The sequence below is a fragment of the Rattus rattus genome, chromosome 18 (assembly GCF_011064425.1).
Source record: "Rattus rattus isolate New Zealand chromosome 18, Rrattus_CSIRO_v1, whole genome shotgun sequence".
Lineage (NCBI taxonomy): Eukaryota > Metazoa > Chordata > Mammalia > Rodentia > Muridae > Rattus > Rattus rattus.
In genome coordinates, this window is record NC_046171.1 from 2,384,318 (window position 1) to 2,528,107 (window position 143,790).

A 143,790-nucleotide genomic window follows, 5' to 3' on the forward strand; every position below is an offset into this window, starting at 1 on the left:
CACCACAATTAAAACATTTGTAATCTTGGGTCGTCTCTAGCTGTCCAGTGGCAGCTTCTCCTATCACAGTAGTATCAGGAGAACAAGATCCAACATCAGCTGTATATCTAATCCACTCATCTATTGGTGCGGACCTCGCCTTTAGTGGTCTAATTACTTCCCTGCATTTGGTATTTGCATTTTCAAAGGCTAAAGACTCAATTATCGCCTTTCTTGCCGCTGAATCTGATACACTCCTTTCCACAGCTGAGGTAAGCCTTTGTAAAAAGTCAGGGAAGGTTTCTTTAGGACCTTGTATGACTTGAATGAATGTTTCAAGTCTTTTCCCTGATTCTGCGACTTTGTCCCAGGCCTTTAAGGCTGACAATCGACACCATGACAGAGTTTCTTCGTCATATATAGCCTGCACCTCTACTTCAGCAAAGCGGCCTTCACCAAGCAGTTGATCTGTGGAAATCTCTCTGCCCCTAGCTCTATTTTGTCTTGCTATCTCCCTCACTTCTTCTCTCCACCATGAAATCCATTGCAAATTTTCAGCAGGCTCTAGAATTGCTCTTACCATATCTTTCCAGTCTTGGGGATTACTCTTTTTTAATAGCCCAAGAAATTAAGATTTGTTTTACAAATGGCCGAATGCATTCCAAAATTAGTTACACTTTCCTTAAATTTCCTTAATTCTAATACATCCATGGGTTGCCATTCAAATTCTTCATAACCCTGTGGATGATCATCGTTTGGAGGCCTTTTGTTGCACACTAACTGGATAGACTAAAGTTTGTTTCCTAAAAACCTTAGGTTTTCTTTCCTTAATTTTATGTTGTGTCTCTACCTGATGTTTTTCTTTAGTTGTAATTTTAAATTCCTCTCTTAAAGTCTGTATCCGTGCTTCATATTTCTCTTTCTGTCTTTCCCCCTGTTCTTTGAGTTCCTGAATTCTCTGTTCAAGGTTTTGCTTCCACACTTTGAATTTTTTTTTATATTGTACTTCTAATAATTTGTTATCCATTATCTTTTGATTGATTAATTTTAAAAAGTTATTCTCTAAGTCTTGCTTCCAAACCTCATTACTTTCTCTCTGCTGTTCAGTATGATCTGTGAGCTGTTGTATGTTCTGTTCTAACATCCTTTCTAGTTCCTGTCTATCACTTTCATTTTCATCTTTCTGTCTCTTATTCTGATCTATAATTTTCTGTGTCTTCAATTCTAGTGTTCCTTCTAGGCTACATTGCCAAGATTTAATTTTCTCTTTCTGTTGTTCATGTTGTTCCATAATTACCTGTATCTTCTGTTCTAAGGCTAGAAATTTGCTATTTAGGGCTGTGTGCTGTTGTATGTTCTGTTCTAACATCCTTTCTAGTTCCTGTCTATCACTTTCTTTTTCATCTTTCTGTCTCTTATTCTGATCTATAATTTTCTGTGTCTTCAATTCTAGTGTTCCTTCTAGGCTATATTGCCAAGATTTAATTTTCTCTTTCTGTTGTTCATGTTGTTCCATAATTACCTGTATCTTCTGTTCTAAAGCTAGAAATTTGTTATTTAGGGCCCTGTCTTTTGAGAAGATATAGTAAATCAGAAGAATGAATATTGCAATACTGGTAAATGATAAAGTGTCTTTTTCCTCAAAATTCTCAACTGTCAGACCATTCAAAATATCATTCCATAAGGCCCAAAAGATATTCATTATGTTTCTCATCTTTAAGTATCATAAAGTTATATATCTCTCTTACATCAAAGTAGTATCTGATCTGAAGCCCCTTGTACCTTTTTCTCCCTCTGCTTTAGAATACGTGCAGTCCTCTCGATTCTTCGCTTAGACCCTCCAGACCCAGTCAATTCCCCAATCCACTAGTACTCCTGCCTATTCTGGGGTTGAGAGGAAGTAAACTTTTATCTCAGGTTAGTTGAGTTCTAACGGATTAGTTGGGCGCCATATGTTGTTGTAAATAAATAAAAAAAGTAAAAGTAAAAATGTATAAACGAAAACCGGGGGTGGAATGTTTTCCCTCAGGGTGTTTTTCCCTGCTAGGGTTCCACACCTCAGTGCCCCAGATATCTGCTGGATATCTTGGCATAAACTCCCCAGCTCCGAAAAAAAGAAAAAAGAAAAAAAAAATGCAGGAAGTCGGTGGAACGGAGCTACCTGTTTGAAAGGATCAATACGGGTCTTGCAGGGCTGAAAAGGAGAGGACCAAATGCTGACAATAGGAATGGAAGTGACTCTGTGGCAGCAAGGGTGTGACCAAGGGACCCGGCAACGCACCCATACCTGTAACACTGACAGCTTATGTGAGAGGGACCGACTGTTAGAACTGCTCACATTAGCAAATACATCTACCACAAGGTACTGATTTTATCAACTCCTTACACTGAAATGGAATCAGTGATGAAAAGGTATCATCACCGCTGCCTGGCTGTGGCATAAGCCTTTAATCCCAGCACTCAGGAGGCAGAGGCAGGCGGATCTCTGAGTTCAAGGCCACCCTAGTCCACATAGTGAATTCCAGGACAGTCAGACTGTGTAAGAGATGACTGTGTTTCAAAATAAATAAGTAAGTAAATACGCAATCTACTTCTTGGGGCTGGAGGCATGGCTCAGAGGTTAAGAGCACTGTCTGGTCTTCCAAAGAACTCAGGTTCAATTCCCGGGCACCCACACGGCAGCTCGCAACTGTCTGTAACTCCAGTTTCAGGGGACCTGACACCCTCACAGCAATGCACATAAAATAAAATGAAATAAATCATTAAAAGATCCCATCAACAGAAACACAGCTCCTACCTCAAGGGGAAGAGGAGACCGTTTATTCTGGAGTTAAACGTAAGTGGCCAAGACACAGGGACACAGACTAAGATTATTTACCCTGGACACTATATGTTCCAGTGTTGAGTCAGTTCCGTGACGTTTTTATAGCAACGGAACAGAGCAAAGCATAAATCAAGGCTCTTTAGAACACATTTGTGGGAATGTAAGGTGGGCAGGGGGTTCAGCAAAGCAGGGAACCCCTTCCATAGCCTCGGCACCATTTGAGGGCACTTTTAGCCTACAGGTGGGTAGAAGGCAGGGGTCTGTTTGCCCAGAAAGATTTACCTAATAGTCACCGGCTGTTATATCACACACAGAGGTGGCCAATACATGGCTCTGAGGAGGCTAAGATACCCTAGGATAATTTGGCTCTGCATCTGCAACATTCCAACTCCCTCAAATCAGAGGTGGCAATAACTGAATCAACTTTATAGAATCTTTATGTGGATGTGGCTTTTTTGGGGACCCTTAGTTCACAGTCCTCCTCTATCCTCCCCCACCACACCACTACCAAATGCCAATTCTTCAGTGGTTCCATTGGAAAAAAATTGTTTTTAAAGATTTATTTATTATGTGCAGTGTTCTGCCTGCATATATGTCTGTATGCCAGAAGAGGGCGCCAAGATCCCACTACAGATGGTTGTGAGCCGCTGTGTGGTTGCTGGGAATTGAACTCAGGACCTCTGGAAGAGCAGTCAGTGCTCTTAGCCACTGAGTCGTCTCTCCAGCCCAGTTCTATTAAAATTATTCCAGGCATTTGAAGAGAAACTGGCACCAATCTTTATCCCCTATTGCAAAACAAACAAACAAAATCAGAGGAGACAGAAGCCCTTCTTAATTACTATATGAAATGCTATTACTTCTAGATCAAATCAGAGAGACAAGAAATGTCCATGTAGGGGTTGGGGATTTAGCTCAGTGGTAGAGCACTTGCCTAGCAAGTGCAAGGCCCTGGGTTCGGTCCTCAGCTCCGGGGGAAAAAAAAAAAAAGTCCATGTAGAAATTCTTAAAGTACTGGCAAGTTGAGTTCAGTACATATATCACAAGGATGGACAATTATGACCAGCTGGAGTCTATTCTGGGCTGCAAGACATAGTTCAGTATTCAAAAGCTGACAAGGTAATCCATCACTCTGAACTCAGGAACACCGTTAGCAAATTTCCCAGGCAAAGTTTCTATTTTATGTGTGCGTATGTGTGTGTACTGGCTAGTTTGTGTGTCAACTTGACACAAGCTGGAGTTATCACAAAGAAAGGAGGCTCCCTTGAGGAAATGCCTCTGTGAGACCCAGCTGTAAGGCATTTTCTCAATTAGTGATCAAGGGGGAAGGACCCAGCCCATTGTGGGTGGTGCCATCCCTGGGCTGGTGGTCCTGGGTTCTATAAGAAAGCTAAGCAAGCCAGTAAGCAGCACCCCTCCATGGCCTCTGCATCAGCTCCTGCCTCCTGCCCTGTGTGAGTTCCAGTCCTGACTTCCTTTGGTGATGAACAGCCATGTGGAAGTGTGAGCTGAATAAACCCTTTCCTCCCCAACTTGCTTCTTGCTCATAATGTTTTGTGCAGGAATAAACCCTAAGTCAGTGTGTATGTACACATGTGTGTGTAGGCACAGGTAGAGGTCCAAGGTCAACTTTGGGTATTATTTTTCAGGCTTCTCTACCTTGCTTTTTGAGACAGGCTAATTTTTTCCGGAGGGGGGGGGACTTTTGTTTGTTTGTTTGTTTGTTTTATCAAGTTGGCCACACTACCTGGCCAGTGAGCTCCAGGGGTCATGCCTGTCTCTGTCTCCACACCACTGGAATTACAAACGTGTGACACCAAGCCTCCTTTTTATGTAGGTTCTGGGACTTGAACTCTGATCCCCGTGCTTGCTGGGTTAAAGAGGGAAAAACCATATGGTCATAGCAAGCAACACAGTAAAAGTGTTATAGACAAAATCAACCCAGGTCATGATCCAGATGCCCTGAAAAGTAGCGAGAGAAGGGAACATCCTTTTTTTTTTTTTTTTTTTTTTTTTTTTTTTTTTTTTTTGTTTTTTCTTTTTTTTTTCTTTATTTTTTTTGGATTGTTCTAGTAACCCTAATTTGCTTTCAATTTCTGTTGAATAGCCCATCTCTTTCGCTAAATCCCCAACCCCGAATAAATCTTTTTTTTTTTTTTTTTTTTCAGGGCTGGGACCGAACCCAGGGCCTTGCGCTTCCTAGGCAAGCGCTGTACCACTGAGCTAAATCCCCAACCCCGAATAAATCTTTAAATTAAAAAAAAAAAGAGTTCTCTTAGGTGGCTTCCTGTCTAAGCTGTTACTTTTTGAGGGAGTGGGGGAAGGATTGGGGGAGGGGGAGGGAGAACCCTTCCTTAAGTTGCTTTGCCATGGATTTTGTCAAGGCAGTGAGCTAGATAACCAGTACAATCACCCCCACTGGAAGTCCCAAAGACTCTACAAACCCTATGAAACAAGACAACATAACAAAAAAACAGAACGCCATCCCTTCCCCAAATGTGTCTGCTTAGTAAAGTCACAGGACACTGGAGAAACTGCACCAGTCAGTTATGTTTCTAGCAATGTGGACAACTGCCTTTATTAAGGCCTGGGTAAGTGTTACCTGTCTGGCCTGCCATTTGGTGCTCTTACTAATGGCATAAGGAAACGTTCTCAGAAAGCCGTTCCTAGAATGTTCTGGGCTTTATGCTTTGTTCTGTGATTGGTTCTTGGAAACCAATCACAACTGAAGTCAGTTAGGACTGCTTTGTTAGCCACAAGAAGCTTGGACCCGACCCAACCACTGGGCAGCACTTCCTGCACCCGATATGAACTTCATAGTATGAACTACCTCTGGGATGGATCCCAACATAAGAGAGACATATGCGCCAATACAAGAAACTAATTGGAATAAGGCTTCCAGTTTGAGCAGGGTCACGGAAAGTTTAAGATCCCAAGACCTCCCTGGAAGCGGAGGTCCACTTGGCAGAAAGAGACATGTAGGTGGGTAATTGACCGTTGGCAAGTAAAGACATGAGTGCTGTTAGACAAGGCAAGTCCCCTGCTTCATTTTGAATGTCCCAGTCAATGGGAGCGGGATAATGTGCTTAAGTAAACCTTCTGTTCCTAAATTCTGATGGGCGGGAATAACTTGGCACAGATTATTTGTGGGTTTCCGGCTTAAAAGCCCTGTAAGATCTTAACTCAACATTGCAGTCAGCTCCAGTTTCTGACCTACGGCCCCGATCCATCAGTCCTGGTTATGCTCAATAAAACTATCTCTGTCTGATCAGTTTTTGTGTGGTTTGGGAGACAACTCCTGCACTCCAACAGCCTTAAAGTTATATTAGCTTATTTAATAACTCGGGAAAAATAAATATTTAAGTATACACCAACAGAGCATGTCTGGATCAGAGGTTTCAAAGTTAGAAATAATAACGAAGACAAGAAACATTTAGACAAGGGTTGGGGATTTAGCTCAGTGGTAGAGCACTTGCCTAGCCCTGGGTTCGATCCTCAGCTTTGGGGGGGAGGGGATGACGACATATGAATTTAGATAAAGGCAGGGACATGCCTTGTTCCTGGGTTGGAAGATCCAGTATTGCAAAGATGTCGATTCACTCAAAATTGGAAATATACATTTAATTCAACGTCAACAAAATTTCATAAACACAGGAAAATAATTCTGAAATACAGGAAGACCACAATGGTCAATACTGATTATTCACTTGATATAGGGTCTAGAATCACCCGTGAGACAAGTCTCCCGGCTTGCCTGTGCTGGATTATATTATGTTCGTTGAGGTGGGAAGTAGGTGGCTCTGCTCCCTGAGCTGGGGCCTGGACCCATCAAAATGGAGAAAGTGAACTGAACAGTAGCAGCTGTCACTCTCTGCTCTCTGACTGCTTCTGCAGTTGTGACCAGCTGCCGCATGTTTTCCTTGTCTGGGACTCCTTACCGGACCAGTATAAAACTCCCCTTGTAGTGGGTATAAAACCTGAAGTTGCTCACCACTGCCCTCCCATGCGAGGGGTCTAGCGCCCTCTCCTGGCCTTCTTAGGCACTGCACTTATGTGGTGTGCAGACATCCATGCAGGCAAAACACCCTTCCTCAGTAAGGGTTTCTATGGCTACAATGAAACACCATGACCGAAAGCGACTTGGGGGAGGAAAGGGTTTGTTTGGCTTACACTTCCATCTCACTGTTTATCATAGAAGGAAGTCAGGACAGGAACTCAAACAGAGCAGGAACCTGGAGGCGGGAGCTGATGCAGAGGCCGTAGAGGGTGCTGCTCATTGACTTTTTCTACATGTCTTGCTCAGCTTGCTTCCTTATAGAGCCCAGGACCACCAACCTAGGCACCACCTACAATGCGCCCCCACTCATCAATCACTAATTAAGAAAATGCTCAGCTGGAGAGATGTTAAAAGCACTGACTGCTCTTCCAGAGGTCCTGAGTTCAATTCTCGGCGACCACATGGTGGCTCACAGCCATCTGTAATGGCAGCCAATGCCCTCTTCTGGTGCGTCTGAGGACAGCGACAGTGTACTCACATGCATAAAGAAAATGCCCTACAGGCCTGACTACAGTCCAATCTTTTTTTTTTTTTTTTTTTTTTTTTTTTTTTTTTTTTTTCGGAGCTGGGAACTGAACTCAGAACCTTTAAGCGCTTGCTAGGCAAGCGCTCTACCACTGATCTAAATCCCAACCCCAACTACAGTCCAATCTTATTGGGGGCATTATCTCAAGTGAAGCTCTCTTCTCTCTGAGGACCCTAACTCGGGTCAAATTGACATAAAACTAACCAGAACACACCCATACATGTAAAATATTTTAAAAAAAAGAGTCTTTTTAAAAAGAGCATAACAACTAAAAGCTTTTCAGAAAAAGAAAGTAACTGGGCTACCTAATTTAAAGAAAATTGTATTGCTACAAAAATTAAAGCTGTGTGATACTGATAATGGGGTAGGTAGAAGTCAATGGAAAAGAGAAAAATCCAGATACAGACGACCACAGGAATGCTCCATTGGCCTCTGAGAAAACAGGACTGGTCATTCCAGGAGGAAAAAGAAATTTTCTTTTCGACAGGGCTGCTTGGGGTAGCCCTTGCAGTCCTGGAAATCACTATCTGTAGACCAGACTGGTCTTGATTTTCGAGACCCGCCTGCCTCTGCCTCCTGAGTACTGGGTTTAAAGGCGTGCACCACCCCAGCCTGCTGAAAGACAGCTTTTAGAAGAAAGGTGCCAGAGCCACTAGATATCTTCAGGCACAAGCTGGACCTCAGCCTCTATGCGCAGGCTGACTCTGAAGGCAGCAGGGATTAAAACCTAAAACTATGAAACTTGAGGGGAAAAAAAGACATAGAAGAAATTCTCAGCATACAGGGGTTGGGAGATCATGCTTAGATTTGACAACAAGCTAGATGAAAGGCCTGCCCAAATTGTATGTCGGCAGAAATGCAAATATTTGCTACTTGGGAAAAAAAAAAAAAAAAAGATACTGCTTTAGCAGAGGTTCTCAACCTGTGGGTCATGGACCCTTTGAGGGTCAGGTAATCCTCTAACAGGCCTCACCTGAGAAATCAGAAAACGAAAACTTACATTACCATTCCTACCAGTAGCAAAATCATAGTTACAAAGTAGCAATGAAAATAATATTATGGTGGGGGGGGTCACCACAGTGTGAGGAACTGTATTAAAGGGTCATAGCATTAGGAAGGTTGAGAACAAGGTTTACAAGAGCAGAAGAAGTCTGGGAGCTGGGCACCTTTAAGTGCCCAGCATTTGGGAGGCAGAGGCAGGAGGATCCCTCTGAGTTCAAGGCTGGCCTGGTCTACAGAAGGATCCCTCTGAATTCAAAGCTGGTCTGGTCTACAGAGTAAATTCTGGGACAGTCAAAGAGAAACCATGCCTCAAAAAAACCTTTTGAGGAGAGAAAGAGAGAGAGAAAGAGAGAGAGAGAGAGAGGAGAGAGAGAAAGAGAGAGAGAGAGAGAGACAGAGAGAGAGACAGAGAGAGAGAGAAGAGAGAGAGAAAGAGAGAGAAAGAGAGAGAGAGAGAGAGAGAGAGAGAAGAGAGAGAGAAAGAGAGAGAGAAAGAGAGAGAGAAAGAGAGAGAGAGAGAAAGAGAGAGAGAGAGGAAGACAGAGAGAAAAGAGAAAAAAGGGAGAGAGGAGGGAAGAGGGAGGAGGGGAGAGGGAGGAGGGGTAGACTGGGGTAAGTACACGTGGAAATTGTGTCTTGTCCAGCAGCAAATGTGAGGCCCTGGGTTTGATCCTTGTCCTAGCTATGACCACACTGACCAGAAGCAGGAAGGGAAGGGATTATTTGACTTACACTTCCAGGTAACTCTCCGTCACTGAGGGAAGTCGGGGCCAGAACTCCAGGCAGGAGGTGAAGGAGAGACAGGCCATGGAGGAGTGCTCTCACTGACTTGTTCCTGATGGCTTCCTAAGCCTGGCCCACTGGCCCAGGTGTGGCAAAACCCACCGTGAGCCCAGCCCTCCCCCATCAGTCCTCAATCAAGAAAATGCCCACAGCTTCGCCCTCAGGCCACGCTAATAGAGGCAAGGTTGTTTTTTCCCAATCAAGAGTTCTTCCCAAATGATCCTAGTTTGTGTCAAATGGACAAAAAACCAACCAAACAAACCCCTCCAAACCAAAAAACCACAAAAACACAACTAGCCAGTGTCATCCACAGTGTCACACACCAATCACCCACTCGTTTATTTAACTAAAGGTTGGAAGGCGGCTTCACCTAGCTGAGGATTAGCCTTACTAAAACCTAACAAAGAAAGGCGAGAGGGTTCCTGCCGGCAGGTGTTTAAGTGCTTGCTATCTAAGCCCTAAGCCTGAAGGTCTGAGTTCAATCCCCAGAACACAGAGAGAAGCTGCTCCTGTTCATAATCCTGACGCTGAGGAGGCCTGAGACAGGCAGAGCCCTGGGGCTCTCCCTCTAACCTGCTGGCTAGCCAACTCGGAAAGTTCCAGGCCAAAGAAAGATTCTGTGTCAAAAAAATATCAAAGTGGGCAAGCTCCAGAGAAATGCCTGCGGAGATCTGTGTATGTGTTGGCTACATTTCTAGTTACATTTTTATCGCTCTGCTAAGACGCCCTGAACACCGCAACTTAGAAAAGAAAGCATTTAATCCTGCTAGTGGTCCAGAGAATTAGAGTCTGTGACAGGCAGGCAGGCAGGCAGGCAGGCAGGCAGGCAGGCAGGCAGGCAGGCAGGCATGGCACTGGAGTACATCTTGATCAACAACAAGGCAGAGGGAGCTAACTGGGAGTGGGTAGGGTTTTGTTTGTTTTTAAACCTCAAAGCTCACCCACAGGGCTATACCTTCTCTAACAAGGTCACTCCTAATTATTCAAAAACTGCTTCACCAACTGGGAACCAAATATTCAAATAGAGGAACCTGTGGGGGACATTCTCATTCAAACTATTGACATGCACATGTACATGGGGATATATAAACCCTGTCCCTGCTCATGGGGGGAGCAGGAGGAGGAAGAGGAGGGGAGGAGGAGGAGGAGGAGGAGGAGGAGGAGGAGGAGGAGGAGGCGGAGGAGGAGGTCAACTTAACAGAAAGTTCCCGCTTTCCTGGCGTCCCTTCCAGAGACATTGATCCACGAGTCACACAAAACACCTGCTGATTAATCACACAATTATCCCAGACAGCACAGGAAGGAGAGAGCAGACAGAGCGTCATTATGTCTTTCTGTTCTTGACTGTGGGGGTTCCTGCCCCCATGCCTTAGCTGTCATCCTGGGCTGTACCCTCAAACCGAGAACCAAAACATAACCCTTCCTTCCGTAAGTGGTTTTTGTCAAGCACTTTGTCCCAGCAATAAGAAAGGTGACAACCACAGATCTGATATCCTCTGCCAACCCCCAGGGATAGCCTGGGAATGATGCTGGGTACAAAAGCTAGCCCAAATATTCCTTATGGTTCTGAGGTACGGTCCATCATTATCATGACCGGAAGCATGGCAGCATGCAGGTAGGCATGGTGCTGGAGAGGAGGCTGAAGAGTTCTACATCAGGATCCTCAGGCAGCAGGAAGTGTGAGCTGCTGGGTCCAGCTTGAGCTTCTGAAACCTTAAGACCCACCCCCGCCAGTGACACACTTCCTTCAACAAGGCCACACCCACTCCAACAAAGCCATGCCTCCTGACAGTGCCACTCTCTATGAGCCTAGGGGGATTCTCATTCAGACCCCCACAAGCCCTTATTCCTCTGCAGGAGAGGCTGGCCTAGAGCTCTTGTGGCCAGTGCAGGTAGGAGTGGGTGGGAGGGGTCAGGTGCCTGGAAAATCAGCGTGAGATAATCCCTCTGGGTTTTTTTTTTTTTTTCCTTTTTCTTTTTTTGTTTTTCTTTTGAGCATGTTTGGTAAAGTAGGCAACATACCACTTGTCTTAGTTAGGGTTTTACTGCTGTGAACAGACACCATGACCAAGGCAACTCCCATAAAGGACATTTAATTGGGGCTGGCTTACAGGTTGAGAGGTTCAGTCCATTATCATCAAGGTGGGAGCATGGCAGTGTCTAGGCAGACGTTGGGCTGGAGGAGCTGAGAGTTCTACATCCTCATCTGAAGGAAGCTAGGAGAAGACTGGCTCTGGGAAGCTGGGATGAGGGTCTTATAGCCCACACCACAGTGACATACTTCCTCTAACAAGGCCACACCTATTCCGAAAAGGTCACAATCCCTAACAGTGTCGCTCCCTGGGCCAAGCATATACAAACTGTCACACCACTTTTAAAAATGATATTAAAACTTTATTATGTCATTTCCTCCTCCCTCTTACCCTTCCTATGTCTATCTGCCACCCCCTAGAAATATATGGTATTCTCTTCTTTAATCATATATATTACACATATACATCATATATATTATACACATACACATACAATACACAAACACACATATATCGTATACATACACACATATGTCACACACATACACATCATGTATATACACATACACATATATATCATACACATACACATATACATATATATCATATTCATACATATACATATATACATCATATAAATATACAGACACATACACATATGCATCATACACATTCATCATATACATATACACACATACATCATGTACATACACATATATCATATACATATACATACACATACACATAACATACATCATACAACACACACATATCATATATACATACACACATATATATCATATACATACACATATACATCATGTATATACACATATATATACATATATACCATATACATACACACATATACATCATATACATATAGACACATACACATATACATCATATACATACATGCATCATATACATATACACACATACATCATGTACATACAATATATCATATACATACACATACACACATATATATCATATACATACACATATACATCATATACACATATATATACATATATACCATATACATACACACATATACATCATATACATATAGACACATACACATATACATCATATACATACATATACACATATGCATCATATACATATACACACATACATCATGTACATACAATATATCATATACATACACATATATATCATATACATACACATAAACATAGACATCATACACATACGGATATATCATATACATAAACACATACATATATATTTACATGTACACACACATATACAGGAATAAACATGTAAGCACAAACTGCTGAGTATTGCCTGCATTCTGTTTCTTTTTTTTTTTTTTAAGATTTATTTTATTTATTATATATAAGTACACTGTAGCTGTCTTCAGATACACCAGAAGAGGGCATCGGATCTCTTTACAGATGGTTGTGAGCCACCATGTGGTTGCTGGGAATTGAACTCATGACCTCTGGAAGAACAGTCGGGTGTTCTTAACCACTGAGCCATCTCTCCAGCCCCTGCATTCTGTTTCTTAGTATTGACTAAAAACCAGCTGGGACTCATCCCTGAGGAAGATGAGTTTTTCCTGTCTCACCAGCTGCTAACTGCTTTGTGGCTCTTCCCTTAGGGCTGGGCCTGTGAGCCCCCTCCCCTACCCGAGGGCGATGTCAGATGTCAAGAGTTGTTCAGGTCCCGTTTAAGCAGCCATCTCCTGGGTGCTGTTTGTCTGTCCTCTTCAACAGCCCTTCTGGAACTTTCCAGAGTTCCTGGCTGACTCTGAGATGTGGGGTAGGTCACAGGGCAGCTCCAAAGACAGAGGCGGGAAGGAGCCCAGGTAGGACCCTTGCCCAGTAGCTTGGCCATTCCACATATCCTAGGCATGGCAGTGAGACCAAGAGGTCCTAGGATGCAGCTCAAACATCCCCCACAGTGCTCATGGGTGGATCTGGTACTAGGGGAAGCAGCACAGACAGGGAGTAGATCCATCAGTGACGTTGGTAGTGTGAAGTCTTCAGAATGGCCAGGACTTACAGCTTGGGGAGTAAAAATCCAGGATCTCAGCCCTGGGACAAGGTCGAGTCACCTTAGAGTACACTGAAGGACAATAAAACCAGGAACGGGAGAGGGGCCCGTGAGATGGGATGAAGCTGGGTCAAAGTTTCCAGCAGAGTGATCAGGAAAAGCCTGACATCAGATATTGATGGAGAGAGTGCAGACAGAACACCCATCCCTTGGTGGTGATGACCACATCCTGTCCCCACCTAGGACGAGCTCCTTTATCCAGCCAAGAAGAGGATGTGAGGAGATCCAGGCTTGGTTCTGATGATGGGGTGTCCTGGGTTAACTGTGTAGCATTGAGTTCCAGTTCCTATTTAAAGCAGGGAATGAGGCCCGGGAGAGGGACAGAGAGATGAGGAAGAGAGAGAGGGAGGAAAGGGGAGACGGAGGCAGAAGCAGCCCAGGGGAGCAGTCGCTTGGAGTTGCCCAGAAACATTTTTTAAATCTGGAGCCTCACGTATGAAATTGACCTTTGACCCTGAATCTGGAACTCTGGGAGTGAACTTTCTGGGGGAGAGGAGCCTGAAGCTGCATAGAGGGAGACCAACAGAGGTGGAAAGGTGAAAACAACGTTGTCACCCTTGGCTGGGTGCTCACTGCCCCTATACAACATGTGGGGATAGCGCACAGCAGACAGGCTTCCTCCCAGGTCCCAGGCCGGGAGTCAGATGTCTGGGTGGTCTGGTGCAGCAGGCTCTTTAGGGGCAGGACTGGCTCTGTCTTCCCCCAGGGTGAAGAACACGTAGGACTCTGGTCTCTTTTGCCAAGGTGCTAAACTCAATCATTGGGCTCCATACCCATGACCTCTTAGGACCACGTTCAGGGCACCATAGCATCCCAGACCGTCGGTTATGAAAATATATTAATAACCACAGGGTTCAGAAAATAAAGAGCCCCTACGATCGATAAAGGTGGTCCCAAGAGGAAAATGAGCAGAGGTTTGGTTTCACAGAAGAGAAGCTATATGGCCAGTGAGCAAACAAAAAGCTTCCAGTTTAAAAAACAAAATAGAAAAGGCTCTGACCTCATGGGCCTTGAGATATGCAAATTAAGGGGGTGGGGCATCCTCCTTCATAAGGCATGCTGGGAAGCCAAAGCATATGACTGAAGACTATGGGGAAGGGTGGCTCACTGGCCATTAGCAATATGCAAATTAAGGGGGTGGGGCATTCTCCATAAGGCATGATGGGAAGCCAAAACATATGACTGAAGACTATGGTGAAGGGTGGCCAGAGTCCTGCACCCAAGAAGCCGGAGACTAATTTATCTGAGAAGTAAGCAGGGGCGGCTCAAAAAGAGCTCTGTTGTGACATAATTAGAGTCTGGTGATGCTGGAGAATAGTTAGCACCGTAAGTTTGTTAGTTGGGTGGTTTAGGAGTTGCTTGTGCCGAGAGGTTAGGTTGCTAAAGCAACATGGGCAAGTTGTAAGTCATTTGAAGGCCTCTTGAGTGACCTCCCATTAAGTCTCCAGTCTTTGCCCGTCTTGGTGTGGATGGGGATTCATGTTCACAGCTCATGCGGCTCTGGGATCTTGCGAGACTCCTAAGTAGTAAAGTCTAAGAACAGAAGCCAGGTGGTCCTGTCCCCAGGCTGATGCCCAGGTCCACTAGTCTTCTGCATTCTCCCTATCAGATCAGAGACAGTGACTTTCCCAGGGGCCACTCACTCCAGACATGGCCCCTCCCCCTACTCCATTCATTTCCAGCTGTGGACACTAGGTGTCTCCCAGGACTACCAGAAACCAGGGCTCAGGAGTCTCCTAGGGTGGTCAATGCAAGACTCAGAACTCAGGATCCCAGGTCCGGGAGTCAGGGGTCGGGGGTGGGGGGGGGGGGTCAGGGGGTGGGGGGTCGGGGGGGGGGTGGGGGGCGGTGGGGGGAGGCCTTGATGGTAAGGTGTGAAAGACAGATGGAACTGAGAGTCTTTTTCCAGTCAGCATAGCAGGTGACTGTCCTGTCCTGTAGGATGACAGGGGGCCTCTGAAGTTCCTCTGGATTAAGGTGACAAAAGCAAAACCAAAAAGAGGTGATGGGGGGGCTGAACTGAGTGGGTCAAAGGAGAGGAGAGCAGCTGCTGTGGTAGGAGGCTGAGGGGCTGAGGTGGAGGGCTTGAAATTCAAAGGCCAGCCTGGGCTATGTGGAAAGTTTGAGGTTGGCCTTGGCAACATGGTGAAGAAAAACACACACACACACACACACACACACACACACACACACACACACACACACACGGCATGTGTGTGCATACCCTACAGAGAGAGGACAGAGAGAGAGAAAGACAAAGAGACAGAGACAGACAGAGGCAGAAGGACAGAGAGACAGAGACAGATAGAGAGACAGAGGCAGAGAGACAGATAGAATCACTATACCCCCCAATGAATTATTCAAAGACGAGAAGTAACATTCTAGAACTCACCCAGAGGGATAGGTGCTTCAAGAGAAGCCAATCCAGGATGTAAGGGTCCCAACAGTAGACCAACTCCTCGTGAGGTGACCTCTCCGGTGGTCCTCTGGCTCCCCCAGGGGAGTAGCACTGGCCCCGTATCCCCATTAGATGGCCAGCAGCTTCTTCATACTCCTTGTAAATTGAGAATTCAGAGTCCAGGTGCATGAGAGAACAAGGGGACCACATAAGCAGGGTGTGTGTGACCGCTTCTTTGTGACCTGTAGGAGCTGGGTTCCCTGAACAGTCACCATGGGACTTGGAGTGTCTCCACTGTCTGCCTTCCAAAAATGAAAGACAGGGCATCTCTTCTTTTAGGACAGAGTCCTGCTGAGAATTTGAGGGGTGAATTTCAATTCCCTGTGGGCATTCAGCAGCTGTCACTGTCTATGGGGTCGGGGGGGATCTGTCTCCCACATTACCACTCTGGTACATAGTGCCTGCCTCACTCTGTGACTTCTGTACACATCACTGACACCTTCCTTCTGTCCATAAACACAGGACACGCGCACATCCTGAGTGTCCCCCTCTGTTCATAAACACAGGACACACGCACGCCTCTGTACTTGGGCACCGTTCTGACATTTAATGTGGAATTTACATGGACCCTCATATCACATCCCACGGTTCAACCGCACGAAGATACGTCCAAGAGAAAACCAGAGTCCTTGGAAGCCCGAGTCTAAAACCCAAAGGGAAAAAAAAATACAGACCCATTTCTGTATAAGAATATATTATTTAAAAGACAGTTTAAAAATAAAAATTCTGTACAGCGTCATGAATTCCTGTTTTTATATCAGTGAACAAAATGGTTCTTAGAAAACATGGTCTGTGGCAGGTCATCTGGGGGTCGTCTGGGCGCGACCGTCCTTGTGTGGAAGATCCTGGGAAGCCCCTCTTGGCTCTGTCCACTCAGAGGCTGCAGTTCATCGGCTCTAACTGGTACAGTCTGCTGGAAAAAGGAGGAAGATGGCATGTTTTTCTCTGTGGGGCCTGGAGATGGCACAGCCACAGGACCAAGTGGGGATTTGAGATGGTGATAGAATACATTCGATAAGAAAGCAGTAAGACCTGGGCCAGGAGTGCTAGGAGCCAGCACAGCTCTTGCAGAGGACGCAAGTTCAAGTCCCAGCAGGTACAACTACCTGTAACTTCAGACCCAGGGTATACAATGCCCTCTTGTGTTCTGTATGGACACCTGCACTCATGTGCTCGCACACACACACACACACACACACACACACACACACACACACACACACAAAACACAGATGTGTGTGTAATTAAAAATAAAATAAAATCTTTGCAACCCCATAAGAACAACAACAATATCAACCAACCAGACTCCCCCAGAGCTTCCAGAGACTAAACCATCATCCCAAGAGAGCACAGGGATGGACCTATGGCTCCATCTGCATATGTAACAGAGGATGGGCCTTGTTAGGCATCAATGGGAGGAGAGGCCCTTGGTCCTATGAAGGCTTGATGCCCCAGTGTAGGGGAATACCAGGGCGGGGACGTGGGAGGGAGTGGGTGGATGGGTCGGGGAGCACCCTCGTAGAAGCAGGTGGAGATAGCAGGTTTCTGGAGGGGAAACTGGGAAAGGAGATAACAGTAGAAATGTAAATAAAGGGGTTGGGGATTTAGCTTAGTGGTAGAGCGCTTGCCTAGCAAGCACAAGGCCCTGGGTTCAGTCCCCAGCTCTGAAAAAAAGAAAAGAAAAAAAAAATGCAAATTTAAAAAAATCCAATAAAAATTTTAAAAAATGAAATAAAATCAGTCTTTCTTTCTCTCTCTCTCTCTCTCTCTCTCTCTCTCTCTCTCTCTCTCTCTCTCTCTCTTTCTTCCTTCCTTCCTTCCTTCCTTCCTTTCAACAGAAGTAAGGCTGGAGAGGTATTCAGTAGTTAAGAGCACTGCTAGTCTTCCAGAGGACTTTGGTTTAATTCCCAGCATCCACATGGTGGTTCACAACTGTAACTTTGGTTCCAAGTGATCCAGTACACTCCTCTGGCCTCCATAGGCACCAGACATACCAGTAGTACACAGACACACAAGCAGACAAATACACACACACCAGAGAGAGAGAGAGAGAGAGAGAGAGAGAGAGAGAGAGAGAGAGAGAGAGAGAGAGAGAAAGGCACAGGGGGCTACTAACTGAAGAATGAAAGGGAACCATCTAGACAGGAGAAGTGGAGGGGCAGGGGCAGGTACAGACGGACGAGGGATCGAAGGGGCGAGAAGGGAGAACAGATTCCATCCGTTGCTGTAAAATTATAAAAAATAAAATGCTGTCTTTTACCCAGCACTAGATCCAGCACCGTAGTACCCCAGTCAGCAAAGCGTCTCACCCACTCTGCTCCATCCCATATCACACTGTGGATGCTTCTCTCTGCGCCTGGCAGCAATCTCTCTACCCATCTAGTTCCCAAGGCAGGTTGCCACCATGCCAGACATACACATCCCAATTCCATGGTGGTCTAGGGTCCCCAGCCACCGCATACTCTCTTAAAGTTAAATCACCACATGAAAGAACACACAACACAATAACCTCTGATCCAACTGATAAGATATAATTGCCCACCTAAACACATGTTTGAAGACATCAGGGTGAAAACCATGACTTTGTATATGACGTAAAAGAATGAGGTAGGGGCTGGGAGATGGCGTAACAGTTAAGAACAGGGGCTGGAGAGATGGCTCAGCGGTTAAGAGCACCGACTGCTCTTCCAGAGGTCCTGAGTTCAATTCCCAGCAACCACATGGTGGCTCACAACCATCTGTAATGGGATCTGATGCCTCTTCTGGTGTGTCTGAAGACAGAGACAGTGTACTTATATACATAAAATAAAATCTTTTAAAAAAAATAAAAAAACAGTTAAGAACAGTGGCTGCTTTTGGGTTCAGTTCCCAGTACCCACGTGACAGTCCACCGTCACCTGTAACTCCATTTCCAGGGGATCTGAGGCCCTCTTTTGGCCTCTATGGACTCTTGAACATACATGATGCCCAACCTCAGAGAGGCAAACACATGTACACACAAATAAAATAAATTGAAAAAAAACCCCCCAAAAACGAGGTTGTCAGCCATACAACATATGTGGGTAAAATTAAACAACAGCAGTGCCATCATTTTTTTTTCAAGAATGTGACCTGTCTTCAAGGTTCACTGGAGGGATGATGCCTCAGTATGGAACAGCAGTTCACAGCAACGGCTCAAGTCCCAGCAATGGCATAGTGACCTCAGGCTTAAAGTCGACAGCTCTGGGGTTCACACATGGCTGCCGCTTGAAAGGTTTTACCAAAAGCATGTCTGAGGCTGACGTCTTTGCCGTTTCCCCCTCACACCCAGCTCCTCCAGCTCCGTGCATAAACCTGAAGCTTATCTGGTTCATGTGCTTAGTGAGAGGTTAGGAAGCACCATAGCGTGCGCTGGACGTGAGCTAGAACATTCTCTGGGGCAAGCGCTGGCTGATGGTGGTTTGGAGTGAGGCTCTGTGTCGGCGGCTGTCGGGGGACATGCTTGTGGTGACGAGGGCCAATGCTTTTTTAAGAGCTTTTAATACTCCAGATGCACTTCACAGACTATTTCATCGTAAGAGCGGCACGCATCCTGATAATTAATCTTTTCTCTATCCAAAGTGTGAACTTTTCCAAATCAGAGCCCAGACTCTAATGGGGACGCGCAGGGTTAATTAAAGCTTCACTTATGGGAAAGCCCGCAGCATGCTGGGGCTTGACTCCACTCTTAGCCTGTAAGTGTAGCAGGCAATTGATACTTTGTATGTGTCCCTGGAGTATTCTGGTGCTGCTCAGTCCCCACTGTGAGGTTAAAGGTGAAAACACTTGACTGTAGTGTTTGGAAGGAGGCCGTGGGAGGCGGGTAGCATAGACAGAGGCATCAGGGTGCACATCTCATGACTGAGTTTACGGTGCTTTATAAGAAGAGGGTGGGGCACCACACACACACACACACACACACACACACACACGAACATGCACACACACATGCATACACAAACACAATGCACTCTCGAGCATGCACACATACACTCGAGCATACACACACTCACGCATGCACACGCACGCATGCACACATGCATAAACGTGCTCACATGCACCCTTTGCCCCTACACATAGAACTCCAGTGTCCTCTTCCCACTTACTGCATACACTGGGACATCAGTTTGGAGGCGAACGGTCTTCATTGTCTTTCGCATCTCTGGTCTTCTCTGGGGCGTTTTCCGTGGCCCCAGATGTTAAGTTCTCCGTCTTCTTCTGCAGCTAAGAGAACAGAGGTCAAAGTTAGTCCTTGGAGGCAGTGGGCCAGTTCAAGCAGCCTCTTGTCTCGGGAAGCGCCTGTTGTCTGAAGTTGCTCAGATGTGAAAGACGGCTGCCCCCACACACACATGTGTATAATCCTGGGGAGCAATGTCTGGATCCTGCCAGCCCACAGCCCACAGCCCACAGCCCCAGGCCTGGGAGCTGAGTTCCTGTGTCAGGCTTAGTTCACCCCTTGTTTTTCGTGCTTCGATCTCTAGGGCCCGGATGACAGGCTGGAGAGGCCTAGCATCCATTCCCACTGGGCAAGCGGGATGTAGGACTGCAGACTCAGGTCCTCCAAAGCAATGGCTGATGGGATGACCATGAGAGCAATCCCCCTGCAGCTTTCCTGTGAGAGTCTAGACTAGGAATGCCCTCTTGCTTTTAACCCTTTAGATTTTCAGAGCCGTCTTGTGTCTGTGGAAGGAGACGCCAACCAGGGAGATGGGGATTGCTGGTCTGAACTTTCAGTCAACCTGGACGCGGATTCACCCTACGTCTCTGAGACACGCCTGGCCTTGCACACTGGGGATGTGCGTGGCAGATGTGGCTGAGGGGGCTGTGACCAATACCAGGTCACATCTGGGAAAGAAGGCAGAAAAGATGGATATAGAACCATCCATTACTAGGGAGCTTGGGTGGATGGGTACAGAAGAGGAAATGAGAAGCTGAGGGGCATCCCAGGTTGGGAGGTGGGGTCATGGTGGCCAAGGAGAGGTCTGGAGTATATAAGAAGTGGGGAAGGTTTTCTGGGTCATGGTTGTCCTGGTAGGAGCAGGGGGTCAAGTGGATAGAGAAAGACTATACCCGGCCGCCATATCAGGCAGGAGGTGTGGATGGAGTCCTTAGTGCCAGAGTCTTGGGAAGAAGAGATCCTCACAGATGAGGAATCTGTTAAGACTGTAGTGGTTCCTACCCTCTCCTGAGATCCAGCATCCGCAGTGCCCTAAAACCTCTCCATCTCCCAGACCGCAAGGGTAGCTGAGCCCTGTGTGCACTGTTTCTGAAAGCCGGGACTTTGGGCGCTTGCATTGTTCCTTTTCAATGCAGCCCTCACTGAAGAGGCGTCCTGGCCAGGAGGAGGCCAGGGAGGTGCTAAGAGACAGCACAGAGGCAGTTCTGTGTGACACCAGGGTCGCACAGTTGTGTGCTGGCTCTCATTGGCCAGCAGGCTCTGAGGAACACACTGTCTGACGCGGTCCCTGGGGAAGAAACTCTGCTTTGAGATAGCATAGCGTCTAAGCTTCTTCCCCCCCCCCCCATCTTTATTAACTTGGCTATTTCTTATTTACATTTCAAATGTTATTCCCTTTCCTGGATTCCAGGCCAATATCCCCCTAACCTCTCCCCCTCCCCTTCTATATGGGTGTTCCCCTCCCCATCCTCCCCCCATTACTGCCCGTCCCCAAGAATCTTGTTTACTGGGGGTTCAGTCTTAGCAGGACCAAGGGCTTCCCCTTCCACTGGTGCTCTTACTAGACTATTCATTGCTACCTATGAGGTTGGAGCCCAGGGTCAGTCCATGTATAGTCTTTGGGTAGTGACTTAGTCCCTGGAAGCTCTGGTTGCTTGGCATTGTTGTTCATAAGGGGTCTCCAGCCCCTACAAGCTCTTCCAGTTCTTTCTCTGATTCCTTCAACAGGGGTCCTATTCTCAGTTCAGTGGTTTGCTGCTGGCATTCGCCTCTGTATTTACTGTATTCTGGCTTTGTCTCTCAGGAGAGATCTACATCCGGCTCCTGTCAGCCTGCACTTCTTTGCTTCATCCATCTTTTCTAGTTTGGTGGCTGTATATGTATGGGCCACATGTGGGGCAGGCTCTGAATGGGTGTTCCTTCTGCCTCTGTTCTACACTTTGCCTCCCTATTCCCTCCCAAGGGTATTCTTGTTCCCCTTTTAAAGAAGGAGTGAAGCATTTGCATTTTGGTCATCCTTCTTGAGTTTCATGTGTTCTGTGCATCTAGGGTAATTCGAGCATTTGGGCTAATATCCACTTGTCAATGAGTGCGTACCATGTGTGTTTTTCTGTGATTGGGTTAGCTCGCTCAGGATGATATTTTCCAGTTCCATCCATTTGTCTATGAATTTCGTAAATTCATTGTTTTTGAGCGTCTAAGCTTCTTGTATCAAGGTTTGGCTCCTGTGCTTACCCTGTGTACTGCCTGCCTGCCTGCCTGCCTGCCTTTACCTCCTTCATGGCGTCGTCCAGCTGCTTCAGCTCCTCGTAGTGTTCTCGGGACTCCCAGAGTGGCCGCAGCATGGTCTCCTCGACAATGGGGAAGAGCTGGGGAGAAGGGGGTCCAAAGTCAGCCCCCATATTCACGTTAAGCTGTAGAGAACACTGGAGGAGGGCTGGAAGTGGTGGCCTTGGACAGACACATAGGCAGTTTGGGACCTGGAAGGTGGAGGCTACAGGGGCTGGGTGGTAGAAGGCTAGGATCTGGTTGTGGGCACCAATTCCAGTTGCTTTGTTAAGACGAGGTCTGGGAGGACAGGAGAACTAACAGCTGGCACAACTGGCTGGGTCTTAAAGCTGGCAGAGATGGGCAGTGGGAAAGTGGGCACCGAGGGAGGGTCCGACACGCATACATGTAGCTCTTTGAAGAGCATGGGGGAAGAGGGGACAGATCACTGGACACAGCAGAAAAGAATGGATGCCAGGCAACCATCACCATGACAGCAGATGATGAAGCTGTAGAGGGTTCATGCATGTGCAGATGCATATCCCTGAAGTGTGCATGCATGCCTGTGTGCACATGTGTGTTTACTGTTCCTGTACCAGCAGCACGATCCCTCACCATGCATATCCCTAAATATTTACATGCGTGCATGTGCAAGTGTGTTTACTGTTGTACTGACAGCATGCACTCACCATGCATATCCCTGACGTGTGCATGCATGTGCACATGCGTGTGTATAGCTGCTGTACCATCAGCATGTACTCACCTTGGTCACTGTTTCAAACATTGGGATCAGGACAAACTTGATGAACCCAATTTGGGCTGTCGCTTTGGTCACTTTGTCTCGGTCCATGAATGGGGCCACAGGAAGGCCTTCGGACTTCTCGCGGTCACTCTGCAGGGAACACAGTGACGGTGACATTAAAGGCACAAAGGCCCGTGGGGGAACAGGACATGCTGCCTAGCTGTGATCCTCCTGGTCACACAGAGGCAGGACAGCAGTGAGGACACAGAGCCTGCCACGCAAAGGCTACTTAGGAGCCAAGGTGAGGTGAGCAGGTTGGAGCCGTAGGGACCAAGTCTAAACACAGTCTGAGGGCAGCTTACAAGGCTGAGCTTGACAGCTCCTTGTCTGCATCGCCCATCCCATCCCCACCACTACCCTAGTTCAAAACTACCATATGAGCAATCTTGTTTGAACTCACCCTTCCATGGTGGCTGCCCCTTCCCCTTGGGTCTTACTGCTCGACCCAAAGCCACTTTCCCTGACTCTGCTTCTAAAAGTGTCTCTATGAGTGGCCGTGGGTGGCAATTCCATCACACTGGTTTTTCTGGTGGCTACAGTCTCACCCCTACAAAACACCCTGATCAGGGCTGGCCTCGAACCCCTGATCTTCCTGCCTCCCAGCTGCTCGGATTACAGGTGTGTCACCATGCCTGGTTCTCAAGACATTGTCAAAAGCAGAATGTCATTTCTGCCAGATGTCTACACAGACAGTGTTGTGGAGGCTGCCGGGGTGTGGGCTGGATATACCCGTCACCCTGGTCTGCTCTTTCCCACACAGTGCTGTCCGTCCACAGAGTTGGAAGGAGTTGCCCGTAATCTGATGACTCTGTGTTTCTTACCTGCATAAAATATTCTTCCAGTAAACAGTCCACCCACGGTTCTGCCACCTCCATGGGACGGACCTCGTTGGAGATGTCACAGCATTTTATGAGGATCATCTTCAGCTGAAAGGAGATGCGGCGTTTAGGGGTTTGGTTGGTAGATATAGTACAACCACTGTTACTGTGTGGGTTGACTGGGTCCGCCATCATAGGTGGGAGAAAGGACAGGATGGGTGGGCGAGGGGTGGAGGTTGGGGGGCAGTACTGGTCAGTAAGATAAGAGGTGTTCTACTTTGAAGGTCACTCCTCCTTCTTTGTGTTCTCTCTCTCTCTCTCTCTCTCTCTCTCTCTCTCTCTCACACACACACACACACACACACAAACACACACACACACAGTGTTGCTGTGCTTTGCGCTGCAATCCTTGCAATCTGGATTTCCCAGCTTCCCCAGGGAAGGATGGGGACCCAGCAGATACACAAGCTTTTAGAATTCCAACTGTGGGCTGGAGAGATGGCTCAGTGGTTAAGAGCACTGACTGCTCTTCCAGAGGTCCTGAGTTCAATTCCCAGCAACCACATGGTGGCTCACAACCATCTGTAATGGAGATCCGATGCCCTCTTCTGGTGTGTCTGTAGACAGCTACAATGTACTCACATGCATAAAAATAAATAAATCTTAAAAAAAAAATATATCAACTGTAAACCATCACGTTAAAAAGCGAGGGAGGACCTGTGCTCTCTCATGTGTGAAATGGTCTCACTCTGCAGCTTAGGCTGGCCTTGAACTCCTTATTTTCCTGCCTCCCAGCTTCTAGGATTACAAGTTATGTGTCCCTAGGTCTGGTTGTCAAAATAATAACCTAGCAAGAGCAAAAGCAAGAAGATGCAAATTCAAGGTCCGCCTGCCCGGTCTGCCTGGACAACTTAATGAGACTCCTGTCTCAGAGTGCTGAGTAAAAACAGGGCGGGGGACATAGTTGAGTGGCGCAGGGTTTGCCTATCACACAGGAGGTTTAGCACCTTAACAAGTTAAGTAATTTCATGACTGTGGAAAACAGACGAAAAACATATGGAGGGGCCATTGTTACGAAGTCGTGGTTTAAACAGGGTGTTTGTTGAAAAGAGCCCAGAGTGGGGACACCCAAGTGGCGGTAAAATGATGTCAAAGAGTATGATGGCAAAGGCCTCGCCATCCCACGTTTGAGGACCGTGGGGGTGGGAGTGGTCAGCCCTACATTGGAAAATTGTACAAAGTTGTGTAGAAACGGCCTCAGTTCTGCTCTGGTTCCAAACACAGAGCTTTCATAATCAGCCTGTCTCTATGTCTGGGGCTACACACCCTGTAGACACATCTCCCATTATGGCGCCACGTGTGTGACTGGAAGTGCCTGTGTAGGTCAACTCCTGCCAGCCTTCAAGCCACCCCAGAGCACATGTCCCTTGTAGTATTGTCTCGGGCCCACAGCAACCTCTTGGGTGTGGTCTCCCAGGGGAGAGGCACCTCCTCCCAGGCAGGAGGCTGGCCACTCGCTGGAGTGTGGGTCACGCCAGTCAAAGGATTCTGCACAAGTCTTTCTCCTGAGTAAGCTAGAGGATTAACTTTGCCTGGCTGTGGGGGCTGATATCCTGGTGCTCTGGCCTTGTGGCACAAACATCACGAGGTCCTATGACTATTCCGCATGAAAATGAGGGGAAGGGGATTATTGTCCAGGGTCTGAGGGGGAACGGGGAGGATCGCCTAGCTGAGGCGCACAATTTTAGGCCACCAATCCAGAACTACTTGCTTTGTTGACTTTTCCATGTAGGAGAGGGGACATAGCCTGACTAAGCCTTGTGCCAGCATAGCAGGCTGGATCAATGCGTCCACTTTGGCTGGGCCTTGACGGACTTATGGAGATTTGCCATGCAGCCCCTTCCTATACATCAATCCTTCTTTGATATTCTGTATCGGAACTGGCTTCAACCCAGAGGCAGTAGCAACGAGTTTGCTCTGGTTGGCCTCATGGGGGAACTGTCCCAGACTAGACACCGTGGCCTCTGTAGTGGCTGGGTCAGGCACGTTGCGGGCTGTGTTCTGGACACTTCTACTTCCTTGCTTCAGGAGTCTCCGGCAGAGGCTTAGACTTTGAACTCCCAGACCTTTCTCAGTCCCTCCCCCAGCCTCTGGGGGCCCTGTAGTAACGCAAGTCCAGCCAGCCTGATCCTGTCCCAGGGGAAAAGTGGAGCTCTAGGGGGGTTATTCCTCCTGCACCTCCTCATCTTGTGGGTGGGTGGGTGGGCAGAGCCTGAGGTAGGTGGGTGCTTTGGTCTGGGTTATCCTATCTGGCCGTCTGCATGCAGGGTAGAGTCCTTGGCCTTTTGCTTGTCACGCAGTCGAGAAGCTGACTTCCTTCATTTCACAGACAGAAGTATGCAGGGTGTAGCCACCTTGCTTCCACTCACTCCTTCCCATCATCCTTGGCTTCATTCAAGACCTTAGCAGATCTTGCCACAGATCCAATATGGCTGCCCAACAGCCGCCCCCCCCCCATTTTGTCTCTGCTTTTGCCTTCTATGCTTTTAGTTACCCCAAAATATTAAACAGAAAGTTCTAGAAAGAAAGAGCCCATCCGTTTTAACCTCCATGCTGTTCTGAGCAACACAGAAAGATCTCATACCCTCTTCACCGAACCCAGGGTGGAGGTCTTCCCTCTGCCCTTGGTCCATTTTGACGTCGCCTGCCCATTATTTACTGTGTGGTCCTTTTGTTACCCTGCCTTATTTTGGCTTCAGGCTCTTCTGCACCTGATTTGTAAATTAAACTTTAGCGTGGAGATGTGTGAATAGGAAAAAGCACGCTGTACCCTGGGTTTGGCTTCCCCGTGGCTTCAGGTACTCACTGGGATCTTTGCGAGGTGTCCTCTATGGACAAGAAGACAACCGTGCCTCTCTTTTTTCTTTAGAAAGGGGGTGCTCTTGGAGGCCCCAACTTGGGGAAGACACATCCTCCCCCTATACAAGTGTTAGCTAAGAGGGCCCTTGCTTCTCTGAACCCCTGTCTGTTTACTGGGATTCAGCTTTTCTGGAGTAATGGCCTCACAAAGGCTCAGCGTCATGGGATGGAAGCCACAAATTCAGCCTGACCTAAGAAAGGGATCCTCACCTACTGTCAGTCACTTTGCCTCAGGAGGGACAAAATTGTGGTATTGGTTTTTTTTTTTTTTTTTTTTTGTTTTTGTTTTTGTTTTTTTTTTTTGGAGCTGGGGACCGAACCCAGGGCCTTGCGCTTCCTAGGCAAGCGCCTACCGCTGAGCTAAATCCCCAACCGGTGGTATTGGTTTTAAAGACATTTATTTTTATGTGCATGTCTGTTCTGCCTGCATGGGTGTACATGTGCAATGCCTGAAGGGGCCAGAAGAGGGCACCAGATCCCCTGGATCTGGAATTACACATGGTGGTGAGCTGCTGTGTGAGGGCTGGGAACTGAGCCCAGGCTTAAAAGAGACTAAGATCCAGGTCTCCAAAGTAAGGCATAAAACAATGAACTTAATCTCTGAATGATGGGATATTAGTTGTTATTTATTTTGTTAGTGAGTTTTTGGCTCACTTTGAAATTAATTAATTTTCGACCCAGGGTCTTACGCTATCATCCAAGCTGGGTAGGAGCTCATTGTCGGTAGCCCAGGTGGGTCTACAGTTGCTGCAATCCTCCTGCCTCAGGCTTTCCAGCGCTGTGGATTACAGGGATGAACCAGCATGCTGGGTTTGCATTTTGCTTTCTCGAAAGGGACAGCCATTGGACACACTCAGGCCATCTCCTTAAGGGAGGAGGTGGTACTTGAGCCACGGAATGCTCTCCAGAAGATAGCCTTGTCTACTGCTGGCCTGGGAAGGGTTATGATACTGAAATCCAGTTACTCCAGCACTCCATGGCCAGGTAACATACTCAGGCTCTTTGGGTTTCCTACCTTTAGCTTTCCAAAGACGCAACCTACCAGGGTCAGATGCTCTTCATTGCTGTAGTCAAAATTCTCCATTTTTTCTTTGAAAGAATCCATAATTTCAGCGTGCCTTGCCATGTCGGTGGCCAAGATCAACGTGATCATCCCCTGAAGGGTAAGAGGACACGGTGTCAGCACATACCAGAACCCGTCACACTGTGCTCTGAGCTCCTGTGTGACCACTGCCCCCACGTGTGTTCTCCCTGTCCCTGGGCCGTGTCCACAGGCTGGCAGATGGGTGGGTCGTCGATGCTCACTTGTGAAACCAAACAGATTTTAGCCAAGGCTGCGAGTCTCCTGGGTTTAGTCACCAAGTCTGCAATGGGTCCTGCTCAGAGATTGCCATTACTTTCCCATTTGCCTCATTTATATGGGACTACGTATGGATTTTCTAAGTCACGACATCCTTGATAACGTTCCCGCTCTGAAGTTTGTAAATGAGGATTCAGGGGGCTTGAAGCTAGAGCTGTGCTGTGGTTTGAGCATGGATGGTGCCCTCCTAAACTCGGGTTGAAATCTGTTCCCTGCAGTGACTATAGTGAGAGGTGAGATCCTTAGGGAGTGAGTGTATGGGTTCCGCCCTCATGAAGCAATTCATAGTCTCCCCCCGACCCACCCAGCGCTGGGTTAAATCCACAGAGAGTGAATTCACAAGCTTGTCTTGGCCTTCTGTCTGTTCACACTCCCTCGCCAGAAACAAAGCAGATGTGGATGCCACGCTCCTAGAACTCGAGAACCGTGGGTGAACGTAAACCTCTTCTCTTATTATATTTCCCAGTCTGTGGGATTTTATTATAGCAGCTTAAACTAGACTAAGGAAGTTTACTGGAGACTGGGGTTAGCATAATTTGAAACTAGAACTTTCATTTCTCCTGCCTGCCTAGCTTTGCGTGCATCTACCATCTACGGTTTTCTGCTTGTCTATATGTCCACCCATCCTTCCTTCCATCCATCATCCATGCGCTGTCTACCCATCTGCCAACCACCCGCCCACCCACCCATCCATCAGCCAACCATCTGCCACCCCGTCATCCACGCATCCTTCCTTCCATCATCCAAGCATCTGCTACTCGTTCCTCCACTCATCCATCTGCGTTCAACTCCTCTATCCATCTGTTCATCCACCCACCCTTCTACCATCAACCCAGTCATCCACTCATTTATCATCCATTTCCACCATCCATCCATCATCTGTCTGTAGATCCATTCTCCATCTATCTATCCATCATTCATCCATCCTTTATCCCTTCATCCAGCATCCATCTATTCATCTGTCCGTCCATCCATCATCCATCCATCTATCCATCCATCCATCACATCTATCCATCCAGCATCCATATATCCATCTGTTATCCATCCAACCTCTAACCATCCATCTATCCTCCATTGGTCCATCCCTCATCCATCATCCATCCATCCATCCACCTATCTATCGATCCACCCATCCATCCACCCATCCATCCATCCACCCATCCATCCATCCACCCATCCATCCATCCATCCATCTCTCCATCCATTCATCCATCCATCCATCCATCCATCCATCCATCCATCCATCCATCCATCCATCCATCCATCCATCCATTCATCTGTCCATCCATCCACCTATCCATCCATCCATCCACCAATCCATCCATCCACCTATCCATCCATTTTCCATTCATCCATCCATCCACACATCCAACTTCTATCCATACACCTATCCATTCATCCACACATCCACCCATCTTCCATCCATCCATCCATCCATTTATCATCCATCCACCCATCCATCCATCCATCCATTCACCCATCCATCCATCCACCCATCCATCCATCCACCCATCCATCCACCCACCCACTCATCCATCCATCCATCCATCCATCCATCCATCCATTCACCATCCATCCATTGATCCATCCCTCATCCATCATCCACCCACCCATTCATCCATCCATCATCTATCCATCATCCATCCAACTATCATCTATCCATCATCCACCCATCCATCCCTCATCCATCCATCCATCCACCCATCCATCCATTCATTCATCCATCCATCCATCCATCCATCCATTCACCCATCCATCCACCCACCCACTCATCCATCCATCCACCTATCCATCCATTTTCCATTTATCCATCCATCCATCCATCCACACATCCACCCATCTTCCGTCCATCCATCCATCCATCCACCCATCCATCCATCTTCCATCCATCCTCTATCTATCCATCACCCATCGATCCACCCATCCATCCATCACACAAACATCATAGCATCTCCATGCCAGGTGCAGAGCTTCAGTCTTCCAAGAAAATAAAGCCACCAGCCTCAAATGCTAATGCCGGACAGCCACTATGAAGAATCTCAAAGGTATATTCCTTGTGTGTGACATCACTTTGCACTTTGGTTCTTTTTTTTTTTTTTTTTTTTTTTCGGAGCTGGGACCGAACCCAGGGCCTTTTGCGCTTCCCTAGGCAAGCGCTCTAACCACTGAGCTAAATCCCCAACCCCTTGCACTTTGAATTACGAACTTTTATTTCTCTGTAAAGCTTAGTCGAATGTTAATAGAGCATTCGGTTGCCCCTCAAGCTCTTCAATGACAAAAGTATTTTGTATGTGCGAGTGTGGGGGCACACGTGTCATAATTAGTACCTGTGGAGGTCAGGGGACAACGGTGGCTGCTGGCTCTTGCCTACCATGTACATCAGACTAGCTGGTCTGTGGGCATCAGGTGATTCTCCTGTCTCCACCTCTCATCTCCCTGTAGCTGTACATTTAAAGATGCTGATACTCCGTGTAGCTGTGTGATTGTAGCTGCTAACATCACTGTATCTAGCTTTGATGTGAATTCTAGGGGTCCGGATGTGTGACAAGTGCTTTACCTATTGAACCATCTCCCTTTTCTGTAACGAAATATTTTTTTTTTTTGGGTTCTTTTTTTTCGGAGCTGGGGATCGAACCCAGGGCCTTGCGCTTCCTAGGCAAGTGCTCTACCACTGAGCTAAATCCCCAACCCTGAAATATTTTTTAAAATGTGGATAAATGATTTTTTTTTTTAGAAAAAAGTCTTATTTTAAAACTTATGAACTTCTGGAGTAGGCCAAGCCTTGCTATCCCCATGGTGGCCAGTACAAAGAAGACCCTGTTGATAGGAATGTATTGTCTCCTCAGCCAATCAGATGACTCTCTTTCTCTTCTGGAAGGCTGCTGTCTGACGAACCCTGCTGAGGAAAGCTCCATACTAAAGAATGACCCCATCAAGCCCTCTGGGCAGTCACTGGGTGGCCTTGGTCCGTGTCTCCCTTCCTAGCATTGTCCTTTAGTCACTTCAGAGAAGGCTAGCTATAGTCGTCATAAAAACTTATGGCACACTCCGAAAAGGGTGGGGCCACAGACATGAAAGGGAGGGCAGAAGCCTACAGAGAGGGGCTGTACTGGGAATCCGTTGTTCAATATTGACCTCCCTAAGCGAGACGGTTGGTTTTGAACCTCTCGGGAACGTAACGGTTTACGAGGCAGCTGCTCTTTGACAGAGCCAAGCACGTAGGTTCCGCAGGAGGCAGATAAACCTTTCCCCCTGCATCAGTTCAGCTGTGTGGGGGAGGAAGTCAGCCAGCCGAGACTCAGGGATGGCAACAGATGAGTCTCTGAGGGCCTGGAGATGTTCCTTAGGGGCACAGCATGGTGGCCTTGCTGAGTGCTGCCAGGTAGGGGATATAGTCCCTTATAGTTCTGGGGTCTGGAAGGCCAAGACGAAGGTGCCAATATGTTCGCATTCCTCCCAGGGTTGGAGAGAAGGCTCCTTCCTGCCCATTATAACTTCTGGCAACCCGTGACCCGGCTTTGTCTGGCTTTGCCTATATCAGTATCTGCCTCTATTGTCCCCTGGCCTTTTTACCATATCCATGTCTCTTTCTACTCTGTCCTTTATAAGGACACTTGTCATAGGTTTAGAGCTCAATCCACAGTGGCACCAGGAGATCCCACTTAAGTAGGTATGTGTGATGGTTTGCATATGCTTAGCCCAGGGAGTGGCACTATTAGGAGGCGTGGCCTTGTTGGGGTGGGCATGGCCTTATTGGGGTGGGCGTGGTCTTGTTGGAGTGGGCGTGGCCTTGTGGGAGTAGATGTGTCACTGTGGGTGTGAGCTTTAAGAACCTCATCCTAGCTGCCTGGAAGCCAGTCTTTCCCTAGCAGCCTTCAGATGAAGATGTAGAACTCTCAGCTCCCCCTGCACCGTGCCTGCCTGGATGCTGCCATGCTCCCACCTTGATGATGATGGACTGAACCTCTGAACCTGTAGGGCAGCCCCAATTAAATGCTGCTCTTATAAGAGTTGCATTGGCCACGGTGTCTGTTCACAGCAGTAAAACCCTAATTAAGACAGTATGCCAAGACCTCCCCCTTCTCCCAGATAAAGACTCATTCATAGATTCTGAGGGTCCGCTACCTCTAAGCTGCTTCCTTTTGGACAGTAATCACTCTGGGCCCCTATAAATAGCACTAGTTATGATTTCGATGGGACTTTTGCATGGGGAGGGCGATGTTTTAAGTGATTAGAAGTGTTTGTCTCAGGGCAGGGGTGACTAGGCAGCGTAATTTGCTAGTAAAGGTCGTGGGGCAGATGAATGACCAGGTCTAGGGGTAACAGTAGTGGAAACTACCTGACAGATACCAGCTCTCCCAGGCTGCACGTAACATAGGTGCCCATCCAGAGCACATACTGCAGCCTTGGGTCAGGTATTTCTCTCTCTCTCCTCAGCTTCTTCCCTGACTGCAGGGACCTAGGAGTCACCTTAAAGGGAGCTCATTAGTGTTGTATTAATGGCTGTGGCATGCAAGTGACATCAGGAGTATACAGCAAAGGCACACTTTCTCGGGGACCACTCTGGGCCCTGGGGAAGAGGGGATGGAGGGCTGGTTTCAGCATCCCTAATGGGCACCGTAGAGCCTCTGTAGAGTGGAGCTCTCACTGATGACCCCACCAACCTCTGGCCCCACATACCTGCCTGATCTGCCTGAAGCCCTCAGGTGGCACGCTGGCGAAGATGTTGCACTCGGGTCTCGCCAGGATCTGGAAGGCGATGGCGCAGTGGTGGTTCTCCAGCGGCGAGATGTCGTTGTAGCGCACCGCCAGTTCTGTGCGGGCGTTGATCTGGTATCTAGGGTATGTGGAGAGAGCAGGAGGCTCAGGCACCCCGCCACTGGCCTTTGTACGCCATGGTGTGCGTGGTGGTGCCCGCAGAGGCTGGAGGGAAATGCTCAAGGGCCAGGTACCATCCGAGGACACCAGAAACCTGCTTCAGCCGAACCTCTGACTCTCATGCTTCTGTAACTGGATATCCTGTGCCTTTAGGTCTAACCTGTGGCCTTAGCGCTCTCCCTGGGTGATGCTCTGAAGGGATCAGGGTTCTAAAAACTGCCAGGTTTTCAGTGTAAGCAAAGACAGGATTTTGGAAAGAGGAAATGGGTTTATCCTCTCATTCTGTCTGTCTGTCTGTCTGTCTAAATATACATCTAAAACAGGATCTCGTTCTGTAGTTCGGGCTGGCCTAGCATCTTCCCGCCTCTCTCCAAGAGCTGAGGTTGCAAGAGAGCACCACTGTGCCATTCAAAGGGCTGGGTTTTGTAGGGGTTACTGCTAAAATGAAGAACTCTTTGCCAGCTTCTTGTCTGCAGCTGTGCTGACCACTAAATAAGCAGAATGGTAATAGCAGATACATCCTTGGGACAGCTCCCACAAGTGGCCACAAGTGGCATCTATTCTGTCCCGACTAGCCTCTGAGGAACATACATGTCTAGACCTGGGACCAACACTGTCCTGCCAAACAGTGGCCGTAGCCCCAGGTGCATCTGATGTTGATGCACAACCACACAGGTGCATTAGGAAAAAACCCAGGTGTCACTGAACACAAGCCCATACCATGAGAGTAGCCTGTTGGTCTCATAGTGTAGCATTCTACCCAATGCAGACAGGAAGGGCTTAGTGTCCCAGATCTGGGCCCATTCTCTTGGCCCCATCACATACATTCCTTCTGCCCTGCCCTCACTCACCCTCCCCCACCCCTACCCTCCTCTGCCCATGCCTTTGGAAGCAGCCTGAGAAAGAGGCTTCCTGGCAAAAAATAGTGTGAGGACCTGAGTCTCTACCTTGGGGAGGGGACAGGCTGCTGCTGCCCTGCACCTCCCAAGCCTGGGCTGACACAGAGAGACTACGGCTGCCCTTAGTGCCTTTGGTGGTTTTGGAGGTTCTATCCCGGCAGGGGAGGCCTAGGGCCCTGGAGAAAGCCCAAAAGTTGGGAACTGCATCCAGCAGGGCTAGGGGGGTGGGGCTGGGTTGCAGCTCCTTCTGAGAGTTGCTGAAGGGTGAGCTGAGTTTCCCCTGAGGGAAGGGACACTTCACAAAGGAGAACGGAGAAAGAAATCCCAAACGTACGTGTTGTTGTACCCTGGGTGGTCCAGGTCATGGCAGATGGCTGCGGTCATCAGGACCAAGATGTCCATCTGGGAAAACTTCTCCTGGATCAGGTGAGAATCAGGCGGTCTGTCCTCCTCATGGGAGGGCAGGAGGGGTAGGGACAGACCAGGCTGCAGTGACAGGGGAGGACACAGTGCCCCTGGGCTGGGGGGAAGAGGAGGGTCCGGCCACTCAGCAGGGTTAGGGGCAGAGGGCAGGGGCTGTCAGGACCCACCTGGAGGCCACAGAGCCAGACCATGCTGTACATCATCTGTGTCACACAGAAGCAGTGCCGGAAGTTGTGGAAGGGGTTGTTCCTGTAGTTGTCATGCACACAGAGCTGTGGGGGAAGGAAAGGGTGAACTCCCTGAGCTCAGTGCTCCTGCTCCTAGAAGGCTCCCAGGGTTTTGCACGCTCAAGCCCAAGGCCTTAGGAGCTCCCAAGTTCACCAACACTGGACAACGTGGCCCAGGAGCCCTGCGATGGACTCTACCATCTGGGGCAGGGACTAAGGTATCCCCCAGGTGTCTGCTGAGCCACACTGGGATAGGACATTGGGAGTGGGCCAGGGAGCATTTCATCAGGAGCTCTAGGTTTCCAAGCCTATTAATTAATTAAGACAATTAACAGGACTTCAGATCTTGGTTAGCAGTAACATTCTACCCCTTAGAGAAAGACCTGCTACTAAGTCCTCCATACACCTATCTATGTATAGCCACCCGCACTATGCACAACCCCAGACAGATACACTCTCGCAGACTCCCAGAGACACACTCTCTCATACCCACACCGCCACAGAGACATACACCCTCACAGTCACACACATCCATGTACACCCCCAGACACACATGTACACGCAAACATTTACATACCTACACACTCATGTAATCTCATCATCTGCACACACCCAGAGACACATGACACCCCCAACTCTGCACACCCCTGTTTTCGTGTGCTACCTCGTGGGTCTCTCCCTGATAGTTGTACTATTTCCTCGGGCCTCTGAGGGGCATGGGAGGACAAACGACCTCCATAGGACTTCCTTGATTCCAACACCCACGCTACAGAAGCCCACTGCCACCAGGGTGCACAAGGCAGTCCACTTGAGGGTGATAGGGAGGAGGTGACAGGTCCGAGTGTGAGCTCCCTACTTACCAGCCACCTGCGGAGTGTGATTGGGTTGATGCTGAAGTCCCTGACCAGACCAAGGTCATGGTACATATGCTCTAAACAGCTCAGCATCTGTGGGAACAGAGCCAGGGGTCAGGGGTCAGGGGTCAGAGGGAGCAGGTCTACCAGCTGCCCCTCCTTCCCATATACTGTCCTGGACAGTGCCACTAGGGTGACCTGGGGAGGTGAGTTTCACTTGTGGGTGGGAGAGGCCAATTGTAGGATCACTCAGATGGGCTGTGGGTCTGTGACAGCCTATAGGTCTCCTGGGAGTGAAGTGACCAGTTCAGAAGCCCATGAGTATTCCAGGTGAGATAGCAACTCTGTGCATGGTGACACAACTTCAGAGGATGATACCAAGATAACCATAATCTAAGCAGAGAGTTAAGGGTTGGGAGGAGGTCATCCACCATCCACCATCCGCCATCCACCATCCATCTTGCTTGCCCAAGGCTAAAGATGGGAAGGACTTTGACGAGCTGAAGTTCACTCCTCTTACTGGGACTTGAGATGCTTTTTGATGTCTTAATCTCAATCTGGAGGGCGAACCTCTTGTCTGAGCTAATCTTATTTCCAGGAATTCTGTCATCTATGGACACTTGGTCGGGGGTGAAACAGACATGGTATTTAATCCACTGTCATTTTCCGGGTCTTTGCAGGCATCTCCCAGAGTTTTGACATTAATTAAGCCAGCAAGGGATTTGTGACTGAGCCTGGCTAGAGCCGCTTTGCTTCTGGGAGAAGAAAGGTCTCAGGGATTCAGATCTACAATGCAGAGCTGAGTGAGCCAGCCCTGTGGGCACATGGCATGACCCCAGGAGACCATTTCCCTAGAGGTCACATATCAGTGCCTGCATGGTCCTGGGCATCAGTGTCCCAATACTTGCATAGGGCAGCCGTTGTCAGTGTTCTAGTCTGGCCTATTTCCCCTGAATCTGGGCACTGAATTGTGTCCTGTGGACATAGTATATTGAGACCCCACTGTGACCCTCCGGTGAGACCGTATTAGGCATGGGTTTTTACAGAGGCAGCTAAGATAAATGTGGCCATCAGGAGGGGCCCAATGTGATCTGACTCTGACTCTGTAGGGACAGATCAGAATACAGACACATGGAGGTGACTTAGAGATGCTAAGGGGAGAGAGAATTCAGGAAGGACCAGCCCAAGACACCTTGACCTTGGACTTCCGGCTCCAGGGCAGTGAGACAATTACACACTGGTGTTGTTGAAGCCGCCCAGTCTCTGGTGGTTTGATGTGGCTGAAGCCAAAGGGAGTGCCACTGAGCGAGGGCTATCCTTTTTTTTGGTTACATAATATGTATGGGCTGGGGAATGCAGTAGTTAAGGCGAAACTTTGTGACTACAATGTTTCAATTCTGTCCGGAGCGGAGAATCCCCTACAGTGTATCCTGGAGCGGAGAATCCGCTACAGTGTATCTCAAAGAGTTCATTTGGAAAACAAAGAACAACCTCTTATTTCTACCCTGTGCGGCGAGCAGGGAGACTAAGCAGGGAGAATTCAGACTGCCGCAGAGCATCCCGGGAGCATGCTGGCTCCGGCATTCATCTTCCTTGAGGAGCCAATGATTTCGAAGCTGAAGGTCCCAGAAGGGGTCCCTTGCAGAGTGACAGATGTTCTGATCGTGACTTGAGAATGGCTGGCTTCCAGGCTTCAGGCGGCTGCTGTCCAGAACTTGCAGCCACTACACCATCCTGGATGCCAACCGTCAGGACTCTTGGGCTACAGCCCCAAACCATTGTTTTTTTTCTCCTCAGAGGCCCAGACAGTGTTCTGAGCCACCCTGGAGAGATGAAATATCTGCTGTGAAATCAGAGTTGAGAGATGTAGAGAGTTGCCAGACTAAACCATCTGCTGCCCCTTCTGTGACGGACGTGGTGGCTTCGGAGCAGTAGTGACGGTCTGTTTCCCTGACAGTCCTCAACCCCAGCTGAGTGAGTGAGCCAGGTGGCTCCCGGATGTGATGAGTGCTGAGTAAGATGGGGAGGACTTGTGAGATGGCAGTGGGTGGCCCTTCAGTGTGACAGAGCAGCCGTCTTACTATGGGCAGCCTTGGGATGGAGCCAATGGATCAGACACATCAGAATAACACGAGATCATCGGGGTTGAGAAGGGCTGGACACTGGGTAGAGATGCGGATGGATGTGGCATGACCCACTGGGAAAGAGAGGTGAGCTCCAACAGGGCCCTGATGCTCCTTGACATCTCAGAGTTGGGTGGCTGCCTAGGTCCTCAGCGAATCTTCAGATATACATCATGGCAGCCCACACTTGGCTCTGCCAGAGTCATTTCTGGCTTGCCACCTGATGGTAGTGAGAAACCTCCAGAAGCTAGCCTCCCTGGCCAAAGCTATGGCTTGTGGAAGATATCACATGGTTGGGTCAAGCTGTGAGAGCCACTCACCATGCCCACTTGCCAGCCAGAGAGTGGCTATGAGTACGGTCTCCAGAGTGAGGGCAGGGGTTACGCTTCTGTTATCGACAGATGAGTTCTCTGGACTTGGGGACGACATTCACCTCCCACCTCAGGTGGCACAGTTCTTGGAGATCCCACAGAGCGTGGTGGTGGCAGAAGAAAGCCCAAGTATTGATGTCTATGCAGTCATTCTCATGGGTGACATTGGTTGGTTCAAGTCAATGACGGGTATTGGGAATCTTTCTCGAGGATGCACCTGCTGCTGGGAGGAGCCACTTGTCCTCTTGCTGTACCTTTATCTGTCATGGTCTTGCTCTCTTCAGGTCCAGGAGCAATGACGCTGACGTGTTTCCTCTAAGCTCTATCTTTGTTTCTGGTGTCTGTGCACAGGGGCATGTGACCCCCACACTGACCTAGGAGGGCTGCATATCTAAGATGCTGCCGGAACTATTTTTAAAAAGATTTATTTATTTATTTATTTATTTATTATACGTAAGTACACTGTCGCTGTCTTCAGACACACCAGAAGAGGGCATCAGATCCCATTACAGATGGTTGTGAGCCCCCATGTGGTGGCTGGGATTTGAACTCAGGACCTCTGGAAGAGCAGTCAGTGCTCTTCACCGCTGAGCCATCTCTCCAGCCCTCTATGTGAATTTTCCATTTCTGCATTCCGGCCCCACACCTCAGAGCTGGAGTGCAGAAAGAACCCTTGGCAGCTGCACCTCTGGTGGCTTGCTGATGGCTGTGCTTCCAAGAGAGCTGGGCTGGGTTCTGCTTTTCTGTCTTGTTGTTGAGTGTGTACTTGTAGGGAGTTCGTGTGTGTGTGTGTGTGTGTGTGTGTGTGTGCGCGCATGCGTGTGTGCACTTGTGTGCTCTAGTATGAGAGGTTGATATAGTATCTTCCTTTATTGCTCTCTATCTCACACACTTAGGCAGGATGTAACACTTGAAACCAGAGCTCATTGACCTAACCAGCTAACCAGCCTGCTCGGCCCATCTCAGCCTCCCTTGTACTGAGGTTACCGGCCATTCCCACCTGATATTTACATGGGAGCAGCAGATTCAAACCCCGGTCCTCACCATGCACAGTAAGTTCTTTTAGCCATGGAGCATCTCCCCAGCCTGTTCTCTGCTTTTCTGGCCACCATTCCCCAGCCAAAGGCTTTCTTACACTGGGCAAGCACAGGCTGGAAGAAGTTTATTTAGGAAACTTGGGGATCCTCTTGTCTAGAGGCATCAAATCCCATCTGCTGTGACTGATCTTGTCAAAGGCAGCAGGGGACATGTTTTGCCTACTTCTATAGAAAAGCTGGGAAGAGTCCTTAGCTTTCGGTGAGCTGTCCATGAAGAACGACTTGCTCGTCCAGTGTCCATATTGGTATTTCTTAGTGAATGAGAAACGCTGAAGGAACATTTTCCTGTCGGAAGTCACTCCTTTCTCCGAAAACCTCATCTATCCACTTTCTCGTTGTCTAGTTTCCCAGGGGCCTTGGCTGGCGACTCTTCCCACGTCTCCTTGGGAGGCCCCTTTCTACAGGAAATAGCTGTTCTAAGCAGCTGCTTTGCCTCTGCCTGGCTTCATCTTCCCACGACACCTACAGATGTGGGTGTACCCAGCCTGTGGCCTGGGGTCAGCTGGGCATTCTTCATCAGCAGCCCAGGAGATGATGCTTGTTTTCCTGTATCCCCCTGAGCCCATCAGATGTCTATTAATTCTATAGATTTTAATTCGGGCAGTTTTAACTTAAAAAACAAAACAAAATAAGGAAAACCAGGAGGAATACACAGGAGGGATAGCCTGGGCTCAGCCCTCATTCGTGATTGACAATCCTGAGCACAGGAGGAATAGCCTGGGCTCAGCCCCCATTCATGATTGGCAATCCTGAGCACAGGAGGAATAGCCTGGGCTCAGCCCCCATTCATGATTTGCAATCCTGAGCACAGGAGGGATAGCCTGGGCTCAGCCCCCATTCATGATTGGCAATCCTGAGCAGCTATCCCCAGTGACCGGGGAACTTGGAACATCCCTCACCTACCTCATTGGGTTCCCAAAGCCAGACATCAAAGGTGGGCTTCCGTAGGGCTTCAATGGTTTCTGGGGAGAGCAGGTACTAGGAAGGATGGGAGTGGTATGTTAGTCAGACAGCGGGGGTCTGGGGGTGGGGGATGGGGTGGGGGGTGGGGCTTCTGTGAGTGACAAAGGCCGTGGCCTCAGAGGTCCGGGTGAGCATTTCCTAGCACCCCTCATAGACACTGTGTACAGACTCAAGCCTGCTTTTCTCTGGAAACTGTCAATGGACTCCCATCTGTAGTGGCCTAGGTCCCACAAGGCTTCTTAGGGATGTTTGAGTGATAGAAATATTCTCTCGAAACCCCTCCGGAAGATCAACGGAGTTAATTAACCTGGACCCCTGGGAGCTCTCAGAGACTGAGCCATCAACCAAAGAGCATACATGGATTGGAACAAGGCCCCCGGCACATATGCAACCAACGTGCAGCTTAATCTCCATGTGGGTCACCCAACAATTGGGTGGGGTGCGCTGTCATTAAAACTGTAGCCTGACTGTGGTACCCACTCCCCAGTAGGGCTGCTTTGTCTGGTCTCAGTGGGATGGGAGGTAGCTAATCTGGCAGACACCTGATGTGCCAGTGTTGCGGGGAGGGGGGGGTATTGGGGGGAGGGGGAGGTACCCTCTCTGAGGAGAAGGGAGGGGAGGATGGGGGGAGGTCGGGAGGAGGAGCAATGTTTCAGATGTAAATAAATAAATGAAATATTTCCTATACAGGGTAGTAATTTCATGACCACATTAATCAAAATTCAGATTCCAAGATGAGCTCTGCAGATGTCAAACGTTACATCACGCGAAGGGAAGAGACAATAAGCCACTGGGTGTTCAAATCCCTACTGAGAAGCTCTGCTAAGTCTGTCTTGCCCGGAACCACCCCCAGAATCAGCCATGATGTAAGTCACACACTGGCTGATGAAGGCCTTGGCCCGAGGTTGTCTACACTGGGCACTATGGTTTTGGGTGAACTGTCCGAACCAAGGTTGATATTCTAGACATGAGGCAGCGGCAGGAAGCCATTCGGGTTAGCCTTCTCTGTTTTCTTAAGAGGGGACTGGTGTGGAGACCAGCTTGAGCTGTGTAATTTCCGGGAAGATGGGGGCCACATTTTCCCTTGTGGGAAGGTATTGATCTCCGGGATGAAAGCTCAGGGTATGGCTCGGACCCATGTGGAGCGAATCACTGACCTATGGGGGCTTCCAGGAGGACCTGTGGGTGGCCATTCTAACCACAGAGTGAACCACTGTGAGTCAGGGTTTAAGCTAAAACAACTTAACTCAAGGTCGCAGCTACTTGGCTAAAGGTTCAGCTTCTTTCAAAACGCACAAAAGCTTTTGTGCGAAGCTTTTCATAAAACCTCTGTTGGGGACAGGGGGCCAGCGATGCAGATTTTTAAGAACCTTGTTAAAGTTCCTCGGTGGGATGTTTATATGCAGATGTCTTTTACTGTCAGTGGCAGGGTCGAGGAGGGAGCCTGAAGAGCCATTACCTCCCCGCTCTGGAATCACTTCTCTAAACAAATGTCCAAGAGAAAAATATCCTGCCTGAGAACCTCCCATTCTTCCTCAGCCAGAGACAGGGATAGAGCATGGGGGTGGGGGATGCTATCCCTGTGCAGGGTGAGGGGCCAGACCTGGGTTCCCGTGCCCTGATGCTGGGGGTGGGGGTGACACAGAACTAGATTTGTCCCTGGGCCAGAAATCTCACCTTGGGGTAAGTGGGGACATCACGTCGAGGTGTCAACTTCTTGTTATCCAAAAAACTGTATTTACAGGGACAGTTGGTCCTGGAGGGCAGAGGGAGGATTGAGTTACAGCCGTGTGCTCTGACTCAAAAGCACCGTGTGTGCTGCTCAGAACTTCAGAGCAAATGAAGCACCCGGCCATCAGCCCCAGGACCCATAGCCCCAGCCTCCGGCCTGTAGCCCCAGCCCTGGAACCCACAGACCCTCCCCACTGGACTTGTCCTGAGAGTATCAACCACGGAAGCTGTGAGATGTTTGTCTCCCACCTGTAAATAGGAGACACCCACAAAGCCAGAGGCTAATGTAGCCAGAGTTCACGGTTAGTTTAGTTTCTACAAAATCTCTTTAAATGTCACAAATGAAAAAAGAAATTCTCTTTTCCCTTTTCCTTTACTTCTGAGATGGGATCTCATGTAACCCAGGCTGGCCTCAGACTTGCTATGTAACCAAGGATGACCTTGAACTTATGATCCTCCTGCACGGTAGGATTATAGAGGTGCCTTACCACCCCTAGTTTAGGTGGTACTGGAGACGGAAGCCAGGGCTTCATGCATAGCAGGCAAGCACTCTAACCACTGAACCACATCCTCCCCCTTTTTTTTGGACACAGGGTTTCTTTGTACTCAGAGTGGGTAGCCTTGGCTGTCCTAGAACTCACACTATAGACCAAGCTGGCCTCGAACTCTCAGAGATCTGCTTGCCTCTGCCTCCTGAGTGCTGGGTCTAAATGTATGTGTCACAGCTATCTCGCACGCAGTCAAACGGTTTGATTCTCAAAGATTCGGCTGGATGTGACGGCACACACGTGTGATGTCAGCACTCAGCCCATGAGGCTGAAGAATCAAGAGTCCGCAGCCAGCCGGGGATCTAGTTGGAGATCCTGACTCAAAAAAAAACAACAAGCGCGGGCTGGAGAGATGGCTCAGCGGTTAAGAGCACTGACTGCTCTTCCAGAGGTCCTGAGTTCAATTCCCAGCAACCACACGGTGGCTCACAACCATCTGTAATGGGATCTGGTGCCCTCTTCTGGTGTGTCTGAAGATAATGACAATGTACTTATATAGAACGAATAAGTCTTTAAAAACAAACAAACAAACAAACAAACAAAAAAACAGAAACGCAAGAGAAACCCTGAAGTCCTCAGTCATCCATTGTCTTTCTAAGCCCCACATCCTGCAGGTCACTCTGAGAACGGCTTGGAGCGTCCTTTCAGAAGGTTCTGAGGCATGGGTGACACACTGGGTGACACCCGTGGCTGGACAGCTGAATCCCCCAACTACACTTGGTGTTGGGTTAAGAAAAAAGAGAAAAATCTATGACCTGGAGGATTAACATTGAATCTACCTATTTTTCACAATGTTACAAGTGGAAAAAGATCACAAAGCAGTATATTTAAGGTTTCTTTTTCCCCTCTCAAAACTAGATGAACATACCTGGGGCGGGGGTGGGGGGTGGGGTAGGTGGAGGTGGGGGGACAAACCCAAAAGTGGGGTTTTGCAATAGATTTCAACTGAACCAGTGACCCCCACCCCGCCCCCAGCCTCCAGCTAGGTTGTCTGAAGTCTCCCTTGAGCCTGTGGTATTTCCTAGCCTGAAGTCATAAATCCTTTTGAAATACAGCCTTCGGTTGCCTCTCTCCCAACTAACGGTACCAGTTAAGCTTGCAAAAACTACCAGGTTGTTGTGACAGTCCCTGTCCCAAGGGGATTCTAACAGATTTAGCAAATTTATAGGATTTGCTATAGAAACCAGCAGAAGGAGCCAATCGAATGTCCCAGTGAAGCCATTTCCACCTTCACCCTGACCATAAGACCCTCCCCTTTGAGGTCGGCTATGCTTTTGGCTATGTAGGGTACCACGGTTTCTCCTTCAGCCTCGCTTAGACCCACATCCGCACCCGGGTTCTGTTCCACATTCTGTCTTCTGCATTCCCTGGGAGCATATGGAAGCCCTCCCCAGGCACACTGCTGACTGCTGGAATCCAGCTCCTTCCTAGCAGAGACCTGGGGCCAAATTGGGCTGCTGGGTGCCTGCTGACCCTGCCTTGGCCAGCCACTTCCCACTCTGAGCCCCCGTTGCCACAGGAACCAGCATCCTCCAGCGGGCAGAGCGGCTGGCACAGTGCCTCTTCCTTTTGTTCTGTCTGCAGCTCATTTTGCCTCATTTCCTGGGCTTCCCGTTCTCCCGTCCCCTGGGGATCCAGTTCCTGGCCAAGGCCATTTGTCTGAGACAAAAGCAGAGATCGCAGACCTCAGGCCTCAGTCAACCCTCTGTTTCTGCATTATCCTACTCTGGTCTTGCGGGATGCTTGTTCCCCCCTTGCCTGGTGCTGGGAACCACAGCGGCCATAGTCCCCTGGAGGATGAGCTTCTGCCCTGAACGTGAGTTGGCCATTGGAATTTGTTCCTCTCAGGGAAACAGAGGAACCTCAGTGAGTCTAAGGAGAGTACAGTCTGCCCAAGGCTCTGGCAGGTTGTGCATGGCCCCTCTCTTGTCTCCAGTTGGGTTCTGGTGGATCCAGCCCCCTGTCAGGGTGTGTTCAAATGTCAGTCTGTCCTCCAGGGTAACTGTGAGTGTAGAGCTAGGCTCCGCCTCACCTGGTCTCCTGTCCCTTCGGCTCCTCGAGGAAGGTAAGAACGTCGTACCTGCACCCTTCAAGGGTATAACCTTTCTCCACAGTCTAGTGAGTCTACACAGCCTCATCCTGGGTGGGAGGCTCGATTGCTGAGTGTGCTTCTGTACTTAAAATGGACTCCTTCCATTAAAGCACTGGGTCGGATAGAAAAGTAGCTATGGACTAGGCACGGACTAGAATACAGGTCGGAGCTTCACACATGTTTGTTCATTTGGAGGCGAAGCCTGAGTATCTCACCCTCTTGTGGAGATGATTGACATCCCACTGGCCTGTCTCTTCCTTACAAGGGACGCCTCCAGTGCTGTCTGCAGAGAATGCTGTCTCTGTGAGCCTGCCCAGGCACTAGAGGGCTCTGCTTTATGTCTCTGTGAGCTCTAAACTGTACTTGTGGGCTACAGAGGCACGCTCGTCACTAAGACAAGCCAAAGCCCCACTACAGGCAGTCTGCCAGCGCTGCTGATGGGAGGAGCTGGCCCAGAGGACACTTGTCCCTACCTGGTCCTGGGAACCAGGCCTCCTGGGGTGATGACAGGCTGAGTGAGGTCTTGGGTCAGAGGCTGTTGTGCAGGTTCCCAGCCTCAGCTGAGTGTCTGCCCCCTACATGACTCTGGTTCTTCTTGGAGGTCACACAGAAGGGACTCTCCTGGCCCCTGAAGAGCCGACTTCACAGGGACAGTGGAAGTGAGCTGATCACTCAGTGTCCTACGGTTGTAAGATTCTTGCCCTGCCTTCACACAAATCTAATGGAACAAGAGCTCCTTAACTCCACACCAGCTAGCCACTCCACATGATCTTGAATGGGACACAGTCCCCGTAGGACTCCATGATTCACCTCTCTTCCCTATACTGTGCCCTCTCTGCGACAACCAGGCTGGCCATCATGGTGGGACTCCATGGGGACCACAAGATTTCCCACTACTCCCTACCTGCAGGCCAGGGGCAAGCCCTACCTTCAGCGGGCAGCCTGACTTTGGTGTACTCGGGGTGTCGTCTCCGGAATGCTTGAGGTTGGGGTCCTAAGACAGCTGAGGTCATTTGTTCAGGTCATTTGGTCCTTACTCAGGATGCAGCCCTATAGCTGTGGACCCTGGCTAATTCCCACCGACAAGACATGCAGGAGGCTTGTTTCCCTTGGATTATTGGTCACGGGTTTCTGAGGACATCATCACCCTTAAAGGGCCATGTGATCCAGTCCATAGAAACAGGAGCACCCACTGTGCTCTTCTGACAGAGGGGGCTATCCTTGGGAACTAGGAGACCTGGGGATAAAAACTGGGCGCTTGTTCACTATAAACCAAACACCTTTGTCTTTTTACTGTTATCTTTAAAAAACAAGTATCAGTTGGGTGTGGTGGCATAAGCCCTTAAGCCCTGACAGAGGCAGGTGGATCTCTGTTAGTTTGAGGCCAGCTTGGTCTATGTACATGGTAGGCTCCAGGATAGCCAGAACTAATCAAACAAACAAACAAACAAAAACAAACAACCCCCATCCAATCCAAATAACAAAAAAAAAATGGACGTAAAATTCTTTCAAGTGTGGAATTTACTGTTACACGGGCTCTGGAGAAGTTATTTACCTTGTATGTATGGACATTTTCCTCCAGCTACCAAAACCCTTTATAAGAAAATGTAGGGGGTTGGGGATTTAGCTCAGTGGTAGAGTGCTTGCCTAGCAAGCGCAAGGCCCTGGGTTCGGTCCCCAGCTCCAAAAAAAAAAAAAAAGAACAACAACAACAAAAAAAAAAAAAAAAAAAAAAAAAAAAAAAAAAAAAAAAAGAAAAAAAAAAGAAAAAAAAAAAAGAAAATGTAGGGGTCTGGAAAGACGGCTCAGCAGTTATGAGCACTTAACTGTTCTTGCAAAGGAAACTGCAGTTCTATTCCCAGCACCCACATGGCGGCTCCCAACTGCCTGAAACTCTAGATCCAGAAGATCTGATGCCCTTCTTTTGGCCACCACGGGCACTAGACATGTAAGCAGGACGCAGACATGCTACAGGCAAACACTCAGAGGCATAGAAATAAAAATATCTTTAAGAAAATGGGATCGCGGGAGGGGCGGAGGGCTGGAGAGATGGCTCAGTGGTTAGAGCACCGACTGCTCTTCCAGAGGTCCTGAGTTCAAATCCCAGCAACCACATGGTGGCTCACAACCATCTGTAATGGGGTTTGATGCCCTCTTCCGGTGTGTCTGAGGACAGAGCACTTAGACATATTAAATAAATAAATCTTAAAAAGAAAAGGAAAAATAATCGTATAGAGTAATTGATCTCTGACACAACAGGCTTGTGTCATCCATGTTGGAGCCAAATCAAGGCACATTAGCCATAGCCCGTCCCACGGTCTCCAGGGCCCTCTCTAGGGCCAGCTGCCGCAGGCCTGGACACAGACTTACCTGTTGTTTCTAGCTGCCAGCTCCTCCCGCATCTTCTTAATATCACTCTTGCATTTTTCGATCTCCACCACTTTGAGTCCTTCCACTGGCGACCAAGAGACACAGAGATGGAGGGTCACCGGAAGTAATCCCAGGGCTCTAGCCAGACTGGTAGCTGAGGGTCTCAGAAGGAGGCTGGCTTATGGCAAAGGCTTCTCTATCTTCCCACGCTGATATCTGGGGATCCCCCACTTCCCCGCCAGCCAAGAAATAAACAGGCAGAGTCAAGGAGGAACAGGGCTGGACTCAGTCATATCCCTGGGGTCCCAGCTAACTGATGAGTGTGGCTGCCAACAAGCCAGCAGCCAGTGTGCTCCCTCAGAAATGCTGGGAGTGACTGGAAATGCTACCGGAAGCTGGGTTCTTTTTTTTTTTCCAGAGCTGGGGACCAAACCCAGGGCCTTGCGCTTCCTAGGCAAGCGCTCTACCACTGAGCCAAATCCCCAACCCAGAAGCTGGGTTCTTGAGGAAGAAAAAAAATTATATATAAAATATATTATATATATTTATGACTGCACCTCAGTTCCCTGCCAAAGGACACTACCCCAGGCACGAGCTATTCCCTTTCTCGCTGAGCTGGGCTCCAAATAATTGCTAAAAACACAGCATGGCCCTTTCTAGAGGAAATCAGCCACCCGGGGACCTGCTGGGTTCCTGACAATGCTTCCAACCCAAGAAACAGAGCCATAGTTTGGGTGCACATGCAAAGATGACCTGGCGGGGCTCAGCCTCCTTCTGGGCTTTCCAGAAATTTCCAAGGTAGAGGCCAGGTGGATAGGGTTTTGTAGGGACACTGCCTCTTCTGCACAATGGGACGTGGTCAGCTCTGGTCTGGCTGACTTGATTCTGGGCCAGAGAAACCTCTATCCCTCCCACACAAGGCTGTTATGTGCAGACCAAAATGAAGGTCTTAGGCATCAGTGTCTGGGGACAGGGTGGTGGCAGCCTGGGGACAAATCTAGGTAGCAGCTGTGGGGAACACAGAGGCTAGACATGTTTGGTCACCCACTCGGTCACCCTTCCTTTAGAGTGAGGTTCTTCATGCCTTCTTGTATCACTGACACTTAAAGAAGTTGTCGAAGGCCAGTGGACGTTCTTCTGAGGACATCACTTGGGCACCCTTGGGGGTTCCCTAGCCATGAGTTTAATATGGCCGCCGCAGTCTTGTTTAAACCTGGTTGCGTTTTGCAACCAGGGGAAGGAACACACAGCAGATGAGCAAGCCGAGGAAGCTGCGGCTCAATCAATGGGTGAGTCAAAGGCAGAACATGGAGGAAAGCCAGCAGATCCAAGGAGAGTGTGGCAGATCCCACTTGCTACGTGTGTGAGAGACAAAGCTGTCCTGTGTGGCACCGCCTGGCTCTAACGCACGGTCTTCCTGTCTTGGTTTGTAAGTGGCTGGGGGTTTTAGGCGTGACCTATGACTACACCGGGTGTTCAGTGGTTCATTGCAGGGCCCCTTCAGTCTTCCTACCCTCAGATCCCAGGGGTGGGTGCTCCATTCTGTGAGGCCTTCACAGACAATGGTGGAAGGCCAGTGGACTCATGGCCTGATCCAAGTTTTATCCATAAGGGTCCCGTGGTAGTTTGAATATTCTTTTTTTTTTTTTTTGTAATAAGCAAAGGCGAGGTTTATTACGGAGATCTATTACGGGGATCTCTGGGCCAACACGTATCCCGCGCAGGAGACAGAGGTGTCGACCTAGTTTGAATATTCTTAACCCAGGGAATGGCACGATTTGGAGGTACAGCCTTGTTGGAGGAAGGATGTCATTATGGGCTTTAAAACCCTCCTCCTAACCATAGGGGTGGGGTGGGGTGGGGTGGGGGGTGGGGTGGGGTGGGGGAGCCAGTCTTCTAGCAGCCTTCAGATGAAGATGTAGAATCCTCAGCTCCCCCTGCACCCTGCCTGCCTGGATGCTGCCATGTTCCTGCCTTGATGATAATGGACTGAATCTCTGAACCTGTAAGCCAGTCCCAACTAAATGTTGTCCTTTATAAGAGTTGTCTTGGTCATGGTGTCTGTTCCTTAGGAGTAAAACCCTAACTAAGACAGGTCCCCTTATTCCTCTCAAGTCTGACCTATGGGTAGGCACAGATACTCTAAGCTAAAGAAGAGGTTGCCCTGAACCATTTACCATTGCCAGCGCCCCAGTGACACGGCCAACATAGGCCATCTGACATGCTGGCCTGCTTGGGAACCCGGGAAGTGCATGTGGACTTCAGAAGGGTTGAAGTGCCCGCAGAGGACAGAGAGGGTGATGGACACACACACACACACACACACACACACACACACACACGCGCGCGCGCAGGAACTGGTTACAGATAGTTGTGAGCTGCCACGTGGATGGGTGGCCGGAAATCAAACCCAGGTCCTCTGGGACTGCAGCCAGTATTCTTAGTCTCTGAGCCACCTCTCCAGCTCCAACTTCAGAAGGGGTTCCTGTGGGCTTCTCTGCCTTGTCACCTCCCGATAAAAGAGATTTAGGAGTGAATTCCTAAGGGAGATGCTGGCTCTGTGGAAAATGGCCTTAGCAGTAGCTAAAGGCAATTTTACCTTCCTCCACTCTAAGAACTCACAGGAACCGTGGGCGCGCTCTCTCTCCTATCTGCAAAGCTAAGAGGCACCACTTTAAGAGGGAACAGAGAGCTGCTTTACAATGCTTTCTCCTGGGACTGCTCTGACAGTCTGCCTTAGGCACACTTCCTGAACGACATCGAAAGACTGGTACGGTTCAGTTCAGTATGGAAATTCAGGATTGTTTGCATACCCCGAGTCTACCTCTGTCTTCAGGTGTCAACTCTGGCTGTGGCCCACACTGGTGTTCAGGTCTTGGTTTAGGTCCAGGGCACGGGTACAAAGAGTAGATGGGGCAGGGATGCCCTGTGTCCCCACCACAACACACCAGGAAGGAAGTGAACAGCTCCCGGCAGGACAGGAGCCAAGGGCCAGGCTGTTCCACGGTTATGAAATCACCTTTGACTCTCCAGTAATCCCAGACTCCTTAAAAGCTAAACATTTACACAGAAAGGGGGAAAAGCGCTGACAGTCACAGAGGAGAAACTCGTATTTGGTTTAAAGGTCAAAGAGCAAGAAGGAAATTCCGTTCGCTACGAGGTCAGCAAAGTGTGGGGGTTTACAGCTGTATGTCCCTTCCCCTGAGACGCAGGGTACAGTTAACGACACCCAGATGGACACATGCCTTCCGGTGTGTCAGTCCACGTCTTCGTGTACATGTTTGTGCATGGTTGTGTGTCTGCATGGAGAAGCGGCTCAAGTTGTCTTCCTGGCAGCCTGCCCAGCCATGCGGGGCTAGGATCCTGTGAATAGCACTTTTGATTTCAGCAAAAGATCCTTGGCAGATATTAGGTAGAGGACTTGAAATGGGAGCGCCCTTGACTCAAACGGCAGCGTCTTTACAAGAAACAGACAGGGCGTATTGAGAAAATGGCAGTCGTAAGGAGGGAACTACAGGAAGACAGGGGCAAGCTGTAGTCGTGGAGCGATCCCAGCCAGGAGGAGAGGGAAGGACGACCGAGAAGCACCAATGATCAGAGTTAGGCAAGAGCTCACTCTCCCTCCGATCCCAGAGGAGACAGCCACACTGACACTTCCCAAGCCAGACCCTCCAGTTTCTGGCACCTGGGAGTGGGCACTGCTGTGATTTACAGAGGCCTCTTGGGTGCTGCCCTTGGCTGGAGTGGTCACTAACTTTTCTGTGGCTCCTCACCATCTCCAGTTAAAACAAGATAGCCTCGAGGACGCAAAGACCACCTGACTCGGGGAAAGCCAACACACTCTGAGAGGTATCCACAGGACTATGGGGAACATGGGTGAGCCAAGTCTTGCATGATAAAAATTTTTTTTCTTGAGGAGAGAGAGAGAGAGAGAGAGAGAGAGAGAGAGAGAAAAGAGAGAAAAAAAGCAAAATAAGGGGTTGGGGATTTGGCTCAGTGGTGGGCGCTTGCTAGGGAAGCGCAAGGCCCCGGTTAGGTCCCCAGCTCCGGAAAAAAAAAAAAAAAAAAATAAAAAGGCATCCATTTTGTCTTAGGAAGAGAGTCAGTCACGGTGCTTGTTTCCTAGTGGCTCCCTGTTTGAATTTTGTTTACTCGGCCCAAGTTAATAAATTAGGTGCCTGGGTATCTCCAGGCTGAGCCTGACAGTGACAGAGTGCCTAGTGGTGGAGCAGAGGGTGAAACGCAGGCTCCTTGGACCTGTGGAGCGGAAGCATCAATCCTTCATTGATCCTGTCACTACGGGTGAGGTGACTTGGCTATTTCCCTCCCGAATCTGGCTCTTTGGAAGCGGAATGGAACCTGGACTTGACTCCTCTCTCTCTCTCTCTCTCTCTCTCTCTCTCTCTCTCTCTCTCTCTCTCTCTCTCTCCTTGCCGTGGCCAGAGACTGAGACCAAAACGTCACATCTTCCAAACTCTGCAGAAGCAATGTGAAGAGAAGACCTCCCGCCCCACCCCATCCCTGGTACAAGCAGTACAGCCCCTGGCAGAGATTCTGCTGGGCCAGACATAGGCCATTTTGGTTTACGGTTTGTGTTCTGTGCACAGGTAAAAGCATCACGCAAACTGCGCTGTTGCAGAAAGGCGTGCTTAGATCTGTCCGTGTCCAACCTCCGTCGAAATCAAAGCGGCACGGAGAAAGGATGCATTTGCCTTCAAGCGCCCACCCGCTCACTGCTCTAAGTGGCTAATTCCGACAGAGGTTTAAAAAAAAAAAAAAGCAGAAAGGGAAGGAAGAAAAACAAAAAAACTCCACTCACATTCCACCCGTTTCTCCAGCATGGCCAGGTGATTCGCAACTTCAGCTTTCAGCTCGTTGATCTTAAACGCTCTGGGGGGCAAAATCGGGAAGAAAAGATAAAAACTGAGACCCAGACCAGCAAACATGTATAGGTCCCTGCCTGGGGTGAGGGCTCCAGGGAGGCTGGGGAGGGGACCGAGACAGCAGGAGGAGCTTTTTAAAGAGTGCATCGTGTCTCTGAGTCTGTCCTGGGCTCTCTGAGTAGACTTAAGCTGGGTTGACCCATGCCTTCACCCCGCCCTGCCCAGTATGGACAGCGGTGGGGTACCGCCATGTTCCATGGCGGTTCGGTCATTTGGTTCAAAGTGACAATAACATACCATACAGAATCCCACTTTGGGGAGCTCACAACAGAATTATAGGGTGTTGGCACACTAAAGGGAAGCCATCCACCCGCACGGTAACAGCATCTCAGTGGGAAACACTCATTCGTAGAAGGATGTTTGGTAGATGGCTTCGAGCCTTAGAAGAACAGTGGGGGACGGATTCGCTACTTCCAAAACTCATAGTTTAGAAGCAGCCACTAGACATGGTTTTGGGGATATGGTGAAGGTTTGCTAAGATATGCCGGGCTAGGCTCGCTATAGAAGCTATAGATGGCTGACTCAGCCATCCCCCATAAGTACAGAGAACATACCGTACCTGGAGAATTGTTCCGCCACTTGGGCCAGCACACCCTGGACGAGTTCTTCACTTTCTACAAACCAAAGAAGAGAAACCGATGGAGTGCAGGCTGGGAGGAAGGACGCGGAGACAGGCAGGCAGCTAAGGTTGCTATCCCTGTGTGAGCTACAGGTGCCTCTGTAGAAGGATGTTCGGCCTGCCGATCACGGGTAGCAGGGCCTCCCTGGGCACAGGTTTCTCCCCTACTCTGCGGCCTGCTCGTCCTGGTCTGTTGCCAGTGGCCCTGAGGCTGATATTCTCCAGGCACTGCCACACCTAGATGAGGCAGGCAGGCCTTGGGGGTTCTAAATATAGGCAACCTTCTCTGGGTTGCTCATTTTATGGGGACAATTACCATGGCAGAGTGGGGTCAGTGAACCTCCGAGTGAAAACATGGTGTTCTCAGGATGGGTCTGCAGAGAGGAAGCAGGCTGGGAGGAGCGGGCCGGGCCTCTTTGGGCCTGCCCTGTAAAACTGGGCTGGGTGGTTGGTTTTTACAAGGTTCAGGTCCCAGGCTGATCATAACCCGTCTCTTTCCTATTTCCTGACCAGCCCGGTTCTGTGACTTGCCGATGGTCGTGACATCACCCTTTGAAGTGATTCTATCTGTCCTCCGGAAAAGAGAGACCTTTGGGTCCCAGAGAGCCATTCATTCAGGGCCCCAAACTCAGAGACTCTATAAAGGGATCCATAGATTCTTCTTCGTTGGCCTGACGCTTAACTCTCGCCAGCAACCGAAACATAGCAAACCGGATACTTCAATAATTCAGTCCAGCCATGGAACTCAGAAGCTAAGGAATGTCCCCGTGTTTCCACCCAATGCTTGCCTCCCAGCAAACGGTCACAAACACACAGAGAAGATAATACAGCCCAGCATCATTTAACGAAGTCAGCACAGCTTGTCTATGTGTGGTGCTGGTGGCGGCCGCAGCGGCGATGGCACATACATGTTATAGATTTTTGGGGACCAAACTCAGGTCAGCACAAGAGCCTGTCTAAAATGGAAAGACGAGGGAAAACCAAATAATCATTTCATGCTCATGTCTGGGAGGGGGAGGCAGGAGGACTGGTAAATTTCACCACAAGCCAGCCAGGGTTACCCAGCAAGACCCTGACTCTACAAAACAAAACAAAACAAAAACCAACGGGAAAAGTTAACGTCTGTTATTAGACTTCAAAGGCGGTTTTTAGGGGCTAAAGAAATCTTTCAGAGACCAGGGTTTGATTCTTAGCACCCTCGTGGAGGCTCACAGCCAACCATCGTCTACATGAATCTCCAGTCCCAGGGGATCGAATGCCCCTTCTGACGTCCGTGGGTGAGGCAGACACGCAGTACGTACACATGTGTTCAAGCCAAACACTCCACACTAAACAGAATCTCAAAAACTTCATTCGAATGATGGCTGTTATTGAAAAGTGACACGGAATGCCCCCATTTTTCCAGCGCGTTGGGAGGGAACCTTCCAGAACACCAACAGTAGTTATCTTTTGTTTATGAGATCCCACTTTCCTATTTTTGATGCTTCGGAGAACCTTTATTTTCCACCATGAACATACATATTAATTTTATAATGAGAAAGAAGTGTTTCCTCCCCCTCACATCCTGGACACCTTCAGTCTAAGCAACAGGACATTGCTGGCACCAGAAGTCTCCTTGGCCTCCTCCCCTCCACAAGCCACCTCTGTCCTGATCTAAGCAGATGCTGGCTCACGGGTTTCACAGGCATGCGGGTGTGCCGAGTGTGTCCTCCCGTGTCTAACTGCTGTCTTGGTCTACTGAGGAGACTGGGTTGCCTCGGTGCCCTGTAGCACGGACCTGCCACGTCAACACATCGATTGTCACCAGGCTAAGACCCCTGGAAACTCCAAAATTCAGGTCATCGGCCGTGAGAATATCATTTCAAGCAGCACGCGGCTAGGGGACACTGTGCTGGTGCAGTGACGACTTGGGGTCACTTAAGGAAGTTCTGCGGTTGGTACCGGATGGTGTAGCCCGCTATGTGAGCCCTGGAAGATGTTTCCAAGTGTGGACGCCACAGCTCCATCTCCGTGTGTCTTCAACAACAGGCTGTTGTAACACTCGCTCCTATGGACATTCAACATGACAGGAGCAGTAGCCTGGTCTGCTCTACTTCTGGGCGTTTTCTGCTCCCTTCCTCCCTTGCTTTTGGCAGGATTTGCTACGTAGTCCAGGCTGGCCTCTGACTTGGGCTATCTTTACACTGCAGCCTCCCATATGCTGGGAGCACCAGTTCCAGCCGTCATCCCTAGTCCCTTCCATCTGCTCTTTTCTCCCCTCTCCCCTCCCCTCCTCTCCTCTCCTATACCCTCCCCTCTTCTCCTCTCCCCTCCCCTCTCTCCCCTTCCTCTCCTCCCCCCTTTTTCTCCCTCCTCCCCTCCCTTTCCCCCCTCTTTCTCTCCCTCCTCCTTCCTCCTCTTCTCCCCTCTCTTCTCCTCCCCTCCCCTTCCTCCTCTTCTCCTCTCCTGTCCTCCCTTCTCCCCTCCCCTCTTCCTCTCCCCTCCCCTCTCATCTTCCCTCCCTCCTTCTCTCCCTCTTCCCCTCTCCTCTCCCTCTCTTTCTTCCCTTCTTCCTAAAATATATTTGCTAGTGTTTATTCTCTGTATACAATAAAAAGAAAACAAACAAAACCAACAAAAAAAAATGAACCAATTGCTATCTATCGGTGGTTCTCAACCTGTGGGTCACAACCCTTCCATAGGGGTCGCCTAAGATCATTGGAAATAACCAGATGTTTACATTATGATTCACAACGGTAGTGAAATCCCAGCTGGGAAGTAGCAAGGTGGTAATTCTATGGTTGGGGGTCACCACGACATGAGGAATTGTATTGTAGGGTCACAGCATTAGGAAGGTCGAACCACTGGCCTAGACCAACCTGGTAAGCCTTCTCTGCTTTACTGCCTATAGGTGTCACGTAACCTTACACTCCCTGTGGGTTCACTCTGAGTGCAGGTTCAGAGCAGGTTCAGTCACCCCAATCTGCTTCCGGTTGTCTGCCTCCCTCCCATCTACCCAGGTGTCAACCCAGATGTCTGCCTTAAACCACTTCCTCCCGGTGACCACCTCCCTGTGGGCAGCTGACTCACCTGCTGTCCCCACACCTGGTACACACTGTGCAGCCCTATGCCACAGTAACCATTCCACCAACACCAAGCATTTCAGAACACATGTCTGCTTGCTTTAAATCACCAATCAAAACTCCCCATGAGGAACCCCGTGGGGTAATTCTCAGGACACAATAAAGGCATAACCTACGGGTCACAGTAAAGGCATTAACCTACAGGTCATCTTCTGTCTTTGCTCTTGTGCTGCTGGCCTCTCCGTGTGGCACACCGGCACCTGTCTATCCTAAATAATGTCATCTTTCCTTCAAGCTTGTGTCATTCAAAGGGTTCTCCCTACGTAAGACTCAGAACGCTTTTTAAGCGAGTGGGTGTGGATAACCCATGGCTGCCGGCTTCATATCCTGTAAGAATAAAAGTCGCTTTTTATAGTGTCTCTTAGAAGCTCAACTCAGAGTGTCAGTCACAGAGATACAGTTGAGCAGCTCCTGAGTGCAATGGCTGGCCTTCTGAGAGGCCTGCATCTACCACGGAGGAGAAGTGGCTTCTCTGAGCCTATGGCAGGGCCTCGGTGAGTTTTCATAGCCTACTTGGTGCAGTGCGGTCTTAGATTACTTACCAAGAAATCTTTAGAATCTTTAGGGGCAGCTGGGATTTACATGAGCTGCTGATCTCTGAGTAATCGTATAAATTCAGAAGTCATCACACAATCAGTATTGTGTGTGTGTGTGTGTATGAGTGTGTGAGAGAATATGTGTGAGTGTCTGAGAGAGTGTTTGTGTATGTGAGTGTCTGAGTGTTTGTGTATGTGAAAGTGTGTGTGTATGTGTGTGTGAGTGTGTGATGTGAGTGTGTATGTGTGTGCATATGAGTGTGTGTATGTGAGCAAGTGTGAGAGTGTATATGTGACTGTGTGTGTATATGTGAGTGTATATGCGTGTGTACATGTGAAAGTGTGTGTATGTGTATGTGAGCATGTGAAAGTGTGTACACGAGCATCTATATGTGACCATGTGTGTGAGCACGTGTATGTGGCTGTGTGTGAGAGTGTGTGTATGTGTGTGAGTGTATATATGAGTGTGAGTGTGTGTGTATACAAGTATGTGAGAGTATGTATGTGACTATGTATGAGTATGTGTGTGTGTGTGTGTGTGTGTGTGAGTGTGTGTCTGTGAGGATGCGTATGTGAGCGTGTGTGTATACGTGAGTATGTGTGTGTACACATGGATGCCACATTACACCTGTGTAGATTCGAGGATGCCTTGCAGGAGTTGCTTCTAGCCTTCTACTGTGTGGGTCCTGGGATTCAAACTCAGGTGGTCAGGCTTGGCAGCAAGTCTCTGACCCACTGTTCACATTTCTAAACGATCCGTAGGTAAAAGAGGAAGTTTTGAGAAAAAAATGTAAAGATATTGAATTTCATGAAAAGGAACACACACACATCCATCAAAGCACTGCTGTGGCTAAAGTATGGCTGAGAAGGGAATGGAGCCCTGTACACTGAAAGAGTAAAAACCTGAACACAGTAACCCTGGGTCTCACTGTAAGAACTCACAGACAGAGCACAACACAGCAGAGGGAGGGAGAGACAGGAAAGAGCAGGACACAAAGACAAAGGAAGAGAAAGCAGTGGAAGAGAAATCAAACCACACAGAAAAATTAATAACCCATCCGGCTCTGTAAGAAGGCCAACAAACCAACAGACTTCCAGGAAGAATGGCAGAGATAAAGACAGAGGCTACCGAGATCAGGGACAAGAAAGGAGCTATTACTACAGCCCCTATAGACAGGGCTCCGGGAGGGGCCTGCAAATGCCTCACACATACAGACTTGACAACCTTGAAAAGCAAACCAATTCCTGCAGAAACAAAACCACAACGCATCCAGGATGAAGGAATTTGAGCAGCTTGCCACTATAAAGGAGAGTGGATTTAAAATGTAAAAGTCCACTCCTCGCCACCACCAAAGAACTCTCCAGTCCCTTTGGTGTCCCTGAGGAATTCAATCAAGTAGTTACAGATTTCATACAATTTTAAATATCTCTTCCCCAAAAAAGAAGAGGAAAGAACACCCTCCCCCCTTTCTTTCGGTTGTCTCTATGTAGCTCTGGCTGTCCTGGAACTCACTCTATAGCCCAGGCTGGCCTCAAACTCATGATCTTCCTGCCTCTGCTTCCTTCAGCAAATCCTACCGGCTTGCATCACCACAACCAGCCATCAGGGTCTGATACCAAATCCACAAAGACAACAGCAACAGATAGAGAGCCATGACCAACACCCCCCATGAACACAGACAAAAACTCAGTAAGAAAAAAAAACACATTTAGCAATATAGAAAAAGGAAAACCATATGTGAAGGCCAAATGTAATTTGTGCCAGGGATGCAAGTTTGGTCCAGTGTTTTAAAAAAAACAAAACCAATCAACGTAATCCACACTGGTAGCAGAGAAAAGGAAAACCTTATTATCCTGTTAATTAAGGCATAGAAAGGCATCTGGCAAAATCAACAGACACTCAAGATGAAGTTCTCAGAGAGGCAGAAATAGGGAGGAACCTCATTAAGTTGATTTTACAAAAGCATTAAGAGGGGCTGGAGGGATGGCTCATCAGTTAAGAGCACACTGGCTGCTTTCCCAGAGGACATGGGTTCGATTCCCAGCACCCACATGGTGGCCCACAACCATCTGTAACTTTAGTTCCAAGAGATGGGATGCCTTCTTCTGGCCTTGGTGGGCACTGCATACACACGGTGCATATACGGGCACACAGCTACAGCACCCATATACACAACATTAAGTTATAAAAGCACGGACACAACGCTTCAGCTACAGGCGTGACAAGGCGGGAGGGGCTTCTCGTCATAACTATTTGACCCATTGCTGAACGTTCAAGCTGGCACAGTAAGGTAAGAATAAGAAATAAAAACCCCGGGGTGGGGGATTTAGCTCAGGGGTAGGGCGCTTGCCTAGCAAGCGCAAGGCCCTGGGTTCGGTCCCCAGCTCCGGAAAAAAAAAAAAAAGAAAAAAAAAAAAAAAGAAATAAAAACCACACGGGTCAGAAAGGAAGAAATAAATCAGCAACCCTTGCCTGCTGATGGCAAAACTGTCTACACAGAGCGATCCAAGGATTCTACAAAATGCAACAAACTCGCCTCTTGGCGCCAACAAGTGAATTAAACAAGGTTGTAAGGCACACATGCAATATTAATAATATGTAGTGATCATATTAAAAACTCAATTCCACTGCTAGTCACTCAGAAAAGCATCACTTCTCAGGAATAAACACAACAAAACACGCAGAATTTATGCGCTCGGAATTCCAAGGGATAAAGACGTGTAACTAAATAATACTCGTGTTAATGACTTAGTAAATTTGACACAGCAAGGATGTCCATCCTCCCTAACCTGGTTTCGCAGGCTTAAGTTTCTTTCTGTCAAAAAGCAAACTGCAAGCTCGTTTGTGGAAGTGGATTATTCCACAGGCGAAAAACTAATGCAAAATGAATTGCCCATGGCCGTGAACCATAACACACGGGGACACAGCCTGCAGAGTGCGGGGGAAGTCAGGGACTTCCTAGACGTGACACCCAAATACACAGGGGGAAATCACTAAGCCACTTCATCAGAATTAATTGTTGCTCTAGAAAGAAACGTGTTAGGCAGACGTGCTCAGGAGTAGTTAGCCGACACAGAACAGATTCCGTGTTTTGGGGTGTGTGTGTGTGTGTGTGTGTGTGTGTGTGTGTGTGTGTGTATGTGTGTGTGTGTGTTTTAAGACAGAGAAAGAATATGAAGTTGGGTGGGTGGCTGAGGACATGGAAGGAAGTAGTGAAGGGGTAAATATAAGACTGAGATATATGGGGGCTGGAGAGATGGCTCAGTGGTTAAGAGCACCGACTGCTCTTCCAGAGGTCCTGAGTTCAAATCCCAGCAACCACATGGTGGCTCACAACCATCTGTAGTGGGATCTGATGCCCTCTTCTGGTGTGTCAGAAGACAGCTACAGTGTACTCATATACAAAATAAATCTTTACAAGAATGTCTTTCCTTTAAAAAAAAAAAAAGACTGAGATATATTAAAAAATAAATAAATAAAAATTAGCCGGGGTGGTGGTGATACACACCTTAATCCCAGCACTCGGGAGGCAGAGGCAGACGGATCTCTCTGAGTTCAAGGCCGGCCTGGTTTACAGAGCAAGTTCCAGGACAGCCAGGGCTATGCACGGAGAAACCCTGCCTTGAAAGGCCAAAATAAGTGAAGAAATAAATAAATTAAATAAAAACCCGATTGAAGTAAGTAAAAAATAAATCACGCCACCCACCCACGCATCCACAGTCGCTAGGAAAGGCAAAACAGAATGCTTATCCTAAGATCAAAAAGACTGACCACACCCAGGGCTCAGGAGGACTAACCCTGGGTCACTCATACCCTGCTGGTGGTGCAGGGCAATTCTGTGGAGAAGTTCGACAGTAGCTGACCTTCCGGGTAGAGGAAAGGAAATCTATGTTCCCATCATCACCTGTGAGCTAGCAACCTGGCTGGAAATGGTCCCAACAATGGAAGCAAGCCAGACACCCTCCAGCCATAAAAAGAACCTACTTCTAGAGGAACAACGAGGACGGACAGATCAGCCTGCTGGTTCTGAGTGAAGCAACTAATCTCCCAAATTGCAGGTCTGACTGTATTTATCCAATGTTCTAAGTGACAAAATTAGAAATCTGGTGATCTCGGGTCAGTGACCGGCAGGGAAGGGGTCAGGGAGGAGTGAGTTCAGAAAGGAAATGATTACCAAAGGGCAGCCGGAGGGAGGGATGGGGTGGGGGAGGGGAGCTGCACCCAGGAGCGTGGTGAGCCTAGCTAGCTGGGCCACTGTGCAAGGTGGGCTGGGAAGGGTCCTCACGAGGATCTGAACTGGAACTCTGGGCCACCTCAGAGTGGAATAACAAAATAAGGAAGCCAGGAGGGGGGGTTGGGGATTTAGCTCAGTGGTAGAGCGCTTGCCTAGCAAGCGCAAGGTCCTGGGTTCGGTCCCCAGCTCCAAAAAAAAGGAAGCCAGGAGGGAGAGATGGCTCAGTGGTAAGGGACAGCAGATGCTGAGTAGTCTAGGACTTGGTTCCCAGCATCCACTTGGCAGCTCACAACTACAGTAGCTCCAGTTCCAGGGGAATCTGACGACCTCTTCTGGCCTCCTTGGGTATAAAGCTACACAGGTGGCCCCCTCAGGCATCTAGGCAGGCAATAGTCATACACATAAAACAGAAATAAATTACATTTTTAAAAGGGAGTTAATGGGGTTGGAGAGATGGCTCAGCGGTTAAGAGCACTGACTGCTCTTCCAGAGGTCCTGAGTTCAATTCCCAGCAACCACATGGTGGCTCACAACCATCTGTAATGGGATCCGATGCCCTCTTCTGGTGTGCATGAAGGCAGTGTATTCCCATACATAAAAAAAATAAAAATCTTAAAAAGGGAGCTAATGGAGAGCTGTCGTTTGGATTGGGGGATGTGATCCCTTGGGTGTCACAGTAGCATCTTTATACTTGTATTCAGGTCTCAGGGGAAGCAGGAATCGGCTTGGGCAGACACTGGTATCCCTGTCTACGTTAAGGCTAATCCTTAGCCTGAGCCCATGGTTCTCTTTTGTTCAGAGTCAGAGTGAGTGGTTCACCCGCTGGGGCCACAGTCAGGCTGTGACTTATGGACAACTCAGCACAAAGAGCTCACCAGGGCGTTTACACGGAGTGCAAAGAATGAATTCCTTTCCAAGGGAAAAGAGGGGGAAAAATTCCCATGTAGCACAGCCAGTCACCTACCCACGTGTCCGTAAACACAGCCCTGATCGGGGAGTGTTGTCCGCCATCGCAGGGGTTCCTGTACTGCCGTTGTTTCCTCCCACTGGACTGCAAGCAAGGAACCTGTGCAGAATCCTCAGGGCAGCGTGCGGCCTGTGGCAAATGCCACTGCCTTTGTTCCGGTCACTAAGGCTGGCTGACAGACAAGATGTGCACCCAAATGGGGTTGGGGATTTAGCTCAGTGGTAGAGCGCTTGCCTGGCAAGCTCAAGGCCCTGGGTTCGGTCCCCAGCTCCGAAAAAAAAAAAAGATGTGCACCCAAACATCTCCTGTGGCCTGCCCTTCCCTGGTGTGTCCCAGTCTTTGGGACAACGGGATGCTCAGGACATCCATCAGCCTGGGCATCCAGGATCTGTCTGCCGTGTCTTTCCCATGCTTTTTTTTTTTTTCCAGTCATAATTATAGACGGAGCTCACTTGCACGGACTAAGGGCGGTCACTGTGACATTTCTGCACACATTCATGCTTCTTGTCCTCTCCTTCTGCTTTCCTAATAATTCTTTTACCTCCCCGTTATCTTTTGAAAAGGTTTCCACATGAGGAAAAAAAAAACAACAAACCAGGAATTGTCTGTCTTCGTCCCATCAGGTAGCCTAAAACCCCTGGATTGGGTGTAGGGTGGGGCGGGGGGGGCAACAGTTTTCAATTGCCAAGCGTCCATCCTTCCCAACCTGATGGCAAAGCCATATCCTGTCGGCGAAATTCACCACAACAAATGATGCTTCTCATTGCTTCCCTGGTTTCACGGCACATCCTGACTTGAAGGAGTTTAAGCACGTGCAGACATTCTGTTTGTAGGCCGTCTAAGTAGCCCTGAGAGAAGTCAGCAGTAGCCAAGAATGCTCATAAATCATGGCTGTAGGCAAGTGTCATTTCTTTGGGCTCCCTCCGGATCCCAAGGCTTTTAACAAAGGCGAGAGAGTCTGAGGGGAGGAGCTGGGTTTAACTGATGCTGAGGCCCCGAGGACCAAGCATTCACGGGCAATTTGTTTTCTAGGGAAACTCCAGGAGCTGAGCAGCAGGCTATGAGGAATAGCCCAGGCTCCTGTGAGGGTAGGGAGAGCTGACAGGAACACACTGGGGAGGACTCCCAGGTACTGAGTGCAGCCAAGGAAGACAAGCGCCCTGTATATCCCAAAGAGCAGCTAGCTCCCTTCAGGCTGAAGAGGCTTGTTGGCAGCCTTGGCAGGCCAAACAGTTTCTTGCTTGTCTTTGCCTTAGCTCCTGCTGGCTGCTGTAGGCAAGCATCCACAATAAACGTTGCTGCTGGGAGCTGGGGAATCTCCCGTATTAGCTTCATTTTAGGACAGTCTTAGGAGAATCTAAGAAGGCCAGCGGGGGTCCCACAAGGATGTTTGGACAGCACAGCAGGGGAACAGAGGAACCCCAGCTCTTGTGTCCTCTGAATAGGGGTCCGGAATAGACCAAACCTCCGTCATTTGGTGGGGGGAGCTACTCAGGTGTCAGGTTCAAGGTTCCTGGACAGAATCCAGCTGGCAGGCACATAGGTGCAAATGAGATAGGTGCCCTGCCCCACGGGGGGGGGGTTCCCCATGCAGCAGACCACAGCTGCCGAGTCTTAAGTCCACTCCAACTCGGGTTATAGGGGACATTCAAGGAACCTGTCCCCGCCTCGCCCACTTCCAGGAACTGTTTTGTTTCAGACAATTCCTGACCCTGCCCAGGGGTCCTGTCACTCAGAGGCAGAGGGACAAGGATTTGGTTAAAGGGACAGCCAGGAAAGCCCGTCATTCTGTTGTAAGGAGCAGTTGTATACCGAGTGCCATCTTGAAGTTCTTATCGTACGTACTGAGCTGTACAGGACAACTCTTGCACAGGACAACAACTCTGCCAGTTTTCCACACCCTAAGCCCCTCGAGCCACTTTGTACTTCTCCCCTCTCCCCGGTTCCAGTCTCCTGCATGGAGTTGCCTGGGAACCTGCATGGACACCTACATCTTAGCTCCCTGACCCTGTAGAAACCGCTTTAAGAGCTGCAGGGGCAGTAAACGTACTTGGCCTACACCTGTAACCCCGCCAGCGGGGGAGGCTGAGGCAGGAGAACGGCAGACCAGCCTGGGTTACACAGTGAGATCCTCCCCCAAAACTGAAATATAGGGACACGCTGCCAAGCCTCGGCCGACAGGGATGGCTCACGACTGTCTCCACGGGGCTTGCTACTTCTCTGTTCAGACGGCGCAGGGAGCCTCCTCCCGCTCAACTGCAGGCAGCGGGTAGGGTTCTGAGTATTCTCCCCGCTGCACGCGCTCAACAGAAACTTTCTAAAGCTCCGAAAAACTGAAACCAAAACCGTGCAAGACCCAAACAACAACAATGATCTCATTTCTACCTTTTTTTTTTTTTTTTTTGTGGTGTGTCATCATGGTCATCATCATCACCACCACCATCATCATCACCATCATCACCACCACTACACCACCACACTAGGGGAAGTAGGCCCCATTCCTTAGACTCAGACAACCCTCCCAGGGGCCCTGAAGTCAATGGAAGGCGAGTAGATATTTTCCCCTCTCAGCGCCAGCCTCCCTCTCCCCACACAGAGAGTGCAGGAGCTCGGACTGACTCTCCACCCTTACCCTGGGAACCAAGAGGGGCCAGACTCACCTCCTGCCCCACTTCTGGTCTCTCCCAAGCCCTGCAGCTGCCCTCCAACCAGTCTACCTTCAAAACAGCCGGTGGGGATGTTCTAAGGCCGGCTGCTCATTGTTTATGGGCGCCATAAAACTGACATTCAGAAAGGGGGGGGAGGGGGACACACTTCCTTTATGACCCAGGAGGACAATAAAGTTATATGATTAACAGTGACTTTGCCTGGCCTTCTTAAAGTCACAGGCCCTCAGGGTTCGCCCTGCTGGGAAATCACACCGTCTCTCAGCAGCCAAAGGACGGGCAGAGGGCATTTCAGTCATCAGCCAGCCAAGGTGCCAAGGACTCCGATGTGCTGGAGCCAATGTCTGGCAACTGCCTTGGTTCGGGAGCCACCAGGCATGAGGGAGAGGGATGTGTGTACAGCATTGTTCTTGGGGGGGATGGGGGTCTGTCCTGGTCTGTGTGGTTGTGATTTCAGGGTGCACAGTACTCTTTCTTTTCCCCCAGCCCCCCACCTTCTTAAGAAGCTGAGCAGAGGGGTACAGAGTGGCGGTCAGTGTTCCTGACTGCCGATGAGGAAAGCCACAAGCTGCCTGCAGCAGGTACGGGAGGAACGGACATTGCTACATATGGACAGGAGATGTGAGAGGCTGCAGGGGAGCCAGGGAGAGGCGGAGGAAGGGCCCCACTGCACAGGAGCAAATGAAGGAAGCTGGTCGGAAAGGTTCCAGCCACAGGACACTCTGGGAAAGGAAAAACCATGGAGACAGGGAAAATGGGTGGTGGGAGGCAGCAGGAGCAGTGGACACACACACACACACACACACACACACACCACACACACACACACACACACACACACACATATACACACCACACACACCACACATACACACACACCACACACACACACACACAATCACACCATACACACATCACACACACATCACACACACACACATACACCACACATTACATATACACCACACACACCACACCACACTCAGCACACACACACCATATATACCACATATACACCACACATACCAAACACACACCACAGACACACACACCACACACACACCACATACCCACCACACACACACCACACACAACACACACACCACACACACCACCACACACCACACACACACCATACACACTACATACACACCACACGTACCACACCACATGTACCACACACACACACCACATACACTATACTACACACACACCACACATACACACCACACACACACACACCACACACACACACACACCACATACAATATACACACACCACACGCGCACACACACACACACACACACACACACACACACACACCACACTGCAGACCACAATGGTTTTGAATCTCAGATGCTAGTCTCAGTGACCCCCCATCCTCGGCTTCCTGAGGAGGCGGGGCTGACTACAGGTGCCATCAGACTTCTGGAAGCCTGGAAGGTTAAAGGTATCCATTATGAGGCCTCACTGGGGGACCTCGCATGGCTGTGTATTTACAAGAACTGGAGAGTGTGTAAAGCCAAGAGTGGCTGCAGTGAACTGTGGACTTCAGAGAGTATGAGGGATCTGTCACTGAGGGTGAAGGGGGGGCGTGGATAGGAACTTCACTTTCCATTCAACTTGGCTGTAATTTAAAACTCTCAAGGCTATTCACTGGAGATCAGTGGGAGGTGGAGGGAGACCACACTGCTTACAGAAGCAGCTACAAGGGATGCTGAAGGGTGTCTGGGGAGCAGGGAGCAGGAGTGAGACAGAATGTGGACATCTGTCCAGCCAGCATGAGCGGCAACAGAAAAGGAAAAACAACAAAACCTGAGATCAGCAAAACAACAACAATAACAACAACAAAACAACCAACCAAACAAACAAAAAACCCAAGCGCCCTCAAGGCCAAGCCTTGATGGTATGACCGCTCCATGCTATGGGGAAGGGTTTTGTTGTAGATGTTCTGCTGAACGTGGCCAGCAGAAGGTGTGTGTATGTGCACATGTGTATGTGTGCGTGTGTGCATGCACCAGTGTATGTGTGTGTACACAAGTGAGAGAGTGTGTGCACATGTGTGCATGTACGTGTGCATGTATCTGTGTGTGCACCCACATGTGAGTGTGCATGTGCACGTGCCTACCAGTGTGTGTGAGTGCGCATGTGCAAGTGCATGTGCAAGTGCATATACGTGCACCCACATGGGAGTGTGCATGTGCACGTGCCTACCAGTGTGTGTGAGTGTGCATGTGCAAGTGCACGTACGTGCACCCACATGGGAGTGTGTGCATGTGTGCACGTGCCTGCACGCTTGTGTATGTGTATGTGCATGAGTGTGTGTGTGTGTGTGTGTGTGTGTGTGTGTGTGTGTGTGCAGGGTGGTGGTGGTGAGAAATGAAGACGAAGAGAGTAGGGGCAAGAGATGTCTAAGAGTGAGCCCGGCTGACATAACGGGGCTATAAGGAGAACTGAAAAGCTGGGGGAGGGAAGACCATGAACTGGACAAGTTTGGGGTAGGAGGCAGGGTTTGAGGACCTGAGAAGAACCAAGATGCTGGTGTGGACTCTGAAATGTGCTTGTGATACTGAGGGAGCCTGGAGCCAGCGTGTGCTCTGATATCTAATGGGCACCCCAGGTGGCCACTTGTCCCCTCTGCCAGTGATAAGAGAAATGGTTCCTCTGGCAGAGGGGAACTGGCTTTACGAGTTCCTGAGGTATGCTGGCTTTTGTCTGACAGGATGTGGGGAATGGAGTTTCCTTTGGACTGACAAGGTCCACCCTAGCCTCGTCCGCAGATGTGTAACATGTGTGTTCAAGGTCTACAAAGCAAATTCAAGGCAAAGAAGGGCTACACAGTGAGATCCTCAGACAGACAGACAGACACCAGCCTGCCAGTCAGCAAAGTAATCTGCCTAGGGGGAAAATATTTGTATTTGTGCACCCAGTGCATGTAGTACCTCTGGAGGCCACAAGAGGGAGCAAAATCTCCTGGCATTGCAGTTATAGGCAGTTACGCGCTACCACGGGTGCCGGGACTTGTACCCAGGTCTGGAAGAGCAGCCAGTGCTCTCAACCACTGAGCCGTCCCTCCAGCCCCAACAAGACGGACTTTAAGGAGTCAAAACGATTATAATACAGGCACTAAAATCGGACCTTCCAACACATGATTGTCTGTGCGTCCGATTCTAGACTCTTATTAGAAAATGCCTGTCTTGAACCATTGGCTGAGCTGATCGGTGAGACTTGGGTGGGAAGTCTCAATCTAGTAGAGATGTGGATGTACTCCAAACCCACTGATACACTGAAAGCACTCGCAATCAATGTTGCAGATACTTTCTTACTTTTCTTTTGAAATTGACCGGAGAAAACAATCCGGTTACTTAAAATCAACCCCAAAGGAAGATAAAGGTATGGGGTTCTCTCCGCCCATATGGTATAGTTTGTTTAATCCTGATGTCAATGCCAGGAACCAGGGTGGCAGAAGGGAAAGGAGCTTCCTAAGGGGTTGGCCTAATGCTGTTTGTACCCTAATGCTGATTTGGGGCCCCAAGACAGGTGCCCCAGAGATGAGATGTTGATATTGGGTGACCCTGTCCCCAGTAAACTGTGATTGGTGAATAAAGATGCCAATAGCCAATAGCTGGGCAGAAGAGAAACTGGGTAGGGCTAAGGTTTGGTGGGTTTGGGAGAAGCAGAGAGAAGCTGCTGTGGAACAGAAGAATGTGCAGGAGAGGAGAAAGGAGAAGCTGACGCCATGGGTTAGCTGAGACACACACACACACACACACACACACACACACACACACACACACACACACACACACACACACACACACACACACACACACAAAAGGCCATGAAGGCTGGCCAATTGGAGCCAAAAGCAGCCCAGATGGAACATAGAAATTAGTAACATAGTAACTCTGAGTTTTCATAGGAAAGTGGAGGGTTGAGTGTCATGGGGAGAGCAGCAGGGTGGGGCTTTGAGGGGAAGAGAGAGACTTCCTTCCAAAACCGAGAGGACAGACAGCTGTCAATTCTAGCACCATGAAGAGCCTGAACTATCCAGTTCCTCAGAGGCAGGTTTTCAGGCAGTAGCAGGAAGTCCCCACCTTATGATTTAGCCTGGCCTAGTCATCATACCAAGGGGCAAGGTGGCATGCACCGGGCAGGACTGTAAATTACCTTATAGTTACAAGGGGAAAGGGGCTTGGCTGGTTTCTCCACTAATATCCGAGTGGTGTAACCATTCCCAGCAGGGTACTGCCAGTTCCCTCCACAAGGGGGCGTGGGAGGGAGTTTGTTTTTTTTTTTTTTCCCCTCCAGACTACCGCACCTGCGTCTTAAAGCAACAGCTTCCAGACCTAACTCACAATCAGAGCAGACAGAAGCACAGACAGAGCAGTTACTGGGAGTCTAGAAAGAGCTGTGTTGAGTGGCAGTCTGTTTCCTCGAAGGTGCCATTGTGTCCTGAGCAAGTGTGCACTCAGCAAGTCTGGCTGTCACAGTGGGGCAGGCGTATTTAGAGAGAAGGCTGGATGGTGACTGTTAGCATTCTGTCTAAGCTCTGCCCCACAGTTACCCGGCAACAGCCAGGTATGCCTGACACTATGAAAGGAGCTGTTAGCCCCCTCCTCTCTCTCTTACTCTCTTGCTCTTGCCTTCCTGCCCCCATTCTCTCCCCATTACCTTCCCCCATCTCTCTCCCCGTGCTAACGCCGGCCTCACCTCCTCCTCCTCCTCCTCCTCTTCCTCCTCCTCCTCCTCCTCCTCCTCCTTCCCATCCTTTCCTCCCTCCCTCCTCCCCTCCCCTTCCTCCTCCTCCTTCTCTTCCCCTCTCCTTCTCCTCCTCCCCTCCCCCTCCTCTTCCTCCTCTCCTTCCTCCTCCTTCTCTTCCCTCCTCCCCTCTTCCTCCTCTTTCTCCTCCTCTGCCTCCTTCTCTCTCTCTCTCTCTCTCTCTCTCTCTCTCTCTCTCTCCCCCCCCTTTCTCTGCCCCTACTACCCTCTTAACTCCCTTCCCCATGCCCTGAATAAACCCTATTCTATACTGTACAGGTCATGTGGCTGGTCCCTCGGGGGGAAGGGATCCTTCAACATGAACCTGCTGAGGCAGCCCCTCCCCCATACCTCCATAGAACATATCTCCCTTCTCTTTATCTTTTTATAAACATATCAGTGACCCCCTATGTAAATTGATCTGAGATGGATCACGGCTTTAAGACAAAAGTCGAGGGACTGGAGAGATGGCTCAGCGGTTAAGAGCACTGACTGCTCTTCCAGAGGACCTGAGTTCAAATCCTAGCAACCACATGGTGGCTCATAACCATCTGTCATGGGATCCGATGCCCTTTTCTGGTGTGACTGAAGACAGTGACAGTGTATTCATATACATAAAATAAATCTTTAAACAGAAGCCAAATCTTGAGAGTCGATGAAGTGCTAAAGGTTAAAGAAAACATGTTGCTTCCCATGTGATCAAATTCACTCTCTCCTCTGATGACCTCATTCAGAGCACAGAAAAGGCACCCTGTGGAACTGCGTGTTCATTCAGGTTGTATCTGGCTGAACGCTATGTTCTGTTGGACCTCAGGGATGTCTCAGTACAGAGGGTTGTTGGGCCATGCATGGACCTTGAAGCACTAGGAATATCTGTTCTTATCCAAAAGGAACCCTGTCGTCAGGACGGCCCCTGCTTGCCACCCATTTCTCTGGCAGTGGCCTGCTGCTGGCTGCCCTGGCTGGCTAGACCACCCTGGAGGAGAAGCGTGAGCTCGCAATTTCGGGAACAGTTATATTTTGCATTTTATACGCTGCACCCAATCTGTTATTTAAAAAAAAAAATAGTGCAGGCAAGGGTGATTAAGGGCATGTTTCTGAAACCTAAGGGCCTTAATGCTTTGGGCTGAAACTGCACTAAATATAGAAAATATTATTAAGAAACATTATTATCGCGCACGAGCAACACATCTGCCTTCAAATTCAGAGCAGTAACTTGGCTTCCGAGCAAAATCAGAGCTCACACTCCATGTGTCGCTTTGGCCCTGAGGGAGCGTCCCTGCCCCACTGAAATCCCACAGTTTTGTTGAGACAAGATTTTGCCCATCGGTTTGCCCGGGAGGTTACTTTAAATGATAGCTAGGATTTATTGAGCGTCTCTAAGTGGCCAGCGCTCAATAGGCATTTTGCATAAATTACATCATTTACCCTCTGAAGAACCCTGCGGGGGTGTCTATTTTAATTTCTATTCTGCACAGGAAATGGAACCTCATGGGGCGAGATAGTTTTCCTAAGGCCACTTCATGCAGCTGGCGGATGAATGCAGCTTCAGATGGGCCCTTTATTCTTGGATTCCCTATTTTCGGGTTCAAAGCTCTAAATCTGGCCTCCACGAAAGGGATCCATCCGCAGATCACTCAGGGAGGTTATCCAGAAAGTTTTCCAAAGGAGGGGAAACTGAGGCACGTTTGTGAGGAAGGGACCACTGTGGAAATAGGAAGATTAGTACTCTGGGGTCCCTTTGGGCTCCTGCATTAGCGATAGCAGAAGATTGTCCTCTGGGAAAAGATGTCTAGAGGGCTGGCTATCCAGTACTCCTGGTCTTCCCTGATCAGAGGAAGTCCTCAGGCAGGGGGGGACACAGGGATGGAGAAGGATGTGGCTGGTGGGTTTCAGAACTGCCTACTGAGTTATGGGGACTTTAAGGATAGGCGGGGCTGGAACTCCCATGCCTTGCAGGGAACCTTCAGGCCCTTCCCCTCATGGCTATTAGACTTCTAAAAGGAATGATGGGCTTATTCAACTCCGTGGGATATCTTGAAACAGTTCAATGCAACATCCACCCCAAAACATGCATGAAAATTCAGAGCAGTATTTCAAGCAACAGTTGCAACCCTCAGGTGTGTCCCCTGAAGAAGGGAGGGGTCAAAATGTGGCCCACCCTCGAGGCAGCGTCAGTCACCCCCAGATTGAATGGTAGAGCAGCTTCGTGATACACAGAACGTGTGGGCCCCAAGATGCCACAATGTATCTGAAACAAGGGGACTAGACAGATCTTCAGACAATGCAGGCTCCAGCCAGGGAGGGGAGGGGTTACAGAAACGGGGACTCGGGGGCCCGCAGGTGCGGGCTTCTATCTGGTAATGGAAACATTTGGGGATAAACAGTGACGATAGATACACAATGAAACACATGCAGACAGCTGGCTCCACCGCACGTTGAACCAACCACGGGTGTAGCAGCATGCAAATTATGTCTGAGCAAACAAGGAAGCCAAATGCAAATTCCCAAGGGATGGACCTCAGCCTCAGTCTTCTAAGATAAGTGCGCACGCCAAGCTGACAGGGCGGCTGTCTCTGGTCCATGTGGACCTGGGAGAATGCTCTGCGTGGCAGTGCCTGGAGGTTCCGTGGACGTGCTATAGACATCCCTGAAGCTTACTCAGGGGCACCTTCTGGGGCTGGGAGGCCTCTGTTGTAGTCACTGAGACACTGTGCACACAGTGCGTGGGAGCATGCGCAGGTCGAAGTTTCACCTTCACGGACACATGGTTCCTTTGACCTGGTCTTCCTAGATCTCCAGCGAAGGCTGCCACTATCTCGACAAGGAACAGGGAGGGTGTGTGCCTGTCCCCAGCAGGAATTCTGAGCACTATCTACCACTGGCCACCTGCCACCTGTACCCTGCCCTCTGTCCTTTGGAAACAGTGGTGGTGGCAAGGCAGATGCTGTAAACAAGGGCTCCGGACCTCCCCTGCACTCTACCCTACAGGGAGAGCATCCTAGCCCCACGCCCAGTGGAGCTGATAGCATATGCGGATGGGACTGCATAGGACCTGCCTCAAACCAGCTGGATACCACCAGGCTGACAGAGTGTGGCTGCACAGGCCGGACCTGGACTCTAGAGGAAGGCTGGGGGAATGGAGTGTATACGGACAGAACCCACAAGCTCTCTGCCGGGTTTAGAAATTGAAGATGCCCAGGTTGAACGTCCCCAGGTTGAGCGTGACTCAGTGGTCAACAGCTGCTGTGTCTTGAGAAAACCATGGGCACAGAGCTCTTCCGGGGATCCCAGGGGGCACTACAGGTCCCATCTGCTCGAGAAAGTCTGACACACGTTGCTTTGCACCTTGCTTTAGGCAAGAAGTGAAACAAGTTTGCTTCCCTGTGGCCGCTGTGCGGGGGTGGCAGCCTCTGCTTTGGCCTCTGTCAGAGGGCGGCTCAGATGGAGTAAGTTTGTTTCTTTCATAGGACCACACTATGGTCCTAGATGGGTCTGAGGGCTCGGGTTGACATGTGGCTAGTCCTGTGACATCCTTGTCTCTCTCAGGCAGGTACGCTGCAATGGGCTGTCAACCACAATGGTATAAATTGCCATTGAGAAACCTCAGTTTGAGCTGCTTAAAATAAAAATGGCGGACCACGGACACCATTGACACATAAAGGCCTGTCCGATGGCTTCTGTCGCAGCTAGTGACTTTATTTCCCTCATAAAAGGAGAAGCGAACTAGAAGCAAGACTGCCTCCCAGTGCTAGGTAAAAGGACCCCTCCCCCTAACCCCCCTTTTGCTGCCTTCCTTTCTCCGTTTTTTGGAAGATCTGTGTAACCCAGCCTCAGCTTGAAATCTCAGACTCAGGCTGTCTCCCTTCCAGCCTCCTAAGCAGCAAGGTAAACACAGACTTCCATACTCACAGAGGTTGCCGCATCTGCGGAGAGAAGTCAGTCAGTCTTCCACGGCTAAGCCCACCCAGCAGGAGCTGTAGTAGTCTCTCCAATTCTGCAGTCAAGACTGGCCTTTTTTGTTCTCTGTGTAGCCCTGGCTATCCTAGAACCTATTCTGTAGACCAGGTTGGCCTCCAACTCACAAGAGATCTGCCTGTCTCTGCCTCCCAAATACTGGGATCAAAGGTGTGCACCACCACCTCCCAGCAGGCTTGTCCTTTTCCGTTGAGCATTAGTTTATCGCTGCTGGCCACACCCACCCTGCTAGCATTCTCAGGGAAGCGGCCCTCCTATACTCTTCCCTCGCTTAAAGGGAGCTCACGCTGACCGTGTGAGGCAGGTGCTTTCTGGTTCTGTCCCATCCTGGCTCATTGAGAAGATTCATCCCTCACTCAGCATTCACTCTGCCATCCTGAAGCCGGGATACACACGGGGAGCCTTGGTCCTCTGCAGCGCTGTCTGCTCCTCAAAGTCCTTGGTCACTCCCATGACCCCTGCTGTGGGAGGAGCTTCGGTAGCCCTGGATCAGCTCAAGTGTGCCCTCCGCAACTGCCATACACTAACCCTCCAGGGAGTTCAGCTCTTACACCCCAAAGGCTCGACTTATACATAGCTCCGGCTTTTGTTAGAGTCAGAATTCAACTCCAGTATGGCTTGGCTCCAAAGTTACACAAAACCCCATTCTTTGAGTAAGTATCTGGATTGGCTTTTCCTTCACAAAAGTCACATGTATTGTATGTGTACATGTGCATATACATATGTATATGATGCATATGTAATGTATATGATGTATACAATGCATAGGCATATGATGCAGATGTATATGATCTATACATGTATGATATATATGTATATGCATATGTATATGCAATATGCACATGCATATGATATATATGTATACAATCTATATGCATATGATATATATGTATACGATGTATATGCATATGCTATATATGTATATGATGTATATGCATACAATGTATATGCATATGCATATGTATATGATGCAGATGTATGTGATATATATTTATATGTATATGATATATATGCATAAGTATATGATGCATATGTATATGATGTATATTTATATGTATATGATATATATGCATATGCATATGTATATGATGCAGATGTATATGATGTATTTGTATATGTATATGATGTATGTGTATATGCATATGTATATACAATATGCATAAGCATATGATGTATATTTATATGATACATATGTATATGCATATCCATATGTATATGTGTATATGTATATGATATATATGTTTGTGTATATGATGCACAGGTATGTAAAACATGTATGTGCTTGTGTGTGTGTATACACATTTTGCAGTGATAGGAATTTAACCCAGGACCTCATACATGCCATGTGACCAACTTTAAGCTTCTGCAGCCTTGATTTCCCCACCAGGATGGACTGTGCGGCCTTGAACTGTGAGCCGAGATGAACCCTCTCATCAAGGCTACAGCATAGACACTAAGTGTGACTCTTCGACGCACCAAGAAGCCTCATGACTCAGGAAGTTCAGGAGCGTCCACCGAGAGCTACCGTCATAAAAAGACACTCACGGTCAGTAATCACTAGGGAATCACAAATTAAATTAAAAAGAATCGCAAATTGAAACCGAGGCACACTCAACTTCCGCAGCCATCAGAGTGATGAGCAGTTACAGAGCTCCAAGAAGGGAGCCAGCTGGACCACGGATGCCGGAAAAGGGAAGCAGCAGGCTTGGATGGAGCTAAACGTACACTTAACCCCATGACCCCACAGTTCCACTCAAACCGCACTCCCACTCTTTAATCCACAGCAGCCTGACTCATAAAAAATGACCCAAATGTCCATCGGGAAATGACAGAAAAACATCAGGATGACAGCAACTATCGGGCACAGTGGCCAGTGTTCACACCACCGATGGGTCTCAGAAGCCTCATGTGGACTCACTTCCTGGGTCATTTTTTTTCTGCGTGAAACTCTGGAAAGGGGCTGGGGAGATTGGCACAGTTGGTTTAGTGCTTGCTATGTAAGCATGAGGCTCTAAGTCTGACTCCCAGAATGCCCATAAAGAACTGGGCATGGTGACACATAGACAGACAGACAGACACACACACACACACACACAGGTGCACAAACATACACACACACATGGACACACACACTGACACAGACATACACACACGCACAGACACACAATACACAGAGAGACACATATACACACACACATACACACTCACAGACATACACAGACACACACAGGCACACAGATACACATATACACCCAGACACACAGACATAAACACACATACACACACACACAGAGACACAGACACACACACATACACACACACTGATACAGACACACACCCAGACACACCCAGACATACACAGACACACACATATACACTCACAGACATACACAGACACACACAGGCACACAGACACACATACACACCCAGACACACAACACAGATATACACACACAGAGAGACACACATACACACACACACCATGCCCAGGGCTGGATAGGCAGAGATAGGAGGATCTCTGGGTTCACTGACCAGCCATCCCAGCCTAGTCAATGAGAGACCTTGTCTCAAGAAGCAAGATGGAGGCTTGTGACGAACCAGCTCATGAGGAAGGACATCAAGTGGACGTTCAAGTCTGAGCTCCACACGTATGCACAGAATCAGAACATTTCCGCCCCTCCTCCCTAACACTTTGCACACACTCTGGGAAACACTGTCTATTGGATAGTGTCCAAAAGTAAGGCAGCCGTTGACCGAGGCAGCAGAGCAAGGGACATGAGAAAATGTCCCCGGGAACGTAGATTTCACCAACGGTGACAGCAGTGTGAAGATTCTTCAGAACGCATCCAGGCGCACATTTAAGTGGGAGCATTTCGTTGCATGCAAATCACGTACAAATCGAAGTGATTTTTTTTTTAATCCAAAAGGAAATGGGATTCTTTAAGAATCCCACGCCTGGCTGAAGCACCCTGGGAAACCTGGTGGGGTGGAGGCCTGGCTTTGCAGCTCATGGGAATGGAGAGGGGTGTGGGCCTGGGAACCGAGGTAGAATGAGGTGAGATGACCCCCCCCACCCCAGGATCCATCATGCTCTCTGGGTCAGGGTGGGAACTCAGAGGGGCGGCCCAGATGCAAACACAGTTTCGGATTCTGCAGGTACCGTAGTGGATTCAAACACCTAACCAATGGGAGTTTGGTGCACGGGGAGGGGCTAGGGGAGGAGGGCTGGAATCTCTCTCTCTCTCTCTCTCTCTCTCTCTCTCTCTCTCTCTCTCTCTCTCTCTCTCTCTCTCTCTCTCTCAAAGGTGATAACAGGGCCTTACCAGACACTTGCTTGACAGCCACAGGCCTCACCTTGTAGGGAGTTCTGCAAGAGAACAGAGTGTCCCAGTGAGTGGTTGGTTGCCAGAGGCACTGGCTGCGACCAGAGATAAACACTGCTAGGAAACATTGTAATTCAGTCAACTAAGCTCTGGTGGTCTGCTTTCTTTTTATCTTGAGGTGCTGGAGATGCAACCCCAGGCCCTGCACATCGCAAGCTCATGCTCGGCCACTGAGCTACGACACCCCAGCACCCCTTCCCTGCAACCGGGCCGTTCTGAGTTCCCTCATTCGGATGTCATCTAATGATTTACCCGAAGGGTCCTTCATAATGTTCAATTTGATTCTGAGGGAGCAAATTTCTGTCGTCGATATAATAAGAACCAGAGGTACATTATCAGGTAGGGCCAGGGGACTCTGACATTCTTGCCCAGTTCTACCCCAAATCAGTACAAACTGCCCCCTACCCCCTGTCTCTGTTGGAGCTCATGGCACTGTACTGGAGCTGTTGACCCTGTTGAAAACCACACCCCATTATTCGCCAACCTGTTTGAAGCTGGGCAGAAGATTTGGGCTATTTGGATGGCGGGGAAAGGCTCTATAGTGATGGAAGGACCTCTGGCTGGGGGCAGGGGCAGGCTCTGAGACCAACAGAAACCAGGTTACGGTAGATAATACCCAGTGCTAAGAGCTAACCCCAGGAGAGATTGGTTGATTGATTGACTTAGCAGTTTAACAGAATTTACAGCCTGATAGCAAGAGGAACACAAGGCTAGAGAGACAGCCCACAGGCAGGATGTGCCCTAGCAATGCAGACAAGCAGGCAGGCACAGGCGAGAGTTCAAATACCTGACCCTCACTGGGACTTGCAAATGAAATCCGGAAGTTATGTGTCGAGCTGAGCCACCAGAGTCCAGGGACTCTCGTTCTGTTCCGAGAGCTGGCCACGAACAAGGCTAAAATGTTCCTATTCTGAGCAATGACCTCCCATGCTCGAGTGTGGGTTTCTGAAGGGACAGACGCACTGTCAGGGTGTCTGTCTTTGGGATGGGCTACCATCGTCCCATGGTGCTTCGGTCTGAATGTAACCGGCAAGCAGATACCACTGGCCTGAAGTAAGGAGGGCCTGGACAGACTGCAGGACCCTCAGACCGCAGGCAAGGCTGCTTGGCTACATCTCATGGCCTCTTGCTTGGTCTTGGCTCCTGGTCCCCAGATCCCCACAGCTCAGTTCTGCAGAACCAGTGGCCGTCTTCCAGGACTGAATAAACTCCCGGGTCCATCTGAATTGAGTTAGAGCTTCCTCACTCTCTTCCTGGACACTGTTAATATAATGTCAACCACATAAACCCTTCCCCCTCCGGCGCTGATAAACAGCCTTGGACTTTCATTGCGCGTCCGTTCTGCAATCTTCACTGCCTGGGCACTGGCTCTCCTCCTTGGGAGGCAGCAGCCTGGCGCCAGTTGGGCATCTATCTAAGGGGCCTGTGCACTGACTGAGCAGAGGGATGGCGGTACAGCTCTCCTCGCTGGCACCCGGCTGCTTTACCCAGCACACGTCTCCCAACTTGGCTAAAATCGGAAACCCAGGATGTGTTTGTGTAATGTCAGAAATGTGTGGAGTTGGTTCTGGCCTCTCCTCCCCTCCGTATGCTGCACCAGATGGCCCCACTCTCCTCACACCGTAAGCATCTGTTCCCCTTCCCCAGAAAGAGAGTAAGGGCCGGGTCCGAGAGGCAGCTCCGAGAGCTGGACGCTACCAGACCTAGAACATTCTTTGGTCAGAGAAAGGGGACAGATGGGATAAGGCCCTCAGAGCAAACCTGTAGCTCCCTCTGGCCAGGCTCCAACACGTCTGTTCTCACTTATTGGTCCTGAGGAACAGATCACTCGTCATGTCTTCTCAGCTCCAAATGAGAGCAGAAGCCGAATGGCCTCCCACTCCGCTGCTGGTGACTTGGGGTTTGAAACAGGTGCAGAGGAACAGCCCAGAAAGCATGAAGCTGGGAGACATGGAGACAGCGACCCCTCTGGCTAGGATGGAGGTGGCTAGCCAGAAACCTTAGAGACTCAGGAGTCATGGAAAATCCATCCCGGGACAGGAAACAGCTCCAAGTGTATGAATGAGGGCTGCCATCTATAGCCGGGTCCCTCCCATCAGTGGGAGGCTGGGACAGGGGGAGGTGAGCATGTCCAAGGTCTTCAGAGACGGGGGAAATCAAAACCAAGTGATCAGGCCTGCAGTCAATGTGGCCACCTGGAACCATGGGTGGCGGTGGGTGGGGTTAGGGGTGGCCCCGTGCTCGTGGGGAAGGTGGGGGTAGCTCACACAGTGTATCCTGTACTGTACCCTCCAGGAATGGTTCTAGCCTGGTGCAGAGGGGAGAACCTCCAGGCCTCAAGCCCACATCTAAGTCCAGAGTGGTTTCAGGGGTTCCCCTCGGCCCCTCGGTCTCACCCCCAGGTTGTCTGCATGCCAGAACTCTTTACAAAGCTTCACCAAGACCTGGATTTGATAAATCTTAGAGGGGCTCATGGGCTGACCTGGATTTAATAAATCTTAAAGGGGTTAACCAGATTCCTTTAAAAGACCTTCTCCGTTTTAGTGTACAGCAGGGGTTACTGTTCGGCTGACCTGGTTTGCACTGAGCCATTAGTGTGGGTGAGCGGAACCATGTCTTCCCGACAGGTGGGCACGACTCTAGGTCAGGAACCCCTGTGGAGACCAGGATTGGGAATTTCCAGGCCAGACACGTCCTGACCACACGTCCTGACACACACGGAGCCTTCCGCGTGGGGCTGACAACCCCCTCCCAGCACACAAGCTCAGGACAAGATACTGAGAAGTGGGAAGAAATGAAGGAGGTGGAAATGTGGGAGGACACGGAGACCCAGAAGGCAGCAAACTCACGCCTGAGGCAAGCGTGGTCCGCCATGCCTGTGTCTGCTACCTCCCCATCTCCACGCGACCACACGGGGTGTCTCGCCTCTACCTAACCTCAGAGCGTGTGGCCACCACCAGAGCTAGGTGATTTAGGTCTGAGCCCACAAATGTGTTGTTCTTGTTCCTGCCTCATTCAGCTTCTATGTAGCTAATTCTGTCTTTGTATCCATACCTTTGTAACCTCAACACACAGCGGATGACACCCATCCAACCTCATACATTTCCATTCCCCTCTGCATCTAAGAGGTGGTTTTCATCATGTTACAAATGATTCGGTGTTCTTTATAGACACTTGGGCTTGTGTGCCTGCGTGCGTGCATGTGTATGTGTACGTATACGTATATGTGTGCATGTGTGTGCACGTATGTATGTATGTGTGCACATGTGTACACATACATTTGTATGTGTGTGCACATGTGTATGCACATGCATGTGTGTGCACGTATGTGTGCACATGTGTACACATACATTTGTATGTGTGTGCACATGTGTATGCACATGCATGTGTGTGCATGCACATGTGTACACATACACTTGTATGTGTGTGCACATGTGTGTGTATGCACATGCATGTGTGCTCTCATGTTTGAATAGCTCTGCAAGCTGTTAAAACTGAATTCAGCAAAACCCACATGGCTTTGTGGGACTGAGATTCTGTTTACACAGGGTACAAGTCCCACCCCCAACATGGCCACTTTAGGATTCTGGGTGTTGAGGGGGAGGGGCCGCTCAGTCCCTTCCTCTTGATGGAGTTCTGGGTCAGGCAGGCTGGAGGTGACACACATGTTGCATGTGACTGTCACTGGAGTCTTTGGGAAACCAATGAGCCATGGACCTTGTGGGAATCTGGATCAGAGTGAGGGCCAGTGGGTTGGACTGGAACACTGACTCCTGGGGGCAAGATGAAGGAACAAAGACGTCCTATGCCTGAGTATCATGGGTATGCTTAGTGTGGAGATCTGGCCAAGGCCAAGGGTTGTTGGGAACAGTAGCAGCCATGTTTAAAACAAAAGTATGTCAGCCATAGTCCCTGGGGCCTCACAGATCTGTGTTTCTGAAAGCCAGAAGGAGCTACAAAGTTGCTGTTTGCCTGAGTGTCCATGTTACTCATATGGGGAGTCACTCTGGAGCTGAGGTCGAGGTCCCAGCTGGCCCCATCTGTAAACTCAAATACATCTGTGAACTCAAATACTGCTTGCCCAGAGCAACCAAGGATGTTGGTGCGTCTGCTTTCTCCTGTGGGCTCAGAGCTGGCCATGGGTTTATCACAGAAATCATGATGACCAGATTGATAGAGGCCCTCAAATCTCCTTCCTTGTCCTATAGAGTGGTGGTCAGGAGGAACAGAGAGGACCCAGAGAGGGCCCTGAGGACACATCTCCCCAATGGCTCATCGACTACCTCCTATACTCTTCTGAGAGCATAGTAAAAAATTTAAATTATTTTGTCTGTCTGTCTGTCTGTCTGTCTGTCTGTCTCTCTCTCTCTCTCTGTGTGTGTGTGTGTGTGTGTGTGTGTGTGTGTGTGTGTGTGTGTGTGTGCAGACATCAGAAGCCAACAGACAACTTTGCAGAATTTGGTCTCTCCCTCCATCTTCACGTGGGTCCCGGGCTTGAACTCGTGTCTTTAGGCTTGCGTGCAAGCACTTTACCAGCTGCGGATCCACCCTGCCAGCCCCAGAGGCTGCATCTGTAAGTTCCGTTTTGCTGAACTGCACAAATGACAAGGAGATGATAGAGACTTCCCAGGTCACCTGGAAAAGTGACATCCTTGATTCCAGGGCCCTTTCCATGTCCTCGAAGAGGGTACAGCTAACTGGTCCCAGCTGTCCTGTCCTGTCCATTTTCACAAGGACACACAGAGCCACTGGCTACCCTTGACCCTCTGTGCCTCAGCCCACAAGGACTCCTCAGGCTGGAGCTATGCTCCTAGCCCGGTCCCCTGTGTCTGCACACAGCCTCCTCACGGGGAAAATGGTTTCCCCCTCGAGAAGGAAGGAGTGAACCAAGCCTCCGCCTGCCACCCATCTGCCTCTTTCCCTCTCTGCTGAAAATTCACACTTCTTAGCAGTAGTAAACAAAAACCCGAATTGCAGACTCCCTGGCACATGGTGTGGACCAGCGAGACACCCCAGGAGGAGACGCTCACCGCTCTGAATTCGCAGGCATGGTGGGATCGATGGAGACCATGGCGTCGTCTGTGGTCAGAAGGGAGATGGTGGTATTCCTGCAAAACACTCGTGTCAGCTCCACTTGCCCCCCACCTCCCGACCTCCACTTGCTCACGGACCTCCTGTGACAGAGTCCGGAGGAACCAGGACCTGAGAACAGGGGATCAGGTGTCCTTGGTTAAGGGCAAGTGAGGGGCATCTGGTTGTCCCACAGTCAAGTAAAAAGGGCAAGTGTGCTCCAAGAGCCTGTCAAATTTTAAATAATTTAAAGTGGGAATTGGGGGGTTGGGGATTTAGCTCAGTGGTAGAGCGCTTGCCTAGCAAACGCAAGGCCCTGGGTTCGGTCCCCAGCTCCGAAAAAAAGAAAAAGAAAAAAAAATAATAAAGTGGGAATTGGAGCGAGGATAATTTATCGAGTTGGGAGATGAAGTGCACGAAACTTAACATAGACCAGAGATGGGAACCATCACTCGCCGTGCTGCTTCTGGGCCCTTGGAGAGACCTCTGAGCCCGTCCCATCTCTCTCCCATAAAGCGTGGACTTAAATGGTGGAAACCCATCTCCTCCCAGCCCCTCGTCTAAGGGCTTCCGCTAAGCTAATACCTCTGCCCAAAGAACTAAGCCCTCTGATCCTCAACTAGGAGTTTTTATTACTGTATTTTAATTTGTGTGTATAGGATGAACGCCCACGTGTGTGGGCACACGAGGTCAGAGATCAGTCTCTGTGGCATCCCTCGGGCACCATCCGCCTTAAATTTTGAGACAGGATCTCTTCCTGGGACTGGGGCCTGCGGTCCAGTTTGGGAAGCTTTCAAATCCGCACAATGGAAATGGGACCCAGATCCCACAGCGTACCCGCAGATGTGTGCACAACGTACATTTTACAGTTCTTAACACATGCCGCCTAACGCTGACCGCCCTTGGGGTGGCTGCTTTTGCTGCACTGGGACGTGGGCTGTATCCTCCAGAACATGGCTTCATCCCTTTGTCCCTTTCTTCCTTGTTCCTAACAGGCTTTTATCATCCTTCTGTCCTATCCACCTCCATGGACCATGACCCTAACTAAAGCCATCTCTATCCAATGCCATTCTTGAATACCCTCTCCTTTCTCCTAGTTACTTCTTCTTTTTTTTTTTTTTTTCTTTTTTTCGGAGCTGGGGACCGAACCCAGGGCCTTGTGCTTCCTAGGCAAGCGCTCTACCACTGAGCTAAATCCCCAATCCCTCCTAGTTACTTCTTAAGTTGTCTCTGAGATAGGGTCTCACTGTGTGGTCCCGGCTGGCCTCTAACTGACAATCCTCCTGCCCCAGCCTCCCAAATACCGGCATCACTGGCATAAACCGCCTCGAATGGGAAATTAGATGCTAAAATGGGCCAAGTGTCTCTTATCCAAAAATACCCATACCAAAAGTGTTTGGTATTATTATTTTTTCTCTTCAGATTTTAGGCTGCCCGTATATATAGGATGTGATATTGGGAGGAGCTGACCCACGCCTAAACATAAAATGTACATATTTCACTCGGCATCTCGATTGACATATCACGCCGTGCCGGGGGACATCGCTCTGTACATCTGGCGTCAGGTCAGTGCTGAAACTGTTGCAGATTTCGGAAAACCTGGGATTTGGGGTTTGGGGGACTAGGGAGGCTCAGCTTCTAGTTAGAAAATTCCCCATGCTAATACAGGCTGCGTTTAGGAAAGAAACCGTGGGGTGGTTTTTTTGAGAATCTTGTAGGCTAGGCAATTGCTTGTAACACATCTCTGAAGTGAGTCCTGTGCCTAATGCTGTTGGGAACAATGATCCTGGAAGCAAAAGCACTTATTTACTTGTGGCCGGGGCAACTCCTTCCTCAACAGTGAGCGAACTCGTGGAAAGGAAAACCCAGCTCTGAGGTCGGAGGTCGAGCCGAGCTCAACAGGGCAGCTGGACCCTGCTGCTGGGGCAGCGGTCAAGCCAGGACCGAGCTCCCCACGGGGTTCTCTTTGCTGATTCCCTCTGCCCGCTAACCCCAACTTGTAGCTTCACCCTTGTCGGATCCACTGCAGGGATAACACAGCTCTCATCACGGAGCATGCGCGGGGGACACTTACCGAGGCAGGCCGGTGGCGATACAGAACAGGTCCATGATGTCACTGGAGTTACAGTACTTGCTGAAAACCACCTGCAAAACACAGAAGCTGAGCTGGAGGGTTGTCTCGGGGAGGAACGTGCTTCCTTCCTTAGCGCGAGGAGGACCCGAGTTCGATCCCCAGAACTCATGTACTTGCCGGTCATCCAGGCCAGTGAGAGATGCTGCCTCTCAGAAGCTCAGAGACAGCTTCTGGCTACCCACATGCACGTGTGCCTGTGTGGCTACATGCATAAACACGTGTGTGCACGCATGCACATATGTGAAAAGGCACAATCCGCAGGCAGTGAGGTAGCAGAGCGCCGCCCACTGGTTTCCATGGAGATGCGGGTTCCACGCGCAATGTTTCGAACTGAGGGTTACTTTTCAAAGCCGTGGGCTCTAGGATGCCACATGGGCAACTTTTCATTTGGCCGGCATGCACCGTTCACGGGTTCTGTATCTGGTGCGCTCAGCTCCAGGCGCCGTTGCAGCTCACGGCTGGCACACCTTGACTCTTGCAATTTCTTTCTCCCTGGCTCAGTTCCCACCTCATCCTACCCCCGCCACGCCCCTGAATAGTGTCACTTTTCTTTGCCTGTCCTTGCTATCTCCTGTCACCCACTCTCTGCTGGTCACATAACGTCCTAGGGCTTGCCTGCATCCTGGCTAAGTGTTCTCACTCTGGTCTCTGACTCCAGCCCCACGGATGCTCCTTCCTAGCCCTCCTGCCATCTCTTCATCCTGATATCTAAACAAGGCGGCAGCATCTTGGGTCCCCGCTGTCAGCAGAGCACACCTTTACCCAGTGCCAGCCTTGTTTGTTTGGTTTGTTTTATACCATGAACACCCCCGGCATGGACCCCCAGACCATGGTTCATGTTGCAGATTTGCTGGCCCAGCCAACCTAGAGTCCTGAGTCAGCCTGGGGTTCTAGCCGTTCAGCCATCAAGGCAGACTGGGTCTTTCCTGTAACTCACTCAGCCTGCGCAGTTTGGTTTTTGATGGAGGTGGGGGAAGGCCTGAAGGAGGCAGGTAGAAGGCCCTTTCTGTGATCCAGCTTCCCCGGAGACTTCTAAAAAGGGAGGGCAGGGTAAGAGGCTCTTCAGAGTGAGCCTGCAGTCAGAGAAGCAACGGTCCCTGGGCCAGCTCAGGGATGCTATGCACAGCACCTGGGTAAGGCAAGGTATTTATACTTTTTTACTAGGCTGAGGGCGGCTCTGAGGGGTGGGAGAGCCTTCAAGATGTTGGATGTGGAGCTGGGGGCCAGCTATTCCTCTACAAAAGGTGCTTCCCACTGCACAAACACTGATGGTACCATGTTGCTGGGAGGGGCTTCTCCGGAACCCCAGGACCCACAGAGTTGATCCTAAAGTTTCATTCTCACTATAGCCAAGAGCCACTCACACCAAGGCCTCTTAGAGCCCTGTGGTGTCCAGCGGGGCTCTCTGCCCTCCTAGTTTCTGTAAGTGGGAGAAAAGCTCCCTGACGTCTTTTGTTCTTACTTTATTTACATTTATTTAGTTGTGAATACACACGCACGCACGCACGCACGCCAGTGGCTGCAAAGTCAGGCCCCTTGACCTGCGGAGCCATCGCTCTCTGGGTCTCACCCACTTCCTTGTGCCTTGATTTTTAAGTCCTGTAGAATGGGCCTGGAAAGACAGCAACTGTCATCCAGAAATGGCTGGCCTGAGTGACAGATGCTCTTTAAGGTGCTCCTGTCAAATTTTGTGGTTCTGTTACCTTGTTTTTGTGTCCCCCGTCCCCTTCTCCCCCCACCCCCCACCTTCCAGCTGTGGACTGAACCCAGGGCCTTGCGCTTGTTAGGCGAGTGCTCTACCACTCAGCTAAATCCCCAATCCCAAATTTTGTGATTCTGAAGAGGTTCAGAGGCCACAGTGAAGGAATACACCAGGAACAGTAAACCGCAGATCCCCCTCCCCCAGAGCCCACTACAGACAGGCCTCCATGCCAACCTCCACGGGATGTCCAGGATGACCAGGACAAACAGAAAAACAGCATGGTGAGACTCCCGACCACGCCCGGCGGAATTCACCCCCCAGAGCACAGAGTGAGCAGGGAGAAGATTGTACTCCTTCAGTTCTAGCTCCACAAAGAAGCCCTTTCCGTTTCTTTGTAAGCGGTTTTTAACAAACGGGTAGTTTTTTGTTTTTTTTTTTAAACCGAAATGAAACATTTTAAAAATAATATCTGTTTTTTACTGCCATCTCCGCCTCCTCCCCAGATTCAGAAAGTTGTATTAAATAGTCTTTCTTTTCCATGGCAACGGGGTTATCTGCCGAGGTTCCTCTGGAGCAGTGGGCGACGCTCACAAAGCAAGGGGCTACCGTATTGGGTCAAAGCTTTGAACTTCCTCTGAGGGGGCGGGGGGGGGTAATAACTTGCTCCCACGCCAGGAAGGTCAGAGTCTTCTCAGTGAAAAGAAACACCTAAGCTTTCTCCAGGCCAAGCGCCTTGCACTGTCCTAGCGATTCTTTGAAATGCCTTTGTCCAGATTTATAAGGTCTTCGGAGGAAGGTGGCAATGGAAGAGAATTTCCTTTGTGCTTGGGCTTCCAGAGAGAGGACAGCAAAGAAACAGAGGCCTTTAAAAGTTGAGAGGTAATCTCCTAGCCCGGGATGGTGATAGATGACTACAAGCCCAGCATCTGAGAGGCTAGGCCAGCCAGGGCTGAGTCTGGGATTTGCCTGTGCTGAGTGAGACCTGGTAGACAGAGAGAGGGGGGAAGGAGAAGGAGGAGAGGAGGGGGGGGGGAGGGGGAGGGGAGGGGGAGGGGAGGGAGAGTTAAGCCTTCCACCCAATCAAATGGAAGGCACCTGACGCTCTTGCTGTTTCCATGCAAAGAGCCGGGCTGGATCTGTGGAAGGCAAGGCGAGCTTGTTCTGGGACCAGGATCCACCTCCTGACATCGTTTCTGACAAATGGACTAAGGAAGCTGTATAGAATCTTGGAGTGAACAGGAAAGACTCTGTGGGGTGCTTCCAGCAGAAAGCAGAGACCCCACATTCCTTAGTTCCCCCAGCCAAGATCACTTTCTTGAGGTCTCTTTTGAACTGGCTGCAACAGGAGTTGGGCGAAAATCTTTGGAAACCCGGTCACCTCACGTGAAGGAGAGTGGAGGTTTTTTGTTGCTAGTCTCCAGCGGGGCCAACGCCAGGAGCGTCTGAGTAGGAAGAAGCCAGAGGACAGGATGCTGGGATGGCTGGAGGCAGGAGACTTCCAGCCTGGACCGACTGCCTCTGACTACCAAAACCAGCTGGTTTCAGTGTGTGGCCGGGAGAGCCTCAGACAGCCTCATGGGAAAGGGCACAGGCCTGTCTGTTCTACGCGTTGAGTAATTTTCTAGATCCTTTGTTCCTTACTCAGAAACAGACAGCGCAAGAAAAGAGAAGTTGAGATTTAAACGATTTAAACATGGACAAGAGAAACATCGGGGAAACAGAGAGCTTCTCTGTCTTTTTTTTTTTTTTTTTGGTTCTTTTTTTTCCGGAGCTGGGGACCGAACCCAGGGCCTTGCGCTTCCTAGGCAAGCGCTCTACCACTGAGCTAAATCCCCAACCCCGAGCTTCTCTGTCTTAGCTGAGACCTGTGAATGTCACCGAGCGAGCGTCAGTCACCCCGGTCTCCCACCCAGAGCTGACAGAAGCTGAGCATAATCCAAAGAGTGGAGCAAAGCCACAGAGGCACCGGGGCATGTGTGAGCCCTCGAGGGCTCAGCCGGGGTCAAGGTTTCACCTGGCTTTGAGGGTTTAACCTGGGTAACTACTGACCCTGGTTACTTAAAGTCTATACTCAAATCATCCCCCTGCTGTGGACCTGGTTATAGAACCAGGCTAGATCTGGGATAGAAGCTCCATCCTCAATCTGAATCACCTTCTCTCTGAACCAGATTCTCTTGAAAGCTGTAAGCAAGACTGGAGCGCGCGGGACCCTCAGTTTACCCTTCTGCAAATGGGCCAACAGAACTAGAGCGCCACTGGTCTCTCCGGGAAGTAGTGAGCAGCAAGCAGAGGAAAACACAGGAAATGAACCACAATAGCATGGCTGGCTGAACACCATGCTGACTCACACCATCTTGGGTACCCATGAAACTCAATGGCCATATCAGACTATTGACTTAAGTCTCCACGGGTCTTTGAGTTGTCAAATGCAAATCCAGCCATAAGTTTGTTCGGCACCTAGTTATATTTTAGTGAGATTATAGTGCACATTCTGAGGGATTTCTAGGGATGGGGTGGAGCTCCTCTGTGCCCACGATTTCCTTGGGGGAGGAGCTACTCTTGACCTGGCAAACTGTCATTCAAGAATGGACAAGCACCCGTGCAGCACCCGTGGCTTTGAATAGATGTTCTGGCCCAGCTCGGTGATTCTTGGGCTGCATGGTTCCTTCGCAAGAGTATAGGAAGGCAAGGGACATGGGGAGTGGGGTCAGGGCTCTGGCTAAATGGCAATCAATGGCCCTGTCAGCTTGGTTGGGTAGAGACCAGTGGTGCTAGTTCCTCAAGTTGTGGTGACCCGAACCATAAAGTTATTTTCATTGCTACTTCATAATTGCAATTTAGCTACTGTTACGAATCATCACGTAAATATTCTTGGACACAGGTTTGTCAAAGGGGTTGAGCAAGACCCATAGGTTGAGAGTCACTGGTGGAGACTTTCCGATAAACATCCCTCTGTATGCCTTCCTCCAAGAGTTTAGAGAAGCAAGATTTGGAGAACCATAGTAACCAGGCACAGGGTACCCCATCATTATGCTGATGGAACTGAGCCCAGGACCCCTGCACGCTACTTCAGGAAAGTTCCTAAGAGATTGGGAGCTTGCAGAGATGGATGGGGAGTTCCACAGGAGCACAGGGGCCACCATAGGGATGCGTCAGGAGTAGGCTCAGGACACAGAGGACTGTGGGGCTCTGTGGGAACAAGGCACTAGGGACAGAAGAGTCAGCCACCTGAGCTTCTGATAGGGACTCTGTTGTCCTCTATTGGGCGTGGCCTTGTTGGAGTGGGTGTGGTCTTGTTGGAGGAAGTGTGTCACTGAGGGGCGGGCTTTGAGGTTTCAGATGCTCAAGCCAGGCCCAGCGTCTTTCTCTCTTCCTGCTGCCTGCTGATACAGATGTAGAACTCTCAAAGCTCTTTCTCCAGCACCCCATTTCCCTGCACGCCACTATGCTTCCCGCCATGATGACAATGGACTAAATCACTGACCTGTACGCCAGCCCCAATTAAACATTTTCCTTTACAAGAGCTGCTGTGGTCATAGTGATTCTTCACAGCAATAGAAACCCCTAACTAAGACACCGTCCTTCAGATAAGCAGCATGTCATACCAGGGGGACTGGCTGACTTGACAGGCCTAAGTTCTGAGAATCAGAAGTCAGGCTCCAACCCTGATCCTTCTGGCCTCACCCTACAGGAAGGGCTTCTGGACCCCACTCTCGGCCTTTGCTTGTGTCCTGGTCCAAAGCACCTGTGATCAGACTCAGTGACTTGCCCATGATGGGCATGTTGGAGGTCGAGTCTTCTCTAGGGTGGGTACTGGGGAGATGTTAGTGTAATGCCCAAAGCTAACCTGTAAGCTCAACCTGCTGAAGGACCAGGTAGCTTCCTGGAATGCTGGGAGTTGTAGTTCTTGGAAAATTAACAATGCCTCATGGGAAAGTATGGTGGCCTATGGGTTTGTCCTTATAAGCCCCTGTAACATGTGGCTCGAGGCCATTTCAGGGAAATTCCAGGACCAGTCTGACAAAGCCACCCCCCTACCTTTTTTTTTTTTTGGATCAGTACTTACTATTTAATAAAGCTTCCTTTAAATTTGACCCAAAATGGTGGAATTGGCTTTTCTGAGGCGAATCTCAGGATTAAAACTAGCTAGATGGTACTGTGCTGTTCTGTTTTGCCCTGGTTCGGTTTGGATTTCTGTAGCATGAGGGTAAAATGAACACGAAAAGTCCACGTATTCATAGAACTTTTAAAAAAAAAAGTTTACGCAGAACTGGTTTTAATTTCTCCCCGCCCACCCCCTCAGTTTGTGTAATCTCCGTCCCCCACCCCCTGCCTCACCCCCTCAGTTTTGGTAACAGGGTCTTGCTATGTACGCTCTAGTTGGCCTGGAACTCCCTGCAGAACAAGCTGGCCTTCAACTCAAGGTAATCCCCCTGCCTCAACCTCCCCAGTGCTGGGATTAAAGGCACACCTAGTTGTCTTTTTTTTTTTTTTTTTTTTTGTTGTTGTTGTTGTTGTTTTTTTTTTCGGAGCTGGGGACCGAACCCAGGGCCTTGCGCTTCCTAGGCAAGCGCTCTACCACTGAGATAAATCCCCAACCCCCCTAGTTGTCTTTTTAACCAAGTCATGCTAGACAGAGATCTACCCTAAAGGAGACTTCTGGAACCCAGCCTGGCTTCCAAGGTGGGCAGCTGTTCCAGGGAGCCCTGATGGAAAGAAGCCCACACAGGTGCATGAGGAAGACTGGTACGGAGGCTTGGATTTGGGTTCCAGACACAAAGTGACTCCCTGCTGACTCTCTCCTATTTACACTTGACATTCAGGTTCTATTCATTCCAAAAATGTCTGCCGTGGCAGCTGTGAGACTGTCCCCGCTTCCGAGCAAGCCGGAGCCTGTACAGAAGAACCAGAATCCAATAGAGAGGGGACCAGGGGCACAGCAGCCAGCCTCTTGCCTGGCACACTTCTGCTGGTGGCTCCTCGTGGACTCCCCTACACTGAGGGATCAGGGACCCGCTCATCTCTGCCTGTCTCTCTGAAGCACTTCCCTGAAACTTCTATGCACATTTCTTGCTGGGCCTGTGAGATGCTAGTTTGGATTGTGTCAGGTCCCCCAAACTCCAAAAGACAGCCAAAACATCCAACGAGGAGCTCAGCCCCGTATGGGGGGGATCTCTGGTGGTCAGATTTTTATCTTTTTGCCAGCACTCCTCGGGAACTTGTGAAACTGGCTCTCATCTACCAAAAGGAATCATGTCCCTCACCTCCAGCAAGAGGGACACATGGCTCTTCAAGTGACATACACCTGTGGCCGATCTAGATCCGTGCTAGCTAGCCTCCAGGTCGCTCAGTCCCAAGTCCCAAGCACGCTGTACAGTACAATGCCACCACACCAGTCTCCAGGTCCTTCTCTCCCGCCTGCTACTCTTAGTATTCGAAGGTCCTGCTAGTGTTCTATTCTCCACTCTTCTTCCTGCTACTTTATTTTCTGGCCCCTGCCATTCTTCTTTATTTCACTTTATTTCAAAGATAGCTCATGTAATGTCATGGCCTGTCTTCTGGTCCTGTTCAGTCTACTTCTTTGTCTCTCTGCTCTGGACTCTTCCAGATGTCTCTCTCTCTCTCTCTCTCTCTCTCTCTCTCTCTCTCTCTCTCTCCCCCCCCCCCTCTCCTTCTCCTCCCTCTCTCCCCCTCCCTTCTCCTCCTCTCTCTCCCTCTCTCCCCTCCCCTCCCCCTCTCTCAATGAAAACCTTCCCTTAACCATGGAGCAGTAATGTGGTCAGTTTATACAGATTGGCCTGAAGTCAGCGCCCACCAGAAACCGTGGGTTTCTAACACAGGCCTGTGTAGTTAGTTTTACAGTTAGGAAATTCCCCCAGGGCCCCCCCCCCCAGGGCAAATTCGATAATCAAACAGCAATTGCGGTTTGGGTTGGGTTGACTGGGCTGGGAAGGAAAACCCCAAGCAAACTTAGTCTTAGCAGCAGCCTCCCAGCAACCCCCACCCCCACCCCCCAGAGCCATAGTGCCTGGGAATTTCCTCTGTGGTTCAGCCTCACTCCATTAAGACACACCATCCTGCAAGGCTGGGTGGGAACTGGGGTGGTATGAGTTTCCTCTCCACGTTGCTGAAAGCCTGTGCTATCTTTCAAAACTCTGTGTGTGTGTGTGTGTGTGTGTGTGTGTGTGTGTGTGTGTGTGTGTGTGTACACATATATTTTTTAGAGCCATGCTGGGAAGTCCCACTAGGGAGTTGGCTACAGGAAAACATACTGCTTTTCATGTCCCCTAGTTACGGGAACCCTGATGATAGAATTTGTAGGTCAATTGCTTGAGCAACAATGTTTCACCAAGTCTCTTTGAACTCAGAGTAACAAATCCCCAGTAAAATCCTGCTGGTAGGAATTCTGTAGTCTCTGCCCCACCCTCCCCTAGCAGCTTCACAGCTACTGTGGATGACAAGAGCCCAGGGTGCTGGGACCCTACAGTGTTCCATGTCTCCTGCTGCTGGATTCCCACGGTCCTCTACCTCAGCCCCTCCCACCCCCTATTCTCCCCCTCCCCACTGCCCACCCCTTCAGACTCTCGAATCTCAGATTAACCATTTGAAGACTCTTCCATTTGTTCTCTTAATTTGATGGCGGTGCTCCCTGAGCCTCTGTGTCAAATTAGCATCTGGAGGCAGTGGGGTCAGAAGTTAACCGTGCTGGCCCCGAGGGATCAAAGCAAATACTAATGACAATCGAATTGGTAACAAAAGTAAAGGGCAGGTCCTCCCGTGGGAACAACCCAGTGCTTTCTGGGGCAACTGTCAGTTATTACCGCACCCTGTCCTTCAAAGCACTGTTCTTCAAGAATGGCAAAGCGTTAGTGTCTTGAAATCAGGGCAACTGTAATCACAGAAAACCTCCAGATCTGGCCTATTAAGAAGCCAGGAGGGGTTGGGGATTAGCTCAGTGGTAGAGTGCTTGCCTAGCAAGCGCAAGGTCCTGGTTAGGTCACCAGCTCTGAAAAAAAGAAGAAGAAGAAGAAGAAGAAGAAGAAGAAGAAGAAGAAGAAGAAGAAGAAGAAGAAGAAGAAGAAGAAGAAGAAGAAGAAGAAGAAGAAGAAGAAGAAGAGAAGAAGAAGAAGAAGAAGAAGAAGAAGAAGAAGAAGAAGAAGAAGAAGAAGAAGAAGAAGAAGAAGAAGAAGAAGAAGAAGAAGAAGAAGAAGAAGAAGAAAAAAGCCAGGAAGGCCATTAGATCCTCGGAGATGAACCTGCCCCCTCCTGGGCTGAGAACCTGAGGAAGGAACCTCGCACAGGAGGTGATAGATGTGGAACAAATCAGGTCCAGGAACGAGGAGGGCCCAAATCCCCTAGGTGAACTACGACACTCTTGGCACCTAGAATGCATTATGGGGGAGGAGGTGGTGTTTGTAAGATGCCATGTTGGGAAACTGATCCCACTGTGCTCTCTCTGCAGCTTCCTACAAAGCCACCATAGTCCTCAAGAATGAGGGCAACGCTACATGTGGGTTCTGAGGAGGTACAGAGGACGGCAGCTAAGGAACGGGTCTCCTCGAAACCCTAGGAGAGCCGTTAGGTGAGGCGTGCACCCTTTGACTCAGAATCCCATTTCTAGGGAGAACCAACAGTAACCGTGAGAGCTTTGACTTCATGCGGGCGGCCAGACACCATTCCGATGCAGCCCACAGATTAGCTCGCCCAGCCGGCCCAGCAAACCAGGTCACCTTCTGGATTCACGCCCACCCCACTGCTTGGCACAGCATCCCGCCAGCAGTTGGGGATGCGCCTGTGGTACAGTTTACCACAAACACACGGAGTAAAAAAACCACATGGGTCTCATAAACAATGGGATGGTTTCGGTCGAGCGCATCTCCAGACAGAATACTACAAACTCGTTCAAATGGTTCCTCTGAAGACCGGTTAAGGCAACCAGTGGGAGAGTCGCCGATGGGAGGCTGTGTGGGGAAAAATAAAAGAACAGGAGCAGCTGTGGCGAGAAAGACACCCATGCACCCATGTATGCACGCATGTGTACATACATGCACACCTGCATGAAGCACCCTGCAACTGGGTGGTAGGATAATGGATTCTTTTTTTTTTTTCCTGATAATACTCTGCATTTCCCAGTCTTCTGCCACGAATACGTGGGGGGCTTTTATAACCAAGGAAAAAGGTAACCCAAAGGCTCCCAAAGCCGAGGTTAGTCTCAGATAAAGAGCCAGGTATGAGCAAGAGGTTCTGTACATATAAAAATCTCAAGTGAGGAGAAAAGGTCTCTCTGCCATTTTTTTTTTTTTTTAAATTTGGAATGAAAATTCCTTGGCGCAAAGCCAAGAACGAAAGAGCGTTGAACAGTTAACCAGAAAATGGAGGTTGGAACTTAAATAGCATATGGCTGGGCGTGGAGGCTGTGCGAGCGAGAGGGACGCAGAGGAAATCAGAAGGGAAGAGAGGCATTAGAGAGGCTCTAGGGGTAAAAGGCACGGAAGCCAAAGCAGGGTTGGTGGTTCCTCAGGAACGCAAACAGAAGCTGAGCGCTGTTTTTACAAAGGCCCCCAAGGCCTTGAGACATCGCATGCCTAGTGACCTTGAGGGTATGCAGACCAAACGGAATGGCAAGGTGCTCCGAATGGCAGTGCTGAATTCAGAGGGGGAACCCTGTGGGTCCACGCCTCAGGTGCTCCCACGTGTTCAATATTCTGGAGACCCGAGTGTCCCAGGCGACTCTCCCAGCGAGTCACAGGCCGTTGTCCACAGGTATTCAGGCCTCTCCTGGCTCCAGGAGCTAAACAGTCAGGATCATCTTAGTACAACCTTATGGGACCGGAAGGCGGGGGTTGGGGGGACTGTCTTAATTTGAGAGCTGCCATGACGCGCAGAAGCAAAGTGACCCTGAGGCTGACGTGAGTCTACAGTTGCCACCTGGAACCCCAATTCCAAGCACGAGGCTGCACATGTCCTTCCTTCTTGCCACTCATACTGTACGGAGTGCTATGAACGTGGCTCGCAAAATAAGTGACTTAGCGGCCTATATCTGCTTTACATATTAGGCCTGTGTGCAAGTCTGTGAGAAGAAAACGGGTCAGTTTTGGAGACTGGGCAAACTTCTGCCTTATACTCCCCAGCCATTAGGGCTGAGGAGGGTGGGGTCCTGGCAGCAAGGGTGGTCTACTAGCCGAGACTTCTGGGACTGAGTGTCTGTGGCCGACTGTGCCCCACCTCAGAAGACCCAGGACTGTCTTCAGCTCCTGCTCTCTTGGCTGTCTCAGATCTCCAGGATTGCTCTGCTTAGGCGCTGGGGTGATACACTGGTTCAAGTACACATATGGCAGTCAAGCAGGTAGAGAGAAATCCGGCACGCGGATGCAGGACGGCTAGAGCAAGCGCAGATGTCTTAGCTCCTCTGAGGTGGAGAGTTAAGACCATCCTACCTTGGCTTACAGGCTTGCCGTGAGGACTTACCTGTGCAGGGGAGAGCTTTATATATCAACGACATGGTGGAGTGGCAACTGTGACTACAGGATGGCCCATCTAAACCCAGGAACCTTAGCACTTCAAAGACCATTCCACAAGCAACAGACACCCAGACATGTGGCCTCAGCATGCTGGCCAGGATTTCTGGGAGTTTCCATCAGTGTGGGACAAGAGGAGGCCAGCTCCAGAATCCTGTCAACGAGGCGGTACTTGCTCTAAGTGGCCCACTGACCTCTACTGACAAGTCGCTATGTCCTAGTGTGTCAGAAGGGTGGCAGATACTGGAAGACAGAAGGGCTTAGTAAGAACCATGACTGAGAATCGGCAGTGTTCCAACGGTGGCCAGTGAGCAATCAGTCTGAGCTCCTTCCAGGAGGGTTGAGATCTCCCCTAGTTCAGTAAGCAGGCTCTAGATGGGGAAGTCCTTCCCACAGGCCTAGACAAGCTCCTCTGAGTAACTAGCCCATAGGCATATACACAGGGTATAGGTCCTGCCAGCCTCCAAGGTCCAACTCTCAGTGAGGACCACTAAGATACATTTTGTGTCCCTTGGTTTGTTTTTTTTTTTTTTAAGTTTTACTACACACACACACACACACACACACACACACACACACACACACTGTAGCTGTCCTCAGACACACTGGAAGAGAGCATTGGATCCCATTACATGGTTGTAAGCCACCATGTGGTTGTTGGGATTTGAACTCAGGACCTCTGGAAGAGCAGTCAGTGCTCTTAACCGCTGAACCATCTCCCCAGCCCCGTGTCCCTTGGCTTTATGGTGTATATCAATAGCTCTATCAACATTGCCACCACCATTATCATCAAGAGCTACTGGGGCAGAGACAATTCTCAAAACAGAGACAGGGCAAGGGGGCCTCAGGAGCCAGCCGCACAGATATAGACAAAGGATGGAGTAGGTGCTGGTTCTGATGCAAACCTGAGTTGTAGGTCTCGGAGCCCGGGATGCAGGATCGCTGGTAGTGCCTGAAGCTGGTTCAGTTGCTCTCCATGGGGAAGAAGGGGGTCTCCCAGTTCTGTGCCATGCTGTCCCACCCAGGATGGAGGCACCAGTTCAGGTCTGCCTGACTCTCAACTGCTGGTATTTAATGAGAGTGAGTATTGATTTCGCTCCTTCCTTCCTCCGTGGAGAACAAACCAATTCGTGGTCCTTTTACTTTGTCCATCACAGATTGATTCATTTTCTAAAGCTTTTGCCAGCTATTAAGCCTTTACATAAGCCTCTGTGGGACTGTCAGGCTTTTCCCATCCCCAAAGCTGCCAGAGCCTCTCAGGCTGGTTGCTGGGTGAGTGAAATCCAGCTGGGCCACTTTCCAGGACAACCGACTCCAGCACAGGGGCATTGCCTTCACAGTTTTGGAGGGATTAAAAGGTGTGAGTGCATGTGTGTGTGTGTGTGTGTGTGTGTGTGTGTGTGTGTGTGTTCTATACTGCCTTTACAGTGCCTGCGAAACAAGTGTTTAACATGAAAATATTTAATATCGAGACCAGTACCAAAACTGCATATTCTATCCCCAAATAAAAACATGTTTACCAAAGAAAACATTGCAAGCTATCTAGCTATCTATATATTGTTTCTCCATTCATCTGCCCCCCCCACTTATCTGTTTTAACACCTATCTCTCCATAATCCATTTATCCATTATCCATCTGCCCATTCATGCATCCTCTATCCAGCCATCTAGCCATCTATCCTAAGACCTACATCTCTGGCCATCATCCATCTTACCTGTCTTTCCATCCATCCACTCATCCATTGATCCAACTCCCCATCATCCATTGATCCAACTCCCCATCATCCAGGCATCCAACTCCCCATCATCTATGCATCCAACTCCCCATCATCTATGCATCCATCCAACTCCCCATCATCCATGCATCCAACTCCCCCATCATCCATGCATCCAACTCCCCCATCATCCATGCATCCAACTCCCATCATCCATGCATCCAACTCCCCATCATCCATTGATCCAACTCCCCATCATCCATGCATCCAACTCCCCATCATCCATGCATCCAACTCCCCATCATCCATGCATCCAACTCCCCATCATCCATGCATCCAACTCCCCATCATCCATGCATCCAACTCCCCATCATCCATGCATCCAACTCCCCATCATCCATGCATCCAACTCCCCATCATCCATGCATCCAACTCCCCATCATCCATGCACCCAACTCTCATCATCCATGCATCCAACTCCCCAATCATCCATTGATCCAACTCCCCATCATCTATGCATCCAACTCACATCATCCATGCATCCAACTCACATCATCCATGCATCCAACTCACATCATCCATTCTATCACCCACCCACTATCTATATTAAGACCTACATCTCCATCCACACCTATCTTATTATCTATATCTCCATCCATCCTCTTAACCATTGCCCATCACTCATCCATCTGGTCTACCATCTATCCATCCATCCATCCACCAACAAGCCTAACATTACTTATCTATTCACCCATCCATCAGCCACCTTACATCTATCCAACGACCCATCCATCTGTCCACCCATCCATCCACCTACCCATCACCCATCCATATTTGAATTTCACCCCCAATTATAAATTCCATATGTAAATTTCAGCACTCTGGTCTTTCTGCACTGTCTCTTGCTTCGGAGTGCTTAGCAATGACATCATATCCAAGATGGTTATGGCTAACCAGCAGGCAATCACGCTGTTTTGTTTGCTAAAATCAAAACTGTATTAGGCCTCATTTCCCTTTCTAATGCAAGAGATGTTGTTTTTCTGGTCATTGCGTTTGAAAAAGAGTATGAAACAATAACAGAAATTTCCATTTATTACTGTGCTCCAGACCTATTACTGAAATTATGTCAGCTCCCCACCCTCAGCCCCAAGAGATTCCAGCACTTGCCCTCTGGCCCCACCACTGCTCAGCCTGACTTCCAAGCTCACAGCTGACATTACTTTTCCCGTGTTTCATGGTATATCTCTAAATGTAAGACAAAGATGACATGATAGAAGAAAACCACTGGCAATCCCCCCCTGGTCAGGTCCTGGTGTAGAAATTGAGGTCTGGGGCTGGGGATTTAGCTCAGCGGTAGAGCTTTACCTAGGAAAGCGCAAGGCCCTGGGTTAGGTCCCCAGCTCAAAAAAAAGAACCAAAAAAAAAAAAAAAAAAAAAAAAATTGAGGTCTCCTGGACAGGGGTGGTGGCAGTGGTCCCCTCTTTTCACCATTTACTGAAATGCGTGATACTTCTGCTCCCTAAATCACTCATCCGGAGTGGATACTCTTATTTTGCAGACTGTAAGGCTCAGAGAGTTAAGTCACTTTCCCAAAGCCACAGGACAAGGGCAAGGGAAAGAAACGAAGGGCAATGTACAGACAGAGAGATGTCCTACAGGAAGTGGGATTCAGTAACCCGTGTGACGGCAGTTGTGAGCTGATGGACCCCACAGCCCATGGAGCGCATGTAGGGGAGCAGCCAAGTCCAGAGCTGCCTACATGAGAAGCTGATGTTCTGCATATACAAAGAGCAGCCCTCAGATATCCTGCCTTCCCCACCCTCCCCCCAACCCCCTGTCCCTAGAGAGGTCATGAGATGAGAGATCCAGCTAGGCCACGGTGTGAGCCAATTTTCCCTTCCTGGAGCAAAGAGCTAGGACAATCTGCTTACTAAGGGGATGTATGGTTTGGCTTGCGGTTTAGTGGTTCTAGTCTGCAGTTGGCCAGCAGTAAGGCTTGCAGGGCAATGAGACGCATCACTGTTCGTCTTATAGAGATGACATGAAAGGAGGGAAGGGGGGGTGCCAGTTCCCAACATCTCTGAGAGCGCACACCTCCAATGCCCTAAATACCCCCATTAGACTCCATCCCCCGATGATCCCTCCACCTCCCAATGTTGTCCCAGGCTGGGGTCCAAGCCTCCAGCCCATGGACCTTTGAGGACTCCTGATCAAACCACATCCATCCAATTGACGGAAGACATTGTTTGAGGTAGTGTACCAAGACTTCCCTACCCCCAGGGGGGAACAACACCCACTCCGTCTGCTTCCGACTTCCTCCCTGAGCCCAAGATGTTGGAGCTGGGGGAATACATCACCCTAGAAAGACCCGATTATGCTGCAAAAGGAGTCCAGCATCAGAGTTCCTGGTCCCATGCCAGATCTGACCCTGAGATTGGGACGATGGGTATGTGTTCTTTCACCACACAGAGCATGTACTATGCATGCGACTCTCAATCATCCAGGAAGACGCGGATGTCGGGAACATCTGGCAATGCTAACAGGCAAATGTTACACCTATCTCTCTGATGGGCTACAACCCCCGAAACTCTCACCAGTAGAAGAGGCTGGTGTCTATGGGAATCCCACTTCGGGAAGCAGGGACAAGGCCACCCTGACCCGCTGAAACTCCTCCAGCTCCCCAGGTTGCCTGGTTGCCAGCAGACTCCAGGACCTGCATCCCTGACTGCCCTGCCGGTCTCAGGATCCTCTGCTTGGATTTGTCTGTCATGTGTCTTGATACACGTGTCTCCCCCCGTCAAAGCTCTGGTCACTCTGCTTTTTTTTTTTTTTTTTTTTTTTTAACACTTTTAATGTCTGAAGGCAATGTCACCACTATAAATAATGAATCACAGGAACTGGAAAGAGAGAACATGAGATCAAAAGACTAAGAAACGTGCTGTGCAGAGCTCAGGGCAGGCAAAGGACGGGTTTGTGGGGGACATTGCTGAGGTTTTCCTAGTAGCAATCTGGTGACTTTCTCTCACCAGGTTTGCCCCTAGAATCCTGGCTTCAAGACAGCACCTGAGAACGGAGTGATAAAAAGATGATGAGAGCCCTTGAAGGGATGCTAGGACTCCAGCCTCTTGGCCTGTTCTTTGATTCCTGCCCTCCATGAGGAGAGCAACTCTATCTTACCACACAATGCCCAGCATGATGCCCTACCTCACCATGGGCCAAAGTGATGGTGCTCAGTAGTCATGATGGAAACCTCTAGAAACTTTCCTCCTTAGAAACCAAAATAGAAGGCTGGGGATGGCAGGCAGCCTTGGACCCTGCCATGACTAATACCATGGGAACGGTAAGGAGAGAGCTTTCACCAGAGCCCCAGTGGGAGGCGCTGTTTACTCAATGAGCCCAGGAACAGAGGCAGACAGTCTTCATGATCCCCTTGGGAAGCAGGAGGATCCATGGAGGTGGTGCCATTGAGGCTCTGAAGAGGGCTCGGGTGTGGCTGGTATGGGACACCTACTGGAAGCACAGGGTCTAAGACCTCAAACAGAAACTCCCATAATTAGAGCGTCCGTGACATGTCTGAAAAACAGGCAGAGATTCCCTTCTAGTGAGGGACTAGTTAGTGATGGCTTCGTGGCCCAGGTCCCTCACATGGGCTATGCCCATATAGCCCAGTGTTAGTATACATTGTTTTCAGTATAATTTAATAATCTCCCTCAAAGTACTATGTTCTGCCCACCCGTCCAGCTAAGGACTGTGTCCACACTGGTCCCTCCTTTCCCATTCTGCCTGTCAGGAACTTCACCATCTCTCCCTCTTGATACCAATGGATAGCCCCCCATCCTCTACAGATTTGGTATCTGAGTTGTTAGGCCCAATAGACAGGTAGGGTAGAGGGGTGGGGGCTTCTGAGAACCTTTTTGGCTGTAAAACCTTCTAGGTGTTTGCATTTTCCTTATTTGGCCTTTCCTGAGCCAAGAGGGGCGGAGAGACAAGTGTATGTAGGGAGAAATCCTGAGTGGGAAGGCATCTGTCTCAGTATGGGGAGAAACAGGCATGGGCAGCTTCTGCCACAGGGTAGCAGAGAAGCCTCCACAGATGCGGGCCTTGGGTCACCATAATAACCGTGGTGACCTGTGTCCACTCCTTTCCTTTTGTCACTTAGGACTCCAGAAGCCGGGGGGCGGAAAGAGGCTCATTTCTACTTCTCCAGAGAGACCCTGGAGGCTGGACTGTGTCTCCCTCAAACCCCTGCACTGCCTGCACTTTAGACTGAGTACCAGAGACGAGGGCTTCACGGGGTGATGGAGTCACCACTGTCACGGTGAGAATGTTGGAGAGATCCGACACTACTCATAACCTTCCAGGAGGCGCACAGGGCACAGACACAACACCTACAGAAGGACGTCCATGTAAGGGCCCGGGAAACTGCTGCCTGGAAGTCAAGGGAAGAGGCCTTGGGAGGAACCAGCCTTGAGACACTATGACCTTGGACCTTGGACCTTCAACCTTCAATTGGATTTGATTTCTATGCTGAAGCCCCCTACGTGTTAAGGCAAGCCCTGTTTCTCCTCTAAGCTGGTCATAGTACTATGTCCTTACAGCCCAGAAGTGACAGATCTACCTGTGCTACCCCGGGGGGGCTCCTCCCTTAACTACTCCATCTGCCCTAGCGATGGTGACACAGACATCATCACCTCCCACGCTGGCTTTGAGGGGCTCAGCCTAGACACAGAGGCCCAGGGGAGAACATTTCCCCGTAGGCTGCGGTTGTTCGAATAAGATGTCATCCACCATCTAGGGTGCTTAATTACTTGATCCCCAGTTGGTGTAGCCAATGGAGGAAGTATGTCAATGGGGTGGCTTTTAGAGTTTATGGTCCTGTACTGCTACCACTAGCTTCAGGCTTGCAGTTCCAGGTGTGAACTAGCTCCAGGTGCAAACTAGCTCCAGGTGTGAACAAGCTCCAGGTGTGAACAAGCTCCAGGTGTGAACTAGCTCCAGGTGTGAACAAAGCTCCAGGTGTGAACTAGCTCCAGGTGTGAACTAGCTCCAGGTGTGAACAAAGCTCCAGGTGTGAACAAAGCTCCAGGTGTGAACAAAGCTCCAGGTGTGAACTAGTTCCAGGTGTGAACTGCATCTAGCTCCTGCCACCATGCCTGCTGCTCACCCAGCCACACTCCTCCTCCGCAACAGACTCTCAGATCTCTGTACGCCAAATAAGCTCTTCTTTCTATAAGTTGCCCTGGGCCTGGTATTTTGTCACAGCAATGGAAACGTCATCAGTACAGACTCCCAGAGACAGTGTGGTCACTGGCTATCTCCACAGTCAGACTCTGAGCTGTGGCTTTCGGTTAGCAGCCATGGCACCCTCGGCTCTCACAGGAGTCTCAGATGTTTTTTTTTTTTTTTTTTTTTTTTTTTTTTTTTTTTTTTTTTTTTTTTTTTTGAGCTGGGGACCCGAACCCAGGGCCTTGCGCTTCCTAGGTAAGCACTCTACCACTGAGCTAAATCCCCAACCCAGATGTTTTCAAGCACACACGGTCACTGCTTTTCCAGCCTTTAGTCACAGCTTAAGCTTTTTTTTTTTTTTTTCTTTTCTTTTTTTTGAGCTGGGGACCAACCCAGACAGCAAGCTTTAATTCAGCCCCCGAGGACCTGAGGACGTTGTTGTGTGAGCCACGGGCCAGGGCTGTGTCCTGAAACCAAGCCTTCTTATCCATGGGCTCCAAAATCAATCAATCAATCATCAATCAATCAATCAATCAGCCAGATGCAACTGGCTACCTGACTATAAACAGGCCCATGTGGCTACATTTGTACACGCGTTGTGGTGACTTCTAGATGCTCAGCTCAAACCACCTTGGAGGAGCAGTCTGCCCACACGCCAGAGCCCTGGGCTAAACAGACTCTCCAACTTCTACCACTCCAGAGGTGGGCTCTATTTTACCAAAACCCCATGGAACAGTCCCAGGAGGCTGTAAGTGAGGGGCTAGAACTTGACAGGATCAAGGGGCCAGGAGGCAATGTGGTAGAGTGGAAATCTTTCTCCCACACAGCGCCTTTCACTGTCAGGTTGGCTTTGCCTGCAGACCATCACTCTACCCCTGGGCATTGCAACACACACACACACACACACACACACACACACACACACACACACACACACGAACCTGAAGCCCACAGCTAGGGGTAGGTCAGTGTGTCCTGTTCCACCTGTGCCTTTGGTGGGGCTGTCTTCCCTTCCGGCCTCCTCAGTGCCATCCAGTCATGGAGACTGGATATAAGGAGAGGGTGCCAGGGCTCAGACATGGTACAGAGTCCATGTTTCATAGAGACCAAACTGTCTTTCTGCTAGAGAAAGTGCTAGAAGACCAAAGGGCTGGCTACAGGGCACAGCGAGTTCAGTTAGGGCTGCTGAATCCTGCGTTTAACAATGTTACAATGTTACATACAGTTTATCACAATAAGAAAAAAAAAATAGAGAGAGCAGGTCTAAAGGGTGAAGGTTAAAAGCTACAGGGAGGGGTTGGGGATTTAGCTCAGTGGTAGAGCGCTTGCCTAGGAAGCGCAAGGCCCTGGGGTCGGTCCCCAGCTCCGAAAAAAAGAACCAAAAAAAAAAAAAAAAAAAAGCTACAGGGAGTTTCTGTCTGGGACAGATGTTCCCAGTGTGTGACCGGAGAAGGGGCGTAGAGATGCGCAGGGTGAGACGGGGAGTGCGCACGCAACTGCACACTCCCTGTGCTTCCAGCCTGAGCACCTGCTGTCTGTGCTCAGGATATGCTTGATGCACACGCTGTGGGCTGTCAGACGTCACGGTCACTTCTCAGACCCTAGGGGTTGGTTACGTCACAAAGCACACTTTCTGTGGGTAGAACTGCTGCAGCTGGACTTCTGGGAAGTTGAAGCCCTGTGCTCAGGGCAGCGACCCTGCAGGGAGGTGTTTCTCTGGTGACTCAGTCAGTCTTCCCTATCAGTCCTCTGTCCTTATCCCCTTTCACCCCCCTGCCCCCGTTCTCAGGGGTGCGGCTTGCTGGGTTACCGGCACCCTGATGACTGGATGGGAGGGGGCTTTCTTGTGCAGTAAGGAGCCCTGGGCACACCTGCCACTCAGTCAGTCATCTGAGCAGAGTCCAGCTGGGATGCCCCGAGGTGTCCCGCTGCTGGCACCGAGACCTGTTCCAGCCTCATCTCTGGTTTGTGTGCCAGTTCCACTAGCATGTCCTTCCTATGCTCTTGAGAGGGGACAAGTGACCAGAGCTGTGTTTTATACATTTCTGAGGCCAGATGGGCCCTCATTCACAATGCACTCTGGTGAGGTTTCTGACCCCTTTGACTCTGGGCATGAATTGGTCCCAACAGATGTGGCTTCTATATAAGTCAGAGATGAAAGTGTCTGGAGCCTAGGGTCTTGGTCCTGTCTTTCTGTCTGCGGCTGCTTTTGGCCAGACTCAGTGGATTCGGGAGAATTATGAGAGACAAGGTGGTACCTGTCACAGCTTCCTCTGGGACCTTGAACTTGTCATATCTCTGGGTGGGAAAGGTATCGAGAAACAGGTCACTTAGGTCTGAGGAGCAGCTGGACATCACCTAGTTTCCCGGGTCTCCATCTGCCCCGTGAGTCACCAGCCTCTGCATAGTCCCTTTGCGGGAATGTCACCACCTTCCCACTTCTCCAGAGAAGAAAATGACTTTCACATCTGTCTTGGTTAGGTTACTGCGGGGTGGGGAGCTGGGGGATGAGTTGAGACAGAGATTCTCTATGTCCTGGAAGTCACTCTGTAGACCAGGCTGACCTCAAACTCAGAGATCCGCCTGCCCCTGCCTCCTGAGTGCTGGGATCAAAGGCGTGTGCCACCACTGCATGTGACACCACCACCCAGCTTTGTCCTAGTTAGCTTTTACCGTCAACCCAATACAACCAAGGGTCACCTGAGAGGAGAGAGCCTCAAGGGCTATCTCTATGGGGAATTGCTTTGATTCTTGATTTGATATAGCAGCTTCCAGCCCACCATGAGCAGTGCCACCCTTGGCAGATAGGTCTGGGCCATCTAAGAAAGCAAGCCGAGTTGGGTGTGGTAGGGTACACCTTCAATCCCAGCACTCAGAAGGCAGACCATATGCCAGGGCAGGCGAGCCAGTAAACTGCATTTCTCTGTCATTTTTCTGCCTCACTTCCTGCAGAGACTTCCCTCAGAGGTGCACTGTGACCAGAAGCATAAGCCAAATGAATCCTTTCCTCTCCAAGTTGCTTCTGGTCATGGCCCTTATCAGGTCCACAGAAACCAAAGTAGGACGCCACCTCCCAGTCGGCAAGAACAGAATCAAACGCTACAGGGACCAGGGGACCCTGTTCTGTAATCATCAAGAGCAGAGCGATCTCTTTGTGCCACAGGGCAACCAACCCCAGTGTTTCCAGAAGGCTGCAGGTTATCAGCAGTCACCTCTGACAGTGTCAAGCTAGGCTGGAGCGTGTAGCATCCCCTCCAGGCCAAAGGTCATTCGGAATGTTTGGCTTAAAAGGAACCTCAGATCAAAGCTGGGTATAGGCGGGGCCAGGGCCTGGTCTCTGATTTCCCATTGACCTTCCAAGGTCTTCCTAAAATATTTGTCCCAGGGGTTGGGGATTTAGCTCAGTGGTAGAGCGCTTGCCTAGCAAGTGCAAGGCCCTGGGTTCGGTCCCCAGCTCCGAAAAAAAGAAAAGGGGGAAAAAAAAAAAGATATTTGTCCCATCAGGTAAGTTGAGGTGATCTTGCTTATCAGCTCTGACCCTGGTAGAGACCCTGGGGCTATCTCAGGTCAGCGGTCAGGATAGACACAGAGCTGGCCGTCCATGTGGCCCTCTGCTCCCTCCCTAACTTTACTCTGGGCCCCGAAAGATGAGGACGCCCCTCTTCTGGTTCACCACTGCTCTCAAGGCACCGCGCCCGTTATCCGGTTAGAGAGCCTAAGTTATAAACACAGCATAGGGAGACACACGGGTTGTTCTGCAACTGCTAAGGGTGAGCCAAGGGGAGTCTCTGAATCTAGTCCTATGAGAGAGAGGACAGCGGGAGCCAGAACCCACAGGACTGACCCAGATCTTCCGGCTGTAAGCAGCACGTGGATATGAGCAAGAGAAGATGGCTTGGAGGTTAAGAGCACTGACTGCTCCTCCAGAGGTCCTGAGTTCAAATCCCAGCACCCACATGGTGGCTCACAACCATCTGTAATGGGATCTGATGCCCTCTTCTGGTGTGCACGAGGAGATCAGATAGTGGAAAGTTAGCCACTGTGTGTCTGGATGGGCAGGCCCACCTGCTCCGAAGTGAAAGGATAAGACAGAATATCCTAGGGGAGGGACACTGTAGGTGGCCCGATGCTCCCCATAGGAGCAAGCTAAGGGAGGTACATTCTTCGAACAGCAGAAGGTGGACCCACTGAAGAGATGGAACTAGGAAAGACGGCTGAGTTCCCGAGGGCCCTACAGCTGGAAAAGGCCTAGGCAGGGTAGAAGATGCCGGAGAAACAGAGAGCAGGGAGCCACAATCGCAGTGAGCGACCCAGCAGGGTATACACGCAGGGCATGCAGGGCAGAGGACTCTCAGGGCAGAGGGGCTGCACCAAAGAGGAAACCTTCACTGTGGAGACAGCAGGTCAGAGCCTGTCAGTTCCATAAACGCGCGATAGAACCAGGCTGGGTGGAGCCCAGGAAGTGTGGTGCCAAGCCCCAAGCAGGCATTGGCACCTTGAGCTCTGGGCTTAAGCAGGACAAAGGCCAGGCAGCCACATCCCCAGGGACAGACCATTTCCAACAGGGATACTGACCAGTTTCCTGATGCCCCTGTGCCCTGCCTGTGGCTTTTTTTCCCATTTCAAACAGAAACAGCTCAGCAAAACTCAAGTGGCTGTTTCCATAGTAAGACCAGGGGTTCCAGCTGCAGAGATGGCCTGGAACAAAGCCACAGGCAGCTTAGAATGGCTGAGGGGAGGGCGCTTACCAGACCAGGGCCAGGCTCCAACAAAGGCTTCTAAGCTTCCCCCTTGCCCAACCCAAGGCTGGGTTGGCCTGAGGCCGCCAAAGGTCTCTTAGGCTTTCCCCACAATCCAGGCCTGGCTAAGCTACCAGGCAGGGGCTCTTTGGCTCCCTGCTGGGAAGTGCCTTCTGCTTGTCATCCCTAAGTGGGTAAGCTCGGTGTTCTCATTCTCGTCCCCTGCAGATAAGATAAAGGGCCAAGTACTGAGGTCTGCAAAGATAGAGGGGGGGGCCTCGATTCTAGAGCAGATCCAGCTCCCAACTCCCTGTTTCTTTAACTTGAGGACCTCTTGGTCCCCATCTGTGCATCCTGGCAAGCGGAGGAACCAGTGGGACAGGACTGTAGAGACTTGGTTAGACAGGCCACACTGCCCCTTGGCCATTTGGAAGATTTTAACACAGTACGTCCTAAAGGCTTCCCGATCTGTGTGATGGGAGGCTGCCCCCCCCCGCCCCACTTCACAGAGGATGGACAGCAATCCACGAGGCCCCACCAATGATGAGAGGGGCCCGCCATGTCCTTCTGTAAAATGTTAGCCAGCCTACCATCTGTGAGCTTGCCATCCCCAGACCAGAGGGGCAGCAATGGCTCGCACAGGCTAATGCAGGACCCTGAGTCTATCATGCTGGACCCCAGCCTCCAACATCTGACTTCAGGGAGTGCGTGACTCACTGGCTACCTGATCCGCCTCATCTGTCTAAGCTATACAGCAGTACGCCCACTTGTATCCTTACTTCATAGCTGAGAAAACAGACTCGGCAACCAACCAAAGCAGAGATGGGAGGTGGAGGTCCCAAGACCCTGGGGAAGCATGGTGTCCACCCACCTAAGGGCCCTACAGATTTTACATGAAATGCCTCAGAGATAGAAGCCAGAATTCCTCCCCAACCCCAATTCTCGCTGCCATCCGCATTAAAGAATGCTGGGTGCTGGGGTTGGGGATTTAGCTCAGTGGTAGAGCGCTTGCCTAGGAAGCGCAAGGCCTGGGGTTCTGGTCCCCAGCTCCGAAAAAAGAACCAAAAAAAAAAAAAAATGCTGGGTGCTGTGTGCATCTGGAATTGTCCACACACACACACACACACACACACACACACACACACACACACACACACACACACACACACAAAACAGCACCAATACTGGTTCCTTTGAGTCCCACCCTGGTAAGACCAAGAGGGCCTGGAGTCTTCTCCCCGAACTTTGCTGGACAGATAAACACTTGAAAAAGTCAGTGTTAGCAATATGGTCGCTCTCTAGTCTGCCTGGAGCTGGGATGGCCAGGAGTTGGCAGGAACCCCGGGCAAGCTCCTCACCAAGATGATGATGGCTGTGTGACAGAAGGCAACATACAGTCTTATCTCATCCCAAGCCTTTTCTTGGGGAAGCCATAGTAGCTTGCTCCTTGACCTCCCATGGAGAAGAGATGGAGTGGGTAAGTGTAAGCCAGGAACAGTTGCATGCTGGGAACTTTCAGATGAGCCCAGTGCCTAGGAAGAGGAAATACTTTGCACTGATGGCCAAGGTCCCAGCAGTGTGTGGATGGGTGCAGGGCTGCAGGGCGTGGAGCCTGAGAAGCTGACACAGACACCGGGAAACCCAAAGACCTGGTTCTCATCAGGGTAATGATTCGCCTCAGCACCCAGTGCTAAAGACAGAGTGCCCAGGATCAGTGATGGACGGACCACCGTGACAGGGTGGGGGCCCGCTTGCTCCGCCAGCCTCTGCTCCTTGGGCTGAGTGCAAAGATGTTTATGGAGAGGCAGAGACAGAGAGAATGATGCCTCTCGTGTTCTGCGATGTTCCAGGCACTGTTTATATCTCCCATTTGCTCTCATTACAGCCTATAAAGCAGATAAGACCATCCCTTCCCAGAGAATGGCAGCCAGAGGAGCCCAGAGCAGCAGAGCCAACACTCGCATCAGGTCTGCCTCTACCCAGCGCTGTGACTTTCTAGCCTAGTGCAGGTGCCTGTCCCCACTCCTTCACCCCCCCCCCCAGGGTTGGCTTCTAGGTGACCTTTCCAGAGGCTACCCAAGTCCAGGTAGATCCACTGGGAAAACCCAGCTTACACAGGGACAGACCAGTCCGATCAGGCCCTCCTAAACCTGTCTTCTACTTTCCACTCATTGCTCAGCAGATCTTTGAGGACCTTTGGGGAGATGTTAGGAAGGACCTCCTACCACTGCTGGCCAGGTGGACAGCCCATCTTTCCTTTTAAAAGAGATGAATGAAGGGCCAGCAATATGGGTTAGTGGGTTGGGGTTGGGGATTTAGCTCAGTGGTAGAGCGCTTGCCTAGGAAGCGCAAGGCCCTGGGTTCGGTCCCCAGCTCCGAAAAATAGAACCAAAAAAAAAAATATATATATATATGGGTTAGTGGCAAAGCATCTGCCTCGTATGTGTGAAGCCCACCCCTTGCACCAACATTAAAATAAATAAATAAATAAATAAATAAGCAGATCATTAATAAATTCTCATTTAGCAGGGTGTGGGGAAATGTATGTGTACAGACGTGGGCTTTGTATACACATCGTGTACACATACATGAACACATCCGTGTGCATGTTTGTGCCCTCAAATGGGCTGAAGCAGGAAGAGACATGAGGAGAGCCCTTCCCTCCTCCTCCTCCTCCTCCTCCTCCTCCGGGAGGAAGAAGAGGGTTGTTACATCTCCATAGCTGTGCTCTTAGGAGTCAGGCATCTGGATCTGGTCCCGCACCTGCCCTTCCTGCTTAAGTAAGAGGCTGACCAGTGATGCTTGAAGGTGCCTCCTGCCATCCCAAGTCATCGAGCCTATCCGAAGGGACCACCTTGTGGAGGGATGGGACTTCCCATTTTCCCAGGGACAGGCTGAGAGTGGAAGGTTGGTCTTTCCTACTGATGAAGCAAGCCAACCATCCAGTTAAGAGAGCGCACACCTGAGACAGAAGGCCCATACCCAGCAGGCAGCCCTCTTTGGCTTCCTTTGCTGGCTCCACAGCAAGCTGCCCGGCTTCCCTGAGATGTCCAGCTGCGGTCCGGGTGCAATTTCCTCATAACGCTTTAACATTGGCACTTTAGGAAGAGCTAATGTGACAACCCCCCCCAACCCCCTTCCAGGCCAGCTTGCCTATTGTCCTTTTGTCGATATCAACAGAAGTCAAGGGCACTCCGTGTCCAAAGCTGGGTCTTTAGAAGGGGAGGGGCCACGAACAAAAAGGGTCTGTGGCGAACCGCACTCCTACGTGGCTCAAGTTGGCTGGGAGGGCAGTGTACAGCGGAGCCAAAAGCGGGTCCCTTCAGTCCCCGCGAAGACACAGGGTGCAGCGGCAGGATCCCCCAAGACTGTCACCGTCCACCTGAGACCTGCCCTGCGGGTCTGCACCTCAGGCTGCCGTGCCTCCCGGGGACCCTGCGCTCACAGCGGGCCGCCAAGATCTGCTTGGTCCGTGGGCTCTGAGCCCGCGGTGGGGACACCTGCGCCTATTAGGGCGCACGGAGGCCGCGGAGGGAGGGGAGGTCGGGGTACCTTCTGGATGCGTCCATCGATGTCCAGGTAGATGGCCTTGGGCCGGTAGCTTGAGGAGCCGGCCCCCATTGCGCCCGCAGCGGCTCTTGGACTTTTTCACCTTACTTTCTCGCCGCGGCCGCCGCGCCGGGAGGGCGGGGGCGGGGGGAGGGGCGGGGGAGGGGCGGGGGCGGCCAGCCAACCAGAGCTGGCAGCTCGCGGCCTCCACACGCCCCTCCTCCCACGGCGCTGGCCCGCCCCGCCCTTCCATCCCCTCGTCTCCCCTCCCCTCCCTTCTTCAACCCCTCCCCTTCTCCATCCTGCTCCTTTCTCTCCAGGGCTCCTCCCAAACGCCTCTCCCCCTCCTCACTCACTCCTTTCCTCCCCACCCTTTCTCCTCCTCCTCCTCCTCCCTCTCTCATTTCTGCCCCTCCCTCCCAGCCTTTCCCCCTTTATTCCTGTCTCCCAGACTCTCCTCTTTCTCCCTCCCACCTCCTCCTGCTTTCTCTGCCCACCTTCCTCTATCCTGCGTTCTCGCCCCTCTCTTCCTTCCCCTCTCCCGCGTTCTCGCCCCTCTCTTCCTTCCCCTACTCAGCCTCCCATTCTGCCACCTTTTCCTTCCCCATCTCCCTCCTTTCTCCCCTACCTCACCTCAGTCCCGTCCTTCCTCACCCAGGCTCTCTCTCTCTCTCTCTCTCTCTCTCTCTCTCTCTCTCTCTCTCTCTCTCTCTCCCTCTCCCTCTTCTCTCCCCCCACCTCCTTCCTCCCCTCACCCTCCGCCCTCTCTTTCATTCCAGTCCCTTCCCTTCCCTCCTCACTCCTCCCTTGCCCTCCCTTCCCCATCTTCTCCTTTGATCCCTGTCCCCTTGACAGCCTGTTTCTAAGTGAAGTGTCCCCTTCATAATGCCCAATGTGCTCCTTTAGCTCCCTATATACACCCGTCCATACAATAGCAGTCTCTGGGCTGAGGGCTGTGACCGTGCTGGGTAATCAGCTCCCCTCTCCCCCTCCCCCATCCCCTCCACCCCCCCCGCAGTAAAGGCCACCCTCACTTAATTTGAATCAGGAAGGGGGAAAGTTCCTTCCCAGCAGCCCCGTGCATTCCTGGAAGGGCTGGGAAGGTTGTTTCCCTTCACCTGAAGTTGACCGGGCAGGCTCGTCCCTGCCCTTTAAGCTGAGGGAAGGTTGCCCAGCGAGTATCTGTTAGATGCAGCACTTCCCTTACCGCCGCCCCCACAACATTCACATAGACTTTGGCTATTTTCCATGGGGGGTTGGGGGCTCATGATTAAGCCCGAGGGGAGAGAATTTCAGGTCTCCTTAGCCTCCGGACACAAATAACTCTCTGGGACTTTTCCTTGTGGGAACATCTGGAGGAGGGGCCGTGAGCTTGTTGCTCTTGGAAGCTGCTGTCAAACCGCTGGAGAAGGCGCCCTATTGTTTGTCTAGAGTGGATTTCCAGCCACACTGTCCATCTGCTGCCTGGCTTGTGCTCGCTGAGAATGCCTGGGGCGCCTTATCCTATTGGCCTGAGAGGAACCAGCCTAATCAAACAGCCTGGTTGCTGGCCTTTCTGCTCTCTACCTGGTGGGCTGTCACTGGCCTTGCTGTTGGAGTCCAGACCAGGGAGGAAGCCAGGGGCTTCCAAAAGCAGTATGCGCACAGATACACTTACTCTCCTCCGCTGTTAGCCTCGAGGATGGAGGCGGCTCAGGATGGGTGCTACGCACACCTTGGTGACCGGTCATGAGGTAAAGGAAGTAGCCACCTTCCACCTACAGGCTGTCTAAACCCTCATATCACTTTGATGGTTCTAATCCACCTGGGCTGTCTGGGGGCCCCACCCATCCTTCTAGTACAATTAAGGAGCCCTAGACAAAGCTGAGAATTACTGGAGTAAAGGGGGCAGCGGTATGCAGGGTTTAAGGTGGCATCTGAGACTTCTGGGTGGTTACAGCTAGCTGGCTGATTCGGGATTGTGACCTGGTGTCCTCAGAAAATCAAGCAGGTGTTTGCGGTCAAATGAACCAACACTATTGGAACGGATGGGCAGCCCGTTGTTGGAGCCACCTTGTGCTCCTGTACGCGCGGCCAATGGCTTTCTTCTCCAAACCTTGCTGTCATCTGGCCTAGTCCCCCGGAACTGGTTCCTTCAAGACCAGATATTTGTCCCCAGTACAGCTGACCGGCATCTTGGAGGGTGTGGCTCTGCTGTGTGTCTCATACTGTGGGTGTTGGGCACTGGGCAAGCTGGCTCTTCCAAAGCCTAGGTAGCTCTGTAGTCAGGCTAACACTCATACTTAATCTTATTGTGCGTTGTACAGCTTCCCTCTCAGGAGACCTCTGAACAGACACTTAGTCACCGAGGCAGCAAATGCTTGCCCTGCCCCCCCCCCCAACTGTGGCTTGCCCTTGGCCAATGACTTCTTTTTTTTTTTTTAATATTTTATTTATTTATTATATATGAGTACACTGTCGCTGTCTTCAGACACACCAGAAGAGGGCATCAGATCTCATGACAGACGGTTGTGAGCCACCATGTGGTTGCTGGGATTTGAACTCAGGACCTCAGGAAGAGCAGTCAGTGCTCTAACCACTGAGCCATCTCTGCAGCCCCTGGCCGATGACTTCTGTATTCAGAACTGTCTCAGGTACTTGGGTTCAGGGTAGGGTGGTGAGCAAAATTACCAAAATCCTGAGGTGGGAAGAGCTGGCATCTTAGAGGTTAAGACTTGATGAATAAATAAAGACACGGGGTGTCGAGTAATATCTCAAGCCAAGGAGAAGAGGGAAAAAATGTGGTGCTACGGAAGCTGGACTTAACAGGCCACTTGGTTAGCTGGTTCCCTGCTAAGATGAAGAACCTCCCAGCCTCACTCTAAGAACTTGCTCAGGAGGCCAGCAGGATAGGATGGAGGCACAGCGGGGGCAGGCAGCCGGGGTGGGGTGGGGGTGCTGCCGGGGTGGGAATGGGGCTGCAGGGTAGACAGATTTAAATGGAAGCTCCTGGGTTTCACACGGGCGACTCCAGGTTGCTGTGTATCTTTCTGATGCCACCTCACGGGAGTTCATGCAGAGGAGAGATATGCCTGACTAATGGTTTACCGGTTCTACTGAGTGGCTAGCGGAGGCTAGCTAGGAGCGGCACAGAGTGGGAGGCCAGCCGGGAAGTGGTGATACTTTCCCAAAGCATGATGGTCATTTGGACAGTGGTAAGAGAGTAGGGTTCTACAGAGAAACAGGGCCAATAGACTATATATATATATAGTCTTCTATTGGCCCTGTTTTTATATATGTGTGTGTGTGTGTGTGTACATAGATAGGATTTCTGTTGCTGTGAAGAGATACCATGACCAAGACAACCCCCCCCCCCGGAGCTGGGGACCGAACCCAGGGCCTTGGGCTTGCTAGGCAAGCACTCTACCACTGAGCTAAATCCCCAACCCCCCAAGACAACTCTTATAAAGGACAACATTTAATTGGGGCTGGCTTACAGTTTCAGAGGGTCAGTCCATTACCACCATGGTAGAAGCATGGCAGCATTCGGGTAGACATGGTGCTGGAGAAGGAGCCGAGAGTTCTACATATTAATCCTCAGGCAGCAAACGGGGACTAAGTCACAATGGCCAGACTCACGCATCTACAACCTCAAAGCTCGCCCACAGTATCACACTTCCTCCAACGAGGCCACGCCTCCTCAAAGTGCCACTTCCTATGGGCCAAGCATCCACACACATGAGTCTATGTGGGCCATGAGTGTTCAAACCACCGCATAATCCATACACCTCAACACAGGATGTGCCTGATAAACCTATCATTAATTGGAAGTATTTTAAATCAAACATGCCTGTCATTTTCCTACCGTACACATCGTGGCATTGACACTTTCCCCTTAGGATCCCGGAGCATTTCGGTTACAATTTGTGCCTTGCTTTGAGGGGAATAGCAGAGACTGAGACAGATTCATACAACCTATCATTAGCACAGGGAAAGAGCTGCAGGGAGGTTTCTCTCGAATGCATGGGACTTGGGCGCTGTAATAAAGGAAAATGTTAAGTTGAACTACCATCTAAGTTCAGGGCCATTGCTTCCTACAACGGGTGCTGGCTCAAGTGATTAGCAGCAGCCTGGAGACCCAGGAGAGCCAGTGCTGGTGCCAGTCTCTAGTTTAAATCTGAAGCTTGAGGGCCCAGAGAACTGCTCACGTACATCCCGAGTACGAGGGCCAGGCGGACACCAATGCCGGATGTAAGCAGGCAGGAAGAACGGAATCCTCTCTCCGCGTCCCGCTGCTCTATTAAGTCACATGGTGGGTCAGATGAATCCCACCAGCATACAGGTGGACAACCATCAGATTCAACCGCACCCAGAAACTCCTGCAAGACATCTAGGATAAGGCGCCATGCCCCATCAGACTGACTCATTCAATTGACCCTCCTGGGGTGGGGAATGATCGGTGTCCGTGTCTAATATCTCCATGACAACCGCCTTCATGGGCGGCCATTACTTCTTTCTGCCAGCCTTCTCTCAGGCCTAGGATTGAGTAAGGGCTGGCCTCTCTGCGACTTCCACAGCAGCCCCGAGGCTCCAAGTGTCCGGACTTGCATGCAACCCAGAGAGTGCCTCCGAATCAAAACCGGAAGAAACCTTCTGCCCCTGCCAAGTGGCCTGGGGGATCCTGGGTCGGGTGAAGGACCCAGGACCTGTCTCTCTATCTCTCCGGTTGGCCTTGGAGCTCTTGGGATGTTGTTAACCGTCTTAGTTCGGGTCACTGTTGCTGGGAGGAAACATCATGACCAAACGCAGTGTGGGGAGGAAAGGGCTTATTTTGTTTAAGTTCCTTATCTCAGTCCATCATCAAAGGAAGTCAGGAACAGGGCAGGAATCCCGAGGCAGGAGCCTATGAATGGACCACGGAGCAATCCTGCTTACCAGCTTGCTCTTCATGGCTTGCTCAGCCTGCTTCCTTATAGCACCCACGACCACAAACCCACGGGCGGTGTGCCATACCACCGGCTTGGCCCTCTCCCATCAACCACTAATTAAGAAACTGCCTCACAGGCCTGCCTACGGCCTCAATTGAGGAGGCATCTTCTCTGTTGAGTTTCCCTCCTCTCTAGCTTGTATCAAGCTAAAGTAAAAACCATCCGGGTATTGCCTCAACTCAGTCAAAAATGGTGCTACCTAGAGGGACCTTCTCAGGCGTGTGGGATCCCGCTTGTCTCTCTTCTGCAAGGGAAGGGGAGTCTGGGAGCCAGGGTAGGGCTAGCCTCCTCTCCAATCCCCTGCAGAAACTGTAGTTAAGTCTGGTACCTTCTGATGTCTTTTTTAGTGTAGCTCGCTCTGTCATTGTCAAAAACAAACAAACAAACAAAACGATCCATTAGACTTCAGATAGTAGCTGAAGGGGGAGGAGCCAAGACAGGGGCCCCTGGGGAGGATTAGCTGGCCTCTGGTTTCCTTGCCCACGCCAGCTCCCTGTGTTCAGCAGGAGACAAAGCCACAGTGAGGCAGGACAGCAGGCTTCACCGTGACAGCACCCTTCCTGGAAGAAGGGAGACTGGGAAGGAAAGTTTGAACATTTGGGGAGAGCCTACAGGGTTTCCCACCCAAATTTACCCAGGGCCAACGGCCCGCTTGTCCCTGGCCGGTCTGAACATCGTGACAGCAGGCTGCGATGATGTCCTCTTGTCTGTCCATCCTGAAGTCTAGCTAGAGTTTCTCATGACTCCTCTGAGTCTAGCCGCTTCCGGGTCTACATCTTTGAACAAGGGGCTGCAGAGGAGTGCACGCCAATTTCCCAAGCAAAAGTATGTATTCAGCTCATGTGTGTAAGAGAGGTGCCCCTAACACATAGGGGCCTACGAACACACACGGAACACGCTGGCTGAGGTTAGGACGTGCGCACGTGCAGATGCCTCTTTCTTTCAGCGGGACCTGCTGGGTTGGCACAGAAGCATGGATTTGAACACGGGACCTAAATGACACAAAACACCAGAGGCTGGTGAGGTGGCTCAGTCAGTAAGGTGCTCACCTTGCAAGCAAGAGGACTTGAGTCCGATCCCAAGTGTCGATAAATATTAAAAATTTTTAAAAAGCCTGTTGTGTTAGTGGGGAACTGTAATTCTGGAGCTGGGGAAGCAGAGATTTAAAAAAAAAAAAAAAGAAGGTGGACTGTGCCCAAAGAATGATACTCAAGATTGCCATTTGTCCTTTCCTATATACCTGCTCACCGACCCACGTGCACACAGGAGGCTGTGTTCTTTGACCTGGTCTGCCCTAAACAGTACTGTTCTGTGGAAAGACTGGTGTAAACCTTGGGCTTCATTTACACACTCGGTGACTATTCTTTATGGCCTCTGTCACTGTAAGTCGTGGCCAGCCATAAACATTTCAGACAAGACAAAGTCCTTCCCAGGAAAGAAGGTCGATGGCCCTGTCTGGGTTACTCAATGTGGGTCCCCAATACCTTGGGCTCTTGTCTATGCAGCTAGCCTGCTGCTGCGGAGGACTTGGATTCCCTCGCTATGGTGATGTGCTGGGGTGATTGTGCAAGCCAGGTGCTACTTGGGTTGGCTTCCTTTCTTCCTCCCCCCAACCCCATCCTTCTCCATCCTCATTCTGGGGTTGCCTAAGATGACCTCAAACTCTCAGTTGTCCCCTGTCAGATGAGATTACAGGCCCACACCACCACACCTGACTCATGTTGCTATTCCTAAAAAAAATAAAATATTGGTCTGAAAATGAGATTTGTAGGTCAGGAGGTGGTGGTACATGCTTTCAATCCCAGCATTAGAGGGGCAGAAGCAGAGGCAGGGAACTCTCTGAGTTCAAGGCCAGACTGGTCTACAGAGGGAGATCCAGGGCAGCCTAAGCTACACATACACACACACACACAGAGACAGAGAGACAGAGAGAGACAGACACACACATATACACAGAGAGAGAGACAGAGAGAGACAGAGAGAGAGACAGAGAGAGAGACAGAGAGAGAGACACACACACACAGAGACAGAGAGAGACAGAGAGAGAGACAGAGAGACAGAGAGAGACAGAGACAGAGAGAAACAGACTTATAGGTGAATGTGTACACTTTGTGTGCAAGAGCATATGTCAGTGTGTATGTGGTATGTGTAAGTGTTCATGGGTATTCATGTATATGAAAGCTATGAGTGAGTATGGGGACCAGAGATCCACATCACGCCTTCCTTAGCTTCTCTCTGCCTTATTGTTTAAGACATGTCTCATACTGAGCCTGGAGCTCCATCGTTGAGCTGGGCTGACAGGCCAGGGAGCCGCAGGGATCCTCCCAGTAGAATTACAGGTAGCCAGCTCCATGCCCAGCTTTCACACGGGGTCCCGGGTTTTGAACTCAGGTCTTCATGTTTGTGAGCAGGCGCTTTACCAACTGTACTTTACCCCTACCCCTGCTTTGTACACTTCTGTGTGTTGGATGAGGAAGACACACTTAACGGTTATTAGTATTATTTTGTGCTGACTAACCCCATAAACACGAGTAAATTTGTCATCCTCCTATGAGCATAAAATATCAAGTGCCTTTTGACACACTTTCAGCAAAATTAAAAGCGCTCGGTGTCCCTTTTGTACCCTGCGGTAGCCTGGGGGGAGGAGGGGGACGGAGACTTTCAGTTCTCTGTCCACACGTGCAGAGACTCCAGCCTCGTGCCTCTCTGGTCTACTCATTGTTTTCCAAGTGAATTTATACACCCCACTGTTTATGCTGCCTTAAAGTCCTGTGTGTTGTTGGTTTTTTACTCACTCCTTCTACAGAGAGGAGATGGCAGCCCTTGGAGCGGTAGGCTGTTTACGAATACTTCTCCGTCCGCATCATCGTCCATGGGTATCATCGTCCGTTAACTTTACGATCTATTCGTCACGTGACGGCGCATGTTTAAGTCACCAGAGCCCGTACCGCTCTTCCTGAGAGCTGCTTTGGATTTCTCATCGGCTTTAAAAGGCGGTGTGGGCTGGGATTTAGCTCAGTGGTAGAGCGCTTACCTAGGAAGCGCAAGGCCCTGGGTTCGGTCCCCAGCTCCGGAAAAAAAAAAAAAAAAAAAAAAGGCGGTGTGCCCTTTAAAGTAGAAAATCGAAAAGGAAAAAGGAGAGATGACCCACATTTTCAGTGGACTTGGCTAATGGGATCTGGCAGCCCCGCTGGAGCAATGTCAAAGATGTTAATTATGCTGAGTGCTTGGGACAGGCAGGGAAGCCTGTGGAACACAGCAGGTTACACCAGGCCAGCTACTGGGACCCAGCCCAGTTGGGTGTGAGACCCTTGTCTAGGGAAGTCCGCTAAGCCTTTTAAGACCCAGCAGAAGTGAACTGGCTTGTGGTGAAAAGAGAACACGTTTGAGTCTGGAGAGAGAATTTCCTTGAAAAAAAAAAGAGAGAGAGAAAGAGAGAGACCATTTCAAAATCGTTTACAGCAGTGAGACATTTTTCTCCACAAAGTCAAGCAAAAAGCAGCCACAAAGCACCTTGAAGTGGCTGATGGGAGAGAGAGCGGATCCAGGTTGATACAGAGAAGCCTAGTGCCCCCTGGGGGTTGAAATGAGTATTACATTCTCTCAAGGCTTTGGGAGCCGGGATGCTTGTGGGCCATCTCAGCCAGACACTTGGTTTGGGTGTTCTGTGAGGGGAGCACCAGGTCAGGGACTCCTTCTTCTAGCCCTTCACTTCCCTTGCTCACAGGTCCTCCATGCAACGCATCTGCAGGGGTCGGTCTTTTGTTGTGGTTTGCCCTGCAGTCCTGTGCCTTCCCAGGGTGACTTTAGACATAGTTTTATTTAGACATAGTTTTATTTTAGCAGAATGTCCTTTTTTCCTGTTGCTTCATTTACTATCAGCTGTACGGATAACATATTGACCGAGCAGGATATATTTAGGAGTGTCTATCTGTCTGTCTGTTTCTGTCTCTCTGTCTGTCTCTCTGTGTGTGTCTCTCTCTGTCTCTGTCTCTCTGTCTGTGTCTCTCTCTCTCTCTCTCTCTCTCTCTCTCTCTCTCTCTCTCTCTCTCTCTCTCTGTAACAAAGAGGCCACAAATTTGAGAGAGAGCAAGGGGGTGCCACGGGAGGCGTTGGTGAAAGGAAATGAAACGTTGGAAACGATGAAATTATAATTTCAAATAATTTTTTAAAAATACATTTAAAATAAGTATCCCCTACACAGCCAGATCTTTCCAGATCTCTAAAGTGGGTAAAGAAAGCATCCTTCCTAGGTACTCAGGTTCCTGTCCCTCCTCAAGTGTCATTTGTCAGTGGGAATGACAAGTGGTCCAGAGTGCTGAGTGATGGAGAAGAGAAGAGGACGCAGATCCCTCTGTCCAGGGCCTGGGATCAAACCATGGGCTGCAGGTGGGTGAGACTGGCAGCTCACCTGGAGACACCCCAGGGCCTTTAGCAGCAGGTAACCCTGACTTTCTCTGGAGTAGGCGTCATGGCAGTTAACTGACATCCTGTGCGAGCCTGCTGCTGGTCCTGAGAAGTGCTGCCTTGGATGCTCCATCCTTAGCATCCTCAGCATCCTACTTCTGAAGATGATTCTGTGCAGAACCCAAGGATGTGTCAGGGCCAACCCGGGATCCAGAGGAAGCCCCAGGCTGGTCCTGATGCTGTGTCAGCCATTCCATTGGGACCAGTAGGCTGGGATCTTCATTCTCTCTGCACGTTGGACCAGTGCTGCTCCAACTTAACCGCACATCTTCAAGAGGAAGGCATGCCTCGTTGGTCCACCAGAGTGTTGAAATACCGTCAGTCTTAGTTTTAGAGGCTTCGGGTTGTAGCATGGAGCCCACACAGTGAGTTCTCTAAGCAGGCAGAATCTCTGTGGATTATCCCTACTGTGTGCTGTCATAAAGCTGTGACCAGAGCCATGGATCCTGGCTGCAACCTGAGGATCCCCTACTGCCTCCCTCCCCTGATGCCCCCACCCCACTGCTGCCCCCCCATGCCCCTCCGCCAGATGCTTCCATTTCCCCCTCCCCCATTCCCTTATCCCACTGCTGCCCCCCAACCCCCTCCACCCGACGCTTCCCTTTCCTCCTCCCCCACCCTGCTGCTGCTCCCCAATGCCTGCCTCTGTTCTTGTCTCCCTCCTCCTGATGCCTCCCTCTCCCCCTCACCCACTGCCTCTCCTCCCCACCCTTCCCCCCCTCCCTTGCTGCCCTTCCACCCAGATACTTACAGACCTCTCATTTGAGGCCCTAACTTCCTCTTGTCCAAGTGAAGGTAACTCTGAATTTTGTTACAAAGTAATAGATCTGACTTGAAGAATGCAGATCATAGGGCCTTCCCCTATCTGAACCACAGCACGTGTTTGATGTGGGCAGAGAAGGCCAGACTCTCTCTCCACCAGAAAGAGGAGCAGGGCCGGGCAGGCAGACCCAGGGCTGGCTGGCCGTCAAGCCACCTTCTCTACTAGTAATGTCCCTTTCTGTGGTTCCAGAGACCCCCTGGTAAACCACAGTTCAAAAATAAATGGAGATTTTAAGAAATATACAATCTCATGACGTTTAGAATAACTTTTAATATGATATATTGCTATAATTTATTCTGTTTTCTTCTTACTTGTTGGTGTGATTTTCTTCCTGGTCCTAATTAATCTCTGTTGTGGGTGAGCATGTATAGGGGGAAAAAAAACCCAACCTGGTAAATTTAAAGTTTGGTACTATTTTGTGTCCCCTGGCATGTGAGTCTTGGACAATATCCTCCAGGGCTAAGGGCACTAACCCATGTTTATATCTACAGTGTGACGTTCATTCATCTAGGTTTATATGTGACGGGCACTGCCTCTAACAACTGCATACAAAGAACTCTGTCACTAAATATAACAGGCAGAGGAGGACTATTGGGTTTGTTTGTGTTGGCCAGTGTGACCTAATAAGATTTCACTGGAGAAACCCGATTTTCCTGTTGCCAGTGGTATTCATTGCAGACAGCTTCTTGGTTAGGGGTGGGACCCCCCTCCCCCCATGTCTACTTCCCCTTCTGAGACTCGAGATTCCATCTGGCTTGAACCTGTGCAGGTCTTGTGTCAGAGACTCTGAGTTCATACGCACATCAGTTCTGTTGTATCCTTGGAGTCCTCCATTCCCTCTGATGTCTGCCTCCTCTTCTGCCTAGATCCCTGAGCCGGGAGGGTAGGGGTTGGATGCAGACATCCCAGTTAGGACTCAGTGCTACAAAGTATCTCACTCTTTCCACATTGTCTCTATGTCAACACTCACATACTGCGGGATGAAGCTTCTCTGACGTGGGTTGAGCAGGGTGCTCGTCTCTGGGTATAACAATATGTCATTAGGGGTCCTTTTATTGCTAAGTCCCTTTAGCAGAATAAAAATACTATTAGGTTTTCTCTACTGCCCCTGATCAATTTAGCATCAGGTCCACGGCCACTTTGACAGTGTTAGATCTGGATTCCATCCCAAGGATTGGGTCTTAAGTCCAGCAGGCAAGTCACTATTGTTTCTGGGTTTGTCGTTGGGTGATATTGATGATAATAACCTTTCTCCTCCAGTAGCATGCAGAGTATGTCCCTTCTGGACATACATCTAGTTCAGCTTGATTTCTCCATATCTGATGACGTATGTTGCAAACGCCTTCACCAATAGGGACTTACATCGGGTTGTTTCGAGCAGTCAATAGCCTTACCAGAAAATAGTCTGTGATGTTTGATGGTGTGTGAGCGTTCCTTGGGATCCTTGGGTCAACGACTGTCAAGATGTAACCCATCCCTGCACTAGAGATCTTACTTGGTGGTATAATGATGCCTTGTTGGGGTGTTGTCTCCCCTATTCTTTGGGGACACAATTTCGATTCTTTTCATATATGTATATATTTTAGGAAGCTTCTATAATAGGTTTCCATATAATTTTTTAAAAAGATAATATATTTATTTTATTTATGTGAGTACACTGTCACTCTCTTCAGACACACCAGAAGAGGGCATCGGATCCCATTACAGATGGTTGTGAGCCACCATGTGATTGCTGGGAATTGAACTCAGGACCTCTGGAAGAGCAGCCAGTGCTCTTAACCCCTGAGTCATCTCTCCAGCCCAGGACCAACATTTCTTTATAAGAGAAAACATACAATATTTGTCTTTTGGGGACAATTTTTTTTCTAGATCCATCCATTTACCAACAGTTTTCATAATTTCTTTTTTTAAAACAGGATGGACAATATCTCATTATGCAAATGTACCACATTTTCACTCGCCATTTATCAGTCGATGGACATCTAGGCTGTTTCCAATTTCTGGCTATTATGAACAGAGCAGCTATGAACATGGCTGGACAAATCTCATGGTAGCAGCATACAGAGTCCTTAGGGCCTATGCCCAAGAGTGGTAAAGCCGGATCTTGAGGTAGATCTATTCCCAGCTTCCTGGAAACGCCACACTGATTTCCATAGAGACCGTACAAGTTTGCCCTCCCACCAGCCATGAATAAGTGTTCCTCTAACTCCACATCCTTGCCAGCATTAGCTGTCAGTTGTTTTCTTCATCTTGGCCATTCTGACTGGGGTAAGAAATCTCCAAGTCGTTTTAATGTTCGTTTCCGTGATGACTAAGGATGTTGAACATTTCCTCAAGTGTTTCTTGATCATTTGTGTTTCATTTTATGAGAACTCTCTATTTACTTCCGTGTGCCCCATTTTTAATTAGGTTATTTGTTTTCCTGCTGCCTACTTTCCTTAAGCTCTCTATCTAGTGTAGACACCAACCCTCGGTCTGACGTATACTTGGTAAAGATCTTCTCCCACGTCGCCTGATGGTGCCACTCAGAAACTTTTGTATAAAATCCCATTTACCGTTAGTCTCAGTGTCCGTGCTATCGGTATTTTGTTCATAAAGTCCTTTCTGCCATAAATGTTTCAAATGGTGGGATACTGGCATCGGGGGAGGGATCTTTGAAAGAACAGTCATCCAGTAGAGGCCGTGAGCCATGGCAAAGGCCAGACACAGCCAGAGCTGGGCTAGGTGTTAGAGGACCGAAGCAGAGAGCAGGTTGGGCAGGGCGACTAACGCTCACAGCACTTGGGATTCTGTTCTAGATGTGACAAGAGTCACAGGAGGATGAGAATCTGGGGAGTGGCCTGAGTTGATATGCACCCAGAAGGCCCCCACGGTCAAGATACCAGGGCAGCACCCTTAGGGGCAAGGTTGGGGCAGAGTCTGAATCCAACTGGTTCATCTGCCTGCCAAGTGGCATTGAATAAATGGCTCCACCATCCTGAGCCTCAGTATTCTCGTCAGTATAATGGGGCCATAGAGTAAAAGGACTTTAAAGGTTCATGGAGATTGCCACGCAGTGATGGGTCCATGAAGACCCTTCCCTTCCCGTCCTGTGCAGTCCTGGGATACCACTTCCCTGCAACAACATGCAAGTCACTGTTGCTATGATACATGAAGTTTCCCCTTGGAGCGTAAGTTTAAAGATGCCTGAAGAGGCCTCTTTAGAGCAAGTGAATGACAAGAAACAGTTCCAGGACCCGGCTATCTCAGCTGATCTCTCCCCTCAGAGATGTTTCCAAATGTTGGCACTGCCATCCCGAGGGGCGGTAGGATGGCTTTGATCTTTACTGTCTCCACGGGCATGGGGCACCTCCTCAACCATGTCCGCTGCCAACTAGGCAGGAAGCAGGCTGATGACCAGCAGCCAGTAGAGGCCGGGTGTGTGGCGCCATCCCCTTCCCAAGGCTGTCTCCCTGGAGACCCATGATGTTCGTGCAGGAGTTGCTCTGGGAAGCTCAGTGATGGGCAGGGCCCAGTTGTCCCTGAAATAGAAACTTCTACTCCTCCTCAAAACCCATGGCAAGGGTGACTGTCCTGGCCATTTAAATGGACACCTGAGGGCCCATTGCTCTTTAGCCGTGCATGGATGAAGACCTAGCATGTTCGACTGCTGTTTGCAGGGAAGTTTGGTGCTTTGAAAGAAAATAGGTTGGAGCCATTCTTCTGGGAGGTTCCCAGGCTTGCTTCCATTGATTTGATGACATGTTCATGTGGTCCCCCAATTGCTTTACTAAGTCAGAGGACAAGCTGGATTCTGCTCGATCTGAGGTGTAGCTGAATGCCTAGAAGCAAAAGAACACCCCAGCTCTATAAACACGTGCACAGCAGTCTTACTTTTAAAAAGTCCAGGGCTGGGGTTGGGGATTTAGCTCAGTGGTAGAGCGCTTGCCTAGCAAGCACAAGGACCTGGGTTCGGTCCCCAGCTCTGAAAAAAAAAAAGAACCAAAAAAAAGTCCAGGGCTGAGCTGGCTTTAGGTGCAATAGGACACGAGGACACACTGTGTGTGTGTGTGTGTGTGTGTGTGTGTGTGTGTGTGTGTGTCTGTCTGTCTGTCTGTCTGTCTCTCTGTCTGTCTGTCATTTGTCTGTCTGGCTTTAGGTGCAATAGGACACGAGGACACACTGTGTGTGTGTGTGTGTCTGTCTGTCTGTCATTTGTCTGTCTGTCTGCCTGTGCCTTCCTCTCCTCCCTGTGGACTTTCCCGTGTGGCCAGTGTTACAATCCACTGACTGGATGTCCAGCTTCACCTCTTACCAACCTGATCACTCTAGAGAGAGGAGTAGAACTTTCTGAAAAAATCTATGAGAAACGTCCCGGGGTGTGACTGGAATATGACGGGCCACATTTTAATGTCATAACCATGAGTCACAGGTCGCTTTGATAATTATATTTTTAAATAGGTTTTTTTTAATGCTAGGACTATTTTAGACTTATAGAAAAATTGCTAAGCTGGAACACACAGTCCCCAGATGTCCCAGAGTGGTTCTCCTGACTGCTAACATCTTAGAATAGTAGGGTACATTTGTTAAACTAATGAGCTGACATCGGGTACATCAGCACTAACAAGAGCCCATGTTTTATTCAGGCTCCTTGGGGTTGCCTCGTCTTTCCTTCGTGTCCCCAGATCCGGTGTGACACTTTCATCGTCTTCTCCTCGAAGCCGTGGCAGCTTCTCAGCCTCTCCCCGCGTTTGATGACCTTGACATCTCTGAGGAGGCCCAGTCAAGCCCCTTTGTCAACTCTCCCTTAATTGGGATTTGTCTGATACTTTTCTCCTGAGCAGCCTGGGGTTGCAAGGCTTTGGATAAGATAAAGTGTGGCTCCCTCGTGCTGTATAAAAGGCAAGGCCAAGTGTAGGGTTCATTAGTCTTGGCCCGGATCTTGATCAGCTGACTGGCAGGGGGAGGGGGTTTGTGGGGGAGGGGGCGGTATTTGTCAAGTTTCTCCCTGTAGAATCATTTCCTTCCTTCCTTCCTTCCTTCCTTCCTTCCTTCCTTCCTTCCTTCCTTCCTTCCTTCCTTCTTTCCTTCCTTTATTTAATCTTTTAGTCCTTCTTGGAAGGAAGCGACTACATGCAGACTTTTCTCCACCTCCTGTCTGAGCACAGTGTGCCCACGTAAACCTCAGTTCCTTCTGTGTGGGAAACTGGCTTCTCTCCCTCTGTTTGTCTCTTCAGCCTCTGATTGGTATCATCCTGACCTCATGGGAATTTGTCTTGTACACTGAGTTTAGCGGCCGCCTGTCCTTCTTTTTTACGTTATTGCTCAATTTGCTTCACTCTTTGCTCCCGGCTATTCTGTTGGCTCTAAGCCTGTTCTGTGGGTTTACAGCAATGGGCTTCCCCTTCCTTTCCCTTCTGTGAACAAACATCTAGTCATCCCAGATAGGAAACTGATAATAAGCCGAAGACCCTACCAAAGTCCAAACTAGCTAAGTCAGTAAGCGTTTGGGGGTGACTCACAGGAGCATGGATAACTCAAACATAGTTGTATCACCAAAACCCACTCCAGCCTAGACGAAGAGGCCATGTATCCCATCCCTGGGGTTCTCTGCAGAGCCTGCAGGCAGCTCTGTGCTCAGAGAGTCTCTTCACCCTCAATAGTTCTTGCAGCTTAGATTTGGGGAAGGAGGAATTTTGTGAATCTGGTGAGTTTTAGAGACTTCCTGATACTTGTGAGTTGTTGACTTTCTGAATCTTAACAAGCATCTCCCAGGGATAGACTATTTCAATTCAGAGAAATTACTGCACAGAAGGGGTGTAGGGGTGTGTGTGTGTGTGTGTGTGTGTGTGTGTGTGTGTGTGTGTGCATGTAGAACTCAGAGGTTTTTAAAATTATTTTTATGTATACGTGTGTAGTTTGCTGAGTTTATGTGTGCAGTATATGTGTAAGAGCTCTTGGAAGCTGTCAGGCCCCCTGGAACCATGTTAGAGATGGTTATGAGCTGCCATGCATGTGGGTACTGGGATTTGAACCCAGGCTCTCCATAAGAGCAGTAAGTACTCTTAACCACTGAGCAATGCTGTTCAGGCCTTCAGATTGACTGACAGTTGATAACCTCACACTGTGGGAGGGCAGGGGCGGGCTTCAGGAAAGAGGACCCTCAAAGAGATAAAAATGAAAACCTAGTGTAGATTAACTTCATCAACCTCGATCAGACTCTGGGGAGTCTAATGCCAGATGGCTCATTGTCGGCACATTTAAAATACAGGACAATTTGGAAAAAGGTTCTCGGGTAACAAACACTCAGTCTGATTCCAGGTGCACAATAAACCTTAAGGTCTGATTAAATAGAAGCTCCTTTACAAAGTATGCATGGCCATGAAGGTGGGTTCTATGGTAATGGCCTAGAATCTAGTGTAGGCTTCCAGATACCATAGAACTCAGCAGGCCATAACATACATGTGACATCTCTCATAAGGACGGGTAATGGTCTGGGGAGGGAAGAGTCTGGATAAATCGTTTTGGGGATTTGGGGTGAGGTCTGCCTCTACAGCAAAAGGTGAGTGAGGTTTACTGCTACGGACAGGAGAAAGGTCACCGGGTCATTAACAAAACCCACTCCCAGCCTTCTGGGTGGGAAAATAGATATTTTAATCTATGAAAGACTCCATGCAGAAGAGGTCCCTGCGTGTTTAACATTGCTGGCTTCCCTAGTGATCTATGGGCCTGAGGACCTTTGTGCCTACAACATCACACACGCACCTTTCTAGGGCATGGAGCGAGCGTGGATGCGTGGAGCACAGTGCATTGATCGACGGTTTCCCGCCATCTCAAACTCTTCCCATTTCTTTGTGTGAGCACACTTGCAATCCTCTCCAAGCTGCTGTCTTTGACCTACTACTGTCCCTGTGTCTCTGGGAAGAGGTTCTACAATCGGAGAAGTGAGTTGCTGCGCTTATGCACGTCAGGGGGGAAAATTCACAAAACCCATGCTCCCATTGAGTGCAGCAGCCTGTCCTGCTTCTCAGGCTGGCTTGAGCTCTGTTTGCTTCCCAGCTCTAGAGAGGAAAAGCAGACAGAAGAATTGGCGTCAAGTTGGAAGTCAAACCTCTTCGGGAAGCAGGCCAGCCTTGTGTAGGAAAGTCCCTCGGCTGTGGAATTGAGGTGTCTGAGCAGGGATTAACAGGTTACCTAGTGGTACCTGGCTGGGGAACAGTCTCGCCTCGGGCAGATTGAGGACCCATGACTCTGGAGTAACAATCTGGGTGCATTTAAACCTCTCTGCGACTGGCTCGAGGGCCTGCAGTTTTATTGTGTTGTTGTTAAAGCTACTTAGGAAGCAAAAGCTGGGCTATTCTTAAATAAGTTAAAGGACATCAGAGTGTGCATGCTCCAGGCGATCTGCTTTTGAACTTAGATGGTGCGAGCTCTGCCGGGGGAAAATGAGAGGCACGGCTGTTACCACCCAACACCTCTGCCTCCTGAGTGCAAAATGCACACTGTATGTACGCTGTTGGTTTTTTGCAGTGGAGATGAGATGCTGTCCCAGTTTGTTTCCTGTTGCCGTGATAAACACCAGGACCCAAAAAAGACAGTCTGTCCATGTGATAGTCTGTCCTTCAGAGAAGTCAGGGCCGGAACTAAAGCAGAGAGCAGGGAGGAATGCTGCTTACTGCCTTGCTCTCTGTGGTTTGCTCAGCCTGATTTCTTACCATAGCCCACGGCCACTTGCCTAGGGGTGGTGCCGCCCACAGTGGGCTGTGCCCTCTCACAGGCCAATCTGATGGAAGACCCTGGCTTGTGTCACATTTGCAAGACCTAACTGGCACAGGTGGCCTTGCTTGCCCTTTAAGAAAAGCAAGGCGATCCTCCCTCTGAGGTTCTGCCTCAGAAGCATTTGGTGACGCTGATGTTTATGTCGTAGGCTCATTTGGAATGAGGCTGGTATGGAGAGGAAAGGGAGAGATATTTTGAGAATGGATGGATTGGGGACTGGCAGGTGAGTGGATAGATAGATGGTGGATAAATGGGTGGGTGTATGGATGGTGGACAGGCGAGTAAATGGGTGGATTTGGTGGATAGATGGGCAGATAGAGTCACAATTATATGAATGGATGGGTGATATGTATGCGTCTATGAATGGATGGATGGATACTTGAACAGAAACCTAGATGCACACGTGTATGTATGAGGGAATAAAGATGTCCAGTCTGGGTCAGGTAAATGTCTGAGCCTTCACTCTCAGAAGCCCAGTGATAGGCAGACATGTGTGCACAGAGTATTTACTAGGAGGTTGGTTTGCTTTTAGGGGCTGGATATTCTGTCTGGCTGAGGCATCCCTTTTAAGGGTTAAGGACTTTGACCTCTGGTAAAGGAGCAGAAAAACCTCTGAGGAGGTGGCATCTAGAAGAGGTGGCATCTGGCCGGAGCCAGGAGCTAGCTTTGCACATGGCGGCATTCTGAAAGATCATGACAGGAGGGCTGGAGAGATGGCTCAGTGGTTAGAGCACTGACTGCTCTTCCAGAGGTCCTGAGTTCAATTCCCAGCACCCACATGGTGGCTCACAACCATCTGGAATGGGATCTGATGCCCTCCTCTGGTGTGTCTGAAGTTAACTACAGTGTGCTTATATATAATAAATAAATCTTTAAAAAAAAAAAAAAAGATCATGACAGGACATTGTCACCATGCGGAAGCCACAGTACAATAGTCCACAATGGGCCCCAGGAGCACAGCACATGCTTAGATGCCTCCAACCCCACTTTCTGCTTTCTCTGTACTCTGAGACTGACCCACATGGGGACAACCCAACCAAGATGGGCTGAGCCAATGGGGAGCCCCATCAAGAGCTAGGAGATGGGGTGAAGATCAAGTCCTCACCTCTGGCTGGTGACCGAGAGTCATCCACTGCTCAAAACAGCCTCCTGCTTGTGATTGGAGGCCTCCAGAGTTAGCTCAGGCCCCTTTAACCCAGGGTGGTTCCAGGTCCACTATGCTCGACCCCTGGTGACCACACCATCCTCTGGACAGCCCCGATCGCCTGCCACTTCTGGGATATGTCTTTACCTCAGCCTCTTTCTATATAGCATACCTCAATTGTTTTACTTCGAGCTTTGTGTCCCATGAGGACAACTGGGTGATGGTCTATCAAGACCTTGATCAAAACAAAACAAAACAAAACAGGTCCTCAATGTAGACTGAGATGGGCTGTCATTTATAAGAGCAGGATCCCCTTCCTGGAGCAATGTGATGTGGGTAAACACAGATTCGGTAGCATCTCAATGACTAAGATCATTACCAGTATCAGCATGGAAGGACGAGAGGGGAGGGTAAAGCCCTGGGGAGAAGCGGGTGTTGCCATGGCAATGGCTATGATTGAGGAAAAGGAGAAATGAAACCCACCACCGGTCTGGTACTTAAGAAGCCAAGGAACCAACAAGGGATCAAGCACTTCTGGGATATGTCAGTTGTCATGGCTGGGAGGGACACTCCCGGGTGGAGTGTTGCTAATTGTGCCACGGTGCACAGGACAGACACACGGAGAATTGTTTAGCTCAGAGGTCAACAGTGCCCGGGTCAGAGCAATGATGATGAAGAGGGGGCCCAACACATGGCATGGAGACCTTTGAGCATGAGTAACCAGTTCAGAGTCCCCCGTCCAAGCTCTCTTGCCCCCGTGCCAGGAGACCAGTGCACTGGCCAAGAAGCAGTTAATGTATTTTGTATCATCATGCCCAAACTTAACCGATGGGAAGAAAGGCTTACTCTCTGTGCAGGGCAGTGGGGGGCCATAATGGAGCAGAGGACCTCACCTCACGGTGGTGAGGGAGAAGAAGAGAAACAGAGGGAACCAGAGAGAGAGCCTGTGGTAGTTGGCTTCCCCTCCCCCACCCCACCCCCTAGGTCTACTCTTTAATGTGGCCCCTCAAGCCACAATCAGGGTGGGTCTTAGTTCGTCTTCTCTGGAAAAGCTCTCTCACACCCAGAGCAGTACCTCAGTCTCACAGGTGGTCCTAAATTCAGTCAGGATGACAGTAAAGGGGGCGGGGGTCTGTGGATGCCACAGCCGGGTCCGAGGAATGGCAGACCTGCTCTGAGGAGGACCGTGTGTCTTGACCGTGGTTTGTTATGAAGGAGAATTCCTGGAAAGTGGAGGCTCACTGACTGACTAAAGTTTCAATCACCTCGAAGAAGTTACAATGTTGCAGGTCCAGATTCTAATTATAAACTATTGTGGGCTCTCTTTAGCCCACTAAACAGGTGTCTCTCAGTCCCTTGACTTCTCTGTGTCAGACCTAACACACTAATAAATAGATTAAAAACCTGTTATAATGTTTTGATAACTAGAATTTCCTCCCTTTTTAGTGTCTTCTTAACGCTTTAAATGACCTGGTGAAAGGACATTTCTAGCTGCATGTGGTGGCTTCACACCAAAGGCAGGCGGATCTCTGTGAGTTCGAGGCCAGTCTGGTCTACGGAGTGAGTTCCAGGACAGCTAGGGCTACACAGAGAGACCCTGTCTGGAAAAACAAAACCCCCTAAAACCAGGCTGGAGGGATGGCTCAGGCTAAGATAACTGTTGTAAAAAATTGTAACCCCAATCTGGTGTTTCTACCCTGCCTTTGACCATTTAGTTCTCACACAAAAAGACACACACACACTTTTAGATTTACAATAAGCCTTAATCAGCATTAGAGCTGGGGAGACACCTACCCTCTATGCTATTAGAATCTACTTTTCTATTGATAACCTTGAGTTATTACTTTCTGTGTTTCATCTGGTCTGCTCTTAACTCCAACAGTCAGCCCTCAAGGCCACGTTTTCATGACTCATCTAACCCATGGTTGCTTCTCTCCCCTCCTCACCTTCTTTCCCCTGTGTTTCTCCTCTGACCCCCAAGCCCAGGAATCCTAAACCCCACCTATGTCTCTTCTGCCCAGCTATTCGCTGTTGGTATCTTTATTTACCAATCAGAAATAACTTGGGGCAAGGTCGCATAGCTTCCCTTGGGTCTACGTGTGGACTCGAGGTCTTGGAGGCCCACACTTAGCATTACGATACACAGCAAGACCAAACCCCAACAGATCACCGTCTGCTCTTACACAGGAAGAGTTCTTGATTCCCAGCAGCCACACGGTGGCACATAACCATCTACAGTGAGATCTGGTGCCCTCTTCTGGTGTGTACGCAGAAATAAACAAATCTTTAAACAAAACAACATCAAAAACCAGTCAACCAACCAAAGAAACGGACAGAAATAATAATGTTAAGATATGTACCGCAGGGCTGGGCCTCCGTGGCAGTGCCTGGGTTCTAGCTTCAGTGCCACAAAAATGAAGTGAGCAAAACTTAATGTGTAGAGGGTAAATTACCTACCTCTTTTTCCTCCTGCCCTATTGGGTCAGCATAGCTCTGCTCAGGTGTCAACTCTTAGGCTCTTAGGCACAGGGCACAGGGCACAGGGCATCCAGCTAGTGTGCCTGAGGGACACAGGGAAGGGTCTCTCTAGAAGCTGTGCCATTGTGACTGCCCACAGTTGGAATTTACATGGGAGATTAATTTAGTTTTTGTAAGTCCTGGGGCTCTGGCAGCCTCTCCCTCTTCCTTGGCACAGAGACTTCTGGAAAGGACTCCCTTCCCTCCTTGGCATCTCGGAACAGCACTAGAATGTCACCGTAAACTGAGGCTTTGGGGGCTGTGAAGACAGGTACAGCTGCCCACCGGATTCTATATGGGGCTTGGTGGGTCCTACAGCGAGCTATGATAGCCGGCGCCATGAAGGAGGAAGGGAGAAGGTTTTAAATAGGGCCCAGGCAGCGCTGTAATCTGAATAACTTTCAGCCTTTAAACTGATTCTTTTCTGAGTTCCTATAGGCAGCATAAAAATGTCTCCTTTCCAGGTTTATGAATTGGTCCCAGATGGCAGGGTGAAAAGGCAAGGCGGTGACATATTGCAGATGAGGCAGGTCTTTCCCCCAGGGAGTCTGTGGAGACCTGATGACCACAGGGAAAGTCAAACTCCCAGCTCTCCCAGGATCCCCTGCTACACTGCGTGAAGGGAACAGACAGCCCCAAAGACAGTGTGAAGCCCGTTACAGTATGTTTGAATTGTAGCCCCCTGTGTCCATCTGGCCCACAACTATGATGCTATTTGGAGAAAGGGGACAGGCAGATGTGAGTAAGTTAGTGTCCTGGTTTCATTTCTGTCTCTGCCGGGGGAGGAAGGACACGCAGACAGAAAGCCATTCAGGGGAGGTTTGTTTTACCTCATAGTATTGCCGGGAAGGCAAGGAGGCAGGAACTTGAAGCAGGCTGGTCCCGTGAGATCCACACTCCATCGAGTAGACAGACGAGCGTGTACACATGCTTCATTTTGACTTGCTTCCCTGCCCTGTACACAGCCTAGGACCCAGACTCAGGGAGCAGTGCCTCTCACTACTGGTTAACTTCCCCACATAGATTAAGACAACCCCCCACAGACACGCCCCGAGGGCCGCCAATCTGATCTAGACAACCCCTCACTGAGAGTCTCTTTCCAGGTGTTTCAAGGTTGCCATGTTGACGGTTTAAAATGAAGGATTGTTGGGACGAGGTGATTCTAGGCTTAATAAGACTGAAATCCAATTGACAAGTGTCCCCTTAAGAAAGGAGAGGGTTCAAAGTGAAAGAGGGGGTGTGTGTGTGAAGATGGGCCCTGTTATTAAAAGGCATTCCTGGGGGGAGTGCAAACAACAGCTAGCCCTTCTTCTAAGGTCCTTGTGCTCATTCAGGGGAGTCAGTGAGTTTCATGGGCTTCCTTACAGAGCAATGGGATAGGGGTAGGAACATGGGTGATATTCAAGCAGCCACACCGGGAGGTCTACACCCAGTAGGATGATGGTTTCCTCAATGCTGTCTAGTGGGAACTACTCTCCAGTGCTTCCCTACTGACAAGCTCTGTCTAGCCTTTCTCCCCAGGTTAGCGAATCCTGGCAGAATTGCCTGCACCTGTGGGGAGAGGGCTGGCTGGATTCTCAGGTGAGGGTCTGATGTCTGCCCTCCACCCCTGCACCCTGCGAGTGATATCAACAGGCCCAGCTGTGAGAACTTTTGTGAGCAGTTCCAGGAGGACCGAAGGTGGCACCTGTTTGGTTCGGAGGATCGTCCTGCCCATAAGATGGAGCTGTGTATTGACAAACTCAGGGAACACTGAGGACTGTAGGTGACTCTCAGTAGCCAGGAGAGAGGCACGAAGACTCCTCAGAGAGCCCCAGCCCTGCCACCACCGTGCTGGAGGCCCAGCCTTCTGTTGTTTAACATCACCTGGCTCAGAAACACACGCGGCTTCAAGGGGGAGGGGTTTAAAACCCAACTTACGTCGAACGTCTAGTCCTGTCTTGAGGGTGGCGTAAACTCTGTGCCCACATGCCTGACCGAAAGACCTTGAGGGAAAAGTGATCCATTTCTGCTCCAAGAGCCCAGTCTGTGGCTCTTTACTTGTGGGCCCGATGAGAGGTAGAGAGCATGACAGTGTGAAGGAAAAACTTCTTTACCGAAGACAGGAAGCAAAGAAGGGGAACACAGGACGAGGCCAAGGGACACCTTCCCAGTGACCTACTTCCTTCAGCAGCTAGGCCCCACCTTTCGGTCACCTTTTACTGTTGTTGTTGTCTTATGAGCCCATCAGGATGATTAATCCATCGCCTATCACAGAACCTTTGAGATCGAGCTGGAAATGCTTTCCGAGACCCACCCAGTGGGGTGGGTCTCATTGACCCAGTAACGACTGGCCCCAATCAAGTCTATGCCAAGGCGAACCAGTATACATGGGAAGGCTTAAATGGAAGGGGGTCCGAAAGAGAGCCAGACCTGATGGCCTGGGAGTGTGTGTGTAGGGGGCTTTCCCGGGAGGGGCCGGCCATGCGTCTTCAAATGTCGGGAACCGCACTGAGCATGCGCGCACTGTACCCCCGTCACCGAGAGCACCCGTGGGTCTGAGCTCCAGCGGATAAGCTATGGAAAGATGGAAATAATTCCACGGTCTCTTCCTTTTCTACCTGTGGTTGAGGGAGGCACCTGCTGTTGTCTAAACAACACTCGCAGACTGACTTCCTTCCCACTCAATAACCCCAGGCCTGTGCATTTAAGATTTCTTGTGGTTGTTAGTTTTCCAAGACAGGGTTTCTCTGTGTAGCCCTGGCTGTCCCGGACTTGCTTTGTAGACCACTCTGGTCTCAAACTCAGAGATCTGCCTGTCTCTGCCGCCTAAGTGCTGGGATCAAAGGCTCAGGACACAACACCTGGATAGCTTTATGATTCTAATTCCCGTACAAAACTGGCTCTGTTGCAAATACCAGTGAAGATGCTCGCCCGATGCCATAGAACCTAAGTGCTGGGTGGATGTTGGCACAGCAGGGCCTTCCGTTTATTCCCTGTTGACAAGGCAGGGGACTCCTTTGGTGGAGATAAAGGGGGGGTGGGGGGAGGGAGGGTTGGGTGAGGCAGAGACAGATCTCAGGGCAGTGGTGGGCTTGGCATTTAAAACGTTGTCGGCAGCAGCTTCAAGCTGCAGAGCTCACAGCCACGGCAACTGAACGTGGCTGCTGCTGACACCCTGGCTTTGTTTCGATGATCTGCGACGTGGCCAGCACGCTCTGAGCACAAAGTTCTCAAGCCGAAGTTTATGCCAATACTGTTAGGTTAGAGATGGATGACCCATATAGGGCATTCTTCATTGCAAGCAATAGGAGAGCTAAGGACAGGGACAAGGACCACATTACGGAATACAGAAGAATACAGACACCGCCCACCAGTACTTATTGCTCATTGGCTTGATTCTGGAAGCGTATGTGAAGGTGTTACCTATTACGGTCCTGGTGGGAGTCCTGGTTTTGGCCTCAAGTGGGCACTTTCTGACCATGACCTCTCAAGTAAGAGACAGAGGATTCTGTTCCATTGCTTCTTTTTAAAAGTTATTATTATTATTATCATCATCATCATCATCATAATTATTATTATTATTATTTAGTTTGTTTTGAGGCAGGATTTCTCTTCTCTGTGTAACCCAACCCTGGTTGCCCTGGTACTCACTTCATAGACCAGGCTGGCCTTGAACTCAGCGATCTGCCCGCCTCTGCCTCCTGAGTGTGTTGAGATTCGAGGTGCGCACCACGGCATCCAGCCCTTGTTACTATTAATATTGGTTACAGTAGTAGTAACATCAGAACAGGGGCTCCCGCAGCTCATGCTGGCCTTGAACCTGCTGTGTAGCCTTGAACTTGGTCTGACCATCTAGTCTCCATCTCTGGAGTGCTGGGATTATAGGAGTGTATCATACTTCATTTATGCAGCATTAGGATCTATCTAGCCCAGCGTTCATGTGTGCTAGGGAACTTGGGCTGAACCACAGCCCTGGCCCTACCCTGTCTCTTCTTATTTTTAAGTTTATTTGTTTATTTATTTGTTATATATAAGTACACTGTAGCTGATGTCAGACACACCAGAAGAGGGCATCGGATCCCATTCCAGATGGTTGTGAGCCACCATGTGGTTGCTGGGATTTGAACTCAGGACCTCTGGAAGAGCAGTCAGTGCTCTTAACCACTGAGCCATCTCTCCAGCCTCAGTCCGTCTCTTCTTCTGAGAGCACTAATCTCATTTTAAGAGCTTCACTTTTAGGACCCCATTAACCTTTGTTACTTTCTCTCTCCAAACACAGCCACTGCAGGGTTATAAGTTTATTGGGGGGAGGCACAGTTAGTCTAGACACTTCTGCCACTAAAGCCATGCCCTGTGTTTTTGCTGTGTTGCTCTGTGTCCCTTACCTCATTGTAAACTTGTGTCAGGGCAGTGTAAGTCCCTGGACCAGGTTTCTGCAGTCTGAGGAACTTAGATTATTGATGTAGAAACTTGGGTCCTTTGACCCAAGCAAGTACTATGTTGGAGAACCCTCGCCTGTGGAATAGAGCATCTATATGCTCACCACTGCATGAGCATGCCCACCACGGCATGGGCATGCTCAGGACTGCATGGACATGCTCAGCACTGCATGGACATGCTCAGCACTGCATGGACATGCTCACCATTGCATGAACATGCTCACCATTGCATGAGCATGCTCACCATTGCATGAACATGCTCACCACTGCATGAGCATGCTCACCATTGCATGAACATGCTCACCACTGCATGGGCATGCTCAGCACTGCATAAAAATGCTCAGCACTGCATGGACATGCTCACCATTACATGAACATGCTCACCACTTAATGGGCAAGCTCAGCACTGCATAAAAATGCTCAGCACTGCATGGACATGCTCAGCATTGCATAAAAATGCTCAACACTGCATGAGAATGCTCGCCACTGCATGAACATGCTCAGCACTGCATGATCAAGCTCAGCACTGCATGAACATGCTCACCACTGCATAAAAATGCTCACCACTGCATGAGCATGCTCACCACTTCATGGGCAAGCTCAGCACTGCATGAACATGCTCACCACTGCATGAACATGCTCACTATTGCGTAAACAAGCTCACCACTGCATGAACATGCTCACTATTGCATAAACAAGCTCACCACTGCATGAACATGCTCAGCACTGCATGGACATGCTCACTACTACATGGGCAAGCTCACCACTGCATAAAAATGGTCACCACTGCATGAACATGCTCAGCACTGCATGGATGTAGAGAACACAAGAGGTAGGTACCAGAAGACATGGATTAACAGCACATAGCTCATTATGGGTCTATGTGATGCAAACTTTTACCTTCTAACGTTAGGATACGGTTTGAATGTGAACTGTCTCCCACAGGATCATGTCTCTGAACACTTGGTCCCCAGCATATGGTGCTGTTTGGGAAGGCTGCACCCTATAGAGGAAGTAGGTCACTAGGGGTAGGGCCTTGGGGTTTGACTCAGCCCTACTTCCTGTTCCACCCTCTGCTTCCTGATTGCAGACACCAAACGGTTGACCAGCTGTCTTCTGTCACCACCATGACTGGCTGAATCTTCGAAACCATGAGTCAAGATAACCCTTCCCTTAAGCTGTATCTTGTAAGATATTTTTAGTCATAGCCAGGAGGAAAGTATCACACTCTGGGAAAACGCCATTTTTTTCTACACGGTTTGGGGGCAAAGGAGTGGCTTCTCTCATAGAATAAACTGAGTTATTTGAAGCATTTAAAATAAAATCCAAGGGTTGGGGATTTAGCACAGTGGTAGAGCGCTTGCCAAGGAAGGGAAAGGCCCTGGGTTCGGGCCCCAGCTCCGAAAAAAAAAAAAAAAAAAAAAAAAAGAACCAGAAAATAAATAAATAAATAAATAAAATCCAAGATTTTCCATTCAGGCATCGATGTTTATAGGGTTGTACTATAGACCTGGGTAACAGGGTCTGGGATAGGCAATTTCCAGGGCTCTGTATCCTTAGACCCAGTTCTTCCAGCAGGAGAGTAGCTTGTCACCTACAGGGATCCACCAGGGAACTTAAAAAATGCTTAGGCTACGAGGCCTGGTGGAGTGAGCAAGTCTTTAATTCAAATACTTGAGAGGCAGAGGCAGGTGGCTCTGTACAGGGTCAAGGCTAGTCCAGCCTACAGAGTGAGTTTCTCAGTTCGTCAAGGGCTGCACAGTGAGATGCTTGTCTAAAAAAAATACTGTTGCCTGGGTCTAACCTTGGCTAAAAGAATCAGACTCTGAAGGTGAAGGGGACTGAACTGTCAAGTGCATTTGGGTGACCCGAGGTCACATCTCTTTGTTGCAAATCCAGACTGCAACTGGTGCCAGGATTTTGTGGCTGTGGTGAGGCTCCAGCTAAGGAGTGGAACCCCTTTAAGAATGGGTCCCCAGGGGGTTGGGGATTTAGCTCAGTGGTAGAGCGCTTGCCTAGCAAGCCCAAGGCCCTGGGTTCGGTCCCCAGCTCCAAAGAAAAGGAGGAGAAAAAAAAAAAAAAAAAAAAAAAAAAAAAGAATGGGTCCCCAGGTCCCTCCAGCTGAGAAGTGACACATTCCTTTTGTCTCCTGATTAGGAGGATCTGGCCTCCGGATGACCCCAGTACAGATTTCCATAGAGAAAGTTATGAGTTTGAGGAGCACTAATTAGGTCATCCCATTTCCACAGTGTCTCCAAGCAGACGGCCTCTTACTGGCCCCTCCTCCACATTAGTCACTCACGCAGCCATCCCTAAATTAGCATAAGGACATAGCCATATGCATGTCACTAAAGCAGTGACTGACAGCCTGTCCTAAAATGGAAATGCAGACAACAGAGGTTGCCTGTAAAATAGCACAGGGATTGTATTTTGAAGCCCTCCCGTGAGAAGCCCAGTCTGGGCAGGAAAAGAAGCCTAGTGACCTTGATCCAGGTGTCTCGGCAGTGCTGAGGGGTGAGGCGTCTCACTGTTGGTACAGCAGTCTAGACACTACTGATCCCCCCCGACACTGGACCGTGAGGTCCTTGAATCCCGTGACGGTTCCATACATCCCAGTGATCGCCATGTCACCCTGATGGATGGAAGGCCCAGAATTTAACTGATAGGCTTCTCTGGAAAGATGAGGGAACCAGCCATGGCTGGTTATCTAAGATAGAACTCGAGGCTACTGAGAGACATGTGCCATTAGCTATGGAAAGGCTCCTCCTGGGTCTTCAGGAAGAGAGAGCCTATGTGTAGGCTCACCTGTAGAGGAGGGGCTCGGGGTGTTGCCCTATGCGACTGATCTGTCTCAAACCTCTCTACAGGGGTCTGTGGGGGGCTGCAGCTGGTGAGCCCTTGATCTCCTGGGAGACTGGGAATGCACCTGCTGTCCCTTTTAGGGTTTCCCGGGGATTCGACCTATCTTGACCAGGAATCAGGGTTATCTTTCACAGCCTGCCGTCCCACATGTGAGGGGTAAGGGCTCTTGGCATTTCCAGGATGGTAACAAACTGTCCTCTTGTGGGCCCAGCCACTGGTAGTTAGGATCGAGGGCAACAGAAGAAAGACACATCTTCCAGGTTCAGCTGGAGAAAATGACTGTCTTGAAGATAAGATCTTTGGGCCGGAAGAGGTGGCTCAGCGGTTAAGAGCACTGACTGATCTTCCAGAGGTGCTGAGTTCAAATCCCAGCAACTACATGGTGGCTCACAACCATCTGTAATGGGATCTGATGCCCTCTTCTGGTGTGTCTGAAGACAGCTACTTATATACATAAAATAAATAAATTAAAAAAAAAAAAAAGAAAGCAAGATCTTCATGACAAGCTTTTGTGAAGGAAGAATGCAGACACACTGCCAAGGCCCCTTTGATTCAGTCACCTATCAAGAGGGTGTTTGGATTGTTGCCTGTATTGGGCAGTGTGTTGAGAACCAATCTATGACACCTTGGTGGAGGTTACCATCAAGTATGAAGGCAGACTATCAGGTGCAAAATCCCAGCTTCCTGTGGGAGGTTAAGTTGGTACTCGAGAAGCTCTGAGACTCAGAGGTGTGCAGACTCTGTCCAAGGAAGGGTGCGGCCACACTGGGCCATCTCAGTCTTGAGGAGTCAGGGCAAGGGAAAAGATAGCTTTCTGCTCTCCGATCATAGGGTCACTTTGCGGTCTGGCCAAGTGGACTTGACTTTAGAGAGTGAGGGAAAGCCCCTGGAAAGAATGGAAGACCGGACAAAATGATTAAAGAACTCTTCGTTCACGGTCTTAGTTCATGGAGGTAGACCTCCTCCATGCTGGACTTCTGCAGAACAACTCGCTCTTTGCTATCAAGTGCTTTGAGTCTGAGGATGGAGATCCAAAGTTCAATCACCACCTCTAACTCGGCCATCTATGACAATGCTCACTAAAGCCCAGACTACGGCCCGAAGAACCTCATCCCTCCAGCGCGCACGACACGCGTGCTGGGCCCCGTGATGCGGGCAGATGCTTGTAAATGTCTATACTTTAATGGTAGACGCTGTTCTTATTTTTAGCCTTTGGTTGTGATCATTAGACTATTAATACAGAGGAAGAAGTTTCCGGTGTGGGATGCGCTCCTGCTCCTCCAGATGGAGATGGCTGCCTCTTCGCAGGTGTTCACATTTGTGGCGGAAATCTGATCTCCCTGTCCGTTTCTCTCTGCCAGAGTCTGCCTTACAATCTTTCCGGGGCCGGGATGAATGTCACATTCTTCATTTGCATCGCGCAGAACATAAAACCACACCAGAGAAAAAGGTTATTTGACTCAAACATCTTAGCTGAGCTCAGAGGCCGTGCTTACTCAACTCCAAAAGGTACTTTGTTCAGTGAGCGGTAGCTTACCCCACCCTCCCACCCCCAGCTGACGGAGTTAAAGATCTCTCATGGATGACTGGGGATGGTGGCGTGCATCTTTAATCCAGAAGAGCCAGGACCTCACAAAAAGACCCCGTCAGAACTGTCAGAAGACAAAACACAGAAAAAAAAAAAAAAAGATTCCCAGAGGCCATCTCCTCGCAGATCACCTCACAGTGACGACAGGCCTAGCCTGACCACTGCCCTAAGAGAACAACTGTGTGCTCCATAGGTCTCAGACACAGTGCGAGAGCTCCATCACCGTGGGATTCGTGAATAGATTTTTTTCCATTAAGTGTGGGTGAAGACAGTGGCTGGAGATGCTTGTTCATTGTTTACGTACGCGGTTGTTCATGGTTTATAAACGCTATTAGCTTACAGGCGATTCCACTAGGCTCCTCCCAGGGACCTAGCAACGGCTTACGTCATCACCCGCTGCCAGGTGCGCCAGGTCTCCACCTGCACCCGTTCTCTCTCTCTCTCTCTCTCTCTCTCTCTCTCTCTCTCTCTCTCTCTCTCTCTCTCTCTCTCTCTCTCTCTCTCTCTCTCTCTCTCTCTCTCTCTCTCTCTCTCCTCCCTCCTCTCCCTCCCTCCCTCCCACGTTCTGTTCTGTTTCTCTACCCCTTCCCAGATCCTCACTCCTCTCCCCTAAAAAAACCCCTTTATACCAGATCTGTTGCATGGCTTAAGTGCTCAGGGCACACCTTGGCATGGGCCTGCCAGGTACACCCTTCACCGTTATTATATTTCATAATATACACCCTCTTGGAGTCTCAGCTAGATCTTGCTGGGAATGGGACCCAGCATCTTACATACAGCAAATCGTAATATATTTAAATGTCCTACACCCTGGATGCACCTCAATGGGAAGGGACTCTAAAGAGCTTTTTCTTTTTTTTTTTTTTTCTCTCCAGTCGACTTCTGTCTGAAACCCACTTCAAAGAGCCATTAAAAAGTCCTTCAATATTCTTTGCAGAAGTTTTTCAGGAAAATATTCGTATTTTCGGGAAAATATTCACGACGTGACGTGCTGGGAAAGTTATGTGCTGTGAGGGAGTCATTAGAACTGAGCTGAATGGAGACACCCACAGTGGTTCCTGTGTGTGGGAAGTCTGTCAAGGGCAATTTTCCTGAGCCCGAGAGACAGTGGTGACTGCCTCCTCCAGATGAGAGCTAACCACTGGGCATGTCAATACTCTGTTCCTGCCTGGGAAGGAGTTACTCGCATGCTGTGACAGGGGTAGTAGTTGCATGTACCTTGGTACAACTGTGCAGTCAAGGGTACCTGTGATGGTTTGTATATGCTCGGCCCAGGGGGTAGCACTATTAGAAGGTGTGGCCCTGTTAGAGTGGGTGTGGTCCTGTTAGAGTAGGCGTGGCCTTGTTGGAGTGGGCGTGGCCCCGTTGGAGTAGGTGTAGCCTTGTTGGACTGGGTGTACTGCTGTGAACATGGGCTTTAAGACCCTCATCCTAGCTGCCTGGAAGTCAGTCTTCCACTAGCAGTCTTCAGATGACGAGGTAGAGGGATCAGTTCCTTCTGCACCATGCCTGCCTGGATGCTGCCATGCTCCTGCCTTGATGATAATGGACTGAACCTCTGACCCTGTAAGCCAGCCCCAATTAAATGTTGTCCTTATAAGAGTTGTCTTGGTCATGGTGTCTGTTCACAGCAGTAAAACCCTAAGTAAGATAGTACCTGTCAGGTATATTGTGGGGAGAGCCTGTCAGGTATAAAGTTGGGGGTGTCTGCCAGAATCCCTCACGAAGGAGATTAGGACCCCCAACAAGAGGTTCAAGAGGGATCACTCACCCCTTCTAGTACAACATGGCATTGGGCTAAATGAGTGGCCTTTTCTTGTGGCTCTTCTCCATGAAAGTCCTGCGGCTTCTGCCTCATATCCAATGAGAAATCGCCCTCTTCACTGACCACGGTCACCATGGTCGAAGTGGTCCCTGTGTTAGTTAATCTTGACTCTCAACTTGATTGGATCTTTGAATCAGCACAGAAATAGACCTTTGTGTGTGCATACAAGGGGGTTTCCGAAAAGGTCTCCCTGCTGAGGGAAGACCCACCCTGCTTTGGGGACCGCCATCCCACAGACTGGGACACCAGCTTCATCCCTCTCTGCTCCCTAACTGCAGACACAGTGTGATCACCCTCAGGACCCTGACTCCATCACCACCGTGGGTCGTCTCCTGAAACTTAGCCAAAATAAATCTCTCCTTTTTTTTTTTACAATGCCTCGGTCAGAGTGAGGAGAAAAGCAGTTAACACACTCTTTTTCTCAGAATGTCTGCTAGGCAGCGGTCTGTGAGCAGAATGGCTGTGGGAAACCTACTACTGTCTACCTCAGAAGACCATGTGTCCTTTGGGGGGTCTCAGACAATTGACTATTTCATTATCACCAGGGCTGGAGGGCAGGAGTCCCGCAGAGAGATGTATGCAGTCAGAAGTAAAAAATACTCTTTTACCTGCTCAGCCCCCTGGACTCCCTTCACATACACACAGGCTTGCATTTTAGGTGGTGTCTGGATTCGAACCCAGGGACTCATGAATGCTAGACAAACACTTTACTAACTGAGCTACCTTCCCATCCCTATTCTGACTCTTTTTTTTTTAATAGGCAGGTACCTGCAGGGCTGGCTCTGGTCCCTGCTGTGGACAACCTGAGGCTCACATGATAAAAGCCCACCGAGTACCTTTGGCCCATGGATTTTGGTCAATGGCTCGTCCTTTCTGGCCTGGACTCCCTGGCTGCCATGTGTTTGCCTGTGGTCCTGCCATTCAGGGACTGTTTGCAGACTTGAGTGGGAGCCAGAGGGCAGCACATCTCCATGAGAATGCAGCGTGGGTCTCCTCTGCCGTTTCCAGATTCCAGTGATCTCAGCTGCTGGATGAAAAGATGATTTATATATAATATCCATATTATATATAAATAATATATATAAATTATATATATAAAGTGAAAGACTACAGGATAGCTTTTCCTCATGGGCCATGGGAGATTTTCTTTCAGGGCTTTGGTACATAGAGCCGGGTACAGAAACTATTACCCTTGGGGTTTCCTGCACTGAGTGCCTGGTGCTCATGGGTTAGGAGTTCCCATGGTTATGGGAGTTCCACTGCCCCATACCAGAAGACATGATTGCTGAAGCCTCAGAGGGATCCTTCTGTAGGCAGAGAGCAGTGGGTTTAAAAGAATTTATTTATTGGGTTGGGGATTTAGCTCAGTGGTAGAGCGCTTGCCTAGCAAGCTCAAGGCCCTGGGTTCAGTCCTCAGCTCCGAAAAAAGAAAAAACAATAACAAAAGAGTTTATTTATTAAAAAAAAAATTGTCACTGGGCAGCGGTGGTGCACATCTTTAAGCCCGGCACTCAGGGAGGCAGACAGGTGGATCTCTGAGTTTGGTGCCAGCCTGGTCTACAGAACAAGTTCTAGGACAGCCAGGGCTGCACAGAGAAACCCTGTCTCCAACTAACATCTTACAACAGGACAGTTGTGCATATGGGCTCTCAATGGTTGTGACAGCTTGCACCAGACCCATGAGAGCTCAAGGCAAAGTCCCATCCTGAACTGTGGGAAGTGGGGCAGACAGGAGACCCAGCCCTAGCTGAGGAGCTTCTGGCACTGAGAGCTGCTGGGGGAAGGAAAGGAAGCGCTTGGTCATGAGAACAGAACCTCTAGCCCCAAGGGGCTGAAATGTGTTTGGTGACGGATTCAGTCATTTTGGCATCA

General features: G+C 49.8%; 1 protein-coding gene across 5 annotated transcripts; it reads right to left on the minus strand.

Moving 5' to 3' along the window:
- Window positions 1–16,268: 16,268 nt before the first annotated feature.
- Pde9a (phosphodiesterase 9A) lies at window positions 16,269–109,671 on the minus strand. 5 transcript variants are annotated; one of them, XM_032888475.1, is made up of 19 exons: window positions 109,550–109,671; window positions 83,038–83,108; window positions 80,924–81,001; window positions 75,834–75,877; window positions 52,185–52,239; window positions 51,502–51,572; window positions 46,683–46,767; window positions 41,619–41,697; window positions 39,882–39,956; window positions 35,394–35,480; window positions 34,474–34,578; window positions 34,218–34,300; window positions 32,787–32,943; window positions 27,789–27,902; window positions 23,831–23,935; window positions 22,971–23,099; window positions 22,213–22,308; window positions 19,876–19,986; window positions 16,269–16,654 (listed from the first exon to the last, which is right to left on the minus strand). In XM_032888475.1, exons 1-18 carry the CDS (start codon window positions 109,616–109,618, stop codon window positions 19,885–19,887), a joined length of 1,605 nt encoding a protein of 534 aa, XP_032744366.1. In that variant the 5' UTR covers window positions 109,619–109,671; the 3' UTR covers window positions 16,269–16,654; window positions 19,876–19,884. The 5 variants fall into 5 exon arrangements, with proteins under 5 accessions (XP_032744366.1, XP_032744365.1, XP_032744367.1 ...); XM_032888474.1 differs by having other exon boundaries at window positions 16,269–16,657; XM_032888476.1 differs by having other exon boundaries at window positions 19,869–19,986.
- Between the last annotated feature and the right edge of the window lie 34,119 nt (window positions 109,672–143,790).

Bases quoted from the DNA above. Each gene is read 5' to 3' on its own strand.
- Pde9a (XM_032888475.1), bottom strand. From the start codon at position 109,618: ATGGGGGCCGGCTCCTCAAGCTACCGGCCCAAGGCCATCTACCTGGAC. The intron at 75,878-80,923 runs GTGAGCGTCTCC...GTTCTCTTGCAG, and splicing joins ATGCCTGCGAATTCAGAGCG to AACTCCCTACAAGGTGAGGC. The intron at 51,573-52,184 runs GTACGGTATGTT...TTTGCCCCCCAG, and splicing joins GTGGCGGAACAATTCTCCAG to AGCGTTTAAGATCAACGAGC.